The 144,179-nt window shown below is 36.4% G+C and overlaps 9 protein-coding genes, 1 long non-coding RNA gene and 1 pseudogene across 14 annotated transcripts in view; 6 read left to right on the top strand and 5 right to left on the bottom strand.

Annotated features, from left to right (window-relative positions):
• LOC110729651 (DNA-directed RNA polymerase III subunit RPC3-like) overlaps positions 1 to 5,521 on the top strand; it is a 9,549-nt gene extending 4,028 nt beyond the window's left edge. Inside the window, exons 8-15 of one of the 3 annotated variants that reach the window (XR_002512932.1) lie at positions 1 to 36; positions 1,188 to 1,316; positions 1,428 to 1,465; positions 1,561 to 1,650; positions 2,755 to 2,838; positions 3,787 to 3,936; positions 4,371 to 4,663; positions 5,301 to 5,521. The exon at positions 1 to 36 is cut by the window's left edge and continues 58 nt beyond it. Coding sequence is in view for 1 of the 3 variants with exons in the window: in XM_021909422.1 (XP_021765114.1) it covers positions 1 to 36; positions 1,188 to 1,316; positions 1,428 to 1,465; positions 1,561 to 1,650; positions 2,755 to 2,838; positions 3,787 to 3,936; positions 4,371 to 4,511 (668 nt within the window). In the remaining 2 variants the exon portion in view is untranslated. Of the gene's footprint in view, positions 37 to 1,187; positions 1,317 to 1,427; positions 1,466 to 1,560; positions 1,651 to 2,754; positions 2,839 to 3,786; positions 3,937 to 4,370; positions 5,196 to 5,300 lie in introns of those variants that run through there. The other 2 variants (XR_002512933.1, XM_021909422.1) reach the window with 2 other exon arrangements.
• A 43,986-nt stretch (positions 5,522 to 49,507) lies between these two features.
• LOC110729650 (cytokinin hydroxylase-like) lies at positions 49,508 to 53,556 on the top strand. Its single transcript, XM_021909420.1, has 4 exons — positions 49,508 to 50,107; positions 50,747 to 50,979; positions 51,100 to 51,717; positions 52,551 to 53,556. The coding sequence occupies exons 1-4, from the start codon at positions 49,840 to 49,842 to the stop codon at positions 52,977 to 52,979; spliced, it is 1,548 nt and encodes a 515-aa protein (XP_021765112.1). The 5' UTR covers positions 49,508 to 49,839; the 3' UTR covers positions 52,980 to 53,556.
• Positions 53,557 to 53,701: 145 nt separating this feature from the next.
• On the bottom strand, positions 53,702 to 74,093 carry LOC110729648 (tripeptidyl-peptidase 2-like). Its single transcript, XM_021909418.1, has 34 exons — positions 73,506 to 74,093; positions 72,098 to 72,176; positions 71,688 to 71,761; positions 70,694 to 70,803; positions 70,508 to 70,588; positions 69,866 to 69,952; positions 69,609 to 69,751; positions 68,853 to 69,003; positions 68,652 to 68,774; positions 68,200 to 68,283; positions 67,862 to 68,049; positions 67,537 to 67,711; positions 67,322 to 67,443; positions 67,152 to 67,231; positions 65,882 to 65,940; positions 65,014 to 65,168; positions 64,088 to 64,266; positions 61,938 to 62,050; positions 61,672 to 61,842; positions 60,492 to 60,620; positions 60,302 to 60,402; positions 60,095 to 60,212; positions 59,716 to 59,795; positions 59,499 to 59,571; positions 59,273 to 59,358; positions 59,142 to 59,193; positions 58,932 to 59,066; positions 58,721 to 58,792; positions 58,543 to 58,635; positions 58,309 to 58,404; positions 57,059 to 57,157; positions 56,615 to 56,707; positions 56,247 to 56,429; positions 53,702 to 54,151 (listed from the first exon to the last, which is right to left on the bottom strand). Exons 1-34 carry the CDS (start codon positions 73,846 to 73,848, stop codon positions 53,993 to 53,995), a joined length of 4,086 nt encoding a protein of 1,361 aa, XP_021765110.1. The 5' UTR covers positions 73,849 to 74,093; the 3' UTR covers positions 53,702 to 53,992.
• A 2,684-nt stretch (positions 74,094 to 76,777) lies between these two features.
• Positions 76,778 to 84,780, bottom strand: LOC110729649 (pectin acetylesterase 9-like). The gene is made up of 11 exons (XM_021909419.1): positions 84,237 to 84,780; positions 84,030 to 84,112; positions 81,845 to 81,974; positions 78,717 to 78,796; positions 78,505 to 78,591; positions 78,278 to 78,402; positions 78,076 to 78,193; positions 77,902 to 77,979; positions 77,709 to 77,814; positions 77,478 to 77,626; positions 76,778 to 77,215 (listed from the first exon to the last, which is right to left on the bottom strand). The coding sequence occupies exons 1-11, from the start codon at positions 84,373 to 84,375 to the stop codon at positions 77,108 to 77,110; spliced, it is 1,203 nt and encodes a 400-aa protein (XP_021765111.1). The 5' UTR covers positions 84,376 to 84,780; the 3' UTR covers positions 76,778 to 77,107.
• Positions 84,781 to 89,168: 4,388 nt separating this feature from the next.
• Positions 89,169 to 93,364, top strand: LOC110729646 (annotated as a pseudogene).
• A 323-nt stretch (positions 93,365 to 93,687) lies between these two features.
• On the bottom strand, positions 93,688 to 95,908 carry LOC110729647. Of its 2 annotated transcripts, none has more exons than XR_002512931.1 (6): positions 95,700 to 95,908; positions 95,531 to 95,620; positions 95,317 to 95,385; positions 94,458 to 94,545; positions 94,164 to 94,339; positions 93,688 to 94,006 (listed from the first exon to the last, which is right to left on the bottom strand). It is a non-coding gene; the product is annotated as an uncharacterized LOC110729647 (long non-coding RNA). The 2 variants fall into 2 exon arrangements; XR_002512930.1 differs by having other exon boundaries at positions 95,765 to 95,908.
• Positions 95,909 to 98,277: 2,369 nt separating this feature from the next.
• On the top strand, positions 98,278 to 99,508 carry LOC110729645. Its single transcript, XM_021909417.1, has 2 exons — positions 98,278 to 98,700; positions 98,789 to 99,508. The coding sequence occupies exons 1-2, from the start codon at positions 98,448 to 98,450 to the stop codon at positions 99,379 to 99,381; spliced, it is 846 nt and encodes a 281-aa protein (XP_021765109.1). The 5' UTR covers positions 98,278 to 98,447; the 3' UTR covers positions 99,382 to 99,508.
• A 3,084-nt stretch (positions 99,509 to 102,592) lies between these two features.
• On the bottom strand, positions 102,593 to 105,572 carry LOC110729644 (zerumbone synthase-like). The gene is made up of 2 exons (XM_021909415.1): positions 105,392 to 105,572; positions 102,593 to 103,635 (listed from the first exon to the last, which is right to left on the bottom strand). The coding sequence occupies exons 1-2, from the start codon at positions 105,439 to 105,441 to the stop codon at positions 102,837 to 102,839; spliced, it is 849 nt and encodes a 282-aa protein (XP_021765107.1). The 5' UTR covers positions 105,442 to 105,572; the 3' UTR covers positions 102,593 to 102,836.
• Positions 105,573 to 112,146: 6,574 nt separating this feature from the next.
• LOC110729643 (cleavage and polyadenylation specificity factor subunit 2-like) lies at positions 112,147 to 121,835 on the top strand. Its single transcript, XM_021909414.1, has 18 exons — positions 112,147 to 112,463; positions 113,750 to 113,918; positions 114,426 to 114,522; positions 114,899 to 115,025; positions 115,125 to 115,240; positions 115,649 to 115,743; positions 115,831 to 115,982; positions 116,242 to 116,299; positions 116,380 to 116,487; positions 117,799 to 118,048; positions 118,703 to 118,878; positions 119,086 to 119,178; positions 119,744 to 119,842; positions 120,033 to 120,164; positions 120,247 to 120,291; positions 121,063 to 121,230; positions 121,306 to 121,380; positions 121,478 to 121,835. Exons 1-18 carry the CDS (start codon positions 112,315 to 112,317, stop codon positions 121,577 to 121,579), a joined length of 2,211 nt encoding a protein of 736 aa, XP_021765106.1. The 5' UTR covers positions 112,147 to 112,314; the 3' UTR covers positions 121,580 to 121,835.
• A 777-nt stretch (positions 121,836 to 122,612) lies between these two features.
• On the top strand, positions 122,613 to 141,055 carry LOC110729640. 2 transcript variants are annotated; one of them, XM_021909411.1, is made up of 10 exons: positions 122,613 to 123,269; positions 124,170 to 124,256; positions 124,474 to 125,297; positions 138,002 to 138,090; positions 138,176 to 138,279; positions 138,365 to 138,464; positions 139,042 to 139,117; positions 139,214 to 139,328; positions 139,425 to 139,956; positions 140,188 to 141,055. In XM_021909411.1, exons 1-10 carry the CDS (start codon positions 122,954 to 122,956, stop codon positions 140,678 to 140,680), a joined length of 2,736 nt encoding a protein of 911 aa, XP_021765103.1. In that variant the 5' UTR covers positions 122,613 to 122,953; the 3' UTR covers positions 140,681 to 141,055. The 2 variants fall into 2 exon arrangements, with proteins under 2 accessions (XP_021765103.1, XP_021765104.1); XM_021909412.1 differs by having other exon boundaries at positions 123,186 to 123,269; positions 124,159 to 124,256.
• Positions 141,056 to 141,516: 461 nt separating this feature from the next.
• On the bottom strand, positions 141,517 to 143,866 carry LOC110729642 (60S ribosomal protein L36-2-like). Its single transcript, XM_021909413.1, has 4 exons — positions 143,770 to 143,866; positions 143,131 to 143,235; positions 141,901 to 142,100; positions 141,517 to 141,792 (listed from the first exon to the last, which is right to left on the bottom strand). Exons 2-4 carry the CDS (start codon positions 143,230 to 143,232, stop codon positions 141,762 to 141,764), a joined length of 333 nt encoding a protein of 110 aa, XP_021765105.1. The 5' UTR covers positions 143,233 to 143,235; positions 143,770 to 143,866; the 3' UTR covers positions 141,517 to 141,761.
• Positions 143,867 to 144,179: the final 313 nt, after the last annotated feature.

The following is a 144,179-nucleotide window of genomic DNA, read 5'->3' as shown; positions in this document are numbered from 1 at the left end:
CCATGTTGGAAGGGGCTAAGCATACAGTTAGTTCAGGTAATCATCCTACAATATAGATCTAGTTCTTTTGCTGAAAAAGGCTGAAAGTATTTGTCCCCCCCTTTTCTGAATAAATTGATGCTTAGAATAGCCAGAAGCATTTTGGTCAGCAAAACAAAGACACATTACTTCTTGATTTTCTTTTTCCAAGAAATTAGTAGCCAGCTAGATGCTCTTAGTCATGGACTTGATTGTTAACTGTGTGTTATTGGCCGCCTTGTCTGCTTTTAAAGTCGAAATTGCCGAAGTCTGTTGCAACTTCTTGCATAATTTTTTCCCCTGCTGAAGATATATGTTAGCCGACCCCAAATCATTCTTGGACTTAGGTTTTGTGGTTGTTGTTGTTGCTGTTATTGTTGTTGAGAATTACGTGCTAGAATTTGATCCAAAGGATTGCCAATGCTATTTTGGTGAAGGTTGTTATTCTTTATGCTTACTTGATGCTATGGCCTGTGGCTTTTCCTTTATCTAACAAATGTATACTACTTTCTACTTTCTGAAATGTCTGGTTGACTGTGAGTCTTTTGAAGCAATCTCTGCTAGAATTGATCAGTGGAGGGGGTGGGGGGTGGGTGAGGTTGCATACATCTTGACTTCTTTTTAGTTTTCCAAGATCAACATTGTTTCTGTTAGTTGTTTCTTGTGAAACCTGATGAACGTCACTGATTTTTTCTCATGGATTGAGATCTCCCTTCTCTGAATCCCCAAAAAGGGTCTTCGCAGCCTAGACCTTTATGTGACTGTTTGCTATTTTTACCAATGTCTAATATATAATGGAAGAATACTCGTTCCTCAATGAGGATGTATGTTACCTGAATAGATTGCCAAGTACATATTTTGCTTTTAATCAAACTGTTGGTGTTTGCCTGTAAATCTCTATCAGTGAAGCTTTTTTTTTTTTTTTTTTTTTTTTTTTTTTTTTTTTTTTTGTGTGTGGGGGTGGGTGGGTGGGTTTGCTACATATTGTTATTGTAGATGCTTATGTACTATCTTGTATTTCTACAATTAGCTTCCTATTTTTCCTCTGTAGATAGCTATATGGGTTTTTTTTTTGGTTGTCTGACATTAGGGTTTTTTTTTTTCCTTTTTCATTGTATTTTTTTTTCAGTTATAATTCCCCCTTATCCTATTTTCTGTTGGTTTGTTAGTGTCATTGTCTCTTGATTCAATTTTTGAAGAGGTTATTAAGAGCAAAGAAGGTCTCACTATGGAGCATCTTCGATATTCTCTTGAACAACTTGACTTTTGTTCTGAAACAAACGATGTGTACACAATTAGTAAGTATTCTTCTGTATGTACACTTTCTCTTTTCCATCCCTTTATTCTAAATACTTGAAGGCATTTGTGCAATAATTCCATACTTGAATATTAAAGTGTATTTTTTGCAGATATGAAAGACATAATTAAGAAAGCTCAGTTAGAAGAGGTCAGCTGGCTTGCCTTTCTACAGATAGGTTTCGTTTAGAAGCTTTATTCAGAACATGAATATATTTATATAGTTCTGAATCAATATTTGAACAGGTGGAGTGTATTGTGAAAAAGCGGTATGGAATAGAAGCTTTTAGAATATTCAGGTCGCTAACAAATGGTCGTCCACTGGATACTGATAAGGTAATTAGTGGTTAAAGTGTAGTTTGTGCTATCTGTTTCTAAAAAACTCAAATTATGTTTTCTTTCTATGCTAAAGGTAGAATTGAACATCATTTCTATCCCCAGTATGAATCCAGAGAATAGTCTGTCTGATATTATAAGCTGAAATTAGTTTATTAGCTTGATATAATACGATTTTTAATTTATCATATTATATTATATATTCTTCACTTTCAAGACTGAAAATGGTGTAACTACATTTTTTTGTACATGAAAGCTTTTGGAAAGAAGTTATGGCTATGAGATTTTTGTCCCTTTTCCATTTTTAATTTTGTTGTGTTTTCCATTGTGCTAAAGAATTTCATTTTGTTGCCTTATATTAACTTTTCAAGTGTCCTGCAATTGTCTGTGAATTTCCTATCTTAAATAATTCCCACATGCAAGTGTGTGACCATTGCTCATTAAAATCAAAACCTGTAAATTACCTAATCCAAGACCCCCCCCCCCTCTTTTTTATTTTTATTTTTTATTTTTTCTCCTGTTGGTTTTGTTGTTATATCAACTAGGATTCTAGGAATGTTAGGGAAGTCAGAGTGAAACATAGGGACTTTGGTAATATGTTGGTCTGTTTGGCCATTAAAGTATTAAACTATCTGCCCAAGCTTAATTGCTTCAAGTGGAAAGTAAACTTCTATAGAATATGCTTTTGGAAATTATGGGCATATTTGGCTGTGATTTAGGCAGCACTTTTACCATACTGGTCAGACTGGACTTCAATTTTTAGGTAAATACAAGATGAGGAATAGAGTTTAGTCCAGCTTTTTAATCAGCTTGTGCCAAGTGGTTAGATCTGGTTTAGTCTTTGGAGTGACAAAGACTGAAGTGGCTCTTGATTTTAATAGTTTCTGGGATTTATGTATAGAATTGAGGATTTGTCGTTGACTGATTTTGTTGATAGAAATGAATAGAGACCTTATGTTTCTGAGATAAATTACAAGCTAGGCCAACTTCATTTCAAAATTCTTGTCATCACATGAAATTAGATTTGGGCATAAATTTATCGTTGCTTGAATTCTGGGCTTGTCATTTTTGATACATTTGCTTAGTTTTTACCTGTTCGTGCAGATTTCAGAACGAACCTTTGTGGATAAGAAAAATACACCACAGACTTTGTATAAGCTTTGGAAGGATAATTACATACTAATGGAGGTACCCTCATTTTCATTTGATTTTCATCTTGGTTGTCTTTCATATATGAATGATTTTCGTCTGATTATTTCTTTATGCAGTTGTTCTTGATGAATATTTGATGATATAAAAGCAAAATAGTGTAGCTAAAGGACTGCTCTGGATCTTTGTGTTTGTTTCCAACAAATGGTCTATGATATCCTACAGTTGCATTACTGAAGGCCTTTATTACTTGCTATTTAGGGAAATCTGTCGGAAACAATCTTATAACTATCACTTGTTGCAAGACAAACTTTTGTTTTAAAAGTGGCACAAAACTATTAGTATGATATTTGATTTATGCAAGAAGGTACCTAATGCCAGAATCTGGCCATCTACTTTATTATCTGGCATTGGCCATCGATTTTCTTCTTTTTCCTTTCTTCCTCCTTACTTCCTTTTCATTTCCCTCCTTCCCATCACCTTACTGGTGTATTCAAGAAACAACTCATGCTCACAATCAAACACTTCCTCTCTGTCAGTATATAATAAAGACTCCATAAAACAATAGTTATTTTTCTGTTAATTTGTGTGCCACAAAAGTCTTCAGGTGAAAAGTCTAATTTATTCTTATTATTGAATATGTTACAAAGATTAGCTTCTTATACTAGAAAAGTAATCAGTTTAATATCGATCTCCTTGGTTAGATCTGGGACCCCTTTGGATGATCTTTTTTGCCTACTAAAGGAATTTATTGATGTATATATTCCACATAATTAGATATTGGTACGTGTTACCTAATGTAGATGCATTTTTTTCATTTCATATTCTAATGGTATGGCTCGGGGGCTGTGGTATTCTAACCTTTTTTTTTTTGTTTAATTTTGGGTGTAATGACTTTGTGTGTGTGTGTGTGTAAAGCAGCTTAATGCTCAGGATATCTGTAGGCTGTAAGTCATGCGCTCATGCCTCAACATATATTTTTTGCAGAAAGTAACTACTGGAGGTCCAAGACAGGCAGACTTCTTTTTGTGGAGTGTGAAGAAAGGCAATCTTTGGCATCAAATTTTGGATGAGCTGTACCATGCTGCACTTAATCTATGTTTACGATATGCTTATGAAGTCGATCAAGAGCGAGAGGTAGTGTAATGATTTTACCTAGCATTCTGCTGGGCTGATAAGATGTAATGTTGTTTTTTGTTCACTTATCGTACTTTGATTATTGCCCTACCAGTCTTGGCCCCTCTGTAGACCCCCCCCCCCCCCCTCCTCGTCCTACACAGTAATATTTTAGCTCCCCAAGCAACTCCTCAAAAATAACTGTTTTGTTACCATTGCTCAATAATAACTCACAGAAGGCCTTAATTCCTGCAATAATGCACCTGGATGGCTGATTGACTAATTTGAGATTATTCCCAAGTAAATTTTGTAAAGTCAAATATCGTTACATGCCATATATTTATGTGCTCTTTGTTTTCGTGTTGCTTCTTTGTTTATCAAGATAGTCATGTCAGTGATGTCACTACTGAACAGATTTTTATTTTGCTTGTCCATATTTTTATTTGCTTCTCCAGATCCAAAACTTGAGCATAGAAAATCCCTCACCAGAGGTGAAGGAGAGGAGAATGCGTCTGCGAAATGTGAGGATTCTGCTGGACTCGTCTTTAATGAAGCTAGATGATGCTGTTATGATCTTTCACGACTTCCTGCTGTGAGCTCTCCTGACTCTTAAGGCTATACTAGGCGACAGCGGTGACAATTGACCAGTTGTTGATGATCAGCTTTTGCAACTTCAATTCGATTTGTAGTGCAAAAGGTGGTTTCTTCTTCATTTTCAACCCCCTCCTCCCCCTTCTCTTTCTTGAAGGTATGCAATCAGTTCATTATAGCTATCTCGGTCTGTGCTTAAGAGTTCTCCTGTCTTTCAGAAGTAATTATAAATACATTATTTATATGATTTAAATCTATAATAATTATAAAGTGAATTTATGCGATAATATATAATCCATTTGTCCAAACTTGTTTGCATCATTTCCAGATCAAAGGGGGCAAAGTTGTGGTCTGGGGGGGAACTTGCTGGTTTTGTTTCAGTAATTTCTAAATATTACTAATAGCTATTTTCATTCCTATTAACTCGATGTACTTCATATTTGATTATTATATTGAAACATAAGGTTGTACTCTGTATTCGATTGACATTCAATATGAGGAAGTATATTATGATCGTTTTGTAAGAGCTTAATAATGAATCTATGGCAGCGACTGAAACAGTTGTATTTGAATATAAAGCGTGATTTTATCGATTTCTTTAGCCGTAAATATTTTTGATATTCCGTGGTCAATTTTCTTACCTTTCAAGGATTTAAGAAGTGGCATGTGGATGATTATTGCAAAAAAAATAAAAAAAATAAAAAAGTAGTGAATTTCTAGGATTAATAATGTTGATACGTAGTAAAACTGATATTATTACGTGACAGTGATGACACTTTGTTTTCTCGGCGCAGTATTTTAGTTGGCTGAAGTTATCCACAAATGGGCTGAAAGTGACGCAACGAGATTTTCCAGGTCGGAAAATGGCTCATTTTATCTCATGCCAAATTTTGAAACTAAAATTGAAAGTGATGGAGGTAGTGTCTAATAGTTACCAAGGATTCTATGCCATGAGTGAAGTAAAATTATTAGGGCTCGTTTAGTATCACGATATTTTTTAGGCTTTTTTTTTTTTTTTTTTTTTTTATCTTGTTATAAGTCGTATGATATATGTCATATTCTTTTAATAAAATCTAACAATAGAAAAATAAAACTATACTTATTCTATTTTTGGTTTAGTTTTAAAAAATAACAATAGAAAATTTAAAAAAAAAATGATGTTGAACAAGACTCTAGAGATCTGTTTTTTTTCTAATTTAATAAAGTAGGGGTTTATTTACAAGTGGGTATGGTTTAGTCCACGTTGTGAGTAAATAACTTCGTAGATCACAAGCTAAGTAATTCATTTGAAGCCCTACGCTAGACTTACCGTTTGCTCATCGGTCTACCCAAATATACTATATCAAAGACTTTTTTAAGCAACATAGGGTTATTAAAACATGTGCAATATTAACATTAAAATATCAAGTTAAAAGTGCAAATAGAAAAATTTTAACTTTATGAATCCTTAATACGTACACAACATAAATGTAAGCTCAAATGGATCCATATCCTCTAGAATTAAGTAAATATGTAAAATTATAACGGTACAATTAATTACGAGATAATTTTTGCGGTTTTGATTAAAGAAATACTATAATAGTCCTCCTCCCTTTCATTCAACCCATGCATTATACAATCGACTATACCTTACATTTTTATAACTTTTGCAATTGGGGAGACCAACTTAGATCAACATCATCTCTATCTACTACAGCATTTTTTGCTTATTAATGCCACTATGATTCCTTACAAATTAGCAATTCTGTGCAAATGAACAAATATGATAATTGATAACCGATTAGCAATAGAATTTGACATTTGTACCACTACTCTCACACTTACTTTAGTCAAAAACGACTATGGAAACACTTTCAAAAGTAAAAGTGCTAACCCTTGACAAACAATTAATGTGTCCCTCTCTAATAAGTAATGATCATAATTCTACAAAGTCATAAATGAAGATATTTATGGAACTAGCTAGAGGTCTAGAGGTAGGTATAGATAGGATATAGATATACCACTAATCATATTCATCTCTTATACTGTGTGAATGCTACAAGCCGCTTTATATAATTAAGATTATTGGCAATTACATAATTCGGTGTTTTTGATTTTCTGAGCTAGCTACTTAAATCAAAAGATTTAATTGGACGTTTGGACCATATAAAATAATGAGCTTAGACTATAACTAATTTTAGCCCAAAGAAAGGGATGCGTCTTAGAGTACTCATTAGTCATTCATTATTAAAAGTAGGAGAAAATCAAAGAGAGGATATTGAACACAAAAATAATGGATTTACAATATTTTATACTACCTCCGTCACTAATTTTTTTTTGCTCCATTGGATTTTTTTACGGTGTTCAAGACGAGTTAAAAAAATTAATAGCGTTGAATTTAACATAATTGTATACATTTAAAAAAAAAAGGTAAGGACTAGAATATAAATTATGTAAATTATATTTAATTTTATTTGCTAATAATATAATTAGTATAAAAATTGAATCAAAAAAAATATATACGTAGTTAAAATGACATGGACCAATAAAATTAAATGGTACATAGAATGGGATATAAAAGTGGGATAGAGGATTTGACCCCCCCCCCCCTATATGTGTAGAAAATACAAAAACTAGATACTAATAAAATATACAATGAGTGAAATCTAACAAGATTCCATACGACTAAATTATTTTCTATAGATTAGGACTGTAAAACTAATTTATAATCAAAGATTTTAAAGTTTGACCCATACTTTTGTAAGTGCAAAAATTTATGGACAGAGAGAGTATTATGGCCCAATAATATTGATGTTCATTACAAACAGTACAATTTTGGTTTGAATTAAGCGCTTCTCCACCAATTGTAAGGCGATCTTCCCAAAATTATTGCATCAAATCAAAGCATTTGTTTTCCAATCTTATCGGTTGTGTTTTGTGTATTTGCTGTTATTGCAAACTTTTGTACGGATTTTTTGTTTTTATTTTTTTGGTGTTGAGACAACCACAAAGTCAAATGATGATGAGAATTGATTCTAGGAGTATTTATTGGAATCGTGAGGGAAACTCTAACAATTATACCTCACTCTCACTTTCACACGGGAGTTGTAGATATATTGTGAGTTGCGAGTATAAAAGTCTATGGAATTATTATATATGTATCATTATCTATAGGGAATAAACTATTTGGTTTTTAAAATAAAGAAAAATAATAATCAATCATTCTACCTTTAAATCCAAAAGTTTATGTTTGCCCCATAGTTTGTTTATACCATATAGAGTTATAGAGACCTAAGATATGCATATCAATTAAAAGTTGGCATTGAGTATTAATCATTGAAAAGATCGAGAGCGACCTACAAATCTATAATATAGCAGTAGTAGTGAAATTCTGGCAAATTTACAATAATTCGGTGTTTCATGACTTTTAAGAGTGGAATATTTACAATTTACTATTTTTGAAGCTATCAGCTTTCTAGTTACTTCGTATTTCCTCTGTTCTTTTTGATACGGAGTACTACATAAATTCCCAATCAAAGAAGAATAAAGTTTCACATAATAAAAATTTAAAAAAAAAAAAAAATCACATTAAATCCTTTTAGAATATTGGCAAAAGAATAGAGTATTGGTGGGATCGGAATTAAATTTATGATATGATCTCTCTGAATTGAACTAGTAGTAAGTATATCAATGTCATGTAAACAAAATCATTGGAGTTTAAGTTTAACTATTTAAGTACTTCTAAATTTATAAATCTTTTACACAGCTGTGCTTTTTCTGTGTAGCTAGGTTACTCATTCAGTTGTTTATTTAGAGGTTACTCAGTCGGTCAAGAGTCATTTTTTATTTATTATTCTGAGATTACTTAGTCAGTTAGCGTGTTTTCGTCGAGTTGCTTATTTAGAGGTTATTCAATCGATCAAGAGTTATTTATTTTGGATTACTCAGTCAGTTAGCGCGTTTTTACTTTTCTATAGTCAGTTTTAAAATTATTATTATTTTATTAAGTTTGACTAATTTTTAATTCATAATATGACATGTATCATATGATTCTTTTTTTTATTTTAAAAAAAAAACAACCACGACTATACCAAACAAACCCAATAAATTCATTTGAATAATAACTTTAATTCATTTGAGGAGTCACAGTGGGATAAACTTTAGGATGATCAATTAGGAATAAACTCTTAAATGGACCTGGTTCACACTAATTTATTGTGGACCACTAACATTTGAGAAACTATGTTTGTTTTATTAGTTAAAAAAAAAGGTCACTATAATTGAAAAAAGGTCTCTATGTTGAAATAAAAGTCATTTTGGTAATATATAGACTATAAGAGGTTAATTTTTTTAACGAAATATTTTATATACTGGTTAATATGAATAATAAAGGTCAATAGTTAACATTAGGGTCATAACGTTGTACTTTAAGTTCACAATAATATTAAACGTTATATTAGTTTTAATAAAGGTTACTATGTCAAAACTAAGGGTCACTATGTTCAATATAATGTTAGTTGTGTGTGTATAAATATCGGGTCCACAATAACATTATTGTGGACCAGGTCCACAATAACATTATTGTGGACCAGGTCCACGCAAGTCTTTCCATCATTTAGATATGGTTGTATAACTAGCTCGAGCCCAAATAATTCACCTTATTCTAATTCGTTCTAAGAAAAATTACATTACATGGTAAATGTGGCTTACCGCATACAAGGTAAATATTGGATTGAAATTGATAATCGGTAGCGCTATCCATATTAAACTCTTTGGGGTAGTTTTAACTTTTAGGGTAGTTTTTATTTTTTTTTATTTTTTTTTTAGAAGAAAAAATATTCCTTGTAAAAAAAAAATCTAATCCCTCATTTTCACTAAGATTGTTCTGTAAAAATGGATAAATAAAAAATTACGAAATATATACCTTTACGCTTTTAGCGTGTGGAGTTCTTGTATTTTGTTATTATATCAAGCTTATACAGAGTAATAGTTATATATAAATAGGACATCCATTTAAAATAACTAGGGCAATTTAGTTAAAGAAAGTATTAATACATATCAAATCACTTTTAATTACTATATTTAATGTTTGTGCATGATATATGTGAAATCAATCTTGAAATTCCAAAGTAGCATGAACCAATGAGTGATTATATCGGGCTCACTCTAGCCGCCAAATTCATTCACCACCACTCAAAAAAAAAAAAAAAAAAAAAAAAAAAAAAAAAAAAAACTAATGAGCTTTGAGCCTTTGAGCTGCCGTCCTTTTGCCCAGTTTACTGGAGGCAATTCAACAACTCTATCAATTTATCAAATACTTATTACAAATTAATTATGGTAGTTATGGAATTAATTGGTCCATTTCTTGACTTACTTAGGTTTCAACTTCAAGGATTTCATCAAAATTTGAACCGTTATTGAGTTTAGACCTTCAAATTTAAGCCAGATTTTGTTTTCTAACACTTTAAATTTTTTTAATTTTATTTGAAGAAACTTTTTTGAATACTTTATACCTACCTTAGCTCATTATGTAGGATTGTTTGAAAATGAGCTTTCTTTAATGTGTGTGCGTGGATCTTTATAATTCATAAGCTCAAAGAATTACTTAAGGTCTTTTTCATAAGGTTTGAAATAGACGAGTTCTTTGAAATCATGATGATAGCTACTGTTATCAAGTTAAGGAGTACCTTGTAAAATAGTACAAAGTTATTGAACTTTAATTAACTAAACATGGACTACATGTTATTTTTGTAAAACATTTATGCTCTATATAAAACCCAAAATATAAACATGTTGTAAATTAAAATAGGATCTTGCTAACGACGAACACCCCCGGGGCGTTAGATAAGCATTTAAAATCTTGCCTAACGTGGTATTAATTTGGGAAAGCATGACAAAATTACGTGTCGATCGGTATAATTAATGTTACTTAGTTTTTATGTGATCTTTCTACTTTTAACTAGCTTATCCAACGCCCTCGGGACGTTCGTTAATATTTTCTATTAAAATAAGATCTTGCTATACATCTTGTATTCTTGTATATAAATCAGCTTTTTGATAAAATATATAAGCCTATACTCAAATTTTATTTAGTATGGTAGCAATGTAGCACACGCGCATATATATATATATATATATATATATATATATATATATATATATATATATAATATATATATATATATATATACTAGTAGAAAAATACAAAAAGGCAACCCCCAAAAGGCACCGGTTCAGGCCAAACCGGTGTCAAATACCTGCCTAAAAATGGGTGGAATTTCAGACCAAGAGCAATGGCCCCGGTTCAGCTCAAACTGGTGCCAAAAATACAAAGGGTACCGGTTTGAACCGGTGCCACTAAACCGGATCATCTATATAATTAAAAAAAAAAAAAAAACCCGCCCCATATAAACCCAAGAAAACCCTAACTCTCCCTCACTTCCTCAGCCGCTCCTCCTTCTCTTTCTCTCTCCTCCTTCTATCTCTCTTCTCTGTTCGCCTTCTTTCTCCTTCGATCTTATCTCCTTCTCTCTCTCTTTCTCCTCTTTCGTTCTTCCCAGATTATCCTCCCCTTCTCACTCGTTTCCACCACCAAAGGCCACCACCGAAGAGGCAAAGACCACCACCAAGACCAACACCCAAGACCACCGTTTCGTTCTTCCCAAATTAATCGATATCTGGGTTAATTTTCGATTTTATTTTCGATTTTTGTTGGTTAATTTAATCGAGTTCTGGGTTATGGCTAGCATTTCAATTTTTCTTGGTTAATTTTCGATTAAAATAATCGTTTTTTTTGGGTTCATGCATGCGTTTTTGGGGTTGTTTTCTAGGTTTTGTTTTTAGATATTGAATTTTTTTTCGATTTCAAGTTTTTTTCTGTGTTTTTTTCGATTTTAATTTTTTCTAGGTTTGAAATTTTTTTCAATTTTTGGGATTATTATTTGTTTTTCGATTTTGATTCATTTTTCGATTATTATTTGTTTTTCGATTTCTGGGTATTTTTTCATTTTTTTTTATTTTCTGGGTTTTTAACTAATTTTCGATTTTAATTTTTTTGATTTTTTTTAAATTTTCTGGGTTTTAATTTAATTTTTTCTTCATTTTCTGGATTTTCTCGATTTTTTGGGTTTTAACTAATTTTCGATTTTAATTTTTTCGATTTTCTGGGTTTTAATTTTTTTTCGATTTTTTTTAATTTTCTGGGTTTTTAACTAATTTTCACAGCTAATACATTTTAATTGATTTTGTTGGATGAACTAATTGGCGCAGGTATACTATTTTCTTTGCAAGCCCAAAATATTGCACATAATCGAAGAATCAAGAATCAAGAATATTGATTTAGATGTTTGGGTTTTTTTTTTTATTGTGATGTTGTAATATTTTTTTTTGATTTATATTGTAGTTCTTTTTTATTTATTTATATGTTGTAATTGTTTAATTTTATAATTCGTATATTGTAATTTTTTCTTGATTATATACTGTAAATTTCGGTTATATTCAATGATATTCGATTAATATGTTGTTGTTCTTATTTATTTTATTCAATTTGATTTTTAAGTGAAAAATGATAACAAAAAAAAAAAAATTGATTTTTGGGGGGTTTTTGGCACCGGTTAACCGGTGCCATAACCGGTGCCAAAAACTTTGAAATAATTTTTTGTGGGCCTTTTTGGCATCGGTTAACCGGTGCCTTTTTAAACCTCTTTTTGGTACCCCCCACATTGGCGCCGGTTCAAACCGATGCCTTAGGCCGGGTTTGAACCGATGCCAAATTTATTTTTTCACGTAGTGATATATATATATATATTAAACACTTTTGATGAGATGACCCTTTTATTCTCTAAGATTTTTCTTTTTTTTTCAATAAAAAAAACTCGTAAATTAAATCTATAAGATTTCATCAAACTGTCATAGAAGATGATAACTTTAAGATAGACAATATATATTAAATGCTAGCAAGAATGATACATTATCAATGTTGAATTTCAACACTACTCCACATATTATAAATCTATACATTATGATGAGCACAGTTTGTCTTCTGATTATACTCCTATCTTGCATTGGAGTCATTGTTCGTTTGCGTTATAATTCATTTCCCTTTGGTGAATTATTATGAAAATAACTGAGCATCACTAGATCACACCAGCAAAAGTCGTTCATTTTTATATTGAGTAATATCAAATAATGAATTATAAGGAAATAGTCCTCGTGGCTACAAAAAATCATCAAATCAGGCTAGACCAACTCTTCGAAAATATTATACATTCAAGCGAAAATGTACTAGACATGTGTAGATCTCTATTTAGAAATCATAATTTTGATGCATGATTCTTTTTGTAGAAGTTGTACGTACTATATTTATTTAATAAACATGAATAAGAAAAAGTGTATGTGGTCTGGCCTAACATATATAAAAAACCAAAATATAAACATGTTGAAAACATATAATAACATGTTTGGCCTTTTTTTTTTTTAATCATCCTAAGGAAAAACCATAATATTGTTCAAAGTATTCAATTCATGCATGGCACCATTACCTCCCTTTGTTCAATCATCCAATTCTAGTGGAGTTTATTACTCCACGAAACACAAATAAACCAACGTAAAGATTAATAGAATATAGCAAGCTTATATTAGATACAAATTAAAACAGCTAGCAAATACAAAGCTTTAATAATTTCCACTTATTTAAGTTAAGCATCTATCTTAATCACCGGCCATTTGAATTTTAATTCCAAATGTGATGCTGTGAATTTCGTCTTATATTAATAAAAAGTTGAAGAAGCAAATTAAAAAAAGTTTCTGGTAATTCTCCAAAAAGTACATTTTTGATAGCTAGCTAGATCTTCCGACCTATACATAGCTTCATTCAGTGAATAATGATAATATATTACAAAAAATATGTAATTGTGCTAGTATATGATGATTATATAATTGATAAAACATGCTTTAGTTGTTGATCTGATGTCTGATTAATACAGTTTATAATTTAGTTGGATTATTTACGTGGATGCATATATATTGTTCTAATAAGAAGTTTCTATCCAACGATATTAATGTGGGTCTGTACTAGGTTTATGTGATAGTGATAACCATAGTCATGTATGGATATAGGACTACTCCTAGAACACTTTAGTGGCTGAATTACAACCGAGTAGTTGTGAATAGACACTTACATCTTTTACTGGTACATATTATTTGAAACTTTTGGCTAGCTATTACTTATAAGATATACTACATTCGGATCGTATTATATGCAACTTTGGGGGTATAATTGTGAGATATAAAAAATTCTAAAGTTGCATATTATATGATCAAGAGGTAGTATAAAATTCAAAAATAGCACTTCATATGTAACGGAGATAGTATTTTATTTTTTAAAATGTATATTTTACACTGTGTGGCTTATTTAAGAGTTACTCAGTCGATCAAGGGTAACTTATTATGGGGTTATTCAGTCAATTAGTGCGTTTTCAGTGTGAGAAAACTCATGACTGATTGAGTAACCCCTGATCACTCGAGTATCCTGTGAATAAGTAACCCCTGAATAAGTAATTCCTGTCCGACCGAGCTGAGTAACCTCTGAATAAGTAATCCTTTCCACACAGTGTGGCCAACCACATATAAAATTTTTTGGTGCAGCAGATGAACACACCGTGTGGGAGGTGTTACTTGAGTTATTTTGTTAGGGGTTACCCGAGTTATTCATTCAGGGGTTACTTGATTTACTCGGTCAGGGATTACTTGAGGGGTTCGAACAGGGTTACTTGAGGGGTTCGAACAGAGTTACTTGAAAGGTTCGTTTGATCAAGAGTTACTTGAGGGGTTACTCGGTCATGGGTTATTTCAGTTACTCGGTCATGGGTTACTTGAGTTACTCGGTGAGGGTTACCCGAGTTATTCGGTTAGGGGTTATTTAAGGAGTTCGGTCAGGGGTTACTCGAGTTAATCGGTCAAGGGTTACTTAAAGAGTTCGGTAAGGGGTTACTTGAGGGTTTAGTCAGGGGTGACTTGAGGGGTTACTCGAGGGGTTCAGTCATGAATTACTCGAGGGCATGACAAGGGGTTCAGCGGTTACTCTGTCAGGATCAACTCAAGTAACCCTTGACCCAGCAACTTGAGTAACCTCGGCAAAACGAATAACCCCTAACCGAGTAACTCCTGACTGAAGTACTCGAATAACCCCTGACTAAATAACTTGAGTAACCCTGCCACACGGTACATCAGCCGGATACAAAAATTGTAGTTACATAAATAAGGAATGGGAAGTTCATTGCAAAGAATTCCATGATATTGACATCCAAAACGGCATATCACTATTTACTACACTCTACACCTACGTCTATAACGCGCACTTTAAAAAAAAAAAAAAAAAAAAAAAAAAAAAAAAAAAAAAAAAGGTCGTCAAATCCATTACCTTTTTTATCCATTTCTCGATGATCCGATTTTCTATAATGCATGCATGTCATGGTTTATTTGATGGGGGATGAGTGGAAGACCTTGGTCATCCAATAAGGCCTTTTCTTCTCTCTCCTATTTTTGCTCTCAAACCTAATTATTTTTCTCCAATTGTAGAGACTCATATTAAATGATAACTCCTTGTAAAAAAAATAAATAATTAATTAAATAAAAATAATTGTACTCTTCTTCATGCCAGCCACACATACAAAGTATAATTCCCAGTTATAAGTCTGCTACGTGGTTATTAGACATGTTTATTTATAAGAATAACCTATATTAATTTATAAGAATAATGCCACTTATACATTTTGTTTGGGTCCAATTTAGTCCAATTGGGCCTGGTCACTGAATGATCCAATTAAAAGCCCAAGGTTAAGGTTCAACTCTCCAAATGTGCTAAAGTCAAAAATCAACATCCTCAAAGCCATGTCAAGGTCAGTCAACGGCCCAATCAGCTTGGCCCAGCCCAACTGACTTCCGGGCCCAATCCGCCTCCTTCATTAGCCAAGGTATAAAAGCCAACAATTTGGTCAATTCTTGGTAAGACAATAAAGCCTCAAGCAACTAAACTCTTGCACAGCTTTCTCTCTCTAATATACTGACTTAAGCATCGGAGGGGCCTTCCTCGGCGTCCCCCCCGAGGCTAGTTTACGTGTATTTGTTGTGCAGGAAACCCTCGGCTCCTGCGTCGTTCGGACCGAGACCAAGTTCCCTCAAGATAAAAGGATCTTCCGAGATTCGATTGTTTTCATCCGAAACAATTTGGCGCCGTCTGTGGGGAACGCTACTAAATTTCGCGTCAGTCATCAAACACTCCGGCAGTCGCCATGACTAAGAGTGGAAAGAGTTCCAAGAAGGCTAAGAAGGGAGGAGGCCGGATTACGGTGAGGGAACGCCAGCCGGTTTATCCCTCCCCGGAGCAAGCCTCTTCCGAATCGGAGGCCCCCATTTCTCCGGAAAGGGAAGCCTCAAGAGGTCCTAGCCTCCAGGAGGAGAACACCTCGCACCACACTCGGCAGCCGGGGCCATCCCCGAGACCGAGTGGCTCAGGTGCGAGGAACTCCCCGCCGCGCCATAGCGTGCAATCCAGGTCACATCCGCGGGAGACTCCTCCCTCCGGACCCTCCACCGAGGAAGTGGCCAGAGCAGTGGCCATCTGCATGGAGTTCCTTAAAGCTCAAGGGGCTCCAATCCAGATGCCTGATGATCACCAGCCGAGAAACCTGAAAAGGAGGATCGGTCAGGATGATGGTGGACAAGTTCCACCACATAGAGAGCTCGGCCAGAGGTGGCGAGGGGACACCCGAAACTCCAGTAAGGAGAGGAGGAGGAACCCTCAACCCTCTGACCACTCTGAAGCTCAGAATTCCATGGGGCCCTCCAAGGACCCGGAATTCGCCCGCCAAAGCGTTCACGAACGCTTGGGTTCGAGGGAGGTGAGTGTGCATAGCCGCCTCACCTTCCCAGAGGATACCGGACCCCACCCAACCTTGTCTCAGCCGGGGACGAAAACCACTTCCACCTCTGAGAGAGGAGGGAGCGAGGTCCCTGAGGCCGGGTACAAGGGGAAGGCGGTCATGGTTCCATCGAACTCGCCCTTCCAGAAGTGGATTCTGGAAGAGCATGTGCCAACGGTCAAAATCCCGGCACATATTACTTACGATGGTACCTCAGATCCTAAGGATCACATTGCCTCTTACGAGGGGCACATGTATCTGAACCCGAGGTCTGAGGCTACCTGGTGTAAATACTTTCCTACGACCCTCAAAGGTGTTGCCCAATCCTGGATCACCAAAGGGCTCAAGGAAGGCTCCATAACCGGTTGGAACGACCTCTCCAACAAGTTCAAGAGCAAATTCTCTACGGCCAACCGCCGAGAGAAGACCACTGCAGAGCTAATGAGTCTGCAGCAGGCGGAGGACGAGAGCCTCCGCGACTATCTGACTCGCTTCAGCAACGAGTCATCCGGAATCACAAGCCTGGATCAAGGCCTGGCCGTGTTCGCGCTACGGAACGGCCTCCAAGCTGGAAAGTTCCTGGACTTCATGGTCATGCATCCCCCGCAGACCCTGGAGGAAGCCTTGGAAGCATCGGATAGGTTCATCCGAGCCGAGGAGTGGAACAGATCCAGGTCTCAGTCTCGTCCGAGAATTGAGAAGCCGAAAGGGCAGCAGCCCGAAGTCTCGGCGCAGAGGAAAGGGAAGGCTAAGGCCTCAGAACCGTCCTCTGCTGCCGAGCCGAAGAAGGAAAGACACTTTCCCTACACGGGAAGGTACGATTCATACACTCCACTCTCCCTTCCCCGTGCTAAGATTTTCAGCACGACGAAGGACGAGGGGAGATTCAAAAAACCTCGTCCGTTGCCTCCCTGGCATCAGACGAGGGGAAAGGACCAGTGGTGCGAGTTCCATGACTCACCCGGACATCGCACCGAGGACTGCGTCCAGCTGAAGGACCAGATTGAGGATCTGGTCCGCAAGGGGTACCTGAGCCAATACCTCGCGGACAGGCGCGAGGAGAAAAAAGCTGAAAAAGATTCTCGGCAGGACCTCAACTTCGCTCGGAAGAAGGATAAGGGACCTCAGGGCAAGGAGTCCCTCGACATCCTGGTTATTTCCGGGGGAATCTCGCGAGGCACAGCCAAACGCCAACTGAGGGGTCTAACCCATCAGATTCATCAGGCTGAGCTTCGGCAGTCCCAGTCACCGGCGCCGAACATCCTGTTCACAGCCGAAGACTGTGAGGGGGTGGTATACCCCCACGATGACCCACTAGTAATCATTCTGGGCATCGCCAACCGCAACGTCTGGCGGACCCTCGTCGACGGCGGTAGCGGGGCGAACATCCTCTTCCGAGGAGCGTTCGACCAGCTGAGGATGGGAGCCGAGCACCTGGCCCCCGCACCCTACCCGGTGTCTGGATTCAACGGCTCTTCCTCGTATCCTGACGGGAAGATTACACTTCCTGTCACCATCGGCGAAGGCCGAGCAGCTAGGAATATCATGGCCGAATTTTTGGTCGTAGATGCTCCATCTGCATACAACGTGATCATGGGGAGACCCCTCATTCACGGCATTCAAGGAGTCGTCTCCACGTATCATCAAATCATGATATACGTTTCAGACGAGGGACGCTCCGAGAAAATAAAGGGCAGTCAAAAAGAAGCCCGCCGATGCAATCACCTCAAGCCATCCACGTCTCGCCGAGGCGACCGTGGCGATGGGGAGGAAAAGCACCGGGACCGAAACGCCAAAAAGCCGAGAGGCTCAGACGTTTCGGCTAATGAAGCCCCAGACAACGAGAAATCTGATGGGGGCCAAAAGGCTGACTCCGCCTCAGAGCCGAACGACTCTGATGGCCAGCCGCGGTCAGGAAAGTCTGCTAATATTGATAGCAGGCCGGAATTCGAGGAATCCAACTCTAAGAGCATGGAAACGGATGACCTGACCGAGTCAATAGAACTGACCGTAGGAGATCCGAACAGATGTGTTAGCATCGGGTCGTCACTGGAGCCAAACACCCGTGCGGCACTCGTCCAACTCCTACGGGCCAGTGGAGACGTGTTCGCCTTCTCAGCCGCAGAAATGCCCGGGATTGATCCGGACTTCGTCTCCCATAGGCTTAATGTCGACCCCTCCAGTCGACCCATTAAGCAGAAAAAGCGGAACTACTCCGCCGAAAAGAACCAGAACATCGCAGCTGAGGTCGATAAGCTCCTAGATGCTGGGTTCATTGAACCCTGTCAGTATCCGGAGTGGCTGGCCAATGTTGTAATGGTTCAGAAGGCAAATGGTAACTGGAGGATGTGCGTTGACTTCACGGACCTGAATAGGGCATGTCCCAAGGACTCCTATCCGCTGCCGAGGATCGACCAACTGGTCGACTCGACAAGCGGGCATGCTCTGCTCAGTTTCATGGACGCATTCTCGGGATACCATCAGATCTTCATGCACCCCGAGGACCGAGCTAAAACAGCGTTCATAACAAGTTCCGGGTTGTACAATTACAGAATGATGCCCTTCGGATTGAAAAATGCGGGGGCAACATATCAGAGGTTGGTTGATCAGGTTTTCGCCGAGCAAAAAGGCCGAAACATGGAGGTTTATGTTGACGACTCAATCGTCAAAAGCATAAAAGAAAAAGATCATGTCACGGACCTAGCCGAAACCTTCGCCACCCTCAGAAAATACAAAATGAAGCTGAATCCGAAGAAATGTGTCTTCGGCGTGAAGTCAGGCAAGTTCCTCGGCTTCATGGTCAGCAAGAGGGGGATTGATGCAAACCCCGCCAAAGTACAAGCTGCTTTAGACCTCCCCGAGCCGAAGACAAAAAGGGATATTCAGCGTCTAGCCGGGAGAATGGCTGCCTTGTCCAGGTTCATCTCACGAGCCTCAGACAAAGGGCTCCCTTTCTTCAAGGCGCTGAAGCTCCAAAATTCAAAAGGCATTGAATGGGGAGACGAACAAAAGTCAGCCTTTCAGCAGCTCCGTGAACACCTGGCTCAACTCCCAACACTGGCAAGGCCAGTCGTAGGAGACATCCTATACTTATACGTGGCGGTCAGTCCAGCCACGGTAAGCGCGGTGCTGCTAAGGGAAGAAGAAAAAGTTCAACAGCCGATCTATTTCGTCAGCCACACCCTGACGGATGCCGAGACGCGCTACCCATTGTTAGAAAAAGTGGCTTATGCAGTGGTGGTGGCTGCTCGGAAGTTGCGACCCTATTTTGATTCTCATCAAATAGCGGTTCTAACTGATCAGCCGTTAGAGAAAGTCCTCGGCAAGGTTGAAAAATCCGGTAGACTAGCAAAGTGGGCTTTCGAGCTCACCGAGTTCAGTATCGGTTATCAGCCGAGAACAGCCATCAAGGCGCAAGCCTTGGCAGACTTCTTGGCCGAGTGCTCCTATCAGGAGACTCTGGATGCAAGGAGGAAAATCTGGACCGTCTTCACGGATGGGTCCTCCACCGTGAACGGTTCGGGGGCAGGGGTCGTCATCACCTCTCCCGAAGGCAAAACCTTCGAGTATGCACTAAAATTTTCATTCAAAGCCTCTAACAACGAGGCCGAATATGAAGCAGCCATTGCTGGCTTAGACCTGTGCATATCGTTGGAAGCCGAGCATGTCTACCTCAAGACAGATTCTCAGCTGGTCGCCAATCAGATCCGGGGGGAGTATGAGGCTAAAGAGCCTTCAATGGCAGCTTACCTCACAAGGATCAAATCGACAATTGCGAAGCTGAGATCTTTCGAAGTAGAGCTGATCCCAAGGGGTCAAAATGCTCAAGCGGACGCACTCTCCAAACTTGCAAGCTCAACTCTGACTGAGTTAAGCCGTTCTGTCTATGTGGAGGTGCGCCGAGAAAAGAGTGTAGCCGAAGCAATATCAATCTGCTGCGCTGCACTCGAGCCGAGCTGGATGGATGACATCCTGGCTTATAAACTCAGGGACGAGCTCCCCGAGGATAGGAATTCGGCCTCCAAGATAAAGCGGATCAGTTCACGATTCCTCGTCTTCGGCGGCCAACTCCTCAGAAAATCCTTCTCCGCTCCATTATTGAAATGCGTGGGTCCAACGGATGCCGACTATATTCTCCGAGAGATTCACCTCGGCATCTGCGGAAACCACATAGGAGGGAGAACCTTAGCCCACAAAGCTCTCAGGGCAGGGTATTTTTGGCCTACAATGATCTCGGATGCAAAGAACATGGTCAGAAAATGCGAGAAATGCCAAAAATTTGCACCGGTAATCCATCGGCCATGCCTAGATCTCCAGCCAATTCTTAATCCTCTTCCATTTGCACAATGGGGGTTGGATATTCTGGGACCCTTTCCCGAGGCCCCATACAAAAGAAAGTGGCTGATAGTCGGAATCGACTATTTCAGCAAATGGATTGAAGCGGAAGCTGCTTCAAGCATATCTGAGCAAACTGTCAGACAGTTCATCTGGCAGAACATAATAACTCGGTTCGGCATCCCAAAAGTTTTTGTGTTCGACCACGGCAGACAGTTTGACAACCTGCCCTTGCGCCGATACACTGATCAATTCGGGATAAAATTGGCTTACTCCGCGGTTTGCCACCCTCAGAGTAATGGCCAAGCCGAAGCCGCAAATAAACAGATCCTTAACGCTCTCAGAAAAAGAGTAGAGGATCAAAAGTCCAAGTGGGTAGAGGAACTTCCGGGAACCCTCTGGTCACTCCGGACAACCGAGAAGGAGGCAACGGGGCATTCACCTTTTCAGCTGGTGTATGGATCCGAAGCAGTGCTTCCAGTGGAAGTGGGCTCAGAAAGCCTACGAGTGAATCTCTTCTCAGCCGAGGAAAATGAGCAGCTCATGAAAGAGTCCCTCGACTTCCTTGACGAGATTAGAGATCTAGCCCGAGAAAGGATGGCTGCACACAAGCTCAGAATGAGCAAGTCCTACAACCGAAGAGTCTATCAACGACCTCTCAGAGTTGGGGATTTAGTTTTGAGGAATGCTGCAGCTGTTCAAAAAAGTCGCATTCATGGCAAACTCTCAGCATCTTGGGAGGGACCTTATGAAATTTATCAAGAGCTTCAGCCCGGTACCTTCAGACTCAAACAAATGGATGGCACCGAGCTGAAAAACCATTGGAATGCCGATGTGCTCAAAAAATACTATGTGTAAATCCTTCGGATAGTACAATCTATGTAAGTACACTGATTTTGTTTATAAAAAGGCCATCGAGCCAGTATTCATTCAGATTGCGTGTATTCTTTAAGTCTTTATGCTTTCTACGGTTTTTCAAAAATTCAAGGTTTCATTCGGCGCTGTCCGGGGTATTGCATAATGATGCCTTGTACCTCGGCAAGCCGTAAAACCTGCCAAAAAAAGATACAAGCCCGAAGTATTGCATAGTGATGCCTTGTACTTCGGAGAATCTGTTCCTTTGGGCAAAAAGGCCATAGACTTATCCGAAACATAGCCTAAAAAATAGGAACTGATAAAGCCCCGAAGTATTGCATAGTGATGCCTTGTACTTCGGATGAATCAGTTCCGGGTGGTAGTTGCAACTCTGAAGTATTGCATGATGATGCCTCGTACTTCAGATAAACTGCTGCCCCGGCATGGTGTTTCGGATAGTTGTTCCCTTGGATGAATTGAAGAAAGTGTCACAAGAGTACCATCTCTAGAGTGAAAACTCAGGTGGGAAATCAGTACTTTAAAAACAGATGTAGAAAATAAAGCAAAGTGTTCAAAGATCCTCGGCTTAGCCGAGAAAAATTATCAGCCATTCCAGAATTCAGAAGACCTCATCTTCAGATTTCTGGGGGGGCAGAGGGAAATAGAGAAATGGCACAACTGATCTAATACCCTTCAGCTCAGCCGAAGTTTGATACTTATGTCAGTTTTTTCACAAGTTGAAAACATCCGAGTACAAACGGCAAAAAGAAGTCTCAGCAGAAATGATTCTCGCTAGCCGAAGTTCTGCACTTAGCAAATATTTGAAAGATCATTCAAAGAAAGCAGTAAAGTGCGAAGACTGGTAAAGCGAAGAAAAAAAAAATACACAAGAAAGCTGAGAAAGTGAACTTCTTTGAAATAAAAATGTTGAATTACAAAAATAGTCGGCAGCCGCCCACAAGCGGAAAGTAACAGCTGCCGAAATACGTACAGGCAAAATAAAAATATAATAAGCTGTTGTACGATAAGGCAAGCTGAAGCAAAAAAAAAACAAAAGGCAAAAACTCAGAAAGCGGCAAGTCTAAAGTTAAGCACATGATGAACCGCAAGATTCTGAAGACGACTGCCCGAGTTCCTATGCTTCAGCCGGAGGATCAGACTGATCAGCGTTGAGTCCCATGGTGGCCTCAGCCCCAGCAGCAGAAGAGGCGGGCTTTGCACTTTGCCGAGCCTCCCTTTCCCTCTGCTCAGCTTCCAACTCCAGTCTTTCAGCTTCCTCTTCGGCTTCCTCAGCCTTAAGAATTTCAGCTTCAGCTGGAGTTGCATACTTCATGTGAGGGTCTTCGGGATTCTGGACCCACTCAGCACATTTAGACCAGTCCAGCTTCGGCTCAGCATGAAGGCAGAGTCTTCGGCATACTCGGAATCCGTTTCTGAAACCCATCTCATATTCCTCTTGGGTGTAAACACGGACTTTGAGTAAAGCCTCAGCATCAGCCAGCTTCTTCTGGGTCTCCTCCAAGTCCTCCTTGGATTTCTTCAGCTGTTCAGCGACTTTGGAGGAGGACCCCTTCAGCTCATTCAGCTCTTGCTGAATTTGGAAAGCCTTTGTCTGAGCTTGGGCCACTTCAACTTTCTGGATCAGCAGTTGATCCTCAGCCTCTTGGAATTTAGCTCTTTGAGCTTCAGCAGCAGCAGCAGCCTCTGAGAGTTGGACGTCTTTGGCCAAGAGCAACTCTTCAGCAGCCATTCGGCTGGCTTCAAGAGCCTCTAGACGCTGCTGCACTTCAGCTTGTGCAGCAGTTCCTTCTTGAATTCGGCTCTCAATAGCAGCCTTGAATTTGGAGACGTCCACTCCCATATGCTCCTGGAGGAATTTTTCCCCTTCCATCAGTGGGGGAAAAACCTCCATCTCCATAGCATCGCAGAAGGTTTTCAGAGCTTCGGCAGCTTTTTTACCGTACTCCTCAACCTCCTGCTGCTTCTCTTCAGCTGCTGCTTGCTTCAGCTTAGCAAGCTTAACTTCCTCTTCAGCCACCTTCCTTTCGTGCACAGCAGCGTCTACCCTATCTTGTAGGGTATCAATCAGCTCTACAGTGAGAGTCTGATTGTGCACGAACTGAAAACAGGAAGACAAAAAAAATAAGTAATAAGAAAAAAATAGAGCTGAATTTCGGAGGAAATGAAGGAAAATTACCTGCATCATCAGCAGTTGGTTAGACCTGGCTGGGTCAGGAACTGATCTACTGGATTCGCCCATCCCAGCAGTGGCCTTCAGCGACCAGATCCTTGCCCTGTCTACTTCGGACATGCCAGCAAAATTGCCGAAGTAGGCTGCAGCTCCTTCTCGGTTTTGACCCCATATGAGGTCCCAGATGTGATCTGGGATTGGAATTCGGGGGGCCGAGAAACCCATTTCTCCAGAATGCAGAGTCTGGAAAGAAGGGAAGGACGACGATGGAGCTTGATTAGCTTTGGTTGTCTCAGCATCGTCCTTCTCAGAGGAGTCAAGTACTATGACCTCTTCTTCAGGGGTGAGGACGAAAGCCTCAACCTCTCTTGCGATATCTGCCGTGAAGCCTTCAGCACTTGACATCACGGCATCTTTATTTCCGTGCTCAGCAGCACTCTCCTTGATTTCTTCTTGGACCCCTCCCTTAGGTTCGGGAGTCCTCTGATCCACCTCCATCTCAGGAGGTGGCGGAGGGGTCTTTTGAGGAGATTGGGGTGTTGGCTGGGGAACCCTCGGCGATCCATTGCCTTCCTCAGGTTCCCTTATTGCGACGCCGATGGTCATCGGCCTCTGCTGAAAGTCATGAGGGCCGATGATGGCCATCCTTCGGCGCCTTTTCAGAAGGGGCTGCTCGTCCATATCTGAGTCTGAAGACTCTTGTATTTGATCTTCGGGACGAACAGGAGCTTTGCCTTCTCTGTGTCTGTTACTCTCTTCAGACTGTAACAGACAGGGGGGAAGAAGAGTGTGAGTAAAAAAAAAAAAAAGAAGAAAGACAAAGTTAAGTCTAAAGGCTCACCGAGGTCTTCAGCAAAGCCTCGTCTTCTTCAGCTGCCCTAGCCGCAGCTTCTTCAGCAACTCTGGAGGACCCTTCTCCACCTTCACAAGCTTCAATAACCCGTGCAACCTCTTCGGCTGTACGGGCAGCTTCAGCTTCTTCTTCCAGCAGCTGAAACAAGGGATCTCTCTTCTTCCACCAAGGCTTCTGCCTCTGATACAGAGCAACAGCCTCAATTTGGAAGTGGGAAGAGTCTAGGTGAACCTCTCGGCGCCTTGGTTCAGTGATAGGGGGAGCCCGATCAGTTACGACTCGTTCTCGGTTGACGCCAAGGCGAGCGTAATCAATGCCGACGTTGGTCTCGTCCCGTTCTGAAAAAGAAAAGGGGAGAAGTCAATTCAGTTAGTTCGGCACATCACAAGAAAGCAAAATGAAAGAAGAAAAGAGATAATTAAAAGGCCTCGGCCCCAGCCGAAGAAGATTACCATCCCTAAACTTTCGGCTGAGGCCGACAGCTGCCAGCATATTCTCTTGGAAAACGTAGTGCGTATCGGGGAGCCAAGTCTCCGGGATATGCTGCATTCGGCCGCTGCCTCCCCGGTTCGGCAGCTTGCCGAAGATGTTCTGCTGATTAAGGTTCGGGTCTGGCCCGCTATCTTCGGGAGGACCTAAACTTCCCATATCAGGATCCGGCTCGGCAAGATACCGGGGAGCGCTGAAAACGTAAGGGTGGCTCGGCTCCGTGGGTGCCCTAACCCAAATCCATTGACCTCTCCAGTCCTTGTCTGAAGAGTCGTTCGGCCACATGGTTAGGAACGGGGGCCGAGACTCAATCCGATACCACCCAGAGCCATGGCATCCGTGCCCACTTTGAATGTTTGGCACTAGCCGATGGAGCCTTTTGAAGCAATGCAGGTTCGGCACGTACCTGAAGAATTTGCAGACCCATAAGTACGTCACTACCCTTCGGATGCTGGTGGGGGTCAGCTGGCACAGGGAAATGTTGTAATGGATCAGCAAGTCTCGGACGAAAACGTCCAAAGGGAACCTCAGCCCATACTGAAGCTGTCTCGTGTACACCCCCACATACCCCGGGGGTGGACGATGGATTCTATCGGATGCTGAGGGCATTCGGCACCAATATCCATCAGCTTCAAAAATGCCGTAGTGCAACTCAATTTGCTCGGCAAATCGATATTGATCGGCGTTCTCTACCCACCATGAGTAGGGGCGGTTCTTTATCATGGCCGAAGCGACTTCGGCATTCTCCCACTCTGAAAACCCAGGGAGGATATCCCAAAGGACAGCGGGAATTTCATCGTCCCGTCCAGAAGCACTCGGCTCATCCGTTCTTTGAGGAGGAGCCGAGGAAAGGGGAGTCGCCCTAATCCCATCAGCAGGGTCAGACTCCGGCCTTCGACCATTCCAGGTCCCAATCCTATTCCTAGGATCGGGAATCGGCCTTGCTCTTCTTGGAGCACGGGCTCTACCTCTAACTCCTCTTGCCATGGACTATTTCGAAGGAAAAAGTCGAAAAAGGGGAAAGAGTGCAAAGTCGAAGAAAAATGAAATAAAATCAAAGGAATTTACCTTGATCTGAAGCAAAAGTCGCCGATTTACGAATTGGTAGTGACAAGTCTCAGCTTCTAAGCTTAATGCTCGGGGAATTTGCGAAGTTTTGATGCGGGCTCTTGAGCGTTCTTGAGAATTCTGGGTTTGTGTTGATGAATGAGTGGGGAGAGAAGACGCGCCTCTATTTATATCTCCAGAAATGGGAATTCAAGGAGTCTGCGTTTCAATTTCTCTCAAGCACCCCACTAAGTAACCGTTAAACACACGACCTTGCAGTTAAATCGCCCACTACCCGTCCAACTTCCGCAATTATCCACATTAACTGTTGTTATCTCATTAATCATGGGTTAATTACGGTTTAAATTCACATTTTTGGATTAACAAATCATTCACTTCCCTCCTTTTCTGATTAAATCAAACCCGACCCGTCATCCTTCCAAATCGGGTCTGGGGGGCAAGTTGTTTGGGTCCAATTTAGTCCAATTGGGCCTGGTCACTGAATGATCCAATTAAAAGCCCAAGGTTAAGGTTCAACTCTCCAAATGTGCTAAAGTCAAAAATCAACATCCTCAAAGCCATGTCAAGGTCAGTCAACGGCCCAATCAGCTTGGCCCAGCCCAACTGACTTCCGGGCCCAATCCGCCTCCTTCATTAGCCAAGGTATAAAAGCCAACAATTTGGTCAATTCTTGGTAAGACAATAAAGCCTCAAGCAACTAAACTCTTGCACAGCTTTCTCTCTCTAATATACTGACTTAAGCATCGGAGGGGCCTTCCTCGGCGTCCCCCCCGAGGCTAGTTTACGTGTATTTGTTGTGCAGGAAACCCTCGGCTCCTGCGTCGTTCGGACCGAGACCAAGTTCCCTCAAGATAAAAGGATCTTCCGAGATTCGATTGTTTTCATCCGAAACACATTTGACTAATCTCCTTTTTATTTTTATTTTTACTAGTAAAAGAAAACATCACTTGTTTATGAAAATCAACCAATTTTTATTATTTTTTTATTTTTTTAATGGCGGAACAATGATTCTCATCCATTAAGGTAACTCTTTTTTTTTTTTTTTTTATCATTGTCATAAATTCCATTACTAGGTTAATTACTTTAATTTTAAAAGTCACACCATCAACTTATGATATATATACTGTTATTAGAGCTGTCAACTCGGGTTTGGGTAGGGTAAGACTATAAAAGTGGGTCGGGTCAATTCGGATTAATTTCATAACCTATGCGGGTTGGGTTTGGTTGGTCATGCTTGAGTCGGGTCACGTCGGGTCTACTTCTTATCGGGTAAATAACAGGGCGGGTTACATTTAGGTCGGGCGAATAATAGGTCGGGTTTAATTCGGGTTTTTACGGGTTAAGGTAAATCTCGAATTCGAGTCGGGTTCGGTTCAAGTCAATAATTTGCGGATTAGAATCAAGTCGGGTCATTCTTGGATCGGTTCAAGTCAATAATTTGCGGATTATAATCAGGTCGGGTCATTTTCAAGTCGGGTCATTCTCGGGTTCAAGTCGGGTTCGGTTCAAGTCAATAATTTGCGGGTTATAATTAGGTTGAGTCATTTAATTTCCAAGTCGGGTCATTCTCGGATTCAAGTCGGGTTATGTTCAAGTCAATAATTATTTTGCAGGTTACATTCAGGTCGGATCATTTATAAGTTAGGTCTTATTCGGGTTCAACTAACTATAAATAGATAATTATCATTTTTATCAAGCTAATTATTTCTTTTGACTATAATATATATGACAATATATATACTAGGAAACTATACTCTATAATTTAGGAAGATAATTATCTCCTTTGCCATACAACAAATATATACTATATTTAACTCTTAAATTTAAGGATGATGCTCCTTTCTTTTGTTGGCCTGGACCGACTTGGTCTCCCTAGACAGAATGCTTTGATCAACAATAATAAGGTGGTCTAAATTTCATTTAATGTAATTTGAAATCAGGTCAAGAACAATTTGGGTTGAATTCAGGTCGGGTCAATAACAAGTCATGTTAATTTCGAGTCGGGTTAGTAACGTACATATCGGGTTGAATTTTTGGGTCAGGTAAGTAATAGGTTGGGTAAAATTCAGGTCGGGTCAATAACAAGTCGGGTTGAATTTGGGTCAGGTCAATAACAAGTCGGGTTGATTTCAGGTCGGGTTTGTAACAGGTTGGGTTAAATTAAGGTCGGGTTAGAAACGGGTCGGACTGAATTCAGGTCAAGTTAGTAACAAGTCAGGTTAAATTCGGGTTTTGACGGGTTAAAACAGGTAAGGGTCAATTTCGGTTCAAGTTGGGTTCAGTGCAAGCTAATTATATTGGCCGTTGTAAATCAGTAAATCGGTGCAAATTGTAAACCGGTAAATTGGCAGTTAAACAGAAAATTGCATGGTTCTACACATCCAATTGGACACCCGCAGGATATTAAGGACCATGGTAAACATTTTGGCAATTTTTATTTTCGGGAAAAAAGTCAAAAAATTCTAAAATTGAAGGCTAATATCCATGCTTTTTGAGAAATTTTGGAGGTTTCGGGGCCCGGTGTCGAAAAACCTTGGGATTTTAGGCAATACATCTTGGGGTCATATAATGACGTTTGGAACCATATATGATCATTATATGTTGTCATAAATGTTTGTGGTAGGCTTGATTTAATGAAATCCATGCAAGTTGTAAACCGGTAAATAGGCTGTTTAAAGGCAAATTGGATGGTTGCACCCACCTATTTGGACACCCGAAATGTATTAGGGACCATGGTAAAAATTTCGGCAATTTTTATATCTGGACGAAAAAAATTCAAAAAATTCCAAAATTGAAGGTTTCAGGGACCAGTGTAGAAAAGTCTTGATATTTTAGGGAATACATCTCCGGGTCATATAACGCAGTTTGGAACCATATATGATCAATATATGTGGTCATAACTGTTTGTAGTATGCTTGAATTAATGAAATCCGCGCAAGTTGTAAACCGATAAATTGGTCGTTTAAAGACAAATTGGATGGTTCCACCAACCCAATTAGACTCTCGAAGGATATAAGGGACTATAGTAAACATTTCGGCAATTTTTATTTCCTAGCGAAAAGAAGTCAAAAAATTTGAAAATAAAAGACTAATATCCACGTATTTTGAGAAATTTTGAAGGTTTTGAGACCCGGTGTCGAAAAGTCTTGAAATTTTAGGGGATACATCTCGGGGTCATATAATGTCGTTTGGAACCATATATGATTATTATATGTTGTCATAAATGTTTCTGGTTGGCTTGAGTTAATGAAATCGATGCAAGTTGTAAATCGGTAAATTGGTCGTTCAAAGACAAATTGGATGGTTCCACCCACTCAATAGGACTCCTGGACGGTATTAGGGATCACATTAAACATTTCTAAAAAATTTATTTTGGGGCGAAAAAAGTAAAAAATTATAAAATTGAAGGCTAATATCCACTTTTTTTAGAAATTTTGGAGGACTCGGGGGCCCAGTGTCGAAAAGTCTTTAAATTCTATAGGATACATTTCAGGGTCATATAATGCCGTTTGGAGCCATTTATGATCATTATATGTTGTAATAAATGTTCGTGGTAGGCTTGATTTAATGAAATCGGTGCAAGTTGTAAACCAGTATATTGGTCATTTAAAGGCAAATTGGATAGTTTAACTCCCCAATTGGTCTCCTGGAGGGTATTAGGGACCATGGTAATAATTTCGACAATTTTTATTTCCGGGCGAAAAAAGTCAAAAAATTCCAAAATTGAAGACTTATATCCACGCTTTATGAGAAATTTTGGAGGTTTCAGGGCACGATGTCGAAAAACCTTGAGATTTTAGGGAATATATTTCAGGGTCATATAATGACGCTTGGAACAATATATGGTCATTATATATTGTCATAAATGTTTGTTGTAGGCTTGAATTATTGAAATCTGTGCAAGTTGTAAACCGGTAAGTTGGTTGTTTAAAGGCAAATTGGATGTTGCACCCACCAAATTGGACACCCGAAATGTATTGGGGACCATGGTAAAAATTTCGGCAATTTTTAAATCCGGACGAACAAAATTCAAAAAAAATCTAAAATTGAAGGTTTCGGGGACTAGTGTAGAAAATTCTTGATATTTTAGGGGATACATCTTGGGGTCATATAATGCGGTTTGGAACCATATATGATCGTTATATGTTGTCATAACTGTTCGTAGTATGCTTAAATTAATGAAATCCGTGCAAGTTGTAAACCTATAAATTAGTCATTTAAAGGCAAATTGGATGGTTCCACCAACCCAATTGGACTCCCGGAGGATATTAGGGACTATAGTAAACATTTCGGCAATTTTTATTTTCCTGGCAAAAAGAAGTCAAAAATATTGAAAATAGAAGACTATATCCACGTTTTTTGAGAAATTTTGAAGGTTTCGGGACCCAGTGTCGAAAAGTCTTGAAATTTTAGGATATGCATATCGGGGTCATATAATGCTGTTTGGAACCATATATGATCAATATTTGTTGTCATAAATGTTCGTAGTAGGCTTTAGTTAATGAAATTTGTGCAAGTTGTAAACCGGTAATTAAGTTGGCCGTTTAAAGACAATTTGGTTGGTTTCACCTACCTAACTGGACTCTCAAAGGGTATTAGGGACCATAGTTAACATTTCGACAATTTTTATTTTCGGGCGAAAAAAAGTCAAAAATTATAAAATTGAAAGCTAATATCCATGTTTTTTGAGAAAATTTTGAGGATTCGGGCCCGGTGTAGAAAAGTCTTGAAATTCTAGAAGATACATCTAGGGGTCATATAATGCCGTTTGGAGCCCTTTATGATCATTAAATGTTGTCATAAATGTTCGTGGTAGGCTTGATTTAATGAAATATGTGCAAGTTGTAAACCAGTATATTGGCCGTTTAAAGGCAAATTGGATAATTCTACCTACCTAATTGGACTCCCAAAGGGTATTAGTGACCATGGTAAAAATTTCGGCAATTATTATTTCCGGGCCAAAAAAGTCAAAAAATTCATGGGTGCGACAAATTGATGATGTCGAAAGTCAAAAAATCCCCTACCTAACTGGACTCTCAAAGGGTATTAGGGACCTCGTTCTGATGGTCCTTTTAAGGTTCTTGAGAGGGTGAACGATAGTGCTTACAAAATTGAGCTACCAGACAAATTGATGGGTGTTAGTGCGACTTTCAATGTAGGGGATTTATCACCATACTTTGATGATTCAAGTTTGAGGGCAAACTCTTTTGAAGAAGGGGGTGCATTTGAGGAAGGAGAGGTTCCCTAAGCTTCGCAAAAACAAGCTTTATGCCTCGTTCTGATGGTCCTTTTAAGGTTCTTGAGAGGGTGAACGATAGTGCTTACAAAATTGAGCTACCAGACAAATTGATGGGTGTTAGTGCGACTTTCAATGTAGGGGATTTATCACCATACTTTGATGATTCAAGTTTGAGGGCAAACTCTTTTGAAGAAGGGGGGAATGATCCAAAGTGGACATCTAATGAACCTGTTGCTTTAGTCTTAGAGACTCTTGGGTTTTTCCCATTCACAAAGAAGGGTGAAATTCTATGCTGCATTTCATGGGAAGATTGAAGATTGGTACACGGTTGGCTAGCATCACATTTTGGACGCATTTCATGACTATTTTGGGCGTGTGGATCCTAGGCCATTTACTATCTATTATTAACTTATGTGCTAGTTAATGTTGCTGAAATAATGCCAAGAATCTAGCTCTTGGCCGGTTGTAATGGGGGGGTTATCAATAGGCTCTATTATGCTTTCATTACTTAGCTTAAATCAAGGCTTAAATCAAGGAGGAAACCATTGGCTGTTGGCCTTTCATTCTTGGACGGTTTCCTTGGCTTTTGGTGTGCTTTTGCTGCTCCTTTCCTCTATAAAAGGGAGAGCAAAACAGAAATTAAGGGGCAGTTTGGAGATTTGATAAAAAACCTTGTGTTTATAGCATTTTAACTTAGAGTTTGTCTCAAGTTCAAGTGTTCCCTTATTGCTTTGAGTGAGTCTTGAGTGATAAGCTTAGGAGAGATTGAGTGAGTCTTATCTCTGGCCTAAAACCCCAAAACTTTGAGTGTGTCCTTGAGTTTTGGCCCTTTTATCTTGTTCCATGATATTTGAGTATTCTAACTATAAGTATTTTTAAATCCATCAACCCATATTCGGGAGGGGGTATTTAGAAATTTTGGAGGTTTCGAGGCACAGTGTCGAAAAGCCTTGAGATTTTAAGGAATACATTTTGTGGTCATATAATGACATTTGGAACCATATATGATCATTATATGTTGTCATAAATGTTCGTGGTAAGCTTTATATATAGAAATCGGTGCATGTTATAAACCGGTAACTAGGCCGTTTAAAGCAAATTGGATGGTTGCACCCACCCAATTAGATTGCCGAATGGTATTAGGGACCATTGTAAACATTTCAGTAATTATTATTTCCGGCGAAAAAAGTTTAAAAATTCCAAAAATAAAGGCTAATATCCACGCTTTTTGAGAAATTTTAGAGGTTTCGAGGCCCGGTAACGAAAAGTCTTGAGATTCTAGGAAATACATCTCAGGGTCATATAACGTCGTTAGAAATCATATATGATCATTATTTGTTGTCATAAATGTTCGTGGTAGGCTTTAGTTAATGAAATCGGTGTAAGTTGTAAACCGATAAATTAGCCGTTCAGAAGCAAATTGGAAGTTTCCACCTTCCCAATTGGACTACCGGAGGGTATTAATGACCATGGTAAACATTTTGAAAATTATTTTCAAGCTTAAAAAAGTAAAAAATTTCCAAAATTGAAGGTTAATGTCCACGCTTTTTGATAAATTTTGGAGGTTTTGGGCCCGGTGTCGAAAAGTCTTACGATTTTGGGGAATACATATGGGGGTCATATAATGTCATTTGGAACCATGTATGATCATTATATGTTGTCATAGATGTTCGTGGTAGGCTTGAGTTAATGAAATCGGTACAAGTTGTAAACCGATAAATTGGTCATATAAAGGAAAATTGGATGGTTCCATCCAACCAATTGGAATCTCGAAGGGTATTAGGGAACATGGTAAACATTTTGGGAATTTTTGTTTTCTGGCAAAAATAGTAAAAAAAAAAAAATTTAAAATTAAAGTCTAAGATCCACGTTTTTGAGAAATTTTGCAAGTTTCGAGGTCCAGTGTCGAAAAACCTTTAAATTTTTAGGGGATACATCTCGATGTCATATAATGTCGTTTGGAACCATATATGATCATTATATGTTGTCATAAATGTTTGTGGTAGACTTGAGTTAATGAAATCGGCACAAGTTGTAAACATGTAAATTTGCCGTTTAAAGGCAAATTAGATGGTTTCACCCACCCAATTGGACTCCCGGAGGGTATTATAGACCATGGTAAAATTTTTGGCAATTTTTATTTACGGGCAAAAAAAAGTCAAAAAATTCATAAATTGAAGGCTATTATCCACGGTTTTTGAGAATTTTTGGAGTTTTCGGGGCACGGTGTCGAAAAGTCTTGAAATTTTTGGGGATACATCTCAGGGTCATATAATGTCGTTTGGAACCATATATGATCATTATTTTTTGTAATAAATGTTCGTGGTAGGCTTGAATTAATGAAATCGGTGCAAGTTGTAAACCGGTAAATTGATCGTTTAAAGGAAAATTGTATGGTTCCACCCACCCAATTGGACTCCCAAAGGATATTAGGGATCATGGTAAACATTTTGACAATTTTTATATCCGGGCGAGAAAAAGTAAAAAAATTCCAAAATTGAAGGCTAATGTCCACGCTTTTTGAGAAATTTTAAATGTTTAGGGGCCCGGTGCCGAAAGGTATTTAGATTTTTGGGGATACTTTTCGGTGTGGAACTTTATACGTTCATTATATGTTGTCATAAATGTTCGTGATAGACTTGAGTTATTGAAATCGGTGCAAGTGTTAAACCGGTAAATTGGTCGTTTAAAAGCAAATTTGATGGTTCCACCCAGTTAATTGGACACCCAGAGGGTATTAGGGACCTCAGTAAACATTTCGGTAATTTTTATTTCCAGGTGAAAAAAAGCCAAAAAATTCCAAAGTTGAAGACTAATATCCACGTTTTTTGAGAAATTTTGGAGGTTTCGGGTAGAGCTGTCAATTCGGGTAAACGAGTCGGGTTTGGGTCGGTAAGAGTGGATCGGGTCAACTTGGGTTGGGTTTATTCGAATTTATTCCATAACCTGTGGGAACGAGTTTGGGTTGGGTCATGCTTTAGTCGATCACGTCGGGTCATACTTCTTATCGGGTTTGGGTTGGGTTAATAACAGGTCGGGTTACATTCGGGTCAGGTGAACAATAGGTCGGGTTTAATTCGGGTTTTCACGGGATTAAACAGGTTAGGGTAATTCTCGAGTTTGAGTCGGGTTCGATTCAATTCAATAATTTGCGGGTTATAATCAGGTTGGGCTATTCTCGGTTTGAGTCGGGTTAGGTTCAAGTCAATAATTTGCGGGTTATAATCAAGTCGAGTCATTTTCAAGTCAGGTCATTCTCGGATTTAAGTCGGGTTTGGTTCAAGTCAGTAATTTGCGGGTTATAATCAAGTTGAGTCATTTTCAAGTCAGGTCATTCTCAGATTCAAATAGGGTTATGTTCAAGTTAATAATTTGCAGGTTACAATCAGGTCGGGTCATTTCCAAGTGAGGTCATATTCGGGTTCAACTAACTATAAATAGATAATTATCAATTTTATCAATCTAATTATTTCCTTTGACTACAATATATATTACAATATACTAGAAACTATAGTCTATAATATAGGAAGATAATTATCTCCTTTGACCATACAACAAATATATATACTATATTTAGCTCTTAAATTTGAGGATGATGCTTCTTTCTTTTGCTGGCCTGGACCGACTTGGTCTCCCTAGACAAATGCTTTGATCAACAATAATAAGGTGATCTATATTGCATTTAAGGTGATTTAAAATCGGGCCAGGAACAATTTGGGTTGAATTTAGGTAGGGTTAATAACAAGTCGTGTTGATTTCGAGTCGGGTTAGTAACAAATTGGGTTGAATTTTTGGGTCGGGTTAGTAATAAGTCTGGTAAAATTCGGGTCGGGTCAATAACAATTCGAGTGGAATTTAAGTCAGGTCAATAACAAGTTGGTTTGATTTCGGGTCGGGTTTGAAACAGGTTGGGTTAAATTCGGGTCGGGTTAGGAACAAGTCGGGTTAAATTACGTCAGGTTAGTAACAAGTCGGGTTAAATTCGGGTTTTGACGGGTTAAAACGGGTTTGGACCAATTTCGGTTCAGGTCGGGTTCGACTCAGGTCAATAATTTACGGGTTACATTCGGATCGGGTCATCTCCAAGTCAGTTCATGTTCGGGTTCAGGTCTCACATACTCGGGTCAACTCGGGTCTAGGGTTGGTTTCAGATTGGCTCAGGTCGGGTTTGGGTCACCATTTTTTCGAATTCAGATGGGTCGGTTAATAATCGGTTTTGAGTCGGTATTTCGAATTGGGTTAACTTTTTACAGCTTTAATTGTTATCATGACTTTCAAATTTATGGTATATACACCATATATATTGTAGTAACTTTATATACTTAATAATTTTCCTCATTGTACATATAAAAAACTTTATTTCTTTGGTGAAATTTTTAGAATGATGGAAATCAAGGGATCATGAAGTACCAACTTGTAGATGGAACATGGCAAATAATCTTATGGTGTAACATCCACAAGGTTGACTGACAAAGAATCAGCGTACATAGTTTTTCACTTAATTGGCAGCTACATCGACCTCTACTCTTAATTCCTTTTCTAAAATAATGTCTATTACTCCCTTTGTTTCATTACAATTGACGTAAACAAATCTAGTTGGCAAGTTTTCCAATGCACTAGTTTGACTATAAATAAAAATAATTAAACATTTTTTTTAAAAAAAAATTATAGAAAAAAAAAAAAACTGATATTTTGAAAGTTTAGATCAATATCTATTTAATGACACATGACATGATATATAAATATAAAATACATTAGTAAAAGATCATAGTAAAGTTAATACATGAATAGTTGTTAAAAAAATCCTAAGTATGTCAATTATTTTGAAACGGGGATCAATTTATATTGTTTGAGCTTATATATTAAAAAAAATTATTTATTTTTCATGAAATAATAGAGAATTAAAGATGGGGAGAATAGTAGTTCTTCATATTATTTAGCTTGTATAGATTTATATGTCAAAATTTGAAATAAAGCTTACTTTTTTTTAGGAAAAAAGAAATAAAAGCTCATCACTTAGCTTGTGTATTATTATTCTTTAAGTTTACTAGTGTCATAAACCAATATACTACCTCCGTTAATAGTTAGTTGCAACGATTTGACATAAAGTAGAGAGGAAAAATGTCTAATCGTTGCAACTAACTGTTAACGGAGGTAGTATATCAAATTCTATGTATTGTGTAGATTTGTGTAGTAAAATTGGCTAACTTATTGTGTATTACTCATTATAATTTGACTTGTGTGGACCAACTTATATCGAATATAACGAGTCAAAATAGTATGTGTACGTCAAATATTATGATTGGAAGAGAGATGGACAATATGAGAAGATGGTGACCCTTGGAATGGAAGGTGCCGAAGGGATGGTTAGCCAAAGCTAACGTACTAATCTCCTACTCGAACTAAAACACTAACTTTTAAAGGTATTGTATTGGGAGGTGAAGACGGTGGCACAAAATCATTCCTTTAATATTGAGATGGATGTGTTAACTTTATTATGAGTTTTATTTTATTATATTCTTATATTTTAGGGAAAAATAAAAAAAAAATATTACGAGTTTGAGTTTGTAACACTTTTTGTGGTGACACATGCATTCATCTTCGGCCTCATATCATATATTCATATCATCCACAAATCCAAAGTTCCAAAATATGTATTTTCGGCGACATTTTCTACCGTGCCAAAACAACCAAAATATTACTAGTACAATGAATGTTAAGAGTATTAACTTTTTATTACTAAAAGTGTAAATAGCACTAGTTAGCTAGTAGCTATCATAGACTCACAAAAATTATCTTCAATTTTGTTGGCTTTTTATTTATTTATTTTTTTAAAATGTTTCATCGTAATAGTATTATTACATAACTAGTTTTTGCCCGAGCTATGCACGTATCATATAACCAATATATAAAGCTAAACTTTCAGCCAGGTGACGAGACAACGACACTTGGCGTTCCAACTTTTAGCCAAGTGTCGCGCCACGCAGGATAGAGTTATATATAATTAAATTTGTAGGATTAAAAAGTTAGTTTATAATTCTATTTTCATTCAAATTTGGATAGAATTTTAAGATAAAATTGTTAATTTAGAGTTTTATTTTAGTAAAGTACCAATATTTCATATGTACAAATTGAATTATAATTTTATTAAAAAAATAATTAGATTTTAACTCTTATAAATTATCATATAAATTTATTTTTTGTATCATAATATTTTTTTGGAGCGAAGGAATTAGTTCAAAATGTACCACATCCATCATTTATAATATATTCTAATCAATTAAAATAATATACTTCACAATCTTATGTAATTTTATTACTGTGTGTAGACCTGTTAATCGGGTCGGGTCACGAATCATTTCGGACAAGGTCATTATTTTAAGTTACGGGTCAAAAAAATATTTTTCACCAATATTATTATTATTAGTCCTACTACATTACACATCAATTCCTAAGTAATTTTGTATCAATGATATGTTTTAAAATTTGACATATAGATTAAAAATTTATGTTAAAATTTAATAAACAACCCAGATATCGCACGGGCACAAAACTAGTTTATAATAATAAGATTTGAAAATAATAAATTCAATTAAAATGAAGTTAGTTTAAATGAACTAACTTATAACAAATTTGGATTTATTTAATGTCTACACTTAAAACTCTCTTGTTAGATTTATTATTTAAAATATTTTTATAAATTACTATTAAAAAAAATTAAAAAAAAATTTTGGTGGAAATTTTTTTGTTATCAATACGACACGTATACTTTAAAAATAACTATATCTCGTGATTACTTTAGTATATAAAATATAGATGAATTAATAATCATATATACCAAGTGTTGGTTTACAATATAAAAAAATTCTTCTAAGCTTAATGTTGGGGGTTCAATTACCATCTTCTAACCTTAAGGGTGGAAATCCTCTTACTTTTCCCCCCACTCTCAAAAGTATCTAACACGTTGTTGACCCTTAGCTTGAGAGGCTATCATAGATATGTAGAATACATACTTTGTGTTTCATTTTCACTCTTAATTAAAAAAATTTACGTACATTCCATTGATATCTCGTGATTTTAGTCATTGACACAAAATTTAATATAGAATTCAAATACAAAACCCTCATTGTCGCATGTTAATCAAATAGCTTACCATCCCATTTCCCAAAACACTCCTTTTTTCAGTTTTAATTTTATTGCAAATTTTAGTCATCTTGTTATTAGTTCGTAATATCATTTAAGTATTCCATTTATTCTTAATTATAGAACCATTAAGTTACTTGTTGATGTAATTTTGATCAAACAACACTTTCCGAGTTTCGAGCAACCTAGCTTAAGAATGTGGCACTTTTATGTAAGCAAGGACAACGTAGAATATATATGATCCACTACTATTCCACGGGGGCAATAGCACTCATTGTCCAGCCACTCCCAGGAAATCTCAATTCCACCAATTAGGATAATTATAACAAGATACATATACATCACATGACACACGAGGCCACAAACAAGATACCTTGGTACGTAATATGGTATAATGGTATGTACTATGCATGGAATAGGTAGTGATTTCAGTCATTTATAAAATAATTAGGCCAATTGACCAAAAAAAAAGGGACCCTTCACGACTATTTGGTAAAAAAAATTAATGTTACGAGACAATTTTGTTAAAAAAATTAAACTCAGATGTCATTTAGACAAAATTTTATTTTATTATATATATTTTTTCCGATAAAATATTGAAAAGTCCTAATTAATTTTTTTTTTGTTTTTAATTTTTTTTTGTATTTTTAGGCTTAATTGTTGCATGAGATTATTTTTTTTACCAAATTGTCGCATAAGGTTATTTTTTTTAAATCAATTTTTCGGCTTGTTGCTAAGGTCTTTTATTTTTTACCAATCTGGTCAATTGGCTAAAATAATTATATTTATCAATGAGATAAATATAATAACTTAGTGGTTTTAGTCGTAACTCGTAAGACTAAATGTTTGTGTACAACCAATGCATGGTTCGTGCAGGCGGATGCACGATCCACATGGTGCATCTCTTAAAAAAAACCGGAAAGAACATTGCATTGAAATATAAAGAACATTTAGTTTAAGTGAAAAGAACATATTATAGAATTGTAAAGAACATTGTATAGGAATGTAAAGAACATTCCGTTAAAGTGCAAAGAACATGTTATAAAATTGTAAAGAACATAACGTGTTGTTAAATAAAGTTCTTTATCTTCATGTTCTTTGATTGTCAGAATAATGTACTTTTATTTGTGACATATGTTAATTGTTTAATTTGAAATGTTCTTTGAATTTTGTCTTTAGATTATGGTGGTTGAATAAAAATAATGTTCATTATATTATATTATCATTAAAGGTGATAAAAATTTCGGGTCGGGCTGGGCTATAACATAATATCTCGTGTCCAAAAAACCCAAAAAATGTAGTGGGCTTTTCGGCTTTTTTTCGGGTCGAGTTTGGATTTTTTAACTAAAAATGCATTTTTAGGCTTGTCTAAACCCGCCCTATTTTCGGGTTGGGTCGGGTCTGGTCGGGCCGAAGTTGATCATCTCTAATTATCATGTTTTTAATTAATATTACGGATGTTCTTTAGATATAAATAAAGAACGTGACGTTGGATGTTTTTTTTTTACAAAATAGGTATATGTTTTTTATAAAACAACTATATGTTCTTTACAATACAACTCTAATTTGGATTTTCGGCTTTTTCTTGGGCCGAGTTTGGATTTTTTAACTAAAAATGCATTTTTAGGCTTGTCTAAACCCGCCGTATTTTCGGGTTGGATCGGGCTGGGCCGGGTAGGGTCGGGCCGAAGTTGATCACCTCTAATTATCATGTTTTTAATTAATATTACGGATGTTCTTTAGATATATATAAAGAACATGAAATTGGATGTTTTTTTTACAAAATAGGTATATGTTCTTTATAAAACAACTATATGTTCATTACAATACAGCTATATGTGATGTTCTTTATGAAAAAGCTATATGTTCTTTACAAAACATATGTATGTTCTTTAATGAACAACGGAATGTTCATTCCACATTTTTAAAGAGAAAACGGATGCACGGAGCATCGTGCATCCTCCTCCATAGAAAAAATTTCAGTGTACAACAAGTCACAACAAGTTCAAATCTTCTCACTCTCATTTGTACCTTGTATTGCCTATATGGGTCTTTCGAACTAAACAAGAAATAAAAAATGATGACGTTCTATTAAATTTGTAATTTTTTTGCAAAAGTTATGAACAATTGAACATGGAACACTTCTACGGAGTATGAACCCTTTTAATTCCAAATACGGAAAGACGTCTACTTTTGGGAGCCGCAATGTAGTACGGGAATTGAGGTAATAGCTACCTGCTTACTTCTCCTTGCATTATTGGTTACACTCCGTATTTGGTTTGCATATAATTAGTCCTTATTACTACTATCTCCGTTTCATACTTCATGATTAGACATTATTTACTCTCATTTAGTATTAAATCGTTGTAAATAATATGAAGTAGATCTGTAGATGTAGTATATTAAAATATTTGGTATTGTAGTAATTTGGTAACGTGGATGGGTTCCAAGACTACTTCAATTCAATCCTAATTGGGCTGTTTGATTCATTTAAGACGTAATTGTATCTTCTAAGGGCTGAATTTATTTATTTTTATCTTTTTAACTGTGTTATATAATTAATCATAGCCGCACATGAGTGTTTGACCAAAAAAAAAAAAAAAAAAAAAGGATCAATGAACCAAGCAAAACATACTATCGATCATGAAAAAAAAAAATGTCGTACTCCATATTGACTACTTCTAATACGTCAATTAAAATACATTTGAAGTACGTACCTGTATATCCTTAAAAGCTACAGAGTATAATTTTAACCAAACACTTGTTTAGATTGAGGACAATGCTAAGAGGTAGACGGGTAGTGAATATAAATATAAATCATGAGGATTTATTTAAGACGGATTTAATTATTACAAAATGGTGGAGGTAACATATGAAATCTGACTAGTAGTACAACTGTACAAGTGTAATTAAAAACAGTATGCAACAGTACACTAATCTTAATTTAATTATGCATCCTTCAGTATACTTGGACTTTAATTATTATGGGGGTATTGACTTTACTTAAAAAAAAAAAAAAAAGATCAAGTGCCGCAAAAATAGCAAACAATCTCACCGCGTATATCCAGAAAAAGAAAGAAAGAAAAAAAAATGTAGTTTGACCATGCATACCGTCCAAGTCTCTGATGGTTTCATGTTAAAAATACGTACTCCAGTCAATCCGTACGCGGACATCATACAACCACTCACTACTAACTAAGTATCCAGTATTTCGCCTCGTATTTTATACTCCTCCGTTTTTTTATATATCGTAAGTGACTTAGTGCCTGTTCTGATTGACTAAACTGAGCTTAATTAAACTGAACTTATTGAAGTTGAACTGAACTGAACTGAATATTTTATAAGAGAAGAAAATTAAGAACTGAATTGAACTTATTGAAACTGAACTGAAAATAATCTGAAGAGAACATCAGACCCTTACTATCCAATATCCACATAACGTCCAAAATACTCCATCCTTCATACGGAGTCTAACTTTTTATTATCGACTTTTTATTGTGAATGTCATGTAATTTTTTTTTTATTTTTTTTTTTTAATAAATATGCCTTTTTTACGTTTTTAATTACAATAGTCTGACTTGTGAGCAGAAAATCTACAAATTTAATATATGAAATATTTGTGGTACAATATTTCGAACAATTTATTCTTCTGCTGCCTAGGAGCATTGGATTCATATCACTATATGAGCTGAGGCATAGTGCATGCTTAGTTACATGCATTAATCACAAGTATTTGGGTGCGTCATGTTATCAGATCCACTATGAACAAAGTTGGGTGATAAGGTTGAAAAGTGCGTATTCATTTGTGAGTCAATTGTTACAAAAGGCCATGCATTAATATAAATCCACCCCTAAATAGAGGGATCAATGTATAGAATTAGGACACGTACAATTTTTTTCAGCTTTGATATTCAAGTTTACAAATTAATACTTCTTCAACCAATCTTAAAAAAAAAATATAACTCTCTCTCCGACTGACAATAATATAATGACTATTTAATTTTATATGATCTTCAAACATATCTTCGATCATTATTAATATATCCTTTAATTACATAGTAATAAAAAAAAGTTGATAATAAAAAACAAAATATTTAGGCGAATCTGACACGATATTTCATATGATCATGTTTCTTAATTATTTGTTTCATCAAAGTTTATAAAATTGACCCCACAAATAGAAATAGACGCTATATTATGGTCGGAATGCAGGGAGTACCATTTTCTAACTAAAATACTTGTACAAAATATATCTCATTACTTACATATATCTACTCGGGTTAGATAGCGTAACTCTCCCATTCCCCACTACTTTGTTCTTATTTATGTAATCCACTAATCCCCACAACTTTACTCGCGCTCACATTGTTTAACCATGATTATTACACATCTATTCAGATTGGGTACGGTGATACCCACACTATCTAATCTTGAACCTCTCATTGTAGATTTTTAGTTACATGTATCAACTCAACCAAATTGAGTTGGGTTGTAAAACCCCACTTAATTGACATGCAAAAGGAACAAATATCCACCGAGTAGGGACGTTGTCCACTAATAAGTCCTATTTTTGTTTTTTGTTTTTTCTTCTTTTTTTAGAGTCTGTTCTCTTCGGCTTACAGTCCAGTTCAGTTCACCGTACCACTTCAGCTCTATTCACTTCAGTTCAGTTTAGCTCCAATCAATTTAGTTCAGTAAATCAAAACAGGCCACTAAACTATATTTAATTACAGAGTACTTTTTACTTTATGTCATGATCTTACAGCTTATTTCAAATTAGATTAGAAAATATAAATTCATTTAGATGAAATGAGTAAGAATAAATTAAATTAAATATAACCTTATTTTTTGTTTACTTTAATTCAACTCAATTAGTCAATTCATTATTCTAAGGCTTAACAATCACAATATTAATTCACCCAACTACCCAAGTGTCCCAACTAAAGCCTAAGAAATTGTGTAAAATTCCAATCGACCATCATTCTATTAGAGATGGAGAAAATATTATGCTTTGTATATGTAATAAAATAATTTTGATATTAGTAATGCATCTAATACGTACTTTCCTGTGGTATGATACTTTATAATCATATTAAGTTTGAAAACTGATAGTTGAATACGTATTTCTATTGTTGGTAATAATCAATCTTGTATTAATTTAATCATCACGGGACACATGCTTTTCCCAATTAAATTTAATAGCTATATTGCACTCCCTCCGTTTTTAAATACCTGTTTCATTTCTATTTTTTGCACTATTTATTTGTCCTACTTTGACTAATGTTTGTGATTTACACATAAGAAAAAATATAGTCTTGTGAGTACTTGTTGGAATCATCTCAATAAATAGATTATTAATTTTCAATTGTTAGAATTTATACTTATTGATAATTAAAGATATTAGTTATCAAAGATTAGCATCGACATGCGTGTCCAAGAGAAATGGAGCAAGTATTTGAAAACGGAGGGAGTAGAAATTTATTATAAATGCTTAGCAAAAAAACAATCAATATAACAAAATTTAACTTTAATTCGATCATGTTAAATTAACCACGGAGTGAATCCTAATTCACTATTAGTACGAATATTATGTCAAGGCAAACTGATACCTCGTGCTGGGCCTTAACATGATACCTCGTGTCCAAATCTGCAAAAAAGTGGCGGGCTTGTTGGGTCAAAACGGATTTTTCGGGTTTTTTTCCATAACATATTCAGACCTTTTAACTAAAAATGCGTTTTTAGGCTTGTTCAAATCTGACCTTTTTTCAGACTGGTCTAATATTGATCACCTCTAAACAAACCTCAAAGTTGGTGAAAAAGCTACAGCAAGTGACAAAATTGAACAAAATTGTGTGGTTGGTAGGGGTTGTAAATTGTAATTGATTGGAAAGTGTAGAGATCCTCGTGGGCTCGTGGCAGCGACCTTGTTAACATACATAATACGTAACTAACAAGCAAGTACGTGTTGTGTGAAGTATATCTTCAACACTTACGAAAGTTTCTCGTAGAAAATGCTAAGGAGATTAGTTCATTGGATATAGGAAATAGGAATGGCCGAATGAGAATTAATCCTCTTTTTTGTGGTAAACTTGCTAACCAAACAAGTCAATATGCATCCATTTCCTCGGAAAATCAAATTTCACATGTATTTACATACATGTCTGTCAATTTAACAGCTCTTGAAAACAAGGAGCGTATAAGTTTCTATTATCGACCTCAACTTGTTTAAAGCTATCTATTGGTAGTAATATGATAATTGATAAATATAGTTTCATCTACGAAAATTATACTACTCCGTAATTCATATTTGTTAAGAGTAATGCATATACGAAATATAACATTGAGTAATAATACATAAGATTGAGTATTAATAAGTCTAAACTTGAAAAATTATAAAAGTTAATATTTTAAAAATACACACTGAACAAATCTAAAAAGGCTACAACCGACTGCACAACATAAAAGCGCGTTTTTATTAACTACTTTAAGTAATTGGCAAAAAATTGATATGGTTTGTGATTACCAAATAAATTACGAATATCTAGCCATCGCTAAAGGATAGTTGTTATGTAATTATTTGAGATTCATTGGAAAAAAAGTCGTCGGTTAAAATTTAAACAAACGATCACATAAAGCCAATATTAATTTAAAGTCGCGTGTTGCTAATCAACATCTTTAACAATCGTCGCTATTTACCAACAAGTAGGGGTGGGAGTTTTCAAACCGAACCGTGAAACCGTCCGTTACCGAACCGAACCATCACGGACCGAACCGTTTATAACCCGCTAATTTTAAACCGAAAACCGAACTGAACCGTATAATGTCAAACCGAAACCGAACCAAACCAATTAATGTTAACCCGTTACGAACCGTAAACCAATAACAAACCAAACCGTTTATAAACCGAAACCGTTTGAACCGATTAATGTTAACCCGCTAACTGTTTTAACCGAACCGTTTATAAACCGAAACCGTTTAAACCGTAGGAAAAAACCGTTTAAATCGAACCATTTACAACCCGCTAACCGTTTAAACCGAACTGTTATAACCCATTAAACCGTTTAAACCGAACTATTTTCAAACCGCAGCCCGTTTAAACCGATCCGATTACAAACTATTTAAACCGAACCGTTTACAACCCGTTCCATTCAAATTGAACTATTTACAGCCTTTAACAATTTGTTAGAATTCCACGAAATATATTTGAAGTTTAATGTAATTTAACAGTACAATTTTTTTTACATATAATTATTGATTTAAATTAAATTTTTTTGTTATTATAAATTTAAAATTATATTCTTGTATAACTAAATTAGGAGTTATAAATTAAATAAAAAAATGAAAAAATTTGGCCACCCACCCACCACTGTAACCCACCCTAACACCACCCCCGCCGTCACCCCAGACCCACCCTAACACTACCCCCACCCACCACCGTTACCGTAACCCACCCCCACCCCACCAACGTCAACTCAGACCCACCCTAACACCACCCCCGCACCCACCATAATTACCGTAACCCACCCACCCCACCACCCACCGTAAATAAAAAAACCCAGACCCAAACCTTACCCCACCCCATCCACCACCGTCACCGTAAATAATAAAAACCCAGACCCATACCCCACCCCACCTACCACCATCACCGTAACGTACCCCACCCCACCCCCTTAACAAACCCCACCCCACCCCACCCACCACCGTCACTGTAAAAAAAAAAAAAAAAAAAAAAACCAGACCCAACCCAACCACACCCACCACCGTCACCGTAACACACCCCACCCCACCCCATACAAAAAAATCGAAAAAAACCCAAACCCACCGTAACCCCACCCCACCCACCCCCACGAAACCCAACATCCTCGAAACCCCCCAACTCACTCTAATTGCTCACCCACCATAAAACTCCCTCCCTCCCTCGAAAAATCCTCCCTCCCCACCCACCCGAACCCAGTCTAACCGCCGCCGCACCCACCCTAACTCGACCCCCTCCGTTGCCCACAACTTGAAAAAAAATTAAAAAGAAAAACAGAAAATAAAAAAAGGAAGAACGAAAACACCTTATATATTAATCCTGAATTTGGCCTCGAATTTGGTTTTAAAAGGCCAAATTCGATCATGAAACAACTAGATCAAGAGTTTCGTGGTCGAATTTGACCATAAAAACCGTCGTGCGTGGTGCCGGTGGACGGAGACGGAGAAACGAGATGGAAGAAAGGAGAACATAGACGGAAGAAGGGAGAAGAAGGAAGAAGAAGAAAGGAAGAAGGAAGAGGAGATGAGAGAGAAAACGAGAGAGCAGTGAGCATATTAGCAGCCATGGCTTCAAAAAATTGATAATATTACATAAGAGGATTAAGAAAACAAGAGAGAAATCAAAAAGAGTACTAAAGAGACGATGGTAAGAGTGATCTGATTGGTGGAAAAGAAAACATACGGATCGTGAATTGGAATGTGTGCGATGATAGGCCGTTAGATGACATGCAAATCAATGGCTGATATTTAATATAAGACGGTGACACGGATCATGGGATAATGGATTTGGATAGTATGTTTTTTTTATTCATAGCTACATACTAATAAAAACACTACTGTACTCTTAACTTTATGTAACTTATAAATTGTAAGAAACACAAATGTTTGGAAATTGAAATTGATTCAATATGACATATTTAATGTATATTAGTTATATGTATATCAGTATATGTAATAAATAATAATGTATGGTACGATTGGTATCATACTATCATTGGTATGTATAGATAATCGATAAATGTATCTGATTATTAAAACTTAAAACAGTTGATGATCGATCTAATTGAATACTTCTACTTCTCCACCCGTTTTCTTTAACTTGCAAGTTGCAACATATATATGTTGCAGCCTTGTAGGCACGTAATCTTAAAAGGTGATTAGAGAGGGTAAGACAACAAAGTAATTCAGCAATATAACTTTAACACCAAAATTATGGAATAGTTACAAACAATTGTCAATTATTACTTTATTAGACTAATGGGAAATTGAATAATCGTGATTTTAATTAAACATCCAAATATAGTTCCGTAACATTAAATTATTAGTTTATTACAATATCAATTATCGATTTATCGTATTCAAAGTACCAATTCATCAAATCATGGTTATGACGCGATCTTTAAAACAATTAAAACAAGAAGCTGATAGCCTGATAATATTTGATAATGAAACAATAATACATTAATACCTTATAAATTTGTAATAGACTAATATTTAATAAACAACAACAAGACTATAACCAAATTTGAAACATAAACATTAACATGATATAGAATGAATGAGAATTTATGTAATTCTATATAATCTGATATCTGAATCGATTTATCGTATTCAAAGTAGCAATTCATCAAAACATGGTCATGACACGATATCTAAAACAATCCAACAAGAAGCTGATAACCTAATAATATATATTTAATAATGAAACAATAATACATTAATACATTATAAATTTGTAATAGACTAATATGATAATATCGAATAAACAACAACAAGAGTATAACCAAACTTGAAACATAACATATTAACATGATATAGAATAATTGAATAAATGAAGATTTGTGTAATTGTATATAATCCGATGTCTGAAAATAAAGTGACGAAGTCCCAACTTTATATAAAACGAAAATAGCTAACCGGTCAAAAATCTCTTAAAACTCAATTTCTACTCGATCCATTATTTTTTTCACCAACCTATGCCGACCCGCTAATGAAATGGAAATACTAGTCCCAACTTGATATAAAACAAAACGCGCTAACTGGTCAAAACCACTTTTTAGAACTCGATTTCAACCCGATCCTATTTAACTGATTACCAAACTAACCCGAACGATTTTAGCACCAAACCGAGTATAAACCGAACCGATATGAATCGAACTAGCATTAACCCGGGTAAACCCGCCCCTGAACCGACCCATTTCAAAATAATCCGTTCATGACCCGAACCGATATGAACCCGGACCGACGTTGACCCGGTAAAACCGCCCCTGAACCGATCCGTTTCAAACCGGTCAGATCATGACCCGAACCGTTTATAAACCGAACGGGCATTGACCCGGGTAAACCCGCCCCTGAACCGACCTGTTTCAAACCGACCCGATTATTAACCGAACCGTTTAAAAACCGAACCGGCATTGACCCGAGTAAATCCGCCCCTGAAGCGACCCATTTCTAACCGATCTGATTATGACCCGAACTGTTTATAAACCGAACCGTTTATGACCCGAACCGAATTTAAATCGTACAAAAATAAACCGAAACCGAACCGACCTGTGACTAATCAAAACCGAATTGAACCGACCCGCCGTCTAAATGAAACCGTTTTAACCCAAACCGTTTCAAACCGAAACCGTTTCAAACTGAGGTCAAACCGAACTGCCAGACCGAAGTCCCACCCCTACCAACAAGTGAAACAATTGGTATAATCAACATCTTTAACTTATCGTCGCTATTTACCAACAAGTGAAACAATTGGTAATAAGCGACGGTAGTCTAACACTCTTAATTGTGTTTGAACTGGCTAGGTGGATGTTTAGGAACTTGGTTAAGGATGACCTCTAACCATCTATGAATTATAATTATCTTTTATATAATCCTTAAATAATAATTAATGTAAAATGTGTGAATAGTATTAATCTATAAATAAAAAAATTATTATAAGTAGGAGATACATAGTAAATAAAAAAAACATTATTTTGTGGAGTTTACCATAGTCCCATGCATAATTAGAACATACAAACTATGGAACGAAGAACGTCAAGGCCAACACGATTTGAACATGAAATGGTAAAATGAAAGCCCTCATTCTCATTACAACTACGAAAATATTATTATTATCATTTTTATTAATCTTACTATTTAATTCTTCATACCATGAAATTATTGCTATTAGCAACCGCGGTTCTCATTACCTTTATTATTATATTCTAAAAAATGAATAATAATTCTATTCAACTTTATTTCAAGTCAAAGGACGAGTTTCAACTATGACATTTCATAAGGTCAAACTAATTAAAATAGTGCTATAATCATCTTTAACTTTTCTTTTTCCTTTATTTAATTATTTTCTTTTATTTTATTATTTCTTTTTGTCCTTTTCTTTTCTACACTTCTATAAATACCTCTTTCCCCTACTTCGTCATACTCACCATATATATTTTCACAACTCTAGAGAGAGAAACTTAAAAACCAGAGGAAGAAAAAAAAAAAAAAAAAAAAAGCGAAAATGAGTCTTAATCTTATATGCGGATTTTTAATCTTCTTCTTGTTGTGGAAATTGATTAATGCTTGTTTTCTTTCACCCATTCTTTCGCTGCGAAAGCTGCGAAAGAATGGGTTGGGAGGACCAACACCTAAGTTTCCTCTGGGCAACTTAGGTGATATGAAGGAGATGATCATCAAAGCTAAATCTTTATCTTCGTCATCGGATACTATATCCCATGACATCCATTCATCTTCTCTTCCATATTTCTCTCAATGGCAAAAATTATACGGTAAGCATATCATTTTCTTTGGGTTCACTACTGGTGTCATGGGTATTATTATAGCAAATGGGTCAATCATGCATAATAGTTTCCTCGTTCACTTTTAGTTGCAACAGTTTGACTAAAAATCTCTCATTAAAAGTGAATAGATTATTTGAGAAAAAAAATTATATTCGGTCATTCTAAATCAGTTCTAAATGAATAGCCCTAAAGAAAAAAAAAAAAGTAAATACAATTAAGTATAACAATGGTAAAGCTATTCTTAATTTCAAATGTTGTTTAGTGTATAAAAGGGTACTAGAAAAAAATAATATATAAATCTCTTGTATTAATTTTGTCTACCATTTTTTTTTGGGAGTATCATTTTAAGTTTTTGATTTTACGATATAAAAAAAGATACTTATAAGTTCGACACCATGCAAAATCCAAAGAGTACCTTTATTGTATACGAAGTATATATTATTAAATTACTCCAATCCGAATAATTTTGCATGTAGATGTCCTAATCAAGATTAAACTAATCATTTATAGATAAATAATATAATATTGATGATTGGCATAAAAGAGCATCAAACATGCAAGTGATAAAGTGCTAATTATAATGATTTATATACTAATTAAAGATTAATATATATGGTTGATTTGCAGGTAAAGTGTATGTTTATTGGATGGGAGTTGAACCATTTTTATACGTAGCAGACCCTGAGTTCTTGAAGCAAATGTCAGGAAAAGTATTAGCCAAGAATTGGGGAAAACCTACTGTTTTCAAAAGTGATAGAATTCCTATGTTTGGGGAATATGGTCTTAATATGATTGAGGGTAACACTTGGGTTCGTCATAGACATATTATTACTCCGGCTTTTTCTTCCACCAACTTGAAGGTATGTAAAGTTTTATCGTCTTTTGGGTAATTTTTGAAAAAAATATAAAGTAAAGTTATTATAGGATCGCGTATGTTTTATATGGAGTGATTAATAAATTTTGTGTCTTTATAAATGTAGGGAATGGCAAATTCAATGGTGGAATTGACAACCAAGATGATAAGTCAATGGACCACTCTTCTTGCTGACTCGAGCAAAGTTGAGCTTGACATGGAGAAAGAAGTCACAATATTGGCCGGAGAGATAATTGCCAAAACTAATTTTGGAATTAGTAGTGGATTGGGAAATGTGTTGCTTGAAAAATTAAGAGCGATGCAGATTAGTTTGTTTAAACACACGCGTTATGTTGGAGTCCCTTATGGCCAGTTGTTGACCATGGGACAAACCTTAGAGGCTAGGAGGCTAGGGCAAGAGATCGATGACATTCTTTTATCCATTATAAATGCAAGAAAAAAGGTTATTGGTGTAGAACCTCAACATGATCTACTAGGGTTATTACTCGAGGGAGAGGATCAAGTTGATGGGCGATTTGTGAGGAAATTGACAACTAGGGAACTAATCGACGAGTGTAAAACGTTCTTCTTTGGAGGGCATGAGACAGTTGCATTAGCAATGACGTGGACATTGATGCTATTAGCAATGTATCCAAAATGGCAAGATGAATTAAGAGAGGAAATCAAAGAAGTGATTGGAGAGAATGATAACATTGACTTCACCATGCTTGCTGGACTCAAGAAGGTAAGAGATTTGACACTATAACACATGATTATGTTTTTCGTATGCTAAATACTATCTAACATTATCAATGCATTCATATTTATACATGTTCTTATATACTTTATGTTTAAACAATAAAAAAAATGCACCATACCTTATTTTCTCAATTGTTTTCTCATTTTTCTTGTTTTAATCCTCCAATTGAAAAGTCTTGTTCTTAGAGTTCCTAATATAGAGCACATACGTACATGTGATTATAATTTTGTGCTACTTGGTGTTGGTCCTTAACCAACCAAATGACAAAATTAAAATTTACTATCAAATGGCATTAGAGCATATGATTATAATCTCATTTACTTCTATTGTTCCAATAAAAAAGTACTAAAATATTGAAATTATTTAAAGTATAAAAAGATCTACGATATATTTGTAAGACAAAATCTCTATTTTGAATGAGTTGAACCCGAGCACACTTGTTATATTTTTGCTTGTTTCATATGGGGATGTAAGTCATACAACCATTTTTTTTTTTCTTAAAAAGGATATATTACTGTTATAAATTGAAAACAAAATATGTTTCCAAAAAAGGGAAAAAAAAGGATGAGATAAGAGGAGGGGAAAAAATTGTCAATGAGAAACCATAATGGTCAAAAGAATCAAACATTTGACCACCACCTAAAGTGAATTTTATATCATCATAATTGTTTTGTCATTTAGAGCCGCAATGTCATAACCGTCCGGATGTCCAACAGTAAAATAGTTGAGATAATTGTTACTTTTTTTTTTTTTTTTTTTTTTTCCTTTAGATATTACTTGTATATGTCAATTCTAATTAAATTTGTGGTATATTTCAGATGGGATGGGTGTTTAATGAAGTATTACGATTATACCCCTCGTCACCAAATGCACAAAGACAAGCAAGAAGTGACATTCAAGTAGGCAATGTAGTAATCCCTAATGGCACCAACATATGGATTGACGTCGTTGGAATGCACCACGACCGAGCTCTTTGGGGAGACGATGTTAACGAGTTTAAACCGGAGAGATTTGATGGAGACTCGTTGTATGGCGGATGCAAGCACAAGATGGGTTACATGCCCTTTGGATTTGGAGGAAGGATGTGCATTGGCAAGAACTATGCACTTATGGAGTACAAGATCGTTATGTCCTTGATTCTTCGTCGATTTTCCTTTACAGTTGCACCATCATATCATCATAGCCCTACTTATTTTTTCTCGTTTAGACCTAGTTCTGGGGTGCCTCTTATTGTAAAACCTCTATAATTATGTATTCAACTTCAATAGAAATAGCTCACATAAGAAAGTGTTGTACAACATATATATAATGCAAAAAATTATAATAGGAATATAATTAGCAAATCTGGGAAATCTAGTTAAGTTTAGAGAATTGAGTAGTCTCAGGTGCTTGTACACTCGATCAATACATTGCCAATGAAGTGCTCAATTTATATATGGTCATTTAGAGCTTAGATTTGCCCAAAAAATTTCACACTAGCCCAAACATATTGCATGCAACAAACTTACTACGAGTAATTCTCAGGAATTGTTGTCTTAATTTCTTATGTAGCGATGATCGATAACATCCTATCGATAACATCATATATATCGTCAATGAGTATGACATGGGAGTTCACAAGTCCCGTTAAGGTTACGGATTCATACCTTAATTTTTTACCAAACAGGAGACAAATTGTTGTCTCTGTTAGCGTGCTAACCGATTTCATACTCTTGAATAAGGGTTTCCTTGACATCGTAGAAAAAGTGTGCCATATAGCCCACATATCACAGGAACATTTGCTCTACGTTGTATAAATACCATGTGCAAATGAAATTTAAATTCAAAATGGTGCTGGCTTGCAGCAACTGAGGCATGCTTCCTTTGAGGAATTCTGAAGGTTTTCCGAGTGGATCGTTTCAGACTGAAAGATGCAGCGCAAAAGAGTCTGATCTCTATATTAGGAGCAACAACAAAAAAATGAGCCGCCTAAACCACAACAAAGATTCAATAAGCATGATTACTTAAAGGAATATAACTTTTATTACAAATTCAAATTCTTATTATATAGAAATTCAGCCCCCAAACCCCCTAAAAATCCCCTTGAAAGAACTACTTGAAGAGTACAATAGCAACCAGACTCCTTACTCCACAAACCCTAAACCTACACTTGTGAAGCATTTGTGAACTATAATTGCTTCACAAGTGTATTAATTATGGCGATAGTGGATCGTTGTAATTGGTAAAGAGAGAGCAACAAGTTGCCCGATTTTAAACAACCTTAGAAGAGAGGCAACCTCGATGGGAAACGGACATGCATCCACTGTCGCTCATATGAAGCTATGTGTTCCCATCCAATCTCTTCAATCAAGGAGAGCTTAAGATCATACAATTTCTTCTTCGGAGGTTGCCCATTTTCATTGATGATGTCATTCAACACCTGATGCACCACAATGACAACCTCAAGTATATTAAATATTGGAATAATAATTTCAATAAAATTGTATTTTTTCAAGCACATTATCATTTTTATTAAAACCATAGCATTGTTAACCAGAGAGGACAAACTGTCTCTCCAAAAACCCCATACTTTAGAGGTGGCTACTGTTAATGAGCAGAAGCCTTTCCAGCGGGCATCTGCACCTGCACCAAATAATTTGACTATCCTTCTGAAAGTTTCCAATCGAGATTTTCAAACTCCCATCTCAGTGACTGCCAAATTTCATATATTTATGCTCTTTCTCTTTAGCTGATGCTTAGCTTTGGTGGTGACATATGTGATCATAATCCATGAGGGTCTATATTCAATATTAATCCATCAATTTGGAGTCACAAGAAGGGACCTACTGATCTGGGGCTCTAAGGGTTTGTAGAGTAAAAAAAGAAATGGATAAGGTTTCTGTTTGAAGGTGATTAAATATTTGCATGATCAAGTAAGCCCATGTCTTGCCAAGAATAGATGTATTTTAGATTTTTTCAAAGATGAGGGTAACTAGGAGTAAACTCCAGAGAGGCGATCACAAATCCTTTTATGTACTCTACATGGGAGAGGACCATTTGCGGAGCTAAAGAAGAAGTATAGTGACCTATACATTAATGGAGAACCAAATAACAAGTACTACATTACAAGGAAAAATGGATTCCTACTTTAAAACACTTTGAGAGAGAGCAATGATGAGCAAAACAACATTATGATTATAACTTGGGAGGACGAAGATAAAGCTCAGAGTAGCAAGGGAGAAAATGATTCTTGAAATTATACTACTTGTGCTTAGCTGTAGTTATTAGGAATTTTATTAGTCATTAGAAAATAAAAGCCAGTTCCTTAGGATTAGAAACTGTAGTATTGCTTTGATTAAATTGTGACTAGTAGGTTATCAGGTTAACAGGTTTACTGGGTTACCATTGGTGTGTTTATTTCAAATAAGGAGTAATAGTATTCTAATAATAAAAGTTCTTTGATACTCTTTTGGATTTCAATTTACAATTAAATAATTTTGAGGGTGTTACAGTTCTATATATCAGAGATTGTTTTAATGTAATAACAGGTTAGGATGTCTCAAGGCAGGTTGGGATATTACACCCTGTTACGTGGATCCTACAAAACCATGTCCTAGCCAGGCCTGCCACACAAAAGAATGTCAGCTGTAGCTGTTGTCCTACCTGGAAGTTGTGCGCAACCACTTATTCAAGAAAATTGTTATAGTCTCTACTCTCTAGACTCTAGAAATGTCCAAAAGAATCGCTGCAGTCTGTCCTGTTCAATGACCCCTCTTTAGAAATGTGAGGTCATCATGCTAGTTGAGTAGTTTCCTAAGACTATTTGAGCATTGAAGCGGAAAATCTATCTTAAAGGGACAAAAAAGAAAACTTGTATGAGTTGTATCCGACTGCAGTCTCAAATGAGGTGATCCAGTATCCTCAAAATGTTTTACTCTGAATTAGTTGATGAGATATTAGGGTCTTGACCTTTCAGTCCAATTGAGCCTATGAGTTGTTGGAGTGTTAGAATTTGACGATTAGAAATAGTTCAGTGTGAAGACATGGAAGACAAGTTCTTATGATCAACAGAAGATCAATTTGGTCCACATCTAATAATGGTTCAATCATAGTTCAGTTCAGATTATTGCAAAACCAATCCTTATTAAGGTGTGTTCTCTTCACCTACATTTTATTTATTTGAACATATTATTCATATGAACCAATTAGCTCTGAAATTAACTTATTTGAACTAATTGAAATTTACTTAGTGATTTGAACTTGGGTAACTATTACCCTTAATAGCTACAAATTTAACTCAATATCCCTAAACTTTATTTATCTGGGCTAGCACTAAACTTATGATCAAAACTTATTTTTCCTGAAATATGTGAAAAAAAGGTGAGGGCAACAGGACCTAAGTCCAATTAATTTTGTGATAATTGGGTTAAGATTAGGTCTGTTTCAGTCCAGGTCAAAACAGACACATACACAACCAACGAGAATGGATATTAAGCATATCTATGATCAAGAATTAGCAATATTAAAAATCAAACCTTCAGAGCTGTTCCCAGCCTTTTGGAACGCCTTTCTCGAATCACTGAGAGAGTTCCATATTTAGATGACTTCACATCAGCCCATTTTCTTAACTCCTTGTATGTTGCTTCAAATGAATTTTGATGGGATTCTGGAGGAGCTCCGACTTGATCACTAGCTAAATCCTCTGCTTTTCTTTCCGCCTGCAAGCTCAGATAAGCACCCTCTAGATTATATAGCTATTACATAAGGAAATTTGAATTTTGATAACCAACAAAATTGCGGTCAATTACAAACTATGAAATTGAATTTAATAAAGAAATTTTGTTATATGCTTATGAAGGCATTTAAAGCACATTTGAAGAAACAAAATGGAGAAATATTTGACCTTCAATGATTCAATTTCAGATAAAGCTAATCCTTTCTGGTAAAGTGCCTCAGCTAACTGGTCTCGTGTTGTCTCCATTTGCTTCTTGGTTTTCTGCAACATATAACAACATATTACCAACACTTCACATGATGGGGGGTAACCAAAATGCATAGAACCAATATAAAAGCACCAAGTAGAAAGGAATGAGGTAGCATATAAGTCAGAACCAAAGCATTAGAAATGCATGCAAGTGCTTCAACAATAGAAATGATAGGAACTGGGGGACAACCAACTACAAAGAAAACTAATAGGTTGTGTGGGTGATCCCAATAATGAAATACAATGTTTTTAGGGACAAAGTCCCATGAAAATCCATTGGCTACAACATCACAAATTCACAATATTCTTTAACTTTTATACTATGCTTTCATATTTACAATTGACAATTTCAACACAGCATACCTCTTCTTCTTCATCTTCAGGAACAATTTTCTGTGAAAGATATTTTGCCAGCTCGTCTCTGTCAATGCTATCAATAACCTCATCAGCTGCTTTAATAACCTACAATAGCAGCACAAAGATGGTCAAGCAATATATAAGAGCCAATATTTAATAGCAGAAACCTTTTAATATTTCAAATATACATGTTCAGTTTCCGCTAAGAGAATACACTATAGACAATCTCCCCCTTCCCCTATGCTTATCCTTCCCAATAAAGGAATGGGGCAATAAATTGTATTCTCTTATGTAACTTTATATCATCCACCAATACTTGTATCATTATTTTATATCATGTTATCACCAAATCATCACTCTTTTCATAGAAAATGAAAAACCACTGGGGGGAGGGGCTCCAACTGTTATACCCTGATAGTATTTTTCTCTCCTCTTAGTACCCCCACTCAGCATCCCATCTTACATGAACTAATGGATACCCCGTCCAGTCCATAGTGATTGTATATGATAAATTTTCCCAAATACTTCCTCTGTTCCCCTAATATTGCAACAAGGGGGCAAGACACGGAGTTTAAGATGAGGAGAGATATATAGAAATTAAAGACAAGGACCCATGTGATGAGGAGAGAGAGAGAGAGAGAGAGCATGTGCAAATATGGTAATGTTGCAATATTGGTGAAATTTTCTAAAATGGTAATTGTTGCAATATAAGGGGAACGGAGGAAGTATTAAGTATCACAATTAATGAGTGGTTTACTAACTTTACTTTAAAACCAAACAATAACAGCGAAAAAGGGGGAAAAAAAATCAAAAGATGGAAGTACACTATCAATGTAGGAGTATAATCAAATCCCTATAATGCATTTAGGCAGCACTTTAGGTTGTTCAAATGAGCACAAACAGTTCCTCAACTACTCTAGATTGATAGAGAAACCTTTTCCAAAACACCCACAACCAAAGCAAGAGCTTTCTGCAAATAATAGATTTTTTTTTTTTTTTTTTTTAATTTAGCAACTTAAAATTTAAATATTCTTATACGGAGGGTATATTTTTAATGATAACGTAGAAGTTCCAAAAAAAAATAACATAAAGACGACAGATGTAAAATCATGGTATATATTTCAATTCCTTAAAATTGACCAACAACATGGGCCTTATTAAGGGATGAAAAGAGTACTTATGACACAGTTTAATAAAAACGTTGCATGGAAAAATGAGCATTCAAAACAAAAGCCAAGTCCAACAAAAAAGTTTACCTCTTCCAAATGGCAACATTTGTCCTCAATGTTATCTTGAGAAAGGATACCCTCCAAGATCTTAGCAAGTAATGGAGTGTACTTCGGATATTCAGACTGCCAAACAACAGACACCATATAACATCTTATATTAACAAAGACCAAGACAATCACACCTTTGAGAAGCATCATTATGAGAAAGCTCCCAATAGCCCTAAACACATATCTACATAGACAGCAATCAATAGATTTTACCTTCAATGACATGGACAATTTTTTCCATTCCACACGTTCTTCAGCACTATGCAGTTTCAGGCTTGTTAAAACTTTTATCTTCGCATCTCTAACCTAATAAGTTGAAAGTTGAAGTAAGCAATAGTTTTAAAAGTACCAGTGGGTATCATGTATGGACAGAATTATTTTACATAGATACCTCTTCTTCAATCCGCTCAGCAACTTTCTTGTTAGTTGATATAGAAAGATCTGAGCCTTTATCTTCACCAGTCTGTCAGAGCAGGCAAGTACAGTAAAGTTTAGAGACGAAGTTAGACTTAATATGAGAATTTATTCGGTATTACACCACATAAATAAAATACATACAAAAAAACTTCATAATTTAAAATATATAAGCATAGTTAACAAACCTTATTGGGAGGGACCACATAGCATATCTGATAAGGAACAGGATTCTTTTCAGGGTCTCCTCCATTTTTCGCCTTGGAAGAAGATACTCTTCCATACGATATTGCCCCAACCAGCAATGATCCCTCAGGACAATTCTGCAACAATTGAGCTATGAGAAAATCCATTACATTATAACGGTACAAGCTACAAAGTCACAACTTTAAGAATACCTTCGGAAGTTTGTCCTTGGATGGAGGACCAACATAAAAAGCTTCTTCTGATCTGCAAACACATTACCAAAAACGATAAAGGAACCTAAAGGGGTTACTGGGAAATTAACATCTCAAATGAGAAAGCATACCCTGGAACCAAGATTGAAGACTGAAATTTATCATTTCCAGTAACATGGCCATCAGGTTGAGAATAAAAGCTTAATTGGATGACTTCCTGAATCAAAATAAAAACCAGAAGCAAGCATCTCAGACATAAGAACTCTTTAAGATGGCAAGCACCACATAGTGCAGCTATTGATGCTAGAATGACTAGAAAAAGGGCTCCAAAAGGAAGAGACAGAAAAACAATGTTACCTTGCTCTCCAAAGTCCTCTCGATAAAAATGACCAGAGTCTTCATTTTCTCCAATAGTTGTACGTTGTCATGCCTGAGCAAGAACAAAAACGACATGAGCAACAAATACACACTGCAGATATTATAATGTCAAATGATTTCAGCTCAAAAGACAAAAGTTTATGACCAAAAATTACAAATAATAATTGCAGCCCAAAAATGGACACTAACTCGTTACCTTAAGAATAACTGCAAGGTCAATTCACCCTTTGGCACACTTGCAGCTTCTGGATAGACATCACCCCAAGCATAAATACGCTAGACACATAAAGACCACACGAAAGGGGAGTAAATGTTGGGTTAACAAGACAAATTTCCAGATATTTGAAGCAAAGCCAATGAGCATTGATATAAAAATACACTTTGTAAATGATCATAGCTTCAAGTAGTAAAATAATACAGTACAAAAACCAAGGTTTTTATGTTAGTAACACTTACATTTATATCAGGAACCAAAAAAAAAAAAAAAAAAAAAAAAAAAAAGAGAGAGAGAGGTGATTTCTAGTAAAGAGAAAAGATAAAAACATAGCAAATAGAAACACAACTAGAATTCTGACCTTGTTCGCATCTGAGATCATATAAAATTGAGACTCAAATTTTGTATCGTATACGCGATTATTGAGCAAAGGGATATAAGGCTTTATCTCAGCTCCATCCTCAAGTTTAAACTTGTAACTGTGGAGCAAAAAAGGCACAGTTACTAGAAAACAACATCAATTCAATGAAAACAGCTAATGGTGTGTATAAACTGATGTAAAACCCACGTTAATGTAAGAGCTAATATTTGCTTCCCCGATGGCAACCTGTCTCGATTTGTAGGGAGAGTTTGAAGTTTTGTCGCCACTGGTCGTAATGGAATTCTAACCTGCATATTACAAACTAATAATATCACATTTGAAATCATATTGTCGCTAACCTCAGTCTCTAGTTCTCTACGCCTTTGACAATCTTTACCTTTTTAAGAGTAGCTGAGGGGGCAAGTTTCTCAGATGATAGCAGACTTCCAACATCTATTCTTGTGGGAGCTTCACTCCCACCAAGAACTATTTCCTCATTTTTAATTTTGAAACCATGAAATGCAATCTGCGCATTTGCATCAACAGAAAAGTGTTATCCAGGATGATAATACTAAGACATCACCAAAACAATTTGATGTTATGGGAAAGCATACAGCTAAAGGTTAGACCTGTCCATCTTGATATTTACATTTAATTTCAATTTTTTTTTTTAATTATCATTTTTTAAAAAAAATTTATGGTGTTTTTGCAGCTCTGCCAAAGCTTTTTACTTTTTATGCTGAGATAAGGACCCTTATGAGCAAAACTTGGATTATCAAATTGAGAAATGTCACATGCATGCATATTCTTGATACGAAATTCTGACGGAGGTAGAGAATACTGCTCCCCTCATTTTGGTGAGCAATCTTTCAAGTTTCATGGAGTTCACCAGAAACAAAAGGTTTGAGGAATACACTACCATAAGTTTTTTATTTAGATAAAATATGAGGATAAATTATAGATGGAGGATAAGGAGATTAGTGAGAGTAGCGAGAGTCAGGGTAGTATCCAAGTTGGAGGAAGGAGTACAATTGTCTTTTCAATTCTCAAAGTTCACACACTAATTGAAGTGCTGCTCTAACCAGTGGTTTCAAATAAGCATTTTGGAGCCAATCCACAGTTTGAAACCGCTCACTACCAAACACAATAATTAGAAGATATCAGTGATCAATCCACTGTTAACCAAATAAAGTCTTGAAATTTGGGTTATCTTGTTTTGGGAACAATTAAGATCAAATTTGGGCGATTGGTATGAGTTATTTTTGCTGGGAGTACTTTATTTGGAGATGGTCAATCTATCTCTTTCATAAACATGAGATGAGGATAGGAAGAGTGAGGGTACTCCAGTGGAGTTGGCTGTTTCAAGCACATATTCAATCTCTGGTAGTACCTGCATATTCCATATGACCAAAATCGATAATACCTCACAAAAATGATTACAACTTGACTTGTTTACATAATGTATTCATAGGCAATAATCAAGGTATAATCTTGAGAATGAATGCCAAGGTCCAGGAAGAAATTTTAAAACATAAATACTATAGTACTTGAAAAGATAAGAATAATAGTTATTGTACCTCAAAGTCCACAGTTGTTAATTCCTGACTTCCTGTTCCACTAGACCAAAATTGAGCTATAGCCAATTCAATTGTCTTGCCACCCTCTACAGCAAAGGAAAATGTCTGAGCTGATGGAGATGAGAATGTGACCACACTCTCTGTTTTCATATATCTTTTCAAGGGAGAAAGCTGCAAACACATTGAACCAGATATAAATTACAAATAGGTTTTTGGATTCCGAAAAAGGACACAGACCAAATAGTTCAGACACCATTTCTCCAAACCTGTACAGCATCAACAAAAAATCTACGAGATGTATCAAATCCAGATGTACGCATAGTTGCCTCAATCCACGTAGCACCATGTGGTACTTCAATATATTTCCGCTCTATATGACCTAGCGAAATGTGAAAAGAAAATACAAATAAAGAGTTAAAAGGATGCAGAAGTGTTTGAAAAGCTTCATGCACATGTAGAAGGGATAATAAAGTTGCATCCACCAAATTATTATTTCCATCAAGAAAGATATGGAGTATTAACACACAATGGAAATCAGTGAATCACCACCTACATGTGACTATGTGAGTTACTGCTAAGTCTAGGAAGAGCAACATGTACATATTCTTACCTTAACCATGTCATAAAGCAGACACTAGTCAAAAGACTCCAAAAAGTACATAAAAAAGAAGATAAAGAAAATCTAGTAGTAACAGAAATAGACATCTTTGCCACCTCTATGTTAATGAAACTCCTGTATATGCCAGCACCTGCTTAAGTAGTGAACACTCTTCATGATAAAGCAGTCCTTTTCAGTGAACTTTTCTTTGGTACTCCCATGAAGTTTACAACACATTAAAAACCACAGTACTCACTCCTGGATACTTTGTCTTTGTCTTAATACAATCTGAAACCTACAGAAGTCCTCCAACATATGGCCCTTAGTGTGAACTTGTTGCTTAAAATTTGAAGGTAAATACACACAATTGGTAACAGGTACATTGCCCATAATTATTCTAAAAAAACTCATTCAAAAATCACAACAAACAGAAAACAATCCCAACTTGATGTGATATAACTCAATTTTGAAGCATACTTTCCTCAATATCCCAACTAAGCATCCTACCACAAGTCTTTGCACCTCATAATTGTCCCTCTAATAAAGTACTTCCTTTATCTCAATATTCTAGCCCCTAACTTACGACCGACTTTATAAGAAGGCAAACATAAAGGAATACACAAACGCATGAATTATCATATAGTTTAGAGTACATAGTACAAGAGGCAGGCTCAATAAGCTCAAAGACATTCATTTACAGACATCAACTAACTTCGGGACATCCACAAAAATTGAAGAAGCAATACATTGGGCTAGAGGGATGATACACAATTAAAATCCTTTCAAGCACCTTCAACAAATCATTCAACCCATCTAAGTAAAGGGGAAAAGAACCGAAAGACAACACTTCGATCTCCCTTTACAAAAATGAAATATTCACTCATAGATAACCTGCTTATAAGGAAATAGAATTGGTTGTCAGAATTTCTTATTATCAGCTTCTTATAAGTTTATGGTGTAGATTGAGCAACTAAGAGATAATGGTTGGCAAGGGAAGACAACAAAGCAATTCAAGTTTTGTAAAAACAACAAGTCAAGTTCGACTCAATTCATTTTCAATTAAAAACTCAATTCAATCCTGCTCACAACTATTCACAAGTAACTTGCCAGATTGTTTGACTCAAAATCAATCCTAGTTGACCCTGCATCCAGATTATTGCAATAATGATAACTTCCAAAATGTCACTCAAGTTCTTATTTAAATGATCTAGGGATTATTCTAATGTTGATGATGTTATTGTCATCTAGTTGAATGTTACTTTGCAAGATATGCCTCAAGCTATCAATGGTAATGCAACTTTACCCTAAACTGGTAATGATTAAATCATACAAACTTAGTACCATAACTCCCCTTTAATTACCACCTATGTAAAGGGTCAACAACGCGCGTATTTTAGCCAAGATTTTTTCCAATTTGCTTAAGCCAGCTAATATCAACTCAGTATCTTTGGTGCAGCTTTTGGATAGCTTTCTTATACAATGAATCCCAAACCAAATCACAGCATGAGATTACAAGATATAAACAAATAATTGGCTACAACTGGTCATCTAGATTACTTTCGTGATAAAGCTGCAAAACCTGCGCCTGGTTGTATTAAGAATACATTCGAGTTTATAAATTAAAAAAAAAAAAAAAAAAAGTCTTGTTCAGATTCTATATTGTGCATCTGTAAGATGCAGTCAATTGACTTCAACAAATCAAATGCTAATACCACAGGAAAATAATGTTTGACCAGCTCAAGCACTAGCACAAGAGAGAGAATTTTGACAGGTAACCAAGGATGGGCAGGGAAAACGAGAATGAAGAGAAAACGATACCTGGACAAAATTGCATGCCTGCAAAAGAAATCAGTGGTGGACTATTCACCACAGCCATAGGCTTTGTAATAGTCACTGGAATTCTGAAAAGAGGCCCACGCCAAGGTGCTTTGCTATCAATTCCATAGACTTCATAATAATGTAACCCACTTTCAAGATTTGTGGGATCAACAATTACACTGTAGGAAAAAAGATATTCCAGCTTACAAACATAGTAGTAGAATCACACTGATAACAAATGCATAAAGCTTAAGAGTAAATAAAGATGAGCTGGCTGATAACAATAGAACAAAATAATCCACAAGAAATTTGAAGGGCAAGGAGCTCATTCTGTAACCTAGCCTTTCATTAGGCTACACAAGTCAACCCCTGCCCCACAAACCGAAAAAAAAAAAAAAAAAACACAGCTCTATTTAAAATTTCAAATCTCACACTTGCACACACACACACCGGCTAGATAGCTACTAAAGAGGTAAAGCAGCTCTTTTTAAAATTCAAATAAATTAAGCTAAAAAATAACCCAACTGCACAATTTCAATGGCTGATGCTTCCAATAAAAGCGTGACATTTTTCAATCAACATCAACTTGACGAAAACCTCTAAATGAATACTACTCTAGAACTCTTTTCAAAACCTCTATTTGTAAACCCAACACTTTCTTGTCCAAATATTCTTCAACTCTTGACCTACAAACATATACCACAGCAGAATACAACTTAAGCTCATATCAATAAAATAATAACACAGAGAGGTATGTCTCAGAAACTCTAAATGTTTATAATGCATAGATGCAATAGAAAGGAAGGGGGAAAATCACTATTATAACAAAACAAAGTTGGCAGTTATACAAGAAACTGAAGTGAAAGAAGAGGATAAAAAGGAACCCAAGGGGGAGGAGAGATCCAAGGATGAAGATAGACACTAACTTGAAACTACGCCCATTATGAGTTAGGAAAAGATACTCTGGAGCCCTGACAACGGTAGTGTCGCTGGAATGCAACTCAATACACTCCTCAAAGGGAACTAAATCATCTAACTTACTCGCATCTTCGTGAAATTTCGGAGCAACTTGAACTGTCCACTGTTAAGAGCACGGTATTAGATCCTAAGTTAAGCATATGCAAATTAACTGTAGAGATTATAAGTCTGAAACATGCCAATACATTTGGAATAATCCAAGCTAGCTAGGAAAAGTCTATTCCACTGGGATGCATTAAATAATAAAATAGCTATTAGCAATTTGGTGATTAATAGAGTAAGAAACACAAGCTGACCACTATAATAAAACTCTAACCAATTTTTGTCACTTATTCATTTTGGGGTGTCCCACATAATCAATAACACACACACACACACACACACACACAAAAAAAAAAAAAAAAAAAAAAAAAAAAAAAAAAAAAAAAAACAATATTAAAATTGAGTTACCTTATCATATTCTACAATTAATCAAAGGAGTAAATTTTTAAGTGTAATAAGAGTTTAATCAACAGTTTTAAGTGTAATAAGAGTTTAATCAACAGAAGAAGAAGAAGAAGAAGAAGAAGAAGAAGAAGAAGCCACATTGTCCTCACTGCATCCCAGGCAATGAAGTTGGCGTCTCATTACATCTCAGGCCTGGCATATCCAGATACCCCAGATTTTAAACCCAATATGAAACTAAACTGATAATAGCATTAGACCAGCCAAAGGCAAGATTCATGCAAGGTGGTGAAAATTATAACATATACCAGAGTGATGATCATGTCAATTAAAAAGCCCATCAAACTACAACTCTAGTCCATTTTTGCTCACCTCTGCAGCCTGTTGGCAAGCACTAGCCTCTCTCAAGTAGACACCTCGATATGTGGGTGCTGCAAGAAATTGTGGATAATGCATAAGAAGTGAAGGACATGTACAGATATCAAAAGTTTAGCATCACAAAGCCAATCACAGTACCCAGCCATGCTTTAGTCACTGCAAACATAAATACATCCCGCCACTTATTCTAGTTATGCTTCAGTCTAAAAAGGTGAAATTAGGCTTTTGGTACAAACTGAAGTATAGCGAATATATTACTTAACCAGCACAGAAGTTACCATAAATATAACAAAACCAAAAAAGTTGTTAACAGTTAAATTACAAATAAATTGTAATCTATCAAGTGCATGTGTCATACATGCTAATTAGTAGGCAGTTGGATTAGTAATGCATGGAAATGAAGAGCTGGCATGGTTTGTCAGGTGGTATCAGTGACAAAGCAAATGAACTTCCAAAAAATCAGACGCATAAATTAAACTTTTGATAAGTCAATGGAAGGCGCCTAGATATATTTAGCACCAGAAAGAGAGAAATAACAATACACCAACAAATCAAACACTCTTGTTCTTCCAAAGTTTGGTTGGAGTCGCATTAATTATTGTAGGCACAACATTCAAGGACTTGTATTGTGCTTGTCAAGGCTTCATGGCCCCTAGAAGAGTACGTGCATTATCAAGGAGTGGCGAACTGGTGAATGTGGTGATGCAATCAGTGGTGCCAAGCATACAGCGGAAAAAAGACAAAAGAATACATTGTAATTTGTGACAAGAGTGACGCAGGCATGTATTGTAGGTGGGAGCAAAAAGAAACTCAACCCTAATAGTAAAAGTCGGTCGAACAGCTATATATATATACATGTAATACATCTAATTAAAAAGGGGAGGTTTTAAATTCAAGAAAACAACCCACGTCAAACTTTGATAGGACAAGGAGATAACCTCAGACTATGTCTTATGCACCAGACCTTCAACGATTTGGACAAACTAGTAATTTCTAGTTTTAGCTTTCATACAAATTAAACTTTTTTTCATAAAATTTTAGACCTTCTTAGAAGTCAATAAATTAATCTCAAGATTGTTAAATAATTCCCAGATTAATGAATAAAATGATTGCCAGATTAATGAATAAAAAAATTGAAGATAAGTAAATGTCACATATTTAATACTTTGTATAACTTATCACAGTCCTTTTAAAATGTGGGATAGATTAATTCGCAAACTTTTGAAGGAGCAAAAAATTGGGAAGAAATAATAAGGAGACTTACTTGACTTTCCAGATAAATTGACTTTAACTTCATACCAAACAGAGGGAATGTCACTCAATTGTCTAACATATTCCAATGCCCTGAAGAAAAAGAAATTTGTAATACATATTTGAGTTCATAGCATTAACTATAATTAATAAAAATCGCAGATATATGCTGGAGACACTAACTTGTCAACTTGCATAAGCCCCATCCCTGTGGTTAGTCTCTCCTCTGGTGAACTACTTATGGGAGCACATGTATTTTCAATAGCTTTCCTCACATCATATGGACTAACGTGAATGCCCTCGGCCTGAAGACAGCAGAATATTCAAGGAGAAATTAGTAAAGTGGTAAACAAACCCTCGCAAAATGACTAGTAAGCTAACTAATGCGTGCTAGGGACCTTCATTGCGCTGATGAGTAATGCAACTCCACCACATGCACAAGGAGATGACATTGATGTTCCATTCATGAGCATTCGGCACTGAAGGGTCCATGTTGGAACAGGAGCTACAGCCCCTCCTGGAGCACTTACAGACACACCAAGATCTCCATCTGCAGTTGGCCCCCGACTAGACCTGGATCACATTCATCCAATCATACCTTTAAATACTTCATTTACAATATATCCGAACAATTACAGATCATTCATGTTGTTGACATCAGACACAATACATTTACAGAATTACAGCTATTTTAGGAAAGTGCATGTAATCATTGGATCATACCATGTGTACTCCAGCCCTTCATTCGGAGGTTCAACAACACAATGAGCTCCAGCTGCCATAGCAGGAGAAACATAAGCACCGATTCCAATTATGCTTGATGTGGTTCCCCCAGGTGCTCCTACAGTGCTCAAAGCTGGCCCCTCATTTCCAGCACTACTGATAAATACCAAGTGATGCTTATTGACAGCCTAGATTAGCAAACAAGGGCATCACACTTCATCAGAAGAGAGAATATATATGTCAGAGATATATGTTGATTAATGGCAGCTGAAATTCTTAATAAAGAACAGACGAATTGGAAAAACATAGTATCAAATAGCAATAGGTAGTAAAATAACCTCATTAACTAGATCGACAAAGCGACCATAATCTGGCAGTAAAGAAGCTTCACCATAGCTCATGTTGATAAGATCACATTTATGCTGCAAGGAACCAAATGGAAAGTCATTGATACTATCAAAAAGATTAAATGCAGCAGAAATTTACAGCCAGAAAGAAAAAACGGCTAAGTAATTCCTAATTTTAAAGAGAGTCCCCATCTCTATGTGAAATAGAAACAATACAAACACAGGATTTAATTATACTTCTCCCAGAGTACTCTCTTGATCCACCCAAAAAATGAAAAGGGAATACAACAATATGCAATTATAATGAATAACAACAATTTGTCCATCAAATGAGTAAGCTAGAGAAGAAACAAGAAAATTTATCTAGCTACTCATTATATATATAACTTTTTTTTTTTTTTTTTATTAATCAAAAATGCAGAACACAAGCTATAGAAGCTCACCTCCACAGCTGCAATTAGAGCTCGGGTTAAACCTGTCCCTGTCTCCATTGAACCTAAGCGAGCGTCACCAATTTTACAGGAAATTATCTGAGCTCCAGGTGCAACTCCGCTTAACAAGGGCTCCTATAGATAGCCAAATTTCACGTTGCTATTAGATGATGAAATGCAAGTGATACTAATGAAATAGAAAAAGGACACAACCTGGGGATGATAAGCAGTGGCAATCCCAGCAACATGAGTTCCATGAGGGGAGCAATCAGTTACAATGCTTAAAACATTCCCTTCTTCAAACACATTAGTCACAAATGAACAAGCATCTAGTTTGCTGAATATGCCATATTTCCTTTCAATCCTGTCATATCATCAGTAACATAGAGATATAAACTTTGATAGCTATAAGAATGATAATAATTTCAGGGTTGGAGGTTTAGCAGGATAGAGCAGTGGTTTTTGCTCCTTCAATGTGTGTTACTTTACACACACACGCAAAATAAAAATAAAATAAAATAAAAATCCGGACTCGGGGCAAGATACTTTTTATCAGCTTTCTATTAGAAGACTCCTGGCCCTCTTAATGTGGTTAGAACACATGATATAATCATATCAGACCAATACTAATACTACTACTACTACTACTACTGAGGATTGAATAGAGCAACTACTAGCAAATTGCCAATAACGTCAACACAACAAACAATAAGCAGAATCTACACAACCCCGAAAGAAGACAGCATATAAAAATAATCAGACACTTACATAAGTGAGGATAAAAGATAAAGCACACTAGAAGTAGATGTGTTGGTTAATAAGTCAAATATAAGTCCAGATTCTAAATTCTTGATAGCAAACTAACCTATAAAAAGGGTCAGTTTTTGACACACTCTTCTTTTGTGATAATTACTTTTTCTTCATAGGAAAAAGAATACAATATGACAGGAAAATCTTTTAAATCCTGACCTGTAGTTAGTGAGGGGAACAAAATCTGCAAGTTTTCCCTTGCCTGGTTCATCCTCAAGACTTTGAGTGTCAAGAGCAACCCTCCAAAACTCCCCATCATTCCATACAACAGCATCAATAACAGGTCCTTTGTCATCGTAGCTCTGGACCATAAATGTCAAGTTAAAATGAAAATGTCATGATTGAACATAAAATTAAAAAAAAAAAAAAAAAAAAAAAAAAAAAAAAAAAAAAAACCTAAGAGACCTTATACTTACATTAGCTTGCTTTTGTAGTAAGTCTACCCTGTTCTGGAGGTCTTCACGCAACCGTTTTAGGTGTGGATCTTCCACCTTAGCATGTTTCTGCAATAAGAGCTTTGAGAAGCTAACTTACACACAACTCCAAACTCAAACTTGCAATAGAGAAGAGGATGAAAGCACAGAAGAACTAAACGCATCTCAGTAAATGAAATTTATATAGCTGATTGACTACAGTTTATCATAGGTTTCAAAATGTCACAATAGCTTTTGGAAGCAAACTTAGATAGCTGTGAGAATCCCCAAATGGATTTTAAAATGACATATGAAATAAATCAGTATCCAAAAATCAAAGCATATGGAAATAAAATGACACAAACACAAAATGATTTTCCATGGAAGGAAATGTAACTAAGAAAATACCATGCTCTTTTTTTTGATTTTTTTTTTTTTTTTTTTTTTGGGGGGGGGGGGGGGGGGGGGTGGGGGTGGGGTGGTGTTATGTGCCAACTGAAGTAATGGACAGCTGTTTATCATCTTTGATACAAAAATAAGAGCCTCCGCAGACTACAGCCCTGTCAAGATAAGAGAAACATACGCAGGGCGTAACAACTACAGACCAATCCTCTTTCAAGAATAAAGCATGTCTAACGAAAGAACCTGGTCAAATTCTGAGAGTTTCTCTACTGCATCAGAGATCGCTTCCTGATTTAATTCATCCCATTGTTTCCTTCTCTCTTTCTGTCCACAACAGAAATGCTTTTAGAATAAATGTTCTCTGCGGTCAGAAAAATAAAAAATTTATCATTCCAAAAAAATTGGGAAAAAGTTTCAATAGGCAACTACCTTCAGACGGGACGTCAGATCTTTAGTAAATAGCTCGTAAACCAGTTTATAACCCACATGCCACTCCCCAGAAGGATTTTTCCACGAGGAATTCACAACCAATGGTGCTCCTATTATATTTCCACCAGAATAAGAGAAATTGAATATTTCATCATAAAAGAGACTAATTGAATCCAAAGACTTCAACACACGATCCATCCTTGCTGGATGTGGGACAGTTCATGGTAGCAACGAACCTAAGTGACATTGTGAAGCCTATGATATACTGTAGTCACACAATAGCTTTATATAATAGATAATTAAACCAATTTGTGATAAATAGAACTTAAGATACATGATTACCAGCTGGAAAAGGAGGGGATGACTAGGATGATGAAAAAGAATTTTTTTAAAAAAAGGCCGAGAATTTTCTGACAATTTGAAATATCTTTAAATTCTAGAACAGAAAATAAATTGATACAATCAATATCAATGTAACCATTGAAATGATGTGGAAACTAGAATAAAAGATATTGAAGTTTCAGATCTATCCACAAGCAAAAAAAAATATAAATCGTTGCATTACAAAACTAATTTGTACTTCGTATATTTTCTACAAGGTTAAGAAAATGCTACAAGCTCATGTATTTGCACCATTATCACATGATCAAAGCACAATGTCTTGTGCCCCAAAATATCTTGAGTGTTGTTCACAACTTTGAAGTCATCCGTCCAAACAATAGAAGGATGCACTGTCCATGAACAATCCACAAGGCAAATGTCACGTAGAGAAATTGAGCTAATGTATGCTATGTCTGATTAGAATGACAATGTGGTTTCTTTTCTTCAAAACACACAAGTGCACGTGTACATACACACACTAGGATTAAAACCCGTTGGTACAATGACTACAATCCACAAATATGTTATTTTAACCAGTACATATTAAAGGAGTGAATGAATTACACACATTAGCCAACCAGAACCTATTTGATAGTATCGCAAAATAGCCAACCTGAAGCTCCGCAAATACAGCCATCTGCGTCAGCCTTTACCACAGTTGATGTGTCAACATCCCCGCTACCAGTACTAAAATTATGTAAAGAAAATGTACATTTCATTAGCTACATTCCAAAAAGAAAAATGCAAATTATCATCATTTTTTTTTTAATTTTGTAAATTTTTATTAAATATAATAAAAACCTGTTGAATATTTAAGAACAGAATCGCCACAACAAATGAAATCAACTAAATACATAGCACTCAAATTCTCAAATATTGGCAACAGTGCCAACCTTAGCCTCTCACTTACTGCCCTAACTTTAGTTGTATTAGAAAGTCACAAAAAGCAAAAAGTGAAACAAAAGGGGAAAAGAAAACCACTATAAATATATCCTCATTCACATTATGAGAAATTAGATATACCAGTCAAGGACATCTAGAACCTTTGGCTTCCCATCCGAAGTTACTTGTAACGCAGCAGCAGCCGGATCCACCCCCGAATCTAATCATAGAGACATAGACAATAATTCAATATCAATAAATGAAAATGGCAGTAATCAAGCAGATAATTTAATTATAACCAATTCCTGCACTCCTGAGTCCTGACTACAAACCTACACCAATAATTGGCAATTACTCAATTTGCATCGTGATTGGAAAGCTATGGAATGTCATGTAATAAAAAACAAAACCACCACAAACTTCACAGATACTCCGTCCAAGAATAAAGTCAAATATACTCCTTCCATCCCAATTTAATAAGCTCCTTTCTATTTGGAAGTCCCATACTATTCATATCAATTTAAAACAATATTACGCTTACATAGTACATTTTTCACAAGGTACGGTCCATAGGTTTATAATAAGATGCTTACTCTTAGAATAGCACCTGATATTTCTAGACTTCTAGTTAGTTTCCAAGAAATGACATCTAAGTAGAGTTTTTAAACAAAGACGGAAGGAATACTATTTTGGGATGTCCAAAAAAGTTACTTTTATCTCCTTTTTAGATTTGCAATGGCTTATAACTAAACTTTCCAAATGCCTCCTACTTAACCGAACAACATGTACAGTGTAAGAATGGTTCAACAATAATAGTTGTACTCATAGTAAATTCATCACATATCCTTAATTGCAAGAGAGTGGTGATAATAGTAGTACTTAATTCCAATTTCTGACGGCATATCAAACATGAAATGCAGATTTTAACTATACATAAATACTACCTCCGTTTCAAATTATTTGCAACGATTAGACATTTTTCCTCTTTCTACTAGGTAGTAGATACAATAAAAAACTTGAGCTTAATTGTGTGAGGGGTTGTATTAATAGTAGTACTTAGTTCCTTGCACTTCCACTTATTCACAAAAATTAGGTTGATAAAGTTGAAATTAGTTCACCAATTTCAATTTACAACTAAAATTAGTTCTAATAACTTCGGATCAGTTCAAGTTAGATCAAATAAGTTCACATAAGTAAAAATGCGGCAAACAGAACACAACACACTCTTATTGTAAGAGTAAACAGTAATACAATAATTAGCAATAGAATTTCAATTATTTTCCTTCTCCAAATCATAATCAACTTTCTAAAAAAAATAAATAAATAAATAAATAAAACAGTTAATGATTTCATATTTCAGCAATCCGAAATTTTTTTTAAAATAAATCATCATTTTACTTAAAAAGCAACCAAATAAATTTATTATAAATCAAATGACATGATCAATCATCATTTGATAATCAAGTACTTAGTATAATCAAATCTTCATGCATCAAAAATTCAATCGAAAAAAAAAAGAGGAGACGGAAAATAGTAGAAGAAGAAATACCGAAAATAGCAATAAGGACGCCGCGACCGTCGTATTGAGGATTAGCGTCGAGAAACTTATCGGCGGCGATCTCACGTTTGGGCATGAGAGAAGCAAGAAAAGAGGCCTGAGTATGCTTATAATTACGAAGATTGCCACCAGAGGCTGCTTCAATGGAGGACGAACAAGAAGCAGGCATTGCCCTAAAAATTCTAGTGTTGTTGAATTTTCTCTCTCCTAAATTTCTGGGTTTTGATTCTGAAAATGGTGGAGATTTTAAGGGAGGAGGAGTTTGTGATAGTTTACTACGAGTAGAGGTAGTGAAAATAGTGGGAGTACAAGTCAGCCATGATTGATTTTGCATTTATGGTGGAAGGGTGGTTTGGTAATTTTGGTGGGGTGGTTAGTAGTGGTTTTCAGGGTGGTGACAGGTGCTGGATGGTGGTAAACGCCACCTAAAGCTGGATTAGCCAATTAGATGATTTTTCCTTTTTTTTTTGGATTGAGTTTTTTTGGTCTTGAGATGTGTGAAATTATGAATTTGTCCTTTTGTGTGTGTCATTTGTGTTTCTAAAATGGTCTTTTTGGGCTTTGGATGTTCAAGTTGCAATTTTGGTTTTGGCTACTCTTGCTCAATTCGGGTTACAAGCAACGTCAACCTATTCATTCGGTCATTCCTACAAAAAAAAACATAACCTAATAATCATGAACGTTTTTCCAATTTGAGCTCTAAACGTAAACTAATGACAAAAATGGTTGCGTGGCAAAACTATTTACCAAACTAAGCTTCCAGGGTAAATCGCTGTCTCGGACAGCGTTTTACCCCTGGTTTTTTTTTAAAAAAAAATTCAACTACAACTATTTTATATGTTCAACATAAAGCGCTGTCTCAGACAGCGCTTTATGCTTGAATATAAAACGCTGTCTCAGACAGCGCTTTATGCTTGAACATAAAGCGCTGTCTCAGACAGCGCTTTTCTGCTGGAAACAGCAACCAGCATCCAGGCAGAAAACAAGCTTCAGCAAACAGCTTGCATGCTGCAGTCCTCCAACAGCCACCACAACAGCCAGCTCCACAGCCCTACCCCACCACCGTCGACCACCAACTCCGCCACTCCCCACCACGTACCACCACCATATTCTGGGAGTTCCGTCAACTTTAAGCACTGCAGAAAACTCGAAACAGCCCAACAACAGTCCAACCACCAAATTAACTTCAAAGCACACACGGAGTCATTCAAAAAAAATTTATTATATTAATTTCATAAGTGTTATGTACATCATTACACAAAATAACAGGGAATACAACAGATAATACTAGCCCGACTCATTTATTCGGGGTAAAGGTCCTGCCTCCTGAGTGTCGGCCCTCCGTCTGACACGTCGCCGCCTGTAATGAGTGACGGTGGTGAATGGGTCTCGGGGCGGTGGGGGAGTCAGCTGACTGGACGAGGGGTCCTCCTGGGTACCAGAGGGCGCAGTACTGTGGATGTTGTAATCCTCTGCGTGTCTGGGTGACGTAGGATCACATCCACCGCTGCTCTGGCCGAGATCGAACTGTGAGTTTCCATCATGACCGTCCCGCCGGTGGGCGAGATGAGCGTGACCATATCTCCGTAAGGTAGCGACGCCCATATCTCGCACCTGCTCGACCTGGGCTCTAGTGGGTCCGCACTCAAGGGAGACTGATAGCGCATCAACCATCGCCACCATATCCGCCGCCTGCAGTAATCATCGATCAGTCAGATCTATGGCATACAAATATGGAAATTGTTGAAAAGGAGTAGAAAAATAATAACTCACATATCCGCTAATGATGTCATATGCTGGATGGTAATGTGTGGATGGTGGTGAGTGAGTGTGAGAGGGAGGAGGGCAGCAGCGGTGGCGCAAGGGTGGGCGGCGGCGGCAATGCGGGTGTTTGAGTACGGTCGTGGTTTAGTGTGAGAGGGAGGAGGGAAAGCGTTGAGGTTGAGGTTGAGTTCTTGCGCATTCTGCTGAAGTGAACATGCTGATATATGGCCATGAAACGCTGTCCCGGACAGCGTTTCATTTAAAAAAAAAAAACAGGGCATAAAACGCTGTCTCGGACAGCGTTTTACCCATTGAATTTTTTTTTAAAAAAACCCAAGGATAAAACGCTGTCCGAGACAGCGTTTTATGCCCTACTGAATTTTAAAAAAATACAGAAGGTAAAACGCTGTCTGGGACAGCGTTTACCAGTTGAATTTTTTTTAAAAAAAAAACCAGGGGTAAAACGCTGTCCGAGACAGCGATTTACCCTGGAAGCTTAGTTTGGTAAATAGTTTTGCCACGCAACCATTTTTGTCATTAGTTTACGTTTAGAGCTCAAATTGGAAAAACGTTCAATAATCATGATCTTAAGGTAGATTATTAAGTATTTTACGAGCATGTTCTCTTCAGCTTATTTTTAGATCAGCTCAGTTCAATTCCTAATTTTCTTCCCTCATAAAATGTTAAATGTTCGTTCAGTTCAGTAAATGAGAACATGCCTTAATTTTAATTTATTTCTTAGTCTTGTAACCACCTACTAATATTATCATAATATAAAATCGAATAACTCATTAAACAAAGAAAGATCCTAATAACTAAAACTTTTAAAGCCTAAAAATTTCAAGTGAAAGATTAGGTTGTAAAAAACACACTATCAATCTTCACCATATTAGATGATTGATTCCGCATCAAGTTTTTCTTAATTAGTCTTATTTTAATGAGTAGGACCTTAAACAGTGATGCAATGGAGAATACAACTCTATGTCCAATAATAATATTGATAGCGCGGTATATAAGCCATGTGAAATTTATAAGCTAATGGGTCTATTTAGCCTAATTTAACTTGATTTATCATAGTTATCAATAATATATAATGTGATTTTTTGAGACATTTAAAAGGGGGGGGGGGGGGTTTAGAGTAAGTACTTTGTATTCAAACTAACAAGACTAAATCGTACAACATCTGTACATGAGAATAACAACGAAAGCAAATTATTCTAGGCAGAAAGTACGGCACAAACAAAATAAAAGAATATATTCTGCTAGAATTTATCAAAGTAAAATCAAAAGATAGACTGATGAATGCAAGATAACCGTGTATATTGCTTGTGGAATAGAATCTATCTAAGAGTATCCTTAATAGCATCAGATAAATAAATGCATTTCTTGCATTATTTGAAGCCTTCACTAGTACTTTGCTCAACTTGGGAGTTGGAACTTGTAACACTATATGTTTAGTATACATGCCATGCCATTTATATTCAATTCGTTCAAATCGGTACACAAAAGAATCCAACGCAATTCACTAGTGATATGGGTACAAAATACAAATAGATCTTTACGAAGAAGTCTTTAGTTGCGAAACAGATAGATCTGATAAACAGGTATAATAACATTGAAGTATAAGAATGAACTAGAAGAATTGTGATTGAATATCTTAAGAAATGGGTACAAGTTAATTTATCTTACAGGAATGTGTACACCAAAGAATTACTTCATCTATTCTGTATCAGAAAAATAAATCAAACTTTTGTATATTGAATCGGGCTATGTAATCTTCAGCTATATAAATTTTCCAAGTCCTATGATGATTCCCAGAGTATATTAGTCTATGCAGGTATAATATTATGACAGGAAGAATCACAAGGATATGGACAATCGATCAGCTTTGTCTCGTTTCGTTCAAAATACCAATCGCCAACAGCCTCTGCAATGGTCTGCAGGATATGCAAAGTACTATTAATAGTTGGGCTAGTTGAGCTTCAAGGAGTGAAACATATACAAACTAAAACACGCAAAATGATACTTTAATAAGCAGCAATGTTAGTATATATAGCGTGAATGCATGATCCTTAAATACTCTATGACAAAAGGGGAGTATATACATGTAGCATGATCCACAATCTCAACTAATAACATTTTCTCTGTAGTTAAACAATGTACTAACAATCAGAATTCATATGTTAAAAATACAAGTACCTTCTTATGCAATCTAGGGGAGTCAGCAGCGAACCAAGTTTCCTGTTGTTCACTTTGGCAATGTGCAAAGCATGAATTGATAAACATTCCTCCACTAGTTGAATGTGTATAGAAAGAGTATGAAGCCTCGAGCATTTCCTGTCGAAAATCTGAAACACAGGTTTCGAATTTTAAGTCCATGATTTAGATGGTTTTTGCATCATAGCCTAAAGATAGCACTTTGATTTATACCTTGTAGTTTCTGAATTTGACTGTCAGTACAAGTTGATACATTATACTTGCAATACTTCCATTCTTTTCTCTGATCAGCCGAAGATGGTACCAAGATATTATGGAACTGCCAAAGTAGATTAGAATCATTAGTACCTGAGTTTAATAAATCTAAGAAATGCAGGAGCTAAAAGAAGTAGAAAATAACAAATACCTGCCACATATCATATGCAGTGTTTAAGATAAAAATGGGAGTTTTAATGTAACTTAGGACATGTTGTGGAAAGAAGCACTGAAACAAGATAGAGAAACATGTCAGTCCAGAGCCTTATAATGTGCTCAAAAGCAAATTATCAGGTGAATATATAAGCAGTTTGCATTATCATACTAGCTTAGGATCGACTAGAGAACTGGTGCAATTTTTGTCGAGATTCTGCTCTACTCCTTGCAGTGTAACAACACCATGGTATAAGGACCTAATCGTGTCATGCATGGCTACATCTTTTCTGCAAGAACAATGACAGGTCAAAATTTGGAAAACCATAAGCGAAACTTTGTAGGACACGAGCAAATTAAAAGAGTGGACGTACATGTCCAAGAAAAAACCGGCATCACTCAGACATTTGACAGTAGTATTTCTTGGTAGAAACCTGGATAAGTTGTCACAGTGCAGGAACACTGCTAACCCCCCTGCAGAGCAACCAGAAAGCAAAGCCTGCAGAGTACGAACAGATGTCATATATATGCCTATGATTTTTGCAAAGGCATTAAGAAGCTTTTTACAATTTGATTTCATGATATTATCATAGAAAATTACCTTCTCTGCATGTGCCAACCCTTTTGGAAGAAGATCAAGAATCATTGCCTGCCATATTTTTTGCCCTCTAAAGTAAAGCACTGAGGTCTGTCCAATGTTAACATACACAATTAGAGAAATAGAACAGATAATTGTTTACTGTAATTCTGAAACCCACACAAGACTGGTCCTAAAAACAGATCAGACCAAGCCATTAAGTGAAGTATGTATACCCCATTGTCAAACTTGGAATCGCCAGCAAAGGAAGCTCCATCACAATATCTTAGCTTGACGCGGTTCCAATTGTAGAAGTCTGTTGTCAATAATGTTATATGAAGCAAACTTTGAATCTATAAATAGCTCGAAATTAAACAAAGAATCTTTAAGATTAAATCACTTTCACATCCTATGCTTCAGGTCATTTTTTCACATAGTCACATAGAACATGTCTAAACCAGGACCTAGCCTATATACACGTAAAACATTGAAAATGGACTATGATCATATTGCACGAATATGATTTGATTCGAACAAAAGATTTTCAGCAGGCATTTTGCAGAGAACACATAGCTATTATGACGAAATTATTATTTTTTTTGATATATTATAGCAACTTCAGAGCTGAGGAAGGCATACAAAACTAGATCAGTAAATCTTGTTAAGATAGGTTTTTTTTTTTTTTTTTTAAGTTATTACGATATAAGGATAATTTAATACTTGCAATTTGCGTACATAAGACAGAACAAACAAGTTTAGTATAAAAGAAAAGGTCCCATTGTCTGATACTTCATCCTAAAGATTCTCAAAACAACCATACAGATTTATCTACTAGACACTCATGAACTAAACTGACTCTTCTAGCTTGGCCGGTGATTATTTTTCTTTTTAAAATACTACGAAGTAATTTTAATCATACATAAATACAAAGGCGTCTATTATAGTATCAGGCATATGTAGGTGTAAATTCGAAATATGATGTTTTCCTTGCATAATTGGGGAAATTTGGAGAGAAATGTGTGTATAATATACATGGCTTGGGTTTGTACTTTTTCAATGGTATATGTAAGTGTTTAATCACTAGAATATGGAAATGTGGATACACAAAAACACAAATTTTAAATGTGGAAAAAGTCATTTTAAAACAAGCTGTAAAGTGTTAAAATAGAGAGTCCAATTATGTAGATAACGAATAACTTTAGTGTAAGGGAATTCAAGTTGGGTGACATTTTAACTACTAAAACAAAGAGAGGTGGAAAATGATGTACTAGTAGGTCCAAAAATATCAAAATAACTTGCAAGTAAAAGTCAATAATGTAATAAGAAGGGGGTAACCAAGATATGTTTGTGTCTGAACTCTGAACCATTGATTTTTATAAAAGAAACATGATCTTTATGAAATTTTGTATTTACAGTTTGATTCATTCAAATTTGGACCTTATTAATTATTATCCTCACTGACCCCATTTTGGAAGAGTTTCTGTTTTTATTACTGCTTTCTTCTTTAAACAAACATTTGAAGGCTTTGTATTTGTCTATTCCGTTCTAACTTGTTCTGATGAGGTTGTCGTAATTTTGAATGATTCCAAACCTATACCACTCGTAATATAGCTCGTTTGGGGTGTAACCTTAAGGAAATTAATACTCGTCCTATTTTAAGAATGGAATTCTTTATTTTTGTTTAAAAAGCCACAGTTTTGATTCCTGTACTTGATAGCCTAGCTAAAGGCAATCTAAACTAGATCTAATATCAGTTACAATTGTTCTGAATTTCTAAGTGAATCTCCAATAATAATCGCGCAAGACAACTTGTAACTTGAGTTGATTGCAACATCACACATGTCCTACACCATATTCCAGCTACAATCATCTCCAATGGTGAGTTACAATATATGTAGCTTTAATGACTCAACTTATCAATCGATACAACAATTTTTGTTTTATTTTCTTCCATAAAAAGATTCAAACATGGTAGCTTGTTATGAATCGATATTAGTAAATACAGCTGCACACTTCAGTGGTCATGCAAGTTTAGTAAAATTAAATTTCAACTTAATTTAGTAAGTCGCCTATTAATAACATCTTAAAATAAACTTGTCCACATGTTAGGTAAACATATAAACAACTATTAAGAAGGGAGGATGATTATTCATTTTTAAATACTCCGTACTATACAAATCTAACTCATGTTCTGATTTCTGAACTTATTATTATTATTATAGAAAAGGCTAAAATTAGCAAAGGGACAAATGATATAACGTGGTGAGCAGAACATAGACATGGCACAAACTATAACACACACAAAGTTACACTGAATTTCTGGCCTAAATTGACATACAAGTCATAATAAGATTTTGGACATAAATCATGGCCAATGCTATAGTAGCAGCAGAGTCAATATCAAGAACATCTTAAAGCAATCAAAGTAATTTAGTTAAATCATGTACTATATAACAGTGATTAATGTCACCTTTTGCACATGTTGTTTGTTATAATTAGACAAATTTCCAGTCTGTCTTGTCTAGTTAGTTTGTATCAACTTGGCCATCCCACTTTGTCCTCTCGTGTATTGTTTGCTTGCACAAGTACGAGTACTTCTTACTCGATCTAGTTTCTTTCCTAGCTAGCTTCCTTCCTTCTAAAGATTCATAGAGTATGAATAGAGATGGCCAAAGGGGTAAGTCGGGTTTGCTTGGATGGACCGCACTAGTTAGGCTTAGTGACCCGGTTAATTAATGCTTAGATCGTTATGGAGGGCTAGGAGTTTGATCCATCATGACCCGCCTAGGTGGACTACTAGATAATGCACCAACTAGTCCAAGCTAGGTTGTGTGCTTGTGTTGAGCTAGGCCAGCCGTGTCAAAAATATCCCAATATAGCCTATAGCCCCTCTAAAAATTTTGTACTTCATTAATTAATGCCAGGGCCTAAGAGATTGTTTTTCTATGGTTTGTTGTAGAATGAAAAATAAAATATTACCAGTATTCAGTGGTGGATCTTGGACCAAAAAGTAAAGAAATCCAAGGTTTAAACCATAAATCTCTAGTTAAAAAGTATAGCTGAAGTAACTTAATAACCTATGTGAATATATTCATAGTTTAGGAAACATTCTTTTTGTTTCATATATATTTAAACCCCTATATACCTCAATGAAGATCATCATCCCATGCTAGCATCAATTTGTTAAATTTCAATATTTCATCATGATTTCATGAACAAGTTTGGTAGTACTAATGAGATCATCATAATTAAAGCTGACCCATGAGAGAAATATTAACCGAAAGTGCCTAACAGAAAATTAGCATATCTTAAAAACCAAGAAAGTAATTTTTTTAAAAAAAAAAAAAAAGAAATAGGAATCTACCTGGGTTGAGGGATTCATTGTTGCTTAGGATCCCAGAAAAGGCTTCCACCTTAGTCATGTAGTGTGTGGATCCACGACGAGTTTTAGCCCTCTCCATGCATGATTCAACATCATTGCACCACCCACCACCCTACCAAAACCATCATCATATGTATTTAGCTAGTCATCTTTATTTTCAAAGCTAGCATCATCACATGTACGTACAAAGTTATGCATGGTTCATTGGTTCCTTATCATTTATCGAGCTTGTCACACAACAATACTCGTATGACACAACGTATCACACGATTAATAATCAATTCAATTAATTAAAAGTCATAATTCATGAAGGTCTATTTACAGGCAAGGACATAAAGAACTAAATCGACTATATCACTATATGAGATCTTAACAACGTACAGAATAGCATCAATACCTTATACCTTATATCATTGATGTAACTTTGTATGTCTTTCATGTAGTGAATTCAATTATTATTGAAATTATATATTCTCTAACCTAAAATATAACCTCTAGTTAATTCCATATCATTACAATTGAAAGTGAATTTGTTCACCAATAGTTATTATATTATAACCTTTATTGATCTTGATTGGTGCATTTTGATCAGTTACACTTACTTTTATTGACCATTAGACGTAGACAACCTCATTTTTCAACTTGAAAATTAAATTGACTAGTCCTTTATTACCAATTTACCACAAAGGAATGCAATTATTCCATCAGCAGCCATAACTTTGGATCAATGGCGGCGGGTCCACAATATTCGATAAGTAGTGCAATTAATACACGCAAATTATAACATATAATTGTATAATTTGTATTATCTAGTGAATGAAGTACAATCTTATTCATTCACTAGATAATACAAATTATACAATTATATGATTAATATCTAACAAAATAATATTAATTATATGTTAATGACTTACTGGATCGTACCAATAATCAAGACTTCTTGTTTAGATAATATTTTGCATTATTCATAAATCTTATCCAAATTACATTAGTTGATTTATCGTATATATCTTTTGTGGTATTGTGAAAGTGTCTAAGCATTGCTCTTCTTCAACGGGTGGGGCATGCATGGCCAACTGGCCTTAACGTGCAAGTAGGTCCATCTAAGGTCTACTGAACATTGACTCTTGAGTGTGAGTGAGTCCAACTAGAAGGAGAATTCTCCATATCATACAATGAATTACCAAGTTGTTTAAGTTTACACGTTACTACTACAAAACTAAATTATTTTCTGATCGACTTTATTGATTTGTGACAATCTCATAAATAATTCTAACTTAGTGGATTAGCCGTGAAAGTATGATAACAATAGAGTTGTTGTTTTCATTAACATATACCAAATAATACAAACTTTGATATGATAGAGTAAGATACGCAATATCCTCTAATTAGGATGGCATTGCCTTGTGCCAAGGCGAATACACGAACATGACCACCTTTTTAACATTGCAAGTAAAATTCCCTAGAAGTTAATAATACTCCGTGTTTGGAGCATATTATATAGGAGTATAGGACTATAGTTAGAAGCTCAAAATGTGCAAATTATGTTAGCAAACTTTATTAGCAATTCTAAAGCCGTGACCTTCGGAAATGATAGAAACAAAGCAAGTGGGCGTGCAACGACTGGTTTAACTACTCAATGTTCTTTTTTGACATTTGTTTTACAATTTTGTTTAGCTTTGTTTTCACATAAAAGCCAGGAGAATTAATTCTTTTGATGGCGTTTCAGATTGCCCCAAAAAACTGCAATAAAGTTGCAACAACACCCAAAGAAGTGACTTTGACATAAGAGAAAGCAAAGAATCTCTACATTCTAGTGTTAATTTATTGGATCAACCTATACAATATTACAATACCAAATGAATTTTCAAATAATTAACTTTTCGTAATCGCGAGTTTTAGTGTTCAATTTTTTAAAACTAATATGGAGTAGGTGTATATATAGAAAATTTACTTTTGACTAGTTCGACTTAAAGGTTAATTGTTAGGCATAATGCATAATGCCGTATTAGTAAAATCACTTTTCAATAAATGTATATGAATACAATAATTATTATGGTTTGCTAATTATTTATATTACCCTATGTATTGCTAAAATCTCTAAAATGAAGTTAATGGAAATTTCCACCATTATTATAGACTTTGTAGTAGAATTAATATGGATTACCTCAAATTGCAAAAGCCAGTTGCGTGCGCCAGAACCGAATCCTTTGCTAAAATGATATCCGGGTAAACTCCCATCCAAGCAATCTTCAACCACATAATTAAATCACACCATTTTAATTAACTTATATAAACTTAATAATTAATGAAAATTAATAATCAATAAGGGTAAAAATGTAATTTCAAATATTGTTTGACAATAACGACTTACATGCTCCAAGAGCTGTAGCAGTAGAATTTTTCACCATTGTCATTCCCACCACTGGTCGATGTGGTAATTGCGAGTTAACACACCACGGTACGCATGTTATCAGCAACAATACAGCTACAACTAACCGTAACGCCATCATTATTCGTAACGACGTTATAAACAAATTTACAATGTATGTGTTATGAGAATCTAGATAGAAAGCCCCGGTTAAGACAGGGCCGGGACGTAATAAAATCAAGTTCCGCCAAAGTAATGAACGAGTTTGAAATACCACCTCCTCGGCCTCCAATATAGGAGGATTAGCAAGAGTGTTGTAGAGGAGGGAAAGGAAAGATGGAGGGGAAATGGAGGTGTGCTGGTTTATATAGGGAGAGTGAAGAAAGAGATAAAGAAAAAGATGGGGCCCAATTTCGTTTGTTGTGAAAATGATTGATGGTCAGGGATCGAGCCTCTAACTTTTCACTTTTTTACATTTTGTGTCGTCTCTACTCTTGTTTTGAGTCACCTTTTTTTTTTTTCTTTAATTGAAATTTATCAAACATCTATGAGTATTTAAGTTACTAATCTCAACATATTTTTCTTTCTATAATATTAAAAGAATTTATTAATGATCTACTACCTCCATTTTATATTAGTTGTAACTTTAGGGTATTATTTGTGAAATATATTTCGTACAATATTGTAAAGTTGCAAATAATATGAAACGGAGGTAGTATTAATTGTTAATTTGTTATAGGTGTACATTATTAGTCATCAAAAAAAAAAAAAAGGTTGTACATTGATAGGCCGTCAATAGTCTCAATATCGTCATCCCGTGCATTAACACAGGTAAATTCTAGTCTAGTAAAATAAAACAAAATAGTGAAAGTGGTGTTTGGTAGAAGTAATTGAGTATGGGGAGTTTGATTGAATTTCAAGCTCAACAAACTAAAAGAAAATATAGGGAGGTTTGGTTGGAGAATGGAGGTCTGCCTAAGTTGGTCCCGTGACTGTCGCTTACCTTTGAACTTGTACACTTTGACAAATATTCTGATTTAGATTAGTTAAAGAGTGCTTCAATATTTCTAGCCCAAGATAAGTCATTCTAGTGAGGTTATTCATGTTTTATTGATGATTGTTCATTTTACTACCTCCGGTTCTTATTACTCGCAACAAAGGGGTATTATAAAAATCGGAGATAGTATATTTTTGAAAAACTTAGTCATAATATAGTCACATTGAGTTTAGGTATGACTATGTTTGGTAAACAGCTTATTGAGGAAAAATTAGCTTATTTGACCAACTTTAGCTAATACTAGTGTTTGGTGACAAACTTATTGGAAAAGCTTATTTACCTCAAAAAGCTTTTTTTACAAAACGTTGGTATGAGCAACGTTTCCAAAGAGCTTATTTGCTTAGGTGAGTTTAAATTACGAATTTGCCCTCTTGCTTTGATTAAGTCCTATGACATACAACCCTGCAACTGCAATTCATTTCTCACTTCTTCCCACCTCCACTCCACATACTCCATTGTAGATCTAATTCTGTTCATTTTCTCAATTTCTTTTCCTTATTTTTTTTTCTTGAAACAATCTTTTCCTTTTATTTTTCTTTGTTCTGTTTATTGTTTTTTTTAGTATATTTAATTATTGGTCATGTGGTTAAAAAAAAATATTTGTTTTAATCTAACTTTTAGTAATTCTTATCTCCTCCAAAATTTTCGAAATCTTTAACTCTAACCAGATAAATCTGATTTTTTTTATTATTATTATTATCATTCATGTTCTTTTTTTTTTTAATAATCTGATTTTTTATGTTAGATATTTATTTATTTTTTTTGAAGAAACAGGTTTTTTTTTTTTTTTTTTGGGACAAGAAAGAAACAAGTTTAATTTAATAAACAAAAAATTTTTCAATATCATAAAAATGATTGTAACATTACAAAGTTTATAATGTAATTTTTCTTTTATGAAATAACTAATCCTTCAAAGTTCAATATGTCAATGTTCTTATTGGTCATTTTGCATACTTAAACACCTTTAAGTAATCAGCAATTTACCAAACACTTTCATACAATCAGTTAATACAATAAGTTAGTCAAATCAGTTAATAAAATCAACTAATCAAAATCAGCTAACTCAATCAGCTTCATCTTTTAGCTTTCCACCAAACAGGGCCATATATTTTTCAAGTTGAAATCATGTATAAGATGTGTGGTTTAAATTGGGTAATTGATTACTTTGTATAATTCTTTTGTTGTCATGTTCAATAGGAAATTTAACAAAATTTATAAAAAGGGCTTACAATCAACTAATCGGGTATTCACGGTGCTTGTAAATCAACTACCTATTTTTTAAAAAAAATAAATAAAATTTACTGAGTAAAAAATGATGAAATGACAAAGTTATCTCATTTATCAGGTAATGACAAAGCTATCATTTATTGAATGACCTTACCGCCCCTTGATTTATAACATTTTTTTACTATCAGACTTATAAACCTGAATGTTCTTGTTTGAAGGGAAAATGAATGGAGAAATAATGAGGATATTGTAAAGCTCAATGATTAATGGAATATTTTGGAAATAATACTAAAATCTTTCCACCAAATTAAAAATGGCATTATAGAAGCTTTGGATTGTAGTATTCAAATCTCTCCCCGCCCTCTTCCCAAATTTTCCAATCACCCCTTAATGATATAGTCATGTTCGCAAATAATACGTAAAATCTAGTCGTTGGACAAGTTAGGTTAGAGTCAGTCAAGGTCAATAATGACAATTTTACATTTAGTGAGCCAAAGCAAATTGAGTTAATGCAAATCGTAACTCGTAAATTGATAATGAACAGACAACTACGGAGCAATAAATAAACAAGAAAAAAAAATAGAGTTGAGAGATTAAAATGAGTGAAAAGATGACCTATTGACAATTTGACATGTGTGGTAATGGTCTGTTCTCATACAATTATTTTCAGTTCAGTTCATTTTAACTCTAATAAGTCCAGTTCAGTTCAGTTCAGCTCCTAATTTCCTACTCTTATAAAATATTCATTTCAGTTTAGTTTAATTCAGCTCTAGTAAGTTCAGTTTGGAAATAATATATATTACTTGGAAAAAAAATATGAGTTCAGCTCTAATATATACATTTATTCGGCTATTTCACCAACTGCCACTGACAAATTACGGAATTCATCAAATGCCATCGAACTTTTCAGAATTCACCAAATGTCACCGAGTTTTAACAAAGTTCACTGAGTGCCATTAATGACTGACAGCCGTTAATTGACCGTTAGTGGACCCCACCACTTGTCACGTGTCACTTTCTGATTGGTCCGTTTTTTTTAAAAAAAAATTAAATAAAAAAAATTACAAAAATTCCAAAAACAAACCAAAAATATTAAAAAAAATAATAATAATAAAAAAACCCAAACCTCAAACCCCAGCCACCACCTCGGCAGCCACCAGCCCACCTGCACCGGCGTGCCGACGGCTGCCGGCCCCCCTCCCTTTCCCCTCCTCTTCCCCCGTCGCGCCACACACCCTAGCCTAAACCCTTGGTACCACCGCAATCAGCCCGCAACACCACCACATCCAGTAGTCCACCGCAATCAACCCTTGCTTCCTCCGCACTGCCGCCGGCCCCCCCTCCCTTTCCCCTCGTCGCGACCCACCGGAGCTTTAAACACAAAATCCAAAACCCCACCCCCCTTCCTTCACCTCCCCGAACAATTCAAATCAAATTGTTCGAACAACACTAATCGATCGGCTGCCATGACTCACTTTTTACCTTCATCTTCTCTGCCACTCATCTCTTTCTCTCGGTTTCTTCATCTGGGCAATTCAGCAACCCAATTTTCTCACTCCAATTCTTATCACTCCAATATTCTCGGTTTCAATTCGATATTGGGGTGAATAAAACAACAACCTGAGAATTTAGGTTTCAATGGTCAAAATTTTAACAATTGATCCTAATTTCAACTCAAATTTTAATCCCTTAGAATTTTAATTTTCACAAAACCCAAATAGCTTGAAAATATATTTTCAACATTGTGCCTAAGAAATTACAGAGATAATAGAATAAAAATAAAGTAAGAATTAAAATAAAAAAAAAAATAAAAAAAACGAGGAGAAATGGGGGAAGTTGTTTGAGAATGTTGAGGAAGACGAAAATAATCCCAGCTAACTAGCTAAGAAGAATCTTGTAGAAGATTTCGCTTCATCGGAGAAAATGGAGTTCGCTTTAATGGAGGGACGACGGCAGGGGTGGTGGTGGCTAGGGTTTTGGGGTGGGCAGGGGGCTTAACGGCAGGAGGTGGTGGCTGGCCACCTATGATGAGTTCCTTTTTTTTTTTTTTTTTTTTTAAGTTTGGAATTTTTTTTTTTTTTTTGAAATTGAACATGGAACATGGATAAAGCTGAGGATTACTTTAGTATATTAATATGGAAGTTATGGAAGAACAAGGTCCAACAACAATTGAATAATTGAAAAAAGAGAAGTCAGACAGTCAACTTCTTAATGGCGCCATTAAACACAAAGAAAGGGTAAAATAGTATTTTCGCAATAACGGCCAACTAACGTCCTGGCATCATTAATGGCACGTTGTGTTAATATACTAGTTGTCAATGGCATTTGGTGAATTCTGAAAAGTTCGATGGCATTTGATGAATTTCGTAATTTGTCAGTGGCATTTGGTGAAATAGCCGTATATTATTTTACCATTATTTTTTTTGTACATATCACACACATGTGTTGAAACTTGAAAGTCTTAAAATAAATTGTGCTAACCTTACTTTAAAATCCAGATTAAGTTATTAACACATTCCTGCGTTAACCCACTATACATGGCCCAACTAAACTCCAACAAAACCCAAACCTAAAAACACAATATTAACCTGTTGGGCTTATTAAATGTCATCCTAAATTTTCCTCAAAAAAAAAAAAAAAAAAAAATGTCATCCTAAATTCTCTCGGAAATTTGGCAAGTCCTCAAACTCTGAGTACAAAATCTACAAATATCAGAAGATGAGGGACCAATCTGCAAAAAATCAATCACATATCAAATTCGGACTACTTTTGGAGTTTTGGTCAATCGAATTAAAACCATCTCCCAAGAATAGTAAGTACTTTTTCCACTCACTCCTCAATCTCCCTTCAAGTCCAAGGTTAGTCCAATTTCCAACCCTTAATTCCATATCTTCATCAATTCTAATTTATTATTTTCACATTCAAACTTAAAGATCCCATCTTATTCTGATCTGGGTATTTGTTCTTGTTTAATTTTGATTATATTGATGAATATTAATTGGGTTTTTTTTTTATTTTATGAATTGCAATTCTTAGTGTAATTGCTTCATTATTTACTTTCTGCTGATAAATTAAAAAGTAATTGATGATTATTTTGGGTATGTTGCAATTAATGTTTGTAATTATCAGTTGCTTTTTATTTGTGGGGTTTTGATATTTGTTGTTGTAAAGTGTAATTTTGATGAAAATCTGGAATTTGATGATTTATCCTGCTGTAATGTTTGATTTAGTAGAATTTAAGAGCGCACAGGATTAAGATGAAACTGGGGTTAGTGAAATGTTGAGCATTGTTTTTCTTCTTTTATTTACTCGTATTACTTAGACTGCAAATTTGTTGCAATGGGAGAAAAGGTACAAATTACTTAATCAAACCATGATAGTAGATGATTAACCACAAAAAAGGAAATTTAATGATAGTTGATGGATATCGAGGCAAATGGTTTGCTATGCCATAGTTTCATTGGTATTTTTGGGCCATGTAACCATGTTCAAATTCAATTAAAGTATGGGGTTTATGACTTTAAGTTTAAAGAATGTTTGATGAGTAGTTGCTTTAATTGTTCTATATATTGTCTTGGTATTACTCTTGGTTGCTTTTTCCAATTGTAGAGATCATGGAATCGTATATGGTAAACGGTGTATCTAGTTTTATTTTGTGTTTGGGCAATGCTAGTGTCATTGCTTATACGGCCAAACTCTTATCTCCCTGTGGAGTTGTGGTGCTTGTTGGTTGGAACAGATCTGATATTTTCCTATTCTGACTCATTTCAGGTTGTGTAAGTTCTCTGGTCCAGTTTACACTGGAGAAAGGTTGCAGCTTTGGCAGTAGAGTATTTTTTACTAATCTTAGGTGTGCAAAGTTAAGCTTTTATAGATTTAATCGAAGGGTTTTGCATGTGGAGTAAGCTATGGAATCTTTGTGGAAGCTTCTTTATCTGTTAGAACCTGCTCCGATTACTCTCATTATAACTGCAGTTGCTGTGACATTTGGTTCTGCTTTTCGAGCTCTAAATTATGGTAAAGAGATGGAGCGTAATCGTGATTTATCTGAAGCATCAATTACCTTGGACAGGTCTCAAGCCCTTATGATCCCAATTATGAGCTCTTTCAGCCTGATCATGATGTTTTACTTGTTTTCTTCAGTGTCACAAATCTTGACCGGGTTTACAGCTATTGCCTCTGCTTCCTCACTTTTTTTTTGCCTATCACCATACGTCAATCGTGTGAAGTTGCAACTTGGGTTGGCTGACCCATATGTGTCATGGTGTTGTTCCAAGTCAATTACCAGGACCCAAGGGCTCCTTTTGGTTGTGTGTGTGTGTACAGTGGCAGCTTGGCTTGTTTCTGGTCACTGGATATTGAACAACTTGTTAGGCATTTCCATCTGTGTTGCTTTTGTAAGTCACGTGCGACTTCCAAACATTAAAGTGTGTGCGATGCTTCTTGCGTGTTTATTTATGTACGACATCTTTTGGGTTTTCTACTCAGAAAGATTCTTTGGTGCCAATGTAATGGTCTCCGTTGCAACTCAGCAGGCATCTAATCCCGTACATACTGTAGCAAATAGTTTGAGTCTTCCAGGTTTGCAGTTGATTACTAAAAAATTGGAGCTACCGGTGAAGATTGTCTTCCCTAGGAATCTCCTAGGTGGAGTCACTCCAGGAGAACATGCAGCAGACTTCATGATGCTTGGACTAGGAGACATGGTATAGCATTCTCTCAACTTAACTTGCTAGTTCAGTGATTGAGTGGTTGACATGCAATTTTTAGTCTTGATTATTGCGATAAATTAATAGTTACTATACTTGAAATACTTTGATTTGGAATTTGGGAAAAAATAGAACATTTGTTAATTGCTGGTTTTAGGCCTTGATCATGCATTGATGTATATACACTTTTCTTTTATTGCTCTATGCATTTCTTCTCATGGATAGAGTTAGCTACCCTATGTGCAAGGTCATCACAATATCATTAAGCAAGGTTGTCTATTGATAGCTATCTCATTTAAACTTTAGCATGCATCTGGTTTTTGTGTATTGAGGTGTCAACAACTTTGTGTACTCTTTGAGTCTTCTCTATTGCTAGAAATTCTTTGCCGCATGAAAAAAATTCACTTGCAGTCCTTTACCAATGAAATCCTTTGTCGAATAAGTCAAACGCACTTGGCACATATTATCCAGAGATGCATCTAAAGCTATAATTTACATTTTTGGCATTGTGTCCGCTGACTACCAAGCTAAACAGTACAGGGCTGGTTTGATCCTGCCCAGTTATAAATGCAACAAGATGCTTCTACTTGATAAAGTAACTAGAGTTGTCATAGGTAACATTTTAGGAAAACTGGTTGTATGCTCAATAGTGTGAAATTTTCTGATTGTCTTCATCATTAGCAAAGCCTGAGTCTTCTCTGTTGCAACCGAATTCTCTTCTGTTTCTTTTCAAGGAACTTTGCATTTAAATCTATATTTGAATGTTTTTCAGGCAATCCCTGCCATGCTTTTAGCATTAGTTTTCTGCTTCGATCACAGAAAGAGAGCAGTCAACCCGACTGATTTTGCTTCCTCTAGAGGGCACAAGTATATCTGTATATATGGTACGCCACGTCTGGATATGCTGTCGGCCTTGTGACGGCTTTGGCTGCTGGGATTTTGTCTCATTCACCGCAGCCAGCACTTTTGTACCTGGTAAGGTTACTTTTATACTGGTGGAACATATGAAATTTGTATAAAGGCATGGTTCTATAATTGAATCGTAGATATGCTTGATGTGATTGTACTTATTACTTTATTAGAAATAGATGTTTATCTGGCTGGTAACTTCTTATTATAGGTTTATTGATTCATGTTTCTGATTATGTGATGTTTTATTTAGCTTAATATATCAATTAATTATGGAGTTTCTATACGTTACAATATTACATATCACTGTATCAAAAATATTCTATTTGCTGATTTGGTATGCTTAAGGGTGATATTTGTATGGGTTTTATGGTTGCGAACTTGCACATTGTAGTCTCTCTATAGGAATTAGAAAATCTGATAAGTAGTTTGGCATCATTTTGTGCTAGTTAGCTGAGATTCATTCATTAGAAATTAAAATAATCATCTTCTCCCGAAGAGAGAAGGCTGTGGGTGTGGGGAGAGGTTCCTCAACCTTATAATGTCAGAATGAGGCTGTGATGGATTGAAATATTTCTTGACATTATGCTGTCAAAGTATGAAACTGCTCTTTTGCATATTTCCTCTTTACCTAGGAATATACAGATGTGGTAGTTATCACAATTCAGTGAAATCACTTTTGAAAACTCAAGAGTGTAGTAGTAGTGGTTGTTGCTGCCGCTAAGTTGAAAACTTTTGAACTTTAGGGTATATACTTCAAGGCAACTTATACGATGTATGTGCCTTTTTACTAGCACTCGATTCTGATTTGAAATTCTCTTTTTTTGTTGATGCAGGTCCCTTCAACATTAGGTCCTATAATTGTAATCTCTTGGCTCAGAAATGAGCTGCTAGAGATGTGGGAAGGTTCACTACCAAATTTGAATGAAAAAGTTCATTCAGTTGAAGTATGATTACGAGTATTTGAATCCATTTCAGAGTATATACGATTATTCAGATTAAGGGCTTGGTAAATGTAAAGATACTTTTGGCACTGAGTAATGCTTCTGTTTTAGCTTCTTAGAAACACCGCCTGTTGTATGGAAAGAGATAGATTACCTCTTATCAATGAAATTGTTGAATTAATTCTTCATTAAGTCCACTATTATCCTTGTAATTCATGGTTTCGGAAATTCTGCATAATGTTTGATTATTAAACACTTAAGAGTTATGACATTGACTTTTATTTATTTATTTTTTTAATTTATGGGTCATTTGGGTCGTGCCATATGTTGATGTTGAACCCAATCCCCGCTCTTCAAATTATCCCTTCATCTATCAAAGATTAAGATCCCCATATACTCCTCCATGAGGACTGAAGAGCTACAATTAGGTGACTGAGAAGCATCAAGGAAATCACGGTTATATTTGGCCTTCATTACCTTCCTCAACATAGACTCCTTTGCACGAACAAGGTGCCACGCTTGGGGATGGATGGAGGAAAAACAAAAACCAAAATGTAAAGTTTTCTTTACTTGGGGATGGAGGGAATACGTAAATGGTACAATAGGAATCAAGGAATTATAAAATACTTATTTAAAAAAAATCCATTGGAATAAACTGAATTCCCAGCATTTAACTTTTGAGAAGACATTAGAGATCATAAACATTACGTCAGAATATGCAACCAATGTCTACATAATTTTAGAACATGACAGTTGAATCAGATTTACATAAGCCAATTACAAGCAGCAATTGTTGAGACTGCAGAATTCAGCGAGCACGACCCGGGCGAGGACGTAAAGAGCCGAGACGAAAGATACGTTCAGAAAGAAATCCATGGGATGGATGCTTAATGGTTTCGCATGACGAACATCCAGCAGATTCACTACCTGTTTGAGGAGCAAAAACAGGCTGTAAATAATTGAGGGTAGAAATTCTGAAGTTGTGATTGTCAATAAATTATTTGCGAGGCTTACTTAAAAGAGCACACATACTAAAAACAACTTACAAGAAGCAATGTAGCAGGAGGCTAGGGTCTTTTTTTACCTTTTAAGATTCGACAATTAGTTACTGAATTATACGGTGGATCTTTGATACCACGAAGCTTGGTTGGAGAATCCTCATCGCCATCAGAAGTCCTTTGTTCCTTAGCAGTGGATCCAAATTGTATCGTATAACATGGCATTGCTAGCCAAGGCATCTACAAGCTGATAGTTTTTCCGCTGCAGATTACAAAATGCAAGTGCAGAAATTAAAGAGTGTAAGTACAGTAACATGACTTGAAGCAGAAAAGAAAGAGAAAGAATATACTTCTGGTAAATAAAGTATACAAGTACATACGTATTTCTTATTGTAGAATTCCAAAGCATGTTCAGCAGCCTCAACATTTTGACGTTTAAGCTCCTCTGTGAAGTCTCTTTTTGGAAAACTTTTTTTTTTGAAAGAACACAAAGGAGCAGAAGTATTAATATGTGGCATCCAACTCCGCAAGTTAAACATTAGTTTCCAAAATTATTAAAAAAAAAAAAGTTAAACAATAAATCTTCTTCATTATATCTAATTTTATATGGGAAAAGGGAGCAATTTACAAGTTACAAGGTCGATTGAGTATTTGTGTTATTGAAAAAAAAAGGTACAAGTCCAAAAAAACCCACATATTGTACTTGCACATCAATGCTTGTGACAAGGCAGAATGGTGAAATGAATAGCCAAACAACTACAATGGTCGGGGGGTGTATTCGTGTATAAAAAAGATTGAGGGTAGCTAATTACAAGTTATAAGGTCGGTTCTTGCTCTTGGTAAGGCGGAATGGTGAAATGCAAAAAAACACAACAACTAGAATGCTAGCAAAATTATTATGAAGAGCTGGATAACATAACCAATAAGGATAACTAATTGTCTGTGTTACAGTCAATAATGAATTCAGTCTAAACTAAACAATTTGCAAGATTTCTCATAACAAATCAAAGAGGGTTAGATGTTAAAATAGAGACTAGTATGGCACACTATGAATTCCCAAAATTACTGCAGCACAGAAGATGAATACATCAATTGATACCATATTAATTGCTCAATTTGTTAATAAATTCTCTCTAAATTCATAAACATCCAAACCCTAAATTCTCTCTATCTCAATTGAAATTCTTCAAAATCAAACAACAACAAAACAAATAAGGAGTTGCGGGTCAGAAAACCTACGTGTATTCAATTTCCCCTCTAACTGGAGACTGGGGACCTTCCCACGCATCGTAGTCGTCCTCAGAATTTCTGACAATTGCAACCAATTTCAATGTGTTAATCATCTAATTGACAAATTCATATATATATATATATATATATATATATATATATATATATATATATATATGGTTCTAAATTTTTCCAAAAATTAAAAAGCAGGAAAATAAATTACTCTTGTTCATTCAAAGATTTGAATTTCTTAGTTGTTTCCTGCAAATCAGAAAGTGCAGAAGCTCTCTTAATTCTCAGCGTCTCCTTGATTCTGTTGTAGGAAGAGAGAGATTGATCAACAGTTAATTCAAAATCAAAAATCCTAAAATGTAAATCAAAATAACACACACCATTCAATTGAGATACTGAAAATTGAAGAGAATTCAAAGAAACAATTTGAAGAAAATCGACATACCCAAAATTCCTTTCCAAGTTCTAACCCTAACTAATCTTCCAGATTTCCCTCAATTAAAAATAAAATAAAATTTCCAGATATCCTGAATAATACAATACATACGGTAAATATAGGGACTTGTTATTCATCGCCCGCAAATCTCTACATAAAGCCCACATTTTATAATTTTTTGACAAATTTGCCCTTTTTATAATTTTAACCGAAGATAAATTTTTCGCACTAAAAAAAATGTGGAGCAGCACCGGATCGCCGAGGATCACCGGAGAATCGCCGTCGTCATCGGAAAACGAGGTTCGTAACGCATCGTAAGGACGAAATGGTGGCTGGCGCCTAGCCAAAAGGCCATGCCGTGGTTGTGGCGCCTAGCCAGGACGCCGCCACCGTGGTAACGGCGCCTAGTGGAGAAGCCTCGACCATGGTAGTGGCGCGTGGCCAGGACGCCGGAGCCACGGCCAGGGCGCCTGGCCAGGACGCCGCCACCATGGCGGCGGCGTCCTGACCAGGCGCCCCGGCCGTGGCTCCGGCGTCCTGGCCAGGCGCCACTAGGGGAATATATTTTTTTTTTTTTTTTTTTTTTTTAATTTAATCCCTTTTTTTTTTTTTTTTTTTGTTTTTGTTTTTTTTTTATTTAATTTTTGTTTGTGTTGTTTTATTTCCTTTTAATTTTTTTTGGAGGGAATTATTTTTTTTTTTTAATTAAGTTTTTTTAATGCATCTTTTATTTTGTGTTTGTTTTTGTTTTATTTTGTTTTATTTTGTTTTGTATTTGTTTATTTTTTTTTATTATGGTTTTTTTTGTTTGTTTATTTATGTTTGATAAATTTGAAATGAAATGTGTGTTATTATTTTGTTTTTTAAATGTATTATGCGTTAAATATAAAAATGATATTTAGAAATTTAAAATTTAGAAATTGCGTTTGTGATAATTTTGTGTTAAGTGTATTAATTTAATCTTAATGTAATTATATTAATACGTTATATGTTATTGTTACAGGATTATGGTGGAGACGGAAATGATTACAGTGGGATTTTTGTACATGATGGCCTGTTCGAAGATGCTCAACAAGCGATTGATTGGGCAAAACAGGTTGCAATTAGATCAGGCTTTTGTTTAGTAGTAGCAACTCATAAATCTCAACGGGATGGTAGAATGGATCGCATTTTGAGATGCGACCGTTATCGCAAAAGAGAAGAACGAGATTTCAGTAAAGCGATTCGGTTTGACTCAAAGCGGAAAGGTTGTGGGTGTCAGTTCCGAGTTAAGGTTCGACAACATCAAAGGCGTGACGGTTGGGAAGTGAAGGGTTACGGCAAATGGGGATATCACAACCATGAGCTGATAGCATACAAAGTGGGGCATCGGCAGTTAAGCGGCCTAAGTCCAGCTGCGAAACTAGTTGTAAAAGAAATGAGTGATGCTCAAGTGAAGCCCGCTAAAATATTAGCGTCTGTGTTAGAGAAATTCCCCGAAGTCCAGCCAAACCGAAGACACATCTACAACGTCAGACAGAAATTGAGGTTTGAACGGTCAGAGGGAAGGAACCCTATACAGCAGCTTCTGCACCAGGCACAAGCACGTGGTTACCTTTACTGGTTTGAATCTGACGAAGACACATCGGAGGTAACTCATTTGTTCCTTGTCCATCCTGATTGTGCTGATATGATTTCGTCTTGGCCATATGTGATTTTGATCGATTCAACGTACAAGACAAACAAGTACAAGTTCCCACTGGTTGAGATGGTTGGGATGGCTCCAACGAACCAGAACTTTCTGATTGGTTATGCAGTCATGAAGGATGAGACGGCTGCGAGTTACCGTTGGGTGTTGGAAAAGTTGAGAAACTACATCGGCCCAAATGTACAGCCATCGGCCATCGTAAGTGATTGTGAGGGAGGTCTTTTTGCCCCTATAGCGGAGCTGTTTCCGGAGTCGAGCCATTTACTGTGCACATGGCACATCAACAACTGCGTGAAAGTCAAAGCCTACAATCTTTTCAACAAGAATTTAGTAACAGCAGAGACATTGGTAAATGGTAAGTGGCGGAAGATCATGCAAGCTACCACAGAGGCAGAGTACGATCGAGCCTTGGAAAACTTCAAGGATGCGTACAAGTGGTGCCCGCCAATCGTAGACTATGTGATGCACCAGTGGGTACCTCAGAGGGAAAAGTTTGTCAAATATTGGACGAACCAAGTTCTTCATTTTGGGAACACTACGACATGCAGAGTCGAGAGCGCTCATAAAGCTTTGAAGGACTGGATTGATTCTTCCACGGCTGCTCTGGATACACTGTTCGATAGAATAAACAAGGCTATTGATACTCAGAGGAACGGCATCAAGAACTATCTCGAGGACTCCAGACGACGACATGGCATGTTGTATGGCCATTTCATATTTAAGATTCTCCACGGTCGTGTGTCACACCACTGTTTGGGGTTGATTCTGAGCGAGTATACCAGGATGAGGGAGTTGGGCGATGAAGTGGCTATTCGGTGCGGATGTGCTATATCAGTGACTCATGGATTACCTTGTGCATGCACCATTCACCGCGTAATTACGCAAGACAGGGCGTCGTTACATGTCGATCAGGTTCATCCATTCTGGCGGACGCTCGTTATCGGAGAGCATGCTGTTCCGCATACGGTTCACCGTGAACAGGAGGAGTTGGAGCAGTTTCAGTTGATGTTTGACCAAGTGTCCTCCAGTCACCCTTCGATCATTCGTAGTGCTACACACATACTTCATGACATGTTCAATACATCGTTTTTGGATACCGAGGAACCGGAAGGGGTCGAGCGACCTAGGGGTCGACAACCACGGCGGAACAAGAGTGCGTTTGAGTACATTCGCGGTCGTGGCCGTGGCCGTGGCCGTGGTCGTACATCCTCATCAAGTGGCAGCCAATCATCGTCGTCGGTGAATATGCCCGGCACCGGTAAGACATTCGACTTCAATTTCTTTTGTTGACTGTTTGATTAGTTTACTGTTGACTTGTTTATTGTGTTTATTGATGTGTGTAACAGGGAGAATGGACATTGAACATTTTCCATATAAGGACAGGATCCCTAATATCATGATGCCATTCTTGGACGGGTGGAATGATGTCATTGCAGATGGTAACTGCGGATTTCGGGTTGTGGCGGATGTGTTTCAAATGGGTGAAGACAACTACGGTTTAGTGCGGCAGTTGATGTACAGTGAAATCGCATCAAACCGAGATGTGTATGGCCATGTGTACGGCGAGGACTTGGATAGGTCTCTGCAGCGTATCCGGTGGGGAGGGGGACCTTGCGATCAAAATCATTGGTTCGATGCGCCACTTGATCTCTTTGCCGTTGCAAACATCTACAAGTGTGCAGTCATGCATTTTGGCCTTGGTTTACATAGTCGAGCCTATTATCCATGTACAACGGTTCTGCCCTGGTGTTCGCGCGAGACCGTCACCAGACCGGTAAGGGACGTTGCTATTGGATTTCTTGGGCCGTCATACAGACATTTTATCCGATTAGACATGTCACCCGATTTTCCGGTCCCACATATCATACCGAAGTGGTATGAAATTCGTAGAGCAAGCGTGGAGGGTTGGGATGCTTTGTACCATGCTCGCGTGCAATAGTGGAACAATTTAATTGCCATGTAGTTTTTGTTGATGTACACCTACCTTTTACTATGAGGCCTTGTATTGTCAATACTATGTCATTTCTATGTGTTCATTTTTAAAAGATAATGTTTCATTTTAAAAACTAATAACAATAATTTCACAATATTACAAACTAAAAAGATAATATTGAATTTTAAAAACTAAGAACAATAATTTCAAATATTACAAACTAAAAAGATAATGTCTAATCCTGTCGTGCATGGTGGCAGGAAGGTGACTCACTCTAGTGCCCCTCAATCGCCCGACCATCTCGCTCTCCTCCGGCCAAGCATCAGCCCAGCTACACAAAAACCTACAAGTCTTTTCCCGGGTTTGGCATTTCAAAATGCCTGTATCCAAAGCCCTCTCCTGGTCCTCCCAAATACGGGTAGCGATGTGTCCTAAAAAGCTAGGATTCACACTCCCGTCTATAGGTCCCCCGGCCACCTCACCCCTCACCATCCAAGAATCATTAACGGCCCTCGACCGTTTTCTGCTACCCGCAGACACAGTGGACGCAGATGATGTGCCAGATCTACTAACAAACCTACCATCTCGACCCTTACGCACATCTACCCTATGCGTCTCATACGTATCATCAAGCCTCTGACTGAATGGACCGTAATCATCATATGGTCCACTCTGATCGTCGACATCCTCATCTGCATCATCCTCGTCCTCGACCTCCTCCTCCTCCTCCTCATCATCATCATCATCTTGATCGTCCGCAGAACAGTGCACCCGTTCTCTGCGGGCCGAGGCCGAAATACCACGGGATCTAACGTGTCTGGGCCCCGAGCTCTCCATTGAGTAGATCGTACTCCTCACGACGTCAATACTCTTCCCCGCACCAGGTCCAAATTGCGATGCCTAACTCCAAGTAAATAACGAAACATAATAACGAAAACAAATTAAAAAAAGTCGAAAATAAACACAAAAGCAAATAAACAAGTCACGGAAATAAAATTATAAACATAAAAAATATAAATATATACAAGACAATATACATATAAACATAAGAAATATAAACATAAACATATACCAAAAACAAAAAATATAAACTACAAACAAAAAAAAAACAAACATAAACAAAAACAAAAACAAAAAATATTACCAAAAACAAAAAATATAAATACAAAAAAGGACGAAAATAAACACAAAAGCAAATAAACAAGTAACGGAAATAAAATTATAAACATAAAAAATAAAAATATAAACAACACAATATAAATAAAAACATAAAAAATATAAATATAAACATAAAAAAATATAAATATGAACAAAACAATATACCAAAAACAAAATATATAACCAAAAACAAAAAATATAAACAACAAACTAAAAAATGAAAAACATAAACAAAAACAAAAAATCAAAAATGCAAAGAAAAAACCAAAAACAAAAAACTAACAAAACTTAAAAAATTTAAAATTGCAAAAACTTAAAAAAAGAAGAATATCAAAATTTTAAAGAAAATTTATAAAAAAAAAAAGGGAACTTATAATTTTTTTACATACAAAAATATAATTCAAAAAAAAAATAAAAATACATAGGAACATAAAATTAAAAATTAAAACCAGAAACAATTTTTTTTTAAAAAAAAAATAGAACATAAAATTAAAACAAATAAAAAAACAAAATTTAAAAAAAAAAGATAAAAAAAAAAAGGGAACATACAATTTAAAAAAAGAAAAACAAATTTTTTAAAAAAAAAAAAAAAATCGAAAATAAAATTTAAAATTAAAAAAAAACAAAAAAAAAATTTTAAAAAAAAAAAGAGAAGGAGGCGCCTAGGCAAGACGCCCGTACGGTGGTGGCGGCGCCTAGCCCAGACGCCACTACCACGGCCGTGGCGCCTAGCCTATGCGCCGCCGCCGTGGTAGTGGCGTCTGGGCTAGGCGTCGCCACCACCGTATGGGCGTCTTGCCTAGGCGCTTCCTCCGTGGTGGTGGCGTCTCGCCTTGGCGCCCCACCGTCGCCGGAGGTTTTTTTTTTTTAAAAAAAAATTACAAAAATTTAAAAAATTACCTTCTGGCCGGCAAACCGCCTTCCGCCCACCGCCGGTGCCGCCACTTCCTTGCCGGGCCGCCTCGACATAGCTCTGGAAATAATTTAGAGAGAGAAAGTGGAAGTAGAGAGTAGAGAGAGAAATTGTGTTTTTTAGTTTGAGGGCAACAGTGTCATTTCACTCTTATTTTGTGGGCTTTATGTAGGAATTTGCGGGCGATGTTTAACAGTTCACTAAATATAATGTCCGTAAGTCGGTTCGTGGTGCCTTGTACGGTTGTACCAGTATTTCTTAGTTCTTACAATATGGGCTCCGAAATTGGGCTGGACTATTTGTCAACCTTTCATTATGCCATCAAATGTACACAAACTTTTAAATAAAATGGATGTTCAGTAAATTACTGAATATCCGTTATAAAGTGACAATAAAAGGCGCAAAAGTTACACTAAAACGCACAAAAGTTACTCTGACATATATAAGAGTTATATATGCTTCATTGATAAATTTGACAAAAGTGATACTAAAATTGACAAAAGTGACACTAAATTTGACAAAAGTGAACTCGATGTACAGTAAGGCCCTGTTTTCTTACGTTGAAATTCAGTTCAGTTCAGTTCAGCTCAGTTCAGTTCAGCTCAGTATAGTTCAGTTCAATTCAATTCAGCTCAACTCCTAATTTCCTTCTCTTATAAAATATTCAGTTCAGTTCATTTTAGTTCAGCTGAGTTCAGTCAATGAGAACGAACCCTTAATTACTGAAAACCGGGTGTATACAAAAGTGATTGTAATCTATAACCACGGAGTACGGAGTATATATACTTCGTACTCCGTATTTTTTATTGGCAATAGCTTACGAGTGTCACGAGACGTTGTATAAACTAACAAAAATTAAAAATAAATATTAATTACATCGATCGATGAGTGATTTGGGCATACATTTCAAGTTTCTTTTTAGTTAATACGTTTCTTTAGTCACGTTTGTCAATGCACAACTTCAATCCTTAATATCTTTAATTACCGAAAAGCAAAAGTTATAAAAAGTTGACATTTTGAAAATGTATCTCACGACAAATCTAACAAGATCCCACATGATTATATTTTTCATTACGCATAAATCACAAAGCACGGTCAAAGAGAGGTGTGTGAATAGTGATAAGGAACTGTACACTCTATTCATTATTTCATTAGAAGCACCAGTATCTGAAACCCAACAACGATACATGGACTTCAAATTTCAATTGAATTACAATCAATTACAAGACCAAGCTCTATAATTGTGCATCACTCCAATAGTCCAATATAAGCAATGTTTCATGATCAACATAAATTAAAGCATTTAAACAGAGGTTGGAAACTCAAAATACAATTACTCTAATTTCATAATCACGATTTGAATCATCAATTCATATACTAATCCAATAAATCATCTGAAAACTTTAAAGGAGTGATCCACGACTGTGAACCCTCCATCAACCACAAGATTATCCCCACTTATATACTTTGCCTCGTCACTTGCCAAAAAAAGCACGCAATTAGCAACATCATCAACTGTCAGCTCCACCCCTTTCAAATTGGCGTTTTTTGCACTGAAGGCACGGACACCAGCAAATACATCTTCGGTCCTCTCATCCTCAGGCAAATGAGCCATGGACAAGTTTGTTGGAATCGCGTAGGGAGAAACACAGTTAACTCGTATCCCATGCAGTCCTAGTTCAGCTGCCACACTCTTTGTTAGTCCCAAAACAGCATGTTTAGACCCTGTGTAAGCATGTGGACCACAACCTGCTACAATGCTTGAAACACTAGAGATTGAAATAATGGATCCTTTTTTAGATGGGATCATTACTCGAGCAGCATGCTTCATCCCTAGAAAGACACCCTTCACATTTATGTCGAATGTCCTCTCAAAATCAGATAGGTCTACATTACGAATGTCACTGCTAGGAGGACCTGAAATCCCTGCATTGTTCACCATAATATCAAGAGCGCCAAACTTTTCAACTGTAAAGTCAACAGCACGCCGGACATCATCTTCTTTACTAACATCACAGTGGGTGAAACAGATGTTCGAGTCACCACCAAGGGAATTAAAGAGGCGTTGGCCATCATCATCATTTATATCTACAAAACATACTTTTGCACCATTATTGTGGAATAAACGCACAATGCTCTCTCCTATTCCATTGGCTCCTCCGGTTACCAAGGCCACTTTTCCTGATAACCTGGAGATCAAACACAAGAGTGACATAGTATGAAACAGTTAAAATATACAAGTATTATACAACCATGTCAAGATCAGATTTTCTAAGGTACTAGATCTTTTCTGTTTCACATACTTTAAACTCGAGTAATAACCAATATTCGGTAAGCAAGTAAAAAGTCCTACACATTATGACATGCTACGTGTTACAAGAATATTATACTCGTCATTACCAAGGCTTGCTGCTAGTTGGTGGAAACGATCATCATCATTCTTACTCTAATACAAGTATGCTGCTTCACTTTGTAGCTACCACTACATAAATGCTAAAATGTTATAACACATCACAAGCAGTAGCAGGACATGAAGCACATCTAACTGACCCCTGCAACATGTTAGTGAAACTAATGGATATAATACGGAGTATCATCTAAAAGTCATCTGCAGCCTGCATAGCCGAAATATATAAACAGCCCTGTCACTGAAGACTATTCACAGTTAACTCATCAGAATGTAGATCTCATGTAAAATCCTGAAAATTTAAAATTAAATCACACTATACAGCTTCTCAGCGATTATTTACTACAAAATCTACATTATTACCCCGAATACTTCTTATTAGACTATGTACTATGTATATATGGTTCCTAGGTTGCTACATTAATGATTGTGTATTGTTTCCCTAGATAGCAATTACCTAGATTAATGATTAATGTAGCAACCTAGGAACCATATATACATAGTACATAGTCTAATACTTCTAAAGAAGTTCCAGGCCTGGCTGAGTTAAAGGGGACCAGATGTACGTACGTAGCCGTTCCCTTGCAATATTATAAGGAGGGTGTTTCCCATCGAACCTTAATCCAATATGCAAATAATGTAAGTCACTTCTCATAGATCATTTCACACGGCTTAATAGACAAGATCCACAATTAACTAAAGATGAGGATAGTTACTTATTACGAGTCATTTCTCTATCATGTAGCTGGCTAGTTATAATAACTATTAAAAATGATTTAGGGCCTGTTCTAATAAACTGAAATCAGTTGAACTGAACTTAGCTGAACTGAAATGAATATTTTATAAGAGAAGGAAATTAGGAGTTGAGCTGAAATAAAAATAAACGTATGAGAACAGGCCTACTCCCTGTGGATTTATCACATTACTACTCGTTGATCAAATTACACTATGAACATGACTATTAATTTTGGAAGGAAGGAGTAGAATATCTTAGTATATGTTTTCAATTATTTGATCATAAACCCAATTTGATACAATTTAGTTAACACTAACAAGAATAAACAAGAATAGAAGAATCATCCAATCCTTTAAACACTGATTACAAAACCCGAATTTGGTCCAACCCGGCCTATTTTTATTTTGGATTGAATTCTAGTTTAAATTAAAGATTAATCAAAAGCATACTATTATCCGATGATGTTACTTTTTAGCAAACATCACTCCACCTAACATTGTGAATTATCTGGCCCACTATTCCAACTGCAAATATATTCCACCTTAATTAATATAGTAACTTTATTAATTAAAGTGAAATTCTTCTAACAATCAAAACCAGCATAAAAGGAATCAAATGAATTAAGATTAAGAACCCAGAAAAAATTGAGCATTAGAAACAAGTAGATATAACATTCAAAATCCAATCAACAAACCCAGATCAAATCAAGCAAATTAGCAAAATAAATAAACAGAAAAAGTGATAAAATAAAGGTAACAAAAAAAAAAAAAAAAAAACACATAGTAATTGATAAAGAACAAACCTTTGAAATGGAGATTGAGAAGTGACAGAGTTGGTGTTTGAAGTTTCCATTGATTATTCTGTAAATTGTGTGTTTGAGTTGGAATATGCAAGTGTTTGGAGTTTGGAGCAGAGTAAGCAGCATTTATTACACGAAAAAACAAAAAAAATAACACATGATAGCATGTTGTACATGTGGCCGATGTGGGTGGGTTATTTGGTGTTTTTATGGGACGTTTTTTCAAAGTGGGTCAATTTTGGCAAATATTAATCAAAATGGTTGCGTGGCAAAAGTATTTACCAAACTAAGCTTCCAAGCTAAAACGCTGTCTCGGTCAGCGTTTTATGCCTGGGTTTTTTTTAAAAAAAAATCAACCTAAAAACGCTGTCTGGGACAGCGTCTTTGTTGTTGACCTTTTTTTTAAAAAAATTTGTAATTGCCTTTTATTTATAAAAATGTTTTTAAAAAACAAAAACAGTTATACCAAAGACGCTGTCCCAGACAGCGTTTAACTCTGGAACTATAAACGCTGTCTCAGACAGCGTTTAAGGTTATTAATGAAACGCTGTCTGAGACAGCGTTTCTGTTGTTTTTTTTTCCCTCCAACAGCGTATTTCATTTCATTTCCTCCTCCTTCATTCTCAAACCCCTTCTTTCCCAAACTCTAACTTAATCCCCCTCTCTCTCATACTTGTGCTCCTCCGTGTAGACCGCCGCCGGCGCCGCCACCTCCACCGTCGCCCGCTGTCACCTCCACCGTCGCCCTCCGTGTAGCCCACTATACACTCCCCTCACCCTGAAATAGGTATTCATTCAACTTTCTTTGTGTTTTAAATTCTAGGGTTTATGTTGGTGATTTCTATTTTTTTTGGAATTGGGTTAAAATGTTGATGAGGTTGAGTTGTTAGTGTTAAAAATGTTGAATTGTTAGTGTTGGTATTGTTGAATTATTAGTGTTGGTAATTGTTGAATTGTTAGTGTTGATAATGGTAGTGTTGATATTGTTAGTGTTGATAATAGTTTGGATAATGTTGAATTGTTGTTGTTGGTTTTGTTGAAAATTGTTGACAATGGTTGATAATTATTAGGTTTTGAACAATTGTAATTACCTACATTGTTGTGTAATAATGGTGATTTAGGGGTTCTTAGTAGTTAATTTGTAGAGTATGTAAAAATTTTTTGTTTGATTGTGGTGATTTAGGGATGATTTAACGGCTTTACATAAAATGTGTTTTGGTTGTTATGTAGAATATGGCTGGACAAAATGTAGCGTTGTTATGTCGATGGGGAGGTGAAATTTTGTGTAATGGATCAAATGTGGAGTACAGTGGAGGGAATATGGACCTTATAACACTTGAACCGAACATGACTGTGACTGATCTGATGAATGAGGTTCACAGTTGTACTGGTTCAAACCCTATGACTGTTGAACTGAACCTTAAAATGAGGTGTGATACTGGTCATGGGGTGCAAGTGTTACCTGTCTCTACGAACAGACATTTGAAAGGTTTGAGGAGCATGGTAGGAATGAAGGGTTTTCCCAATGAGATATATGTAGAAACAGTGCCTATATGTACCCAACAAAGTACTCGGGCAGAACAGCAAGCTACATATGTCTCTGATTACAACACCGCGTCCTTCCAAGAGCCCGCAAACCACATTCCATCGAATGCATATGGGATGGGTTCTTTCACTCGAATGATGCAGGACGACCAATTTCACTTGCCTTTTAGTTCTCATATAGCTTCACCAGTACATGCGGGGGGACGCGTGACAGTGTTCGGCCAGCCTGCTCCGTCATCATCGAACACCGTGGCATCTTCGCCGATGCAATTGCATAGCTACTCTCCTATGCAAGGTGATGATGGTTCACCGTTTCGAGAAGAGCCAAATCATTTTGATGATGTTGTGAATAATGAATTGTCGGTGTATGATGTGTATGCGGAAATGGATGATGAGGACGAGAACTGAGAGGGGGATGATGAACCTACACATTGTATGCCTGTTATCTGTATCGATGGGACGCACTTGTACGAGAAGTATAAAGGAACACTGTTGGTTGCTACGAGTGTTGATGCAAGCTTCCAAGTATTTCCTATTGCATTTGCGGTGGTTGAAGGGGAAAACACTTCCAGCTGGTCTTGGTTCCTAGGTTGTATTCGAGATCGTGTCACGCAACGGGATGGCCTTTGTGTTATTTCTGATCGGCATCCTGGGATCATTGCAGCAATGAATGATCCTAATGTTGGATTCACCCAGCCCCGAGCGTATCACAGGTTTTGTGTCCGCCACATAGCCTCTAACTTGAAGACTCACGTGCGAAGTAACGACATGAGAGACATGTTCAAGGCCGCTGCGTACCAAAGGCAAGAAAGAAAACTTCAAGCTGATCTGTGTTTCATTGGTGAGGCCTGTCCCAAGGCCATTGAGTACATTGCTCAAGTCCCGTTCCCTATGTGGTCTTTGTTTCACGACAGTGGTCGCAGGTATGGTATATGTACTACTAACTTCTCGGAGACATTCAACAATGTGCTGAAAGGAGCTCGGTTTCTACCGATTATGTCCCTTGTCTCATTTTTTTTCCCATATACGATTTCATTTTGTAAACATACTTACCAAATTTGTTGCCCCAGGTGGATGGTCCCCAGACTCACACAGGCACATGCGGCGACGGGTCTCCCATACTACCGAGACGCCCTTGATCGACTCACTGAGGATCAGGTACAAACTCTGAAGACATTTGTAATCATTTAGGTACTGTGTATACTGATTGTGGACTAACTTGTTTAGGATGTGTTATTGCAGATCACATGGGATCCGTATGTACCAGAGTTGGTAGATGTCATGCCTGCACATCTACTGGAGCATCAGGGAGAGTGGCGTGCCCGGGTCCCCCTGATCTGTTTCGAGGTTGTGGAGAGTCACCTACCTGACCGCGTCATGCGACAGTTCGGACTGCAGCAGCCTATTCCCCGGAACTGTGACACTGTCGTGCGCCTTCACGACATTGACCGTCGGGGAAAGACGGAGACAAACTGGGCACTGGAGCATTGGCAGTATCTTCAGCTATGGGAGCAGCGGTTGGGTCATGTCGTTCAGGGTTATCCCATGCAGGGCGTTATGGATCATGACGATCCGTACATGGTGTGGTACAGGCTTATCACACGCCGTTTCATCAACCCCAGCTACACACCACCGTCCACCCATTACCACCCGGCACATGACGTCATTATCGGATATGTGAGTTTCTTTTACTATACTTATCATCCTCATTTTTTAACTTTTTTAAATATCATGTACTTGACTGATCGATGATTACTACAGGCGGCGGATATGGTGGCGATGTATGATGCACTGTCCCTCGCCCTTACAGACGGACCCACCAGAGCCCAGGTCCAGCGGATGCGAGATATGTCCGCGACTTCCTTACGCAGACATGGTCACGGTCATCTCATCCAACAGCGGGACGGTGATGATGGTCACTCCATCCATTCGCGGTTCGACCCCGGCCAGAGTAGCAGTGGAGGTGATCCTACGGCGCACACAGAGGCAGAGGAGTACATCTTCCACAGTTCTGCACCCTTCAGAATCCAGGAGGACGCATCGTCCAGCCAGCTCACTCCTCCCCCGCGCCGGAACCCATTCACCACCATTCACCATTACACTCGGCGTCGTCCAAGACAAAGGGACGACAGTGAGGCTAGGGAAGGGTTACACCAAATTGATGAGTAGTGAACGTATTGTATCATTGTTTTGTCCTTTTTCCTGGAATGCTGTATATAACGATTGCATTATCAATATAAGACATGCTGGTTGAATGATCTGTTTGTGTTTTGAAGTTTTGTTTGCTTATTTATCCAAATCGGATTTATGTCAGTCAAAATAGATCCTTCAGGGCTAATGTACATTAAACAACAGACATTTGGAATCAATAGTCGAAAATGGGGAAGAAAGGATGGCCCGTGGTGGTTAATGTGGTTGTTCATGGTGGTTTTAGTGTTGTTGGTTGTGGTGGGTGGTTATCGACGGTTGTTGAATGGTTGGGGTTGGTGGTGGAGCTGGTTGAAGTGTTGTTGGAGGTCAAAAGTGGTGGCAGATGGTGGTCGATGGTGGGGATTGTTGGTGGATTGTGGTGGCAAGAATCATGGCAGGGGGTGGTGGGTGGGGCAGAAGAAAGTGGCAGATCAGTGGCAAAAGGCTGATTCTGCTGCTGTTTTGCACACCAGCAGAGAAACGCTGTCCCAGACAGCGTTTTAGGTTGAAAATAAGACGTTGTGTGAGACAACGTTTTAGGTACAAGGAAGTTTGTACATAAAGCGCTGTCTGGGGCAACGTCTTTGGTATAACTGTTTTTGTTTTTTAAAAACATTTTTATAAATAAAAGGCAATTACAATTTTTTTTTTTAAAAAGGTCAACAACAGAGACGCTGTCCCAGACAGCGTTTTTAGGTTGATTTTTTTTTTAAAAAAAACCCAGGCATAAAACACTGACCGAGACAGCGTTTTAGCCTGGAAGCTTAGTTTGGTAAATACTTTTGCCACGCAACCATTTTGGTTAATATTTGCCAAAATTGGCTCACTTTGGAAAAACGTCCGTTTTTATTTATCTTCATTCATTTTTGTTTAATTGAAAGCTACTTTTCTGGATGCTAGATATTGCAAATTGTACTCAATTGTTAGTTAACTGTTCAAGAAACTTAGGGGCCGTTTGGTTGGGGGTATTTATCAAAGGGAAAGGGAATCAACCACCCTGATTCCCTTTGTTGCTGTTTGTTAGCCCTTTTTTTTTCATTCCCTTTCCCCCATCCATTCCCCCAAATTCTTCTAAGCCCATTCCCCACCCCCCTAGGTATTTCCATTCCCATTCCCTACCACCACCACACCACCACATCACCACCTTCATACTTACCCAACCACCGGAAAACCCGACCACCGTCCTACCTGACCCTCGCCGCCCCTCCCCCGACCCTCGCCGCCCCTCGCCGACCCTCACCGACTCTCCCCTGCACCGGAATCGAATCGTTCGCTGCCCCTTTTTGCACCGGAATCGCACTTCGCTGCCCCTTTTCGCACCTCCCTCAACCCTTTTCGCATCTCCCCCAACCCTTTTCGCACCTTCCCCAACCCTCGTCGGAGGTTGTCGCACCTCAAACGGCGAGGGAGAATATTTTCTAGGGTTTATTCGAGGCTGATGGTGGTTTTTCGGGGTTGAGGGAGGGTTTGCGAGGGGCGGGGAGAGCTGTGCGAGGGACGGGGATGACCGACGAAGGGAGGCGAAGGGGGAGGGAGGTGCGGCGAGTGGTTTGGTGGCTGGAAACGGTGGAGAATGAAGGTTTGAGGTGGATGTGTGGTGGTGGTGTGGTGGTGGGACTGGTGGCCCTCATTCCTTTTGTTTTTAAGACCAAACAACATAGAAAATTTTAGGTATTTTCATTCCATTCCCTGTCTTTCCCTTTGTTCATTCCATTCTGATTACCCCTCGCGAACCAAACGGCCCCTTAGTAAGAGTTGTTATTGGGTACAAAGACTGGATGATACTTACATCTTTGGGCCTGTGGTAGTGTGGTACCCGTTTAATTGTCACATAGTACTCCATATTATTTTTGAAATAAGTGGCTTATTTTGACTGCTAAATATGTTAATGTGGAGATTCTTGTTTGATTACTATTATTAAGAGTCTGTTTTAATAACTATACTGATTGGAGTTGAACTAAACTGAATGTTTTATAAAAGAATTAAGAATTAAAATGAACTGATTGGAGTTGAACTAAACTGAAATTAAGCTGAAGAGAACAAATTTAATATAACAAGTTGATGGTCGAAAACTATGTTGAGACAATGAGACGAACTCACCTGTTGTAGCGAAAGAAGTACTCCGTATCTTGTATGAAGTTTCTCCTTTCATTTTAATTTACTTGTTTTATGTGGGTTCTCATATACTAGCTACAAAAACCCTATTTACAACTAAAATATACATTTGTCAATAAGCTCTAATAAAAGTGTAAATAAGGTGAATAGAAAGAACCATGAGTTAGACTAAAGTGAAAGTTTGAATCCAGGTTATAGTGAAAGTTTGCTCAATGAAAGGTTTTAACTTCCACTATTGAGATAGACTTGATCCATTTGTTTAACCGACATGCGACCATTAAGAGTCTCGTTAGTTTAACTATAAGTGATCTTAGGCCCCATTTTATTCACCTTATTTTGCTCGAACTTAACTTATTTTTATTAAAATGAAATTATTTTTGTTGAACTGAAATTATTTTTACTAAACTAAAATTATTTTCTATACTAATAATCTATTATATAATATTTATTCTTTAAAATTACTGATTTAATTTCAATTGTCATATTTTTCGGGGAATAAAAAAAAGGGTTTTTCTAAGTTATGCTCCCAAACTTCTTCGGTTTCTAAACTGTGCCCATCCCTTTTCAAACATCTCAACTTCGCTAATTTTTATTAACAATAACCTTTAACGTTAACAGTAACCTTTTTTTTTTATTATCTTATTTTCAAATTTTCAATTTTTTTTAAAGTGTTAAACCAATTAGAACGGGACATGTGTTACATTAATAACGCCACAATACCATTGTTGATAAAATAACTTAACTTTCGTTAACGGATATGGATTTTAAAAGGTATTATTGATAAAATATCGTGAGGTGGAGGATACAACTTATACTGTAATTTTGATAAAGCATGGGTACAAGTGTACAACTTAGAAACCGAAAAACTTGAAGGGCATAGCTTAGAAAAACCCAAAAAAAAAAAAAAAAAAAAATCAAAACGACGTCGTTGGGAGTTCTTTTGCTAAAACCCTCTGAAATCCCCTTGTTCCCTTGTTCTGAATTCTGAAAACGCAAAAACTTCCCTCGCTCCTCTCTCCAATTCTTCTCCCTTTAAACACAAACACAGTCTTCTTCACCAAAGAGGAGAGAGAATAATGGGGACATCTGTTCAGGTAACACCTTTGTGCGGTGTTTACAACGAGAACCCACTTTCGTATTTGGTCTCCATTGATGGCTTCAACTTCCTCATTGATTGCGGTTGGAATGACCATTTTGACCCCTCCCTACTTCTACCCCTCTCTAGGTTTTGTATCCCTCTTCTTTCCTTTCAATTTTGCTTCATTTTATATTGTAATTTCTATCTATGTCAATTTTGTAGTCAAGAAATAGTTACATGATACTGTATTGTGTTTTTGTTTTTAAATGATTGGTTTCTGTATCCTTATTTAGTTTCAGAAATTAATTTTGCTTGTGAATTGAGTTGAATTTACTTTACCCATGTAAAAATGGTTTAATTTAGGGTATTTAAAACGGTTTTAATGCTGTTTTGCTTGCTGTAAGGTCTTGGTGTTAGTGGGGTTGAGCTAGATGGAGAAATTTAATTTGTGCTATAATTTGGAGTGAGAAAATGGATTAATGTAATTCACGTATTCGATCAGGAAATCGATTCGATAAAGGGTCATTCTTTCGTCTAAATGTATAAAAGGTTTATGTTTTGTGGGTTCTGGGGTTTATATGTTAATATTGTTCCTTTGAAATGTATATGTTATATTGAATCGCTGGGGTAGTTTTTATGTTTGGTATTTGGAGATGACCTTGGTGATTATGAAACGTTGGGTATTGACATTTTTGTTTGGAGCACATTGGTATGAACTATGAAGCTATGAGTCCCTCTACACAGATAAAAGCACTTGGTATAATTTATTTTGGGATGCTAAATGAAGGATTGCTTTCGATCAATAATTTTAGAGACTGTGATTGGGCAATTAAGATGCTTAAGGATTTAATTATGGAGTATAGAGTATTTTGGGGATTTACACTTAGGCTTAATTGTGAGGGGGTAGATATGGCTATAATGTAGCGGATTGTTTTTCAGCAAAGCCTCTTGACCATGCTCTTATTGTTTACAAGCTTATAACCCTCCTTTTACTAGGCTTGAGCTTGATAATAGCTCTGGATTTAACTTAAAAGACGTAGTTGAGCATCCGGGCATTAATAATTATTATGGATCTGATTTAAGCATGAGTAAAATATATTCAGCCGAGTTGAGATCTGCCAAGGGATTAACTAAGCATCTGCAGGATTGTGTGAATGAATGAATGATACTTGTTGTGGCTAAATGCATCATCATGTCATTATGGATGCTTTTCTTTTCCTACTATACATCTGTTGCAATTCTTGCAAAATACGAGTAATTATTTTTTCCTCCTTTTTTTTGGGTGTGAGATCTTGGGTTGAGGGAAGGGGGAGAATCTGGTTAGTAGAGGCTCAGAACTAGGCAAAATAATTATTTTCGTCACGTGATATTGATCACAGACAGAACAGTAGAGCATCCATTCACCAAATTTATTATTCCTGTGTGTAATGCAGGGTAGCTTCTACTGTAGATGCTGTTCTTCTATCATACCCTGATACACTTCATCTTGGTGCTTTGCCATATGCAATGAAGCAGTTTGGGCTCTCCGCACCAGTTTATGCAACAGAGCCAGTCTACAGACTAGGTCTTCTGACTATGTATGATCACTATCTTTCACGCAAGGTAATTTAACTCTTTGAGATTTGTATGCTCTATATCTCTCATTCGCTCTTTCAATCTCTTAAAAGCTGTACATATTTGATCAATGTTAAGGCTGAGCAAATTGAGCTTGTGTGTTCTAAGGAACCACTGTTATGAGTTTCCATACTATTGACTGATCTAATTTTATGCGATTGAATGATGAAAAAAATTCGGCATTATGACCAAACTTTAGCAAAAACTGTTTTTTTTTTTTTTATTTTTTTTTTATTTTTTAAAATGACTTCCTAGAGCTAGCATCCATCTTTGCCTATGCTTCAGATTTACTTGGTGTTGATAGAAGGCTGTAGGTGATAAGTGGAGTAAGAGAATGATTAGTGTTTTTGATGAAACTACAATAGTACACCTTAGGTTTCTTGTTGAAACTTTGACTAAAAACAGATCAACGTGCTGTTAGTGTGATATCTGCTTTCTAGATTTTGCAATCTTTATCCAATGTGAAATTGCTAATTTTTCTTGATCTATTTGCAGCAAGTGTCAGATTTTGACTTGTTTACACTGGATGACATTGATGCTGCTTTCCAGAATGTGACACGACTGACTTATTCCCAGAATCATCATCTGTCTGGTTAGTGCCATATCATTGCATCTTTTTACATCACAAAGGAGAGAAATTTATGATAATAAATTAGTGAAGTTGGAGATAATTTCCTGAGAATGTACTAGTGAACTTGGCATATGAGAATATGATGTTGGTGGCAAACTGGTTATGAAAATCTGATTCACCTATATTTCCTCGGTTAAATTTTCTTTTTGATAAACTATTATAGCTTTTGGCTCATTGTTGGCTTTCTACTTGTTATTATATATGGGTTCAAACTATCTAGTTGTCCAAGTCAATGATGAATCAGAATGAATGAGTTGGAAATGATCTATATATATTTTTTAGGTGTAATCTTGTATGGCTCATTTGGTTTTGATTTTGATATCGCTATTCATTATAGACAAAGGCGAAGGAATTGTTATTGCTCCACATGTGTCTGGACATCTACTTGGAGGTACCGTGTGGAAGATAACCAAGGATGGGGAGGATGTTATATATGCTGTAGACTTTAATCATCGCAAGGAAAGGTTTGCTGTCTACCGCTGAGCTTCATCTGAATATGTTTTACTGTGTGATTGTGGAATCTTCTTATAATTAGACTATTGACTTATTTAACTGGATATCAGGCATTTAAATGGAACAGTTCTTGAATCATTTGTCCGGCCAGCTGTGCTAATAACAGATGCTTACAATGCATTGAACAATCAACCTCCAAGACGCCAAAGGGATCATGAATTCTTAGGTCGATTTCTTTCTTTCTCCCCCTTTTGCCCCCTTTACTTCTTTTTGCATATATGTGATATAATGTACATGCATACAAATAGAAGTTTATATATATTTCTGCCATATTGAATTGCACTGCCATAGACAAGGCTAGTGAATCAAATTACTAAGCTTCCACATATTTCCTCATTAACTAGTTGCAAACTCCTAACAATGCAAAGAACAGTGTATTTTGATTTTTTTTGGCATTACTGAATGATATATCATATATACGCTCTTCCTTCCTCTGCATGTTGTTAAGTTTCATTGAGACTTTTTATTAAACAATGCAGTCTTTATACATCCCCTCATGCATGTAACGAAATCATAATTCTAATATGGCATACAGCTGAAACAATTTCTTACTCATCCCACTTCACTTGTGTAGATGCTATAGTGAAAACACTCAGAGCTGATGGAAAGGTATTACTTCCTGTTGATACTGCCGGACGAGTACTGGAACTTCTTTTGATACTGGAACAGGTATGTCCAAGTGTTGTAGTCTTTTCCTATATTGATTGATGTCATCCGTAAAGCAACTGATGCCTATGATCATATTGGAAATTGCAGCACTGGGCACAGCACCATTTGACTTTTCCAATCTTCTTTCTCACATATGTTTCCTCAAGTACAATAGACTATGTGAAAAGTTTTTTAGAGTGGATGAATGATTCAATAGCAAAGTCCTTTGAACACACACGTGATAATGCTTTTCTTCTGAGGTATATAGTTTTGCTTTCCTTTATGCTACTCATATTTGTATATTCTTATGGACATCATCAATATAATTCTTTTGTATATGATCTTGCTAATGAAGCATAACAATTTTTTTTCAAGGATGTACTGATTTTCTTTAACTGCTATATGCCTATATCTGATTTCTTTTATTTTCAAAATCAAGTCTGTAGTTGGCCTGTGTTAAAATAAAAATTATTTATGTATGGATAATCGCTTACTAGGCATTTCTACAAACACTTGAAGGCACGTCTCGCTTTTGATCAATAAGAGTGAACTGGAGAAAGTTCCTGAAGGTCCAAAGGTAGGTTATATGAAATGTTTTTATATGTTCGTTTATCACTTTTCTTACTTTGTATCTAATATATTGTTCCCATTGTGCAGATTGTTTTGGCATCAATGGCCAGTCTTGAAGCAGGTTTCTCTCATGACATATTTGCTGAGTGGGCTACTGATCCCAAGAATCTTGTTCTTTTCACAGAAAGAGGGCAGGTAATCTTTTGTTTTGTCTGATATTATGACACTGCTAAACAATAAAGCTGAAGTTGCTTGAAATTTCTTGCTGAGCATTTTTAACCAACAAATACCCTAGTATTCTTACTTTTTTTCTTAATTTTTGCAAGCTCTAGGTTGAGCTCTTTTACCTTGCGAGTTTGGTGATGATGAACCAATATAAGGGGCCGTTTGGTTCACACGGGGTAAATGGAATGGAATGAATAAAGGGATTAAAAGAGAATGGAATAAAAAACCATTCCATGTAATATGTTGTTTGTTTTAAAATAACAACAAAGGGAATCACCACTACCTCAGCACCACCACCACACAACCCCTTTTCATTCACTTTCCCACTCCTCCAGCCATCCCACCGTCCATTCACCACCTTGTCGGAATCCTCCCGATCCCGTCGCACCTCCCCCATCCCTCCCCTCCCTGGAATACCTTCTCCTAATCCCTTTCAATTCGAACCCCAGAAAACCCATATAAGAACCCTAAACCCCAGAAAACCCCTATTAAGAAATCCAACAATTTCACGTTTTTCTTTCAATTCTAACTTCGCTGAATCGAACAAAAAAAAAATTCGCTTGTTTTTCTTCAATCGAACTTTGCTCGTTTTTCTTCAATTCAAACTTCGCTTGTTGATGGGGGACGGTTTTCCGGGGAGTGGAGATATTTTTCGGGGAAGGGGAGGGATGGGGGAGGTGCGATGACCTCCGGCAAGGGGTAGGAGAGGTGCAAACAAGGGCAACGAGTTCCGACGAGGGGTTGGGGAAGGTTTTCGAGGGAGCTGCGAGATTTCCGGGGGTCGGCGAGTGGCGGGGGAGGGGTGACGAGGTTGATGGGGGTCGGCGATGGCCGGTGGAGGGACGTCGAGGTTGCTGAGTGGTGGCTGTGCGTTGTGGGTAGGGTAGAAGGGTGGTGGCTGATGTGGGCATGGTGGTGGCTAAGGAAAGGGAATGGAAAAGTCTTTGGGGGGGGGGTGAGTGGGGAATCAATTTAGAGTGATTTTGGGTAAACTCAAAAATAAAAATGGGTAAAGAGAATGATTAAAAGTGATAAACAAACAGCAACAAAGGGAATGAGGCTGGTTCATTCCCTTTCCCTTTGTTTATTAACCCCCTACCAAACGGCCCCTAAAATATTTGATTCCCTTTAATGTTCTAGATCAAGAATTTAGATATAAATAAAAATATTGATTTGTGACTTGTTTTTGTTTGGCATTCGGAATAGTTTCAGACATATGGAGTAACAATATCTATCTGATGACTGCCCCTGCATGCTGATATATTTTTTTTTTGTATGCAGTTCGGCACATTAGCTCGAATGCTGCAGGCAGACCCCCCTCCAAAAGCTGTTAAAGTCACATTATCGAATAGAGTGCCTTTGGTAGGAGAGGAGTTAGCAGCATATGAAGAAGAGCAAAACCGGAAAAAGGAAGAAGCTTTAAAAGCCAGTCAAATCAAAGAGGAAGAAGTGAAAATATCACATGGATCTGATCCTAATTTGGGTGATCCAATGGTGACTGATTCTCGTGAGATATATGCCCCATCAGAAGGTATGTCAATTTTTTTGTGATGACATCTGATACACTATCAATTTCCTCAGAGAGGATACAATAAGGAAATTTTGATGGTGAATCTGTGAACATGTTCTGTGATGTTGTGGAACTTCTACTAAGGCACTTTATTTCAATGAGGTCACTGACTATGTCATTGAAATTGCCAGGCCTTTTCAATCAACTATTTTGGCGAACTTATTGATTCATGCTCTTAGGGAAGGTTATGCATGTTTTATCTGTTATGCACTTACGCTTGCAGTCATCTGTTGGACTCACATGTGTTGTTGACATGCTCGCTGCATTAATATATTATTTTAATACTTGTTTCCTTAAGATTGTGTTTCTATTTTTAATTTTGACGTTGTTTGAAGAATTGAAGGTAATAGCACTACGGCATATTTAAAGATATGAAAGGACATAATTCTATACCTAAAGCCATTTTCATTTTTTCCTTTCCTTGAAAAATGAAGCCTTTTGTCCCTCACTCCTCCTTTTGAGATTTACTATGTTCATTAGTACATTTGCCGTGACAAAATATGCACATTGTATGTTTCTCAGCCTAATTGTTGGGGGGAGAGAGAGGGGGGGGGGGGGGTTCACAATATGCAATTGCTAAATGTTGGTTTGATTCTATCTTGTACCTTTTCTCAGGTGGAACATCTGTTGGTGGGCATAAGGACATTTTGATCGATGGATTTGTTTCACCTTCAACTAGTGTAGCCCCAATGTTTCCCTTCTTTGAAAATTCTGCTCCATGGGATGATTTTGGTGAAGTCATCAACCCTGATGATTATATGATCAAGGAAGATAATATGGATTTCTTACAGGTTGAGATTTCTAATCAAAGTACTGTAATTGGATCTATTTGTTGTATCAAATGGTTGCTGATTTGTTCTAAATTTGTTTGTGGCATCGTTGTTCTTATAGAAATTCATAGCTGATGACCAATTACCTTGTTATCTTTCTGTGAGCTGCAAGAATCTTATCATATTAAGTTGATAATAAATTGGCCACACTGCTTGTATTTTGTGCAGGGTGGTGGAGATCTCAATGGAAAACTTGACGAAGGCTCCGCTGGCCTAATGCTTGATACTACTCCTTCCAAAGTTGTATCCACTGAATTGACCGTAAGTTTCTTTTATTTTTCCTCCCTTACTCTCTAATGTTTTTTGTATATTCATTCAATGTGGACAACACCTAACTTTTGTACATTTTCTTTTCCGCCTACTGGTACATAATTTTTAATCTTGTTAGCTTTATAATAATTGTTGTAAGACCTTGATAAGGTACTTATATTCAGGATACTTTTTACCCAATCACTTTTGAACAAAGTATTCAAGGTTGAATTAATTATGTATCTAATTTGATATCAGTGCAAACTCTTATGTTTGTTTCAGTTGTGCTTGTGCATTTCACCTTTTGGCCTATGTTTCCATAATTGGGACATTTTGTTGCTATAGTTACTGGTATATGTTTTGGCTTTCTTTGAAGAAGTTTGGGGCCATATAGAGGCAAATTTATTGGCCTACTCTTGACCCTCAACCTGAGTCAGAACGGAGAGGAAAGTGGACATTGCATGCAAACGTAACCATAGCAGAAGTTACTTGTACTTTGTGAATGGCTGTGTATATTTCACTGATCTCTGTGCTGTGAGAATTGTAGTTAATGTTGATATTATTTGTAATGTTTCAGGTGCAAGTAAAGTGTTCATTGGTCTACATGGATTTTGAGGGCCGCTCTGATGGCCGATCAATTAAGTCAATTCTTGCTCATGTGGCTCCTTTAAAGCTTGTAAGAATGATTTTTATTACCTTTTCTTATAAATCTCCATTCTAATTATGTCTCAAACTATACATATGTGATGTGTATGTTAGAATGATGGCACATAGCTTGCATTACTTGTTCCTCCTCCCCCCTCCCTCCTCCAGATTCCTCTGTTTTGGAAATTGAAATAAACCCTTTTTTTTTTCTTTTCTTTCAGGTTTTGGTGCATGGATCAGCTGAGGCTACCGAGCACTTGAAGCAACATTGCTCTAAGAATGTTTGTCCACATGTTTATGCACCTCAAATTGAAGAAACAATTGATGTCACTTCTGATCTTTGCGCTTACAAGGTATAGACTGCAGGACGTAGTTTTGTAAAGATTTTTATGTTATAGGTTTGCATTTTTATCTGAGCATCCGGTCTCTCTGCAGGTGCAACTCTCGGAAAAGTTGATGAGCAATGTTCTGTTCAAGAAAGTAAGTCATTGAAGTATCACGTGATTGATGTTAAACTGTGAGATGGGCATGAACTGCTTTTACTTTACTTTGACCACTAATAATCTTTTCACCAAATCTCAAGATATGATGCATAACTCAATTATCTATCCTCTCTATTTTGGTATGTTCAGAATGTAGGCTTGGTGTCTTGAAGTAGTGTCAGACCCAATCAAGTTGTCTAGCTATAGCAAATATCTATTATTGCCTCTGTTTCTGAATAGTAGGCCATTATTTGTTGTCATTGTTTAAGAATAGAGCTGGAATATCATAAGTTTTGATTTCCATCAGAGTTGTACATCCCCATCTCATGTACAACATGATCTTCTTGAAGATTTTACTAGGTATCATTAGGGGTAATATCTAAAATGGGCAAGTAGCAAGTTGGAAGTTTACATTACTATATTTAGAAAGTAGCATATATGCCAGTATGTGAATTAAGTAGGAGCTCAATGGTTGATCTCGTCCATGGGAGTTTCAACTTCATGGTTGAATATTGACATCGTTATTGCCTGGGGTGAGATTTGCCTCCATGTATATTTTCCATTAATAAACTTTTGTATTTTCTTCTTATTGATTGTCGAACATATTGATGTTTGAAATTATGTGTTGGCATTCTTGGCAACCTAAAAACAAATTGTCAACTAAAGTTTAATGGAAAAGTATACTACTAATACAAGCATCAACATTGATTTTTCTAATTCATCTATATGTCCTTTTGCTCTTGTTATGTGCCTAAACCAAATCTGGCAGCTTGGAGATTATGAAATTGCTTGGATTGATTCTGAAGTTGGCCAAACTGATGGTGGGACGCTTTCATTGCTCCCTCTGTCAAATCAAGCTCCAACTCACAAATCAGTTCTGGTTGGTGACATTAAAATGGCAGATTTCAAACAGTTTTTAACTAGTAAAGGCATCCAGGTAATGATCTCTCATGACTAACTTCGTGGATGTTGATTGACATGTAAGTCTTACAAGAGTCTACTCAATTTTCAGGCAGAATTTTCTGGGGGAGCCTTGCGGTGTGGAGAGTTTGTCACCTTGCGTAAAGTTGGAGACCCTACCCAAAAGGTTAGTTCTCATTTTCCAATCAAATATGGCTTTAGTATCATCTGGGTGTATAATTAAACCATGTGAGCTGATTCTTTTCATTTAATCTATGATGTAGGGTGGTGTAGCCGGGAGTCAGCAAATTGTCATCGAAGGCCCTCTATCAGAGGAATACTATAAGATTAGGGATTTTCTTTATTCTCAATTCTATTTGCTCTAAGTTTACCAATGTACACTTAGTCGGAACTTCTACTAGTTATTTTTATTTCCTTACCTTTGGCGGAACAAATTTCTTTTACTGTGTAAAATAACTAATATCATTTTGTATCAGAGCATTACAGAGCAAGCTGTTAAATTTCAGATTCCTTGCTCTAAGAGTCTAAGGTGTGTTTGACATGTAATTACAGCTAGCTTAACGAATTTGTTGGTCAATTTTGGCATCTATATAGACTACTAAAAGTATATTACTTTAAAAAGGTGTTGAAATTATTTAGGTTATTGAAATTGAGTTGATTGATCAAGGTTTCAAGTAAATCTTAGTTAAGTTTGTATAGTTTCTACAAGTATACAGGAACCTTTTAGCTTTACTCAATATAATTTTAGATTAGGTGATTAAGTATATATTTTTAATAGGTAAAATCTAAAAAGTTTGTAATCCATGTCAAAGTTACACATGGTATGGTGTCATATATTTCTTTTGTTTCGCTATAAATCACTTTATTTACTTGTTTCACTATAAAGTACAGGTAGTTCATTTACTTGTTTCACTCTTAAACATATTTGACAATGGTATTTAATTATTAAAAAAATTTAATTATCAACACATGTAAAAATTGTAAAAGTTGATGTTTAAAAAATATACATTGAAATGATTTTGACAGTCTTACACAAGATTTTGTTGATCACTAATAATTGTAAAACCATGAGAAGTGATATCTATTAGAATTTTCTTCTCCTTATCATAAATTTTCTAAAAAAATAATGTGATTAGTTAATAAGTCATATTGGTCATCTTAAAGAAAAACCAGATAATCAAATAGTTAATTTGGTACCATTCTTACTTGAGTCACCTAAGTAGAAAAAATTTCGAGAACCTCTATCATACATCCAGGTATACCTAGAGTTAGGTGTATATATATGTATATGTAAGAATTTTACTTCGTATGCTAATACGATTAATTGATTTTTTTGCTACATAATCTTCACCTATGCAAAATAACCATTTTGAATTTTGATGTATGTTAGTTTTTATTTTCAAATGTAGTCTTATTATTATCTTCCATAAGATTAAAAAAAAAAAACAATTCACCTTAGATAAATATAGAAAGTAGAAGTAGATAACATTGTTGGATGATCACATCACCATTTTCGTCCTCTCTTCAGTACTCAACTTTCTAACAACAACCCCTCAAATTTCAGAATATCACTATACTTCTTGTATCACTTTCGAACATCTTCTTCTTTTTCAAGTGCCAAAATAAAGTCTTCCACCAAACAATCCCTCAACAAATTCACACAAATTTCCCCTTTTCATTTTCTGGGTAATTTTCTTTTTTATTTTATTTTCTGGGTTTAATTTTCTGGGATTTCTGAAATGAGTTTACTAACAACACCATCACCAAGAACAACATGGTGTTATCAGCTTCAATTCAATTTCAAGTTCAGGAAATCTCAGACGCCATTGTTGTTAATCAAAGCTCGGGGTTCGAACCCTGGTAATTTCCGCCGCCATAATCTTCGAGTTCATTGTGTTGCACAAGATGAAGCTAAGAGTGGTAGTGGTGAATCAGAACGGCGTCGTTCTGGGGATTCTTGGATTAATTTGAATGCTTCTTCTGTTGATGCTGCTTTGTCTGATTGGTTTGGAAATTCTGACCCTGATGATTCTGGCCAAAAAAATGGAATTGGAGGTGAAATTTTTGTTCTTTCTACTTTTAGATTATGGGGTTTATTGGGTTTAAGGGTTTTTTTTTGTTATTGTGAGTTTTATTGGTTCTTTTTAAATATTAATTGTTCTTAAGCTCTTTGGGTTTAATTGGATTATAAAGGTTATTTGGGTGTTGTAAATTTGGTTGATTGAATTATACTTAGTAAGAATTGGTGTTTAGTAAAATGTTGAAAACATTGAATTATAATAATTGTACTTAATTTAATCTGTGATTGTGCATGATATGTGTTTCAGAACTTAGTATAGCTTAATTGTTATAGTCTGTTAGTTTTGGTTCTAATTGAGAATGTGTAGCTACATATGTAGGAATTTTGGAGGAAATGGTAGGTTTACACGATTATCAATTATGCTGTTTTGTTTAGAAATGTGATAATTTATTCTTTTGCTTGATAAGAACTTGTAACAAATGTCAAATGCATCCACAATATATATATATATATATATATAAAAAAATATATATATATATATATATATATATATATATATATTTTGAACTGTTGGCAATTGAGTTAATTCTATATTTCTATAAGAAGGAGAGAAGGGTTTAGGATCAGTGTTAATATAGTGGCTTCAGAGAACTTCGTTTACTTATCTTTGAAAAAGGATCGATTTAAAGCAGTTTGGGGATTCAAAGGGAATGTTTTGTTAAGTTAGTGGAACCTTTTCATTTTGGAAACAATTTGTGAGTTTCTAACTGGGATTTTGACCATTAAAATAAGGATGTTGATTCACTAAAGAAATGTCTGAAGCTGCATCTCATTATAGGAATTGTCATTTCCTTTTCAGTTATTGGCTGCTCTATCTTGTTTTATTGATTCTTTTTTCAAGTCACTGTAATGATCTTGAAGTAGCTGAATTTCAGGAATTCTGGGAGTAGGGCTTGCTGGTGTTTTACTTTTTGCTGGAATCACCTCTGCTGCAATATCAATGGGCAAGAGGAGCAGCTCAAGTGAGTACCACTGTCCTTTGTTATAGTAGTGTTTAAGTTATGTATCTATTAAAACTAGCTATTGAGTAACAAAACCCTTATATTGCTCCATCAGTGTTCCAAAATTTCCAATGATGCCCCACTACATATTCTTTTTGAGTTTATATGTTGGTTTGAAATTACATTTTAAAAAAAAAAAAAAACCTAGGTCATTATACCGCTGTACTTGTTTTTTCAGGGTCAGTGCAAGAGATGAAGCCGTTGGTGGAACAGCAAGAAGTATTGTTGTCTTCTGAAGAGGAGGTTTACGGGGACAAAGAGAATGTAAATGATGATAAATTTAATGTGCAGGGTGAAAGTAACGGACCTACTGAATTTGTTGATCAAGGGGAACTTGTTGATGATACCAATGTAGAGTCATTATTTGTTAGTGAAAATCCCACATTGAATGACCTTGATGCTTCTGCTGAAGATAATTTACAAACTGGTTCCACATTATCTGATGTAAACAGTCCTGATATGGTTCCAAACTCAGCCGAAATTTCTCAATTAGAAAGTGTAGATGGCTCCTACATGACATCTACTTCCATAGATAGGCAGAACACCATTGTGGTGAGTGAAACAGAAGATCGCCTTGATGCTAGGTTAAATGATGCTCAAGCTGGTGCTGTGCTCCTTAACACATATGAGCAGCAAGAAACCTTCACAGCAATCCAGGCCGATGCTTCCAATGCTGCAGTTGAACCATCGACTAGTGTAGTTGTGCCTATCGATATTCAAAATGTAGATCATTCAGCCACTGCTAATGCAACGCTAGGAACTGACAGTGTTCCTGGTGGTGATAAGCCAGTAATTGCATCAGTTACAAGCAAGGAAGACAACGAGGTGAAGAAACCATCTATCTTTGATTCACAATCTTTGAGAAGCGTCTCTGCCTCTCGTGGAATCCCTGCACCATCATTACTTTCTGCTGCACTTATGGCGCCTCCTGGAAAGGTTTTGGTTCCTGCAGTTGCTGATCAAACTCAATCGCAAGCTTTGACGGCATTGCAAGTATTGAAGGTATTCTTCTATTATATTTTTTTTGAGTTGTGATCTTCATATGTCTGCTGACCTCTTCTATGGTATCAGATACTGTTATGGCCTAGACCATCCTATGAAATACTCAGTAACTTGTTTTAACAACAAAGAAAGTGTTGGGTTGCTGTTACTCTGTAAGCATTGCTATCATTTAGTGTGTGACTATTTAGGATGTTTGTGATCTGAGGAGACTTAGAAGTGTGGATCTCTTATATTTAGGCATTTACAATTAAACAAATATCGGAATAATATCTAAAGTACTGCCTAGTAAAAAGTGCCATAAGCCCATAGAGGTGGTTTCAATTGTTCATTGATCATTTCAGTTCCATTTAACCTCTAGCCGTTCAACGATAGCATTATTCCATCATATGTGAGGCTGTGAGAAAGTAGTTTTGCAATCTTAAGATAAGCCTCCTGCCATCTAATAATAGCATTACCTGTGAGAAATCTTAACAATAAATTATAAACCTGTGGGACTTTGGCTATCGACAATCTTGTTTGTCAATATCCCTAAAGTGGACAATTGTATATGAATATACGCGGGGCACTTAAATTATATATTTTGTTCATTTGTTGTCTCTTAGGATGATTGCTTCCATTACTGACTAGACATCATAAGAATAAAAAGTGCACCGGAAGTGCTGTCGTTTATTTTGGGCAATTTATGTAACAGAATTACATATAGATAAGACCACCTTACTGGCCATGATTGCCATTTTGCAGACTTGCTTGACTTACATATGATGGAATGCAAACATCAATTCCAAAACTTAATTAAGGATACCAAGAAGTATAGATCTAGTTTCCATCCTGGTATGATAGGATTTTTCAACCCCTGTTCAGAGTTACCCACTATCATTATTTTTCTATAGACATTGTCCCTCGCTGTCCGTAGGCCATTATACCATTCATAGAATTGTGCATGAAAAGATCACCAATAAATTCTTATCTCCTTCTCCAACATGCTGCCATTGTCATTCAGCCTGGCCATTACTGCCGTTCTTCCTCCTTTTTATACATATTTCTGTTTCATCAACCATTTAACAAGCCTATTCTCCTGGGCTACCCTTTACTTGACATGTCACCTTTGCTTTCTGGACGTCCCACTCATAAGAATTGCATTAGGAGTGCCATTTTATTGTACTTCCAAACACTTGACATGACACCTATGCTCTCAAGATACCCCACTCATAAAAATTGCACTAGGAGTGCCATGTAATTGTACTTCCAAAACAATGTATGAAGTTTAAGTTGGGACCTGTGTCACATTTGACTACTTGAGGCAACAAAGGGTCATTTGTTATGCGAATTTAGCATGTGGTTGTTTTGAGTACGTAGGTTTCATAGTGGGAATGTGTCAATATCTGCCTCACAAGGCTGGATTTGACGCACTAAATTTATCTACCATCCTCCCCCCCCCCCCCAACTCTTTCAAACTAAAGCTGGCAGCAGCGTAGCATAGTCAATATTCTCGACATATTAGCTCTATATTTGGCATAAAACACTAGAAACATCATTAAAAGTTAATAGGCTAGTTACGGTAATTTATTATAGATGGTTGAAAAGAATGTACGTCCGGATTTAAAAATTTTATTTATAGACTTGAGTAAGGTTCGTTACTTTTTTATTTATTTATTTTTCATTTTGGCCTGTGCATTTTGTACTTCATCTAGTTTTAAATCTACTCACAAACTTTTGTATCCTAATTGACAATATGGCCTTGACCGCTGTGCATTTCTATCTTGTCTGGTTTTTTCCCTTAAAACCTTGAGTAGATGAACTTATGCTTTGAAATCTAGAATTTGATGTAAATCAAAGTAGAGCTGTCAATTCTGGTAAACGGGTCGGGTAAGAGTGGGTCGGGTCAATTCGGATTAATTCCATAACTTATACAGGTCGGGTTTGGGTTGGGTCATGTTTGAGTCAGGTCACGTCGGGTCATACTTCTTATCGGGTTTGGATCGTGTTTAGGTCGGGTTAATAACAGGTCGGGTTACATTCGGGTCGGGAGAACAATAGGTCGGGTTTAATTAAGGCTTTCACGTGTTAAAATTGGTTAGGGTAATTCTCGGATTCGAGTCGGGTTCGGTTCAAAGTCAATAATTTGCAAGTTAGAATCAGGTAAGGTCATCCCAGGTTTGAGTCGGGTTCGGTTCAAGTCAATAATTTGCGGATTATAATCAGGTCGGGTCATTCTCGGGTTCATGTCGGGTTCGATTCAAGTCAATAATTTGCGGGTTATAATCAGGTTGGGTCATTTCCAAGTCGGGTCATTTTCGAGTTCAAGTCGGGTTATGTTCAAGTCCATAATTTGCGGGTTACAATCAAGTCGGGTCATTTCCAAGTCAGGTTATATTCGGGTTCAACTAACTATAAATAGATAATTATCATTTTTATTAAGCTAATTATTTCCTTTGACTATAATACATATGGCAATATACTAGGGAACTATAGTCTATAATTTAGGAAGATAATTATATCCTTTCACCCTACAACAAATATATACTATATTTAACTCTTAAATTTGAGGATGATACTCCTTTCTTTTGCTGGCGTGAACCGACTTGGTCTCCTTAGACAAAATGCTTTGATCAACAATAATAAGGTGGTCTGAATTGCATTTAAGGTGCTTTGAAATCGGGTCAGGAATAATTTGGGTTGAATTTAGGTCGGGTCAATAACAACTTGTTAATTTCGAGTCGAGTTAGTAACATATTTGGTTGAATTTTTAGGTCAGGTTAGTAATAGGTATAGGTCTGGTAAAATTTGGGTAGGGTATATAAAAAGTCGAGTTTAATTTGGGTCAGGTCAATAACAAGTCGGGTTGATTTCGGGTCGGGTTTGTAATAGGTTGGGTTAAATTCGGATCAAGTTAGGAACGTGTCAGGTTGAATTCAGGTCAGGTTAGTAACAAATCGGGTTAAATACAAGTTTTGACGAGTTAAAACGAGTTTGGATCAACTTCGATTCAAGTTGGGTTCGGTGCAAGTTAATTAAATTGGCCGTTGTAAATCGATAAATTGGCCGTTTAAAGGCAAATTGGATGGTTTCACCCACCCAATTGGACTCTCAGAGTGTGTTAAGAATCATGATAAACATTTCGGCAATTTTTATTATGGGCGAAAAAAGTCAAAAATTTACAAAATTGAAGGCTAATGTCCACGCTTTTTGAGAAATTTTGGAGGTTTCGGCCAGGTGTCGCAAAGTCTTTAGATTTTAGGGAATACGTCTTGGGTCATATAATACCAATTGGAAACATATATGATCATTATATGTTATCATCGATGTTCGTGGTAGGCTTGAGTTAATGAAATCAGTGCAAGTAGTAAACCGGTAAATTGGCTGTTTAAAGGCAAATTGTATGGTTCCACCCACCCAATTGGGCTCCTGGAGGATATAAGGGACCGTGGTAAATATTTCAGCAATTTTTATTTTCGGGTGATAAAAAGTCAAAAAATACCAAAATTAGAGGCTAAGATCTACGCTATTTGAGAAATTTTGGAGGTTTCAGAGCCCGGTGTCGAAAAGTATTGAAATTCTAGGGGATATATCTCGGGGTCATATAATGCCGTTTGGAACCATTATGGTCATTATTTGTTGTCATAAATTTTCGTGGTAGGCTTGAGTTAATGAAAGCGGTGCAAGTTGTAAACGGTAAATTGGCCGTTTAAAGGAAAATTGGATGGTTCCACCCACCCAATTGGACTTCCGGAGAGTATTCGGAACCATGGTTACATTTCGGCAATTTTAATTTTCGGGTTAAAAAAAGTAAAAAATTTCCAAAATTGAATGTTAATATCCATGCTTTTTATGAAAATTTTGGAGGTTTCGGGGCTCGTTGTCGAAAAACCATGAGATTTTAGGGGACACATCTCGGGGATGTCGTTTGGAATATATGATCATCATATGTTATCGTAAGTGTTCGTAGTAGGCTTGAGTTAATTAAATCGGTGCAAGTTGTAAACCGATAAATTGGTCGTTTAAAGGCAATAGGATGGTTCCACCCACCCAATTAGACTCTCGGAGTGTATTAGGGACCATGGTAAACATTTCGGTAATTTTTATTTTCGTGCGAAGAAAAGTAAAAAAAATCCCAAATTGAAGCCTAATATCCACGCTTTTTGAAAATTAATGGAGGTTTCAGAGCATGGAGTCGAAAAACCTTTAGATTTTAGGGGATACATCTCGGGTTCATATAATGCCTTTTGGAACCATACATTATCATTATATGTTGTCATAAATGTTTGTGGTAGGTTTGATTTAATAAAATCAGCGCTAGTTGTAAACTTGTAAATTAGCCGTTTATTCAATTTGCATGGTTCCACGCACCCAATTGGACTCCCATAGGGTATTAGAAACCATGGTAAACATTTCGGCAAATTTTATTTTTGGGCGAAAAATAGTCAAAAAAATTCAAAAATTAAAAGCTATATCCACGTTTTTTGAGAATTTTTGGAGTATTCAGGGCCCAATGTCGAAAAGTCTTGAAATTCTAGGGAATACCTCTCGGGGTCATATAATGTCTTTGGAACCATATATGATCATTATTTGTCGTCATAAATGTTCGTGGTAGGTTTGAATTAATGAAATCAATGCAAGTTGTAAACCGGTAAATTGCCCGCTTAATGGCAAATTGGATGGTTTCACCCACCCAATTGGACTCCCGGAGGGTAATAGGGACCACAGTAAACGTTTCGGCAATTTTTATATTCGGGAGAAAAAAAGTACAAAAATTCAAAAATTAAAGGCTAATATCCACGATTTTTGAGAAATTTCGAATGTTTCAGGGCCCGTTGTCGAAAATCATTGAGATTTTTGGGGATAAATCTCAGGGTCATATAATGGCGTTTGAAACCATATATGATCATTATATGTTGTCATAAATGTTCGTGGTAGGCTTGAGTTAATGAAATTGATGCATGTTGTAAATCAGTAAATTGGCAGTTTAAAGGCGAATTGGATGGTTCCACCCACCCAATTTGACTCCCGGATACCAGTGACCATGGTAAACATTTTGAACTCCAATCTCCACGCTTTTTAAGACATTTTTGAGGTTTCGGGGCCCCGGTGTCGAAAAGATTTGTAATTTTATGGAATATATTTCGGGGTCATTAAATGTCATTTGGAACCATATATGATCATTATTTGATGTCATAAATGTCCGTGGTAGACTTAAATTAATGAAATCGCGTGGGTGCAAGTTGTAAATCGATAAATTGGCTGTTTAAAGGTAAATTGGATGGTTGCACCCAGGTGGACTCCAAATGGTTTTAGGGACCATTGGAAACATTACGACAATTTTTATTTGCGGGCTAAAAAAGTCAAAAAATCGCAAAATTGAAGTCTAATATCCACGCATTTTGCGAAATTTTGAAGGTTTCGGGGGACTGATGTCGAAAATTCTTGAAATGCTAGGTAATACATCTTGGGGTCATATAATGCCGTTTGGAACCTTATATGATCATTATATGTTGTCATAAATGTTCGTGGTAGGCTTGAGTTAATGAAATCAGTGCAAGTTGTAAACCAGTAAATTTGTCGTTTAAAGGCAAGGTGGATGGTTCCACCCACCCAATGGAACTCTTAGAGGGTATTAGGGACCATGGTTAACATTTCGGCAATTTTTATTTCCGGGCGAAAAAAGTCGAAAAAATTCAAAAATTGAATGTAATATCCATGCTTTTTGAGAAATTTTGGAGGTTTCGAGGCCTGTTGTCTAAAAGTTATGGGATTTTAGGGGATACATCTCGTGGTCATATAATGTTGTTTGGAACCATATATGATCATTATAAGTTGTCATAAATGTTCGTGGTAGACTTGAGTTATGAAATCGGTGCAAGCTGTAAACTGGTAAATTGGCCATTTAAAGGCAAATTGGATGGTTCCACCCACCGGATTACCTTGGTAAACATTTCGACAATTTTTATATTTGGGCGAAAAAAAGTCAAAAAATTGCAAAATTAAAGTCTAATATCCACGATTTTTGAGAATTTTTGGAGGTTTCGGGGTCCTCGTGTCAAAAGTCTTGAGATTTTATCACGGGGTCATATAATGCTGTTTGGAACTATATATGATCATTATACGTTATAGATGTTCGTGGTAGGCTTGAGTTTATGAAATCGATGAAGTTGTAAACCGGTAATTTGGTCGTTTAAAGGAAAATTAGATGGTTCCACCCACCCAATTGGACTCACGGATAGTATAAGGGACTATGGTAAACATTTTGGCAATTGTTATTTTCGAGCGAAAAAAGTCAAAAAAATTCCGAAATTGAAGACTAATCTCCAAGCATTTTGCGACATTTTGAAGGTTTCGGTGCTCGGTGTCGAAAAGTATTGAAATTCTAAGGAATACATCTTGGGGTCATATAATGCTTTTTGGAACTATATATGATCATTATATGTTGTCATAAATGTTCGTGTTAGGTTTGAATAATGAAATCGGTGCAAGTTGTAAATCGATAAATTTGCCGTTTAAAGGCAAATTGGATGGTTCCACCCACCCAATGAGACTCCCGAAGGGTATTAGTTATAATGGTAAACATTTCGGCAATTTTATTTACAGGCGAAAAAAAGTCAAAAAAAACTCCAAAATTGAAGGCTAATATCCATGTTTTTTGAGAAATTTTTGAGCTTTTGGGGCTCGTTGCCGAAAAGGTTTGATATTTCAAAGGATACATCTTGGGGGTCATATAATGCAGTTTCGAACAATATATGATCATTATGTGTCATAAATGTTCATGGTAGGCTAGAATTAATGAAAACAGTGAGAATTGTAGATCGGTAAATTGGCCGTTTAAAGATAAATTGGATGGTTCCATCTATCCAATTGGACCCCCGGAGGATATTAGGCTATGTTACATGGACTCGGGAACGTGTGTCGGACACGGACACGTGTCCATGTGTTCAATTTGCCAATTTCCCAAATTTTAGGACACGGGGACTCTGTCCTATATTTTTTTTTTTTTTTTTTAAAATATACATTACAAAATATTTAAATATTTCATTAATATCTAAAAAAATGAAATAAATAGACAAAAAAGAAAGGACAAAAAAAATAAAGTCCCTTTACTTAATCTCATAAAGAAAAGATAAGAGTAATGTCAGTAATACAGCTGTGCTTCTATGTCCTCTTCTACTTTATTTCTCTCTCTCTTTCACCCACTAATTTCTTTCACCATTTTTACCTGCTCGAATGGCTCCTTTCTTCAACTTCTTCATCTTTTCCCTTTCTTAATTATTTTTTCACCACTCTTTCACCCACTAACTGCAGCCAGTCCGCCTCCACAGATGGTGCCTATAACCAACGTCTCACAGGCAGTAACCTGAAAACTTAGGTTTTTTATTGTTTTTTTTTTTAAAAAAAAATCGGCTCTGTTTCTCCCCTTCCCTTATTTGTCTCTGAAGTGTTCGAGTGCAAATAGTCGAATCTGACACGAATTTCGTGTCCGTGTCCGCGTCGTGTCATGTCGACACGGACACTTTGGGATTTCAGCCGAGTCCGATGAACATAGATATTAGAGACCATGGTAAACATTTCGGCAATTTTCATTTCTGGGCGAAAAAAAGTCAAAAATTAAAAAATTTAAGCCCTAATATTATGAGAAATTTTGGAGTCTTCAAACCCGGTGTTTAAAAGTTTTGAAATTCTACATAATACATCTCCGGTTGATATAATGTCGTTTGGAACCATGTATGATCATTATTTGTTGTCATAAATGTTCGTGGTAGGCTTGAGTTAATGAAATCGGTGCAAGTTGTAAACTGGTATATTGGTCGTTTCAAGACAAATTGGATGGTTCCACCCTCCAATGGGACTCCCGGAGGGTATTAGGTATCATAGTAAACATTTCGGCAATTTATATTTACGGGCAAAAAAAAAGTCAAAAAATTCCAAAATTAAAGGCTATATCCATGATTTTTGAGAAATTTTAGAGGTTTCAGGGCCCGTTGTCGAAAAGTCTTGAAATTTTTGGGGATAAATCAGTCATATAATGTCGTTAGGAATCATATATTATCATTATATGTTTTCATAAATGTTCGTGGTAGGCTAGAATTAAAGAAATCAGTGAGAGTTGTAAATTGATAAATTGGCCGTTTAAAGGCAACTTGGATGGTTCCACCTATCCAATTGGACTCCCGGTGGGTATTAGAGACCATAGTAAACATTTCGACAATTTTTGTATCTGGCGAAAAAAATTCAAAAATTGAAGTCTAATATCCACGGGGGAGTCTTTGGGGACCGGTGTTTACAGGTCTTTAAATTCTAGGGAATACATCTCGGGGTTATATAATGTCGTTTGAAACCATATATGATAATTATTTGTTGTTATAAATGTTCGTACTATGCTTAAGTTAATGAAATCGGTGCAAGTTGTAAACGATAAATTGGTCGTTTAAAGGCAAATTGGATAGTTTTTCCCACCCAATGGGACTCCGTGGGGGTATTAGAGAACATGGTAAACATTTCGGCAATTTTTATTTCCGTACAAAAAAAGTAAAAAAAAAATCCAAAAATGAAGGATAATTATTCATGTTTTTTTGAGAAATTTCGAAAGTTTCGGGGCTCGGTGTCAAAAAAGAAATGAGATTTTAGGGGATACATCTCGGGGTTCATATAATGTCTTTTGGAACTATTAATGATATTATATGTTGTCATAAATGTTCGTGGTAGGTTTGAGTTAATGAAATCAATGCAAGCTGTAAACCGTTAAATTGACCGTTTAAAGGCAAATTGGATGGTTCCAACAACCCAATCGGACATCCAGGGGGTAATAGTGACCATGGTAAACATTTCGGCAATTTTTATTTTCAGGCGAAAAAAAAAAGGCTAAAAATTCCAAAATTGAAGGCTAATTATCCACGCTTTTTGAGAAATTTTTGAGGTTTCGGACCCTGGTGTCGAAAATGTTTGAGATTTTAGGTCATACATCTCGGGGTCATATAAAGTCGTTTGGAACCATATATGATCATTAGATGTTGTCATAAATTTTCGTGATAGTCTTGAATTAGTGAAATCGATGCAAGTTGCAAATCGGTAAATTGGTTGTTCAAAGAGAAATTGAATGGTTCCACTCACCCAATTGGACTCTCAATGGGTATTAGGGACCATGGTAAACATTTCGACAACTTTTATTTCGGGCGAAATAAAGTAAAAAAAATCCAAAATTGAAGGCTAATATCCACTTTTTTTTAGTAATTTTGGAGGTTTCAGGCTGGTGTCGAAAATTATTGAAATTATAGGGGATATATCTCGGGGTCATGTAATGTCGTTTGGAACCATATATGGTCATTATTTGTTGTCATAAATGTTCGTGGTAGGCTTGAGTTAATGAAAACAGTGGAAGTTGTAAACCGGTAAATTGGTCATTTAAAGGCAAATTGGATGGTTCTACCCACTTAATTGGACTTCAGGAAGGTATTAGGAAACATGTTAAACATTTTTGCCATTTTTTATTTCCGGGTAAAAAAAAAGTCAAAAAATTTCAAATTTGAAGGCTTATATTCATGATTTTTATGAAATTTTGGAGGTTTCGGGGCCCATTGTCGAAAAGCCGTGAGATTTTAGGGGATACATCTCTTGGTCATATAATGTCTTTTAGAACCATATATGATCATTATATGTTCTCGTAAATGTTCGTAATAGGCTTGAGTTTATTAAATCGGTGCAGGTTATAATCCGATAAATCGGCCGTTTAAAGGCAAATAGGACGGTTTCACCCACCCAATTAGACTCTCGGAGGGTATTAGGGATCGTGGTAAACATTTCGGCAATTTTTATTACCGAGCGAAACAAAGTAAAAAATTCCAAAATTGAAAACTTATATCCTTGTTTTTTTGAGAAATTTTATAGGTTTCAGAGCCCTAGGTCGAAAAACCTTCAGATTTTAAGGGATACATCTCGGGTTCATATCATGCTTTTTGGAACTATATATGATCATTATTTGTTGTCATAAATGTTTGTGGTAGGCTTGAGTTAATGTAATCGGCGCTAGTTATAAATCGGTAAATTGGCCGTTTAAAGGCAAATTGGATGGTTCAACCCAATTGGCAAATTGGACTACCAGAGGGTATTAGAGACCATGGTAAACATTTCAACAATTTTTATTTCCGGGCGAAAAGGAGTAAAAAAATTCAAAAATTAAAGACTATATCCACGCTTTTTAAGAATTTTTGGACTATTCGGGCCCGTTGTCGAAAAGTCTTGAACTTCTAGGTAATACATTTCGGGGTCATATAATGTCGTTTGGAACCATATATTATAGTTATTTGTTGTCATAAATGTTCTTAGTAGAATTGAGTTAATGAAATCCATGCAAGTTGTAAACCGGTAATTAAATTGGTCGTTTAAAGGCAAATTGTATGGTTCTTCCCACCCAATTGGTTTCCCAGAGGGTATTAGGGACCATGATAAATATTTCGGCAATTTTTTTATCCGGGCAAAAAAAAGTTAAAAAATTCCTAAATTAAAGGTTAATATCCACGCTTTTTGAGAAATTTCGAATGGCGAAAAGCATTGATATTTTTGGGGATACATCTCGACGTCATATAATGTTGTTTAGAACCATATATGATCATTATATGTTGTTACAAATGTTCGTGGTAGGCTTGAGTTAAAGAAATCGGTGCAAGTTTTAAAGCGGTAAATTGGCCGTTTAAAAGCAAATTGGATGGTTCCACACACCGAATTTGACTCCCAGAGGGTATTAGTGACCATGGTAAACATTTCGGCAATTTTTATTTCCAGGCGAAAGAAAAGTTAAAAAATTCAAAAATTAAAGGCTAATATCCTTGCTTTTTAAGGGCCCCGGTTTTGACAAGTCTTGTAATTTTACGGAATACATTTCGGGGTCATATAGTGTCGTTTGGAACCATATGTGATCATTATTTGTTGTCATAAATGTTCATGGTTGGTTTGAGTTAATGAAATCGATGCAAGTTGTAAACTAGTAAATTGGTAGTATAAAGGCAAATTGGATGGTTGCACCTAGGTGGACTCCTGGAGGGTATTTTGGGTCATGGTAAACATTTCGGCAATTTTTATTTCCGGATGAAAAATTGTCAAAAAAATAAAGGCTTTCAATTCGGGTAAACAGGTCGGGTTTGGGTCAGTAAGCCTCCGAGAGTGGGTCAGGTTAATTCGGATTTATTCCGTAATCAATGCTGGTCGGGTTTGGGTTGGGGCAAGTTTGAGTCGGTCACGTTGGGTCATACTTTTTATCGGGTTTTGGTTGGGTTAATAATAGGTTGAATTACGTTTGGGTTGTGTGAACAATAGGTCGGGTTTAATTCGAGTTTTCACGGGTTAAAACGGGTTAGGCTAATTCTCGGTTTCGAGTCGGGTTCCGTTCAATTCAATAATTTGCGGGTTTGAATCAGGTGGGGTCATTTTTGCGTTTGAGTCGGGTCCGATTCAAGTCAATAATTTGCAGGTTATAATCAATTCGGGTCATTCTTGGGTTCAAGTCAAGTTCAAGTCGGGTTCGGTTCAAGTCAATAATTTGCGAGTTATAATCAGGTAAGTCATTTCCAAGTCGGGTCATTCTCGGAATCAAGTTGGGTTATGTTCAAGCCAATAATTTGCAGGTTACAATCAGGTCGGGTCATTTCCAAGTCAGGTCATGTTCGGGTTTAACTAATTCTAAATAGATAATTATCATTTTTATCAAGCTAATTATTTCCTTTGACTATAATATATATGGTAATATATTAAGGTACTATAGTCTATAATTTAGGAAGATAATTATCTCCTTTGACCATACAACAAATATAAACTATATTTAACTCTTAAATTTGAGGATTTACTCCTTTTGCTGGCGTAGACCGACTTGGTCTCCCTAGACAAAATGCTTTGATCAACAATAATTAGGTGGTCTAAATTGCATTTAAGCTGATTTGAAATCGAGTTAGGAACAATTTTGGTTGAATTTAGGACGAGTCAATAACAAGTCGGGTTAGTAACAGATGGGGCTATATTTTTTGGTCGGGTTAGTAATAGGTCTGGTAAAATTCGGGTCGGGTCAATAACAAGTCGGGCTGAATTTGGGTCAGGTTAATAACAAGTTGGGTTGATTTCAGGTCGGGTTTGTAACAGGTTGGGTTAAATTCGGGTCGGGTTAGGAACGAGTCGGGTTAAATTCAGGTCAGGTTAGTAACCAGTCGGGTTAAATTCGGGTTTTGAAGGGTTAAAACGGGTTTGGGTCAATTTATGTTTCAATCGGGTTTGGTTCAGGTCAATAATTTAAGGGTTACATTCCGGTCGGGTCATCTCTTGGTCAGTCATGTTTGGGTCTGGGTCTCACATACTCGGGTCTAGGGTTGGTTTCAGGTCGGGTTTGGGTCACCATTTTTTCGGGTTAAGATTGTTCGGTTAATAATCGGGTTTGAGTCGGTATTTCGGGTCGGGTCAACTTTTGACAGCTCTAGATCAAAGTCTTCAACACTTGAACAGTGTACATTTTTGTGACATTGATGCTCTTGCGGGGAAGACTCTCATTTATGAAGCCTTATATTTTAAGAAGGTTTTTAAATTTAATTTTTGTTTACTCCTACCTATGAAATATTGTTTAACATAATGCTTTCTTCTTTCTTTTCTGTTTTTTCGTTTGTTATTATCTGTTGGTTGTACTAACCTCTATCATGTGCTGAAGTTTTCTGTCTCTTGATATATTCCTTCGTTAATCTCAGGTGATTGAGAGTGATGCTCAATCTGGTGATCTATGCACTCGTCGTGAGTATGCCCGTTGGTTAGTTTCTGCAAGTAGTGCTCTTTCACGGTATGTGTGGGTAAATAAATCCATTACTTTGTTTTACACTAATGTGCTTATGTGTGGTAATTGAGTTTTGGTTTTCCATTTTCAGAAACTTGATCTTGAAGGTCTATCCAGCTATGTATATAGAAAATGTTACCGAGCTTGCATTTGATGACATCACACCTGAAGATCCCGACTTCTCATTTATCCAAGGTATAATACTGTTTTGTCAGTAAAAGATTTGAGCTATTGGGTTAATGTGCCATATTAGAGATTACTAATAAATCCTGTGTTCCAGGTTTGGCAGAAGCTGGACTTATATCGAGCAAGCTTTCTAGACATGATATGCTTTCTTCTCCTGATGAAGATATAGGTTCCTTCTACTTCCATCCTGATAGGTGAATCTTCCATTTTCTACTAATAGGCAAGCTTTTGAGAGTCAAATGTGGTTTGCTCATTGTTAATACATGATTGATTAAGTCCTTGAACCTTTGCTATTAATAGAGCCTATAGTGGTAGAGGTGGACCTACAAAGCATTTGAGGGCAGTGATTAGGCAAGAGTGGACACATCTAGAACTTGGTGAGAATAGATACCTTGACAGAAATCTGTGTTTGTGACTTTACTATTGATGTACTTATTAAGCTTTTAGAGCTGTGTGTGGTATCTAGAATGATGTTAACATTCTGTGCAAAGGGGTACGGCAATTTAAGGACTAATGTATATCTTTCTCTAATTCACTAGGCCAACTTTTTGGCACTTTTAATTCCTTAGAATGTTTGACAGCTTTTAAGTATATTTTACTTGTGCTGACAGGTTAGAATGGGATATTATGCTGGGTAGTAGTGGTGTATCATGTGGACATTCTACCTCTGTTCTGTTTGGCCATAGTTGCTTTGAACTTAATGTGCATGATGTCAAAGAATAGTATACTTCAAATGACTTAAATGGCGTGTTTCTCGATTTCTTTCTACAGCCCTTTATCTCGTCAGGATCTTGTGACTTGGAAGATGGCCTTGGAAAAGAGGCAGCTACCAGAAGCTGATAGAAAGGTTAGGATTTAAGATAACTATGTACTCCGTGTATCTAATCATTTGCAAAATATTAATTCTAACGAAACAACTAATGCCTTGTGCATTTTTCAATAGGACCTGCACCAACTTTCTGGTTTCATAGACATTGACAGAATTGACCCAGATGCATGTCCTGCACTTGTGGCTGACTTATCTGCATCAGAGCAGGGGATTGTGGCACTTGCATTTGGTCGGTCCAATTCCTGTATTAATAGCGTAGTTGTTTATGTTTCTCCCAGTGTTCCCTTTGCTTGGTGTTTTATGGACCACTGACGTTAAATTGCAGGCTACACGAGACTTTTCCAGCCAGATAAGCCAGTCACAAAAGGCCAAGCTGCAATTGCTCTTGCAAATGGAGAGGCGGCTGATTTAGTCAGTGAAGAGCTCGCTCGTATTGAAGCAGAATCTATTGCTGACAAAGCAGTTGCTACCCATAATGCATTGATGGCAGAAGTGGAAAAGGATATAAATGCGAATTTTGAGATGGAGCTTCTGATGGAAAAAGAAAAAATAGATGCTGTGCAGAAAATGGCTGAAGAAGCAATGCAAGAAGTGGAAAGGCTAAGAGAAGAGAGAGAAGAAAAAAATATTGCCCTAATGAAGGAACGGGCTACTGTGGATTCAGAGATGGAAGTTCTTTCAAAATTGAGACATGAGCTAGAGGAGCAATTGCAAAGTGTCATGAGTAACAAGGTTGAGATATCTTTTGAGAAGGAACGGATTGAAAAACTCAAGAAAGAGACTGAAGATGAAAACCAAGCAATTGTTCGATTGCAATATGAGCTGGAAGTCGAGCGAAAGGCACTTTCCATGGCCCGGTAAGTATGTTTTGCTTGAATTGCTGCTGTTGATGCTGTCATCTTCATTATCTAACCGTCTTTGTTGCCCCTTTCCATCACCACCCCCCACCCCAAAAAAAAAAAACAAAAAACAAAAAACAAAACAAAACAATAAAACTAAAATATAAGAAATCCTTTAGCTATTTGGTTAAATTTCCCATAAACACGTTTTCTACATCTCTGGCTAATGACATTCTATTTTCATTTCAGGACTTGGGCAGAGGATGAAGCTAGAAGAGTGCAAGAACATGCTAGAGCACTGGAGGAGGCTAGAGACCGCTGGGAGAGAAAAGGCCTCAAAATTATGGTTGATGAGGATCTTCGTGAGGAGGCCTCAGCTGATATTACATGGACCAATGTGGGGAAAAAGCTATCAGTAGAGGAAACCACCGAGAGGGCTGATAATTTATTAGACAAACTCAAGGTAATGGCAGGTGAAGTTGGTGGAAAATCTAAAGAGATTATTAACAGCATTATCCAAAGGATTCAGTCACTAATCTCAGCCATCAAGAAATGGATTGCCGGGGCAGGCAAGCAAACGACAGAATTCAGAGATGTTGCTGTTGCCAAAGTAGGTGGATCTGTACAAGAATTGCAACAAAATGCAGCAGGATTTGGTACAACTGTGAAGGAAGGAGCTAAGCGCGTTGTTGGAGACTGTAGAGAAGGTGTTGAGAAACTAACACAAAGGTTTAAGACCTGATGTCTCCCCTCTATATTTGCTTAGAGACCAACTGATTTTTGGCAAGCTTGGAGTTTTTTGTAATGCTCATATAATTATTTCTACACTGGAATTTCACCGGAATTTTCACATTAACGTATGTACACCCCAAATTGTACATGAAAGAGACTATATTTGTAATAATGACAGAGATCAGGATACTCGAATAGCAAGATTAACAACATAGCTGATACCAGCATATGTGCTGAATTTGAATAAAAGAAGCTATTCGTAGTATGATCTAGTTTTGTAACTACAAAAAGTCATTAAATTAGATCAGACGCAGAACCATGCATAACAGCATAAGAGACTTCTACAAATTTCCGACTTACTGAATAAAATCTCACTTTTATTGATTCACAAGTTGTGTCCGGATAGTTAAATTTGGAATTTTAGGACACTTTTTTACCTTTAAGACAAATATTAACCTGTATATTGATACAATCATATTTTACAAGGCACAAAGTAAGATATTTCAACATACTATAGTATCGTTTACGTAGTAACATTTCTATAGAAATATAATCCGTATTTGATGACATCCACATTATTTTCAATTCATCCGCTACTCATGAATTAATTACAGCGTCTTACATGTTAATGATATAATTATTATACTTCGTACTAAATTTAATTTCCCAGATGTGTATGTGCACTCATGCATTAATCACCTACAATGTAATACCACAAATACTTCTTTGTTGCTCAGCGGAGTCCTACAAAAATTGAAGTGTTTTACTAAATGAAAATGGATGATGTATATTGCTACCTAAATTTCAAGCAGTTAAGCACTAGAGCTATAAAGTGAAGATACAAAATGAGAGACAATAAGGCACAGTAATAATTTAATATCAAACCTACATTGACCAATGTTATTGTCTCACTGATTACAACTTACAAGCATAAGAAAAAAGTTTAGACTAGTTTCCCAATACTGCGACGCAGCATTGCCAAGCAAAATTGGATGCAAGTAAAACATTTTAAACAGAAGTTACTTCAACTTTTAAGTAATCAAAACATCTTAAGAGTTCCTACAAGATATGGATCACAGAACGTCCGAGCATCACTTCTTCTTCTCTGTTCCTCCAGCAGATCTGTCCAAAAGCAGTCCACCAGTTAGAAACATGAAAAGTGAAACTAGAAATCAACTAAAGATCATAGCCTACAAAATTCAGAGATAAAAAGATAAACAGATAACAAACCTCATCTTCCTCAGCACATTGGACATCTCCTCACGCTTCCTCTTTGCCCTCTTGTGGGTACCCAACTTTCTCTTAGCCAATTTCAAAGCACGCTTGTCTTTCCCAACCTTCAAGAGCTCAGTGATTCTCTTTTCATAGGGAGCAAATCCAGCAACTTCCCTAATAATACTCCTCACAAAGAGAACCCTCTTGCTGGTTTTCTGTCAATTGTCATAAACAAAATATAAATGGTATGCAGAATCAAAACCACTTACTTCCACTTATTAATACTTTCAATGTTTAGACTTTTAACAATAAAAAAACACAATTGCATTCATTAATCACTAATAACACAGAAAAATCTACTTTTCAACATAATGAACAGCCTACATTGTCAGCATCAGAATGCAATACGATATCCAAGGTACAATACATACATCTCATTTTGAATTGATTTTAATCAGTCCAATGTTCCAATGAATATGGATAATAATAAATAAAAAATAAATAAAAAAGAAAAGAAAAAGAGATCAATGCACACCATCACATAACAATACAGGTCCACTTGTCTCAGAAGCAAAAGAACGATAAATTTCCACATATGAGTAAACATTGTTTCATGGTGTCAAGAGACTCAACACTATCAACTCATACACTACTATTCATTCAAACAAACAGGAACTATTATCATCAAATAAACATGAACTTTTATTATTAAATTTGAACTTAACATGGAGATCAACAAAATCCACTTCCTTTCACACACAAAAGTTTTATCACCTAAACCATCTTAAGTTATAAACAACATAGAAAATTAACACATATTTAAGCCATATAGTATATTACTTTTTGCAATGATATCATATGCAATCAGCAAATGAGTCCAGCATTCCAAAATAAATCCATCAAAAGCACAAATGAAACTTCAATAGATAGCATTTATCAGCAACTACTCATTTCATGCAGCTTAAATCAATCAATGGTGTGCATATCCTTTCATACGTTCAAATCAAACGATACGGAATTCAAACACATGGTAAGTTGTGTGAATAACTAAGCGCCTAAGCCATAGAATTCAAACAAAGTGTAACATCCTTTCATACGTTCAAAGTAAACGATACACATTCACATATTTCATTAACATTGCCATAAACAACTCAGAGAACTTCATATTCATTTTAACAGAAATATGATCCTGGGGTAAGTAATCAGACTCGAATCATCAGAAAATAGTAAGAATAAACAATTTACCCCTGTGCGGTCGGAGGGTCGAGGTGCCAACTCCTTCTTGGTTACAATGTGACCCTTGTTCAAACCCACGAAAAGACCAGTACTTGGCTGTTTTGGAGCCATCTTCTGCTTTCAAATTAACCAAACAAGTAACAATTAAATTCTAGGTACTATACCTTAAACTTAGTATGAGCAACTAATAGTGTAATAAAAAAAATAAAAAAATAAAAAAAAAAGGGAACTTTCAAAATCAATGCATTCAACAATTAGCCTTTTTCTGGGAATAATTTAAATATACAAAATTAAGAGCATGATGAAACATACCCAGCATAAAGTTCATGATTACAAAACCCTAAGATCAATTTTAATCAATTTCAAGCAACCAACATTTGGGATTTTTAGTACGAATTAATGGGTTTATTGTAAAAACCTAGAAAAAAATTGCAATATCCCCATTGACGAAAATTAAACAACCCTAATTCGAGCTCCTTAAACCCTAAACTAGCATTACAGAGTTCAATCATATGGTACAGAGCTAAAACAACATAAAGACAGATCGATTGAGTAAAATGAAATGCGAATCAAAACGGGTTTAGCTTCATTTCTCAAATCAAACAAAAATGGAAGACGAATCAAAGAAGGAAGAGAAGAGGGGCTTACGATTTATGCGACTGAATGAGAAACCCTAAAAACCTTGAATAGCTTCTCGGCTCACTTAATGTAAAAAATGGGGTTTTTATAGCGTTTATTTTGGTGATATGAGTGATTGGGCCTTCATTTAAAAGAGTTCAGGCCCGTATTATGTAAACTACACCAAATAGCCTTAAGCCCTTAAGGGCCTAAGTTGGTCAATTCAATTTCTCAAATTGACTTGCTAATTAAACTCAAGTTGATTAATTTAAAATTTTTTAGGTTGTTAAAAAAAAAATGCACTGAACTTCTAAATTAGGGCTTGTTCACATTTACTGAACTAAACTGATTAGAGCTGAACTGAGCTGAAATGAATATTTTATGACAGAGGGAAATTAAGAGCTGAACTGAACTGAAATTAAGTATGGCAAATTTTAAGA

Source organism: Chenopodium quinoa, unplaced genomic scaffold (assembly GCF_001683475.1).
Source record: "Chenopodium quinoa cultivar QQ74 unplaced genomic scaffold, ASM168347v1, whole genome shotgun sequence".
Taxonomy (NCBI): Eukaryota; Viridiplantae; Streptophyta; class Magnoliopsida; order Caryophyllales; family Amaranthaceae; genus Chenopodium; species Chenopodium quinoa.
Note: the sequence above shows the minus strand (reverse complement) of the source record. Positions and strands in the feature narration are given on the sequence as shown.

Coding starts and splice junctions, on each gene's coding strand:
- LOC110729642 (XM_021909413.1), bottom strand. CDS start 143,232: ATGGCTCCAAAACAGCCAAGTACTGGTCTTTTCGTGGGTTTGAACAAG. Junction 142,101..143,130: donor GACCCTCCGACCGCACAGGG/GTAAATTGTTTA, acceptor GACAATTGACAG/AAAACCAGCAAGAGGGTTCT. Junction 141,793..141,900: donor AATGTGCTGAGGAAGATGAG/GTTTGTTATCTG, acceptor GCTTTTGGACAG/ATCTGCTGGAGGAACAGAGA.
- LOC110729640 (XM_021909411.1), top strand. CDS start 122,954: ATGAGTTTACTAACAACACCATCACCAAGAACAACATGGTGTTATCAG. Junction 123,270..124,169: donor CCAAAAAAATGGAATTGGAG/GTGAAATTTTTG, acceptor GCTGAATTTCAG/GAATTCTGGGAGTAGGGCTT. Junction 139,118..139,213: donor TACCAGAAGCTGATAGAAAG/GTTAGGATTTAA, acceptor ATTTTTCAATAG/GACCTGCACCAACTTTCTGG.
- LOC110729644 (XM_021909415.1), bottom strand. CDS start 105,441: ATGGAAACTTCAAACACCAACTCTGTCACTTCTCAATCTCCATTTCAA. Junction 103,636..105,391: donor TCTCAATCTCCATTTCAAAG/GTTTGTTCTTTA, acceptor TTTGATCTCCAG/GTTATCAGGAAAAGTGGCCT.
- LOC110729643 (XM_021909414.1), top strand. CDS start 112,315: ATGGGGACATCTGTTCAGGTAACACCTTTGTGCGGTGTTTACAACGAG. Junction 115,744..115,830: donor TTCTTTTGATACTGGAACAG/GTATGTCCAAGT, acceptor TGGAAATTGCAG/CACTGGGCACAGCACCATTT. Junction 118,879..119,085: donor ATAATATGGATTTCTTACAG/GTTGAGATTTCT, acceptor TATTTTGTGCAG/GGTGGTGGAGATCTCAATGG.
- LOC110729648 (XM_021909418.1), bottom strand. CDS start 73,848: ATGCAAAATCAATCATGGCTGACTTGTACTCCCACTATTTTCACTACC. Junction 67,712..67,861: donor GAAGGGCTGGAGTACACATG/GTATGATCCAAT, acceptor AATGTGATCCAG/GTCTAGTCGGGGGCCAACTG. Junction 59,572..59,715: donor ACCTTGCAGTTATTCTTAAG/GTAACGAGTTAG, acceptor GTTCTTGCTCAG/GCATGACAACGTACAACTAT.
- LOC110729649 (XM_021909419.1), bottom strand. CDS start 84,375: ATGATGGCGTTACGGTTAGTTGTAGCTGTATTGTTGCTGATAACATGC. Junction 78,797..81,844: donor CAATGAATCCCTCAACCCAG/GTAGATTCCTAT, acceptor TATTGACAACAG/ACTTCTACAATTGGAACCGC. Junction 77,815..77,901: donor CTGCATATGATATGTGGCAG/GTATTTGTTATT, acceptor CTACTTTGGCAG/TTCCATAATATCTTGGTACC.
- LOC110729650 (XM_021909420.1), top strand. CDS start 49,840: ATGAGTCTTAATCTTATATGCGGATTTTTAATCTTCTTCTTGTTGTGG. Junction 50,108..50,746: donor TCAATGGCAAAAATTATACG/GTAAGCATATCA, acceptor GTTGATTTGCAG/GTAAAGTGTATGTTTATTGG. Junction 50,980..51,099: donor TTTCTTCCACCAACTTGAAG/GTATGTAAAGTT, acceptor TTATAAATGTAG/GGAATGGCAAATTCAATGGT.
- LOC110729645 (XM_021909417.1), top strand. CDS start 98,448: ATGTTTGACCAAGTGTCCTCCAGTCACCCTTCGATCATTCGTAGTGCT. Junction 98,701..98,788: donor GGTGAATATGCCCGGCACCG/GTAAGACATTCG, acceptor TGTGTGTAACAG/GGAGAATGGACATTGAACAT.